Source organism: Python bivittatus, unplaced genomic scaffold (assembly GCF_059951505.1).
Source record: "Python bivittatus isolate LINGU-HERP-01145 unplaced genomic scaffold, Pbiv_v1 ctg000480_np1212, whole genome shotgun sequence".
In the NCBI taxonomy this organism is placed as follows: Eukaryota; Metazoa; Chordata; class Lepidosauria; order Squamata; family Pythonidae; genus Python; species Python bivittatus.
The window spans coordinates 67,423,501-67,525,655 of record NW_028277075.1 but is presented as its reverse complement, the minus strand read 5'-3'; the positions used below and the strand labels follow the sequence as shown (position 1 = coordinate 67,525,655).

General features: G+C 41.2%; 3 protein-coding genes across 13 annotated transcripts; 1 reads left to right on the top strand and 2 right to left on the bottom strand.

Annotated features, from left to right (window-relative positions):
• Positions 1-17,816: 17,816 nt before the first annotated feature.
• Positions 17,817-55,479, bottom strand: NLRP6 (NLR family pyrin domain containing 6). 3 transcript variants are annotated; one of them, XM_088146145.1, is made up of 14 exons: positions 55,326-55,479; positions 49,340-50,117; positions 44,142-44,183; positions 41,536-43,213; positions 40,296-40,373; positions 30,475-30,645; positions 29,190-29,396; positions 28,817-28,987; positions 28,460-28,630; positions 28,102-28,272; positions 27,748-27,918; positions 26,088-26,258; positions 25,819-25,989; positions 17,817-18,341 (listed from the first exon to the last, which is right to left on the bottom strand). In XM_088146145.1, the coding sequence occupies exons 2-14, from the start codon at positions 49,611-49,613 to the stop codon at positions 18,212-18,214; spliced, it is 3,606 nt and encodes a 1,201-aa protein (XP_088002271.1). In that variant the 5' UTR covers positions 49,614-50,117; positions 55,326-55,479; the 3' UTR covers positions 17,817-18,211. The 3 variants fall into 3 exon arrangements, with proteins under 3 accessions (XP_088002271.1, XP_088002273.1, XP_088002272.1); XM_088146147.1 differs by having other exon boundaries at positions 17,820-18,341; positions 29,190-29,360; XM_088146146.1 differs by lacking the exon at positions 17,817-18,341 and adding an exon at positions 21,750-22,371.
• Positions 55,480-59,314: 3,835 nt separating this feature from the next.
• Positions 59,315-79,119, top strand: PGGHG (protein-glucosylgalactosylhydroxylysine glucosidase). 9 transcript variants are annotated; one of them, XM_088146138.1, is made up of 16 exons: positions 59,318-59,381; positions 59,465-59,520; positions 60,023-60,311; positions 61,051-61,261; positions 61,775-62,210; positions 63,745-63,864; positions 65,520-65,651; positions 65,790-65,901; positions 66,728-66,800; positions 68,782-68,945; positions 69,818-69,951; positions 70,055-70,150; positions 70,248-70,345; positions 73,685-73,899; positions 74,508-76,410; positions 78,330-79,119. In XM_088146138.1, exons 3-15 carry the CDS (start codon positions 60,059-60,061, stop codon positions 74,636-74,638), a joined length of 2,175 nt encoding a protein of 724 aa, XP_088002264.1. In that variant the 5' UTR covers positions 59,318-59,381; positions 59,465-59,520; positions 60,023-60,058; the 3' UTR covers positions 74,639-76,410; positions 78,330-79,119. The 9 variants fall into 9 exon arrangements, with proteins under 9 accessions (XP_025031588.1, XP_088002267.1, XP_088002265.1 ...); XM_025175820.2 differs by having other exon boundaries at positions 59,315-59,520; XM_088146141.1 differs by having other exon boundaries at positions 59,315-59,613; positions 68,782-68,918; positions 74,800-76,410.
• Positions 79,120-83,572: 4,453 nt separating this feature from the next.
• Positions 83,573-88,967, bottom strand: IFITM5 (interferon induced transmembrane protein 5). Its single transcript, XM_007442436.4, has 2 exons — positions 88,803-88,967; positions 83,573-85,333 (listed from the first exon to the last, which is right to left on the bottom strand). Exons 1-2 carry the CDS (start codon positions 88,950-88,952, stop codon positions 85,112-85,114), a joined length of 372 nt encoding a protein of 123 aa, XP_007442498.2. The 5' UTR covers positions 88,953-88,967; the 3' UTR covers positions 83,573-85,111.
• Positions 88,968-102,155: the final 13,188 nt, after the last annotated feature.

Genomic DNA, 102,155 nt, shown 5'->3' with positions numbered 1-102,155 from the left:
TACAAACACATGCCAAATGAAAATATTAACACTAACATGCTGAAGATATTGCATTGCGCTGGTCTTGTTCTTAGTTGGTTTCTGACACTACTGTTGTCTCACCTTCCTGGAAAGAATTTCAAGGGAGGGGGGAGCCACGGATGAGTATATATGTCGCTCTTACAAAAGGAAAAGCATAAAAAATGTGTGGAGCCGTGGATCCACTGAGAGGAATGGCAGGATGGGAAGGACAAAGAGCTTTAGAGATCCACTCAATCCCTTTCGGTTTTTCAATCTCCTTTTCAACTAACCATTTTAAAGGGAAAGAAAATGGAATCATAAACAAAAAAAGAAGAGGAGGGAAAAAATAATTTGAAGTGTAGCAATGTGGTTTTATGTAACTAAATATCTTATGTCATTTGAAAAGTTTAGGAATATGGAAATCAAATATCCAAATCACAACAATAATCAGTACAGTATGAATCATAAAAGAAAGAAGTTACTGTAATCCATCTAATCAATAAGAAGGCTGTCTTTTCCTCCAAATCCTTTAAGGTTTAACCGTTAACATGTTCCTGTTAAGAAAAACCTAAATTTTGAATGTCATACAAACATTAACCCAAAAATAAAATTAGAGTCCATAAATGGTTTCTCTGATGAATTCAGTTCTGGGTCACATTTACTATTCAAATATGAGGTTAGTTTGGATATCAAGACATACTACCACAACTTAATGCAGGTATTCCCTGATGGTAATTGGGACCGGGAACTCAGACAGTAAGTGACGCGGTTGAAAGGCACGACATTATGTGACCACACCAACTTACGACAGCAGTTCTAGAAGTCCCTGTTGCTGTCATTAGGCAAAACCCACACAGTCGCAGTGACCGGCTGTCACATGATTGCCATTTGCGATCCGTGCTGGCTTCCCCATTGACTTTGCTCATCAGAAGTTGGCAGTGAAGGTCACAAATGACAAACATGTGATCGCGGGGTGCTGCAATGTTATAATTGTGAGTTAAGTGCGCAAATCACGATCACATGACTGCGGGGACGCTGTAACTGCCACAACTACAAGGACACGTCATAAGTACCCCTCGTTCAGCATCATTGTAACTCTGAAAGGATGCGGAACGAGTGTACATTAAGTGAGGACTGCCTGTGAGAGCACCACTCTTCCACAGAAGGAGCTGCGTTTGCTTTCTGGGGTGATCTCTGGAGTATTCCTGCAGCTGTAACCACATGCAGGGCTCGATCAGTCTACTCTGTGGGAACAGAAGGTTTAATAATAATTAAGCTTTTAAAAGTGGCTGGCTGAAAAGAAAGTTCTAGTTGTAGAATTTGTTTCATTCTATTATAAAACATTGCCCAAAATTCCTGGTTTTACAATATTGCCCCCAAATATGAAGAAATGTTAAAATCTAATAATGACATTTCCAACATTAAAACATCTGTTTTAGTAATTGAGAACTAGAGTAATATGTGATCAATAAAACATCTTATGCCAGGTTTCTCCAAGTATAACATTCTCTGTAAATTTAATATTTTTCATCCATTGAAATTCCCATCATTGCATATCAATTATTCTGTCTAAATTCTGCATCAGTTTAACCACAGAGTGTTTAGCTTGTTAAGTTTCTGCATTGTATTTCATCACCAGCAACTTACAAATGAGTCCCAGCAAGTGCTCCAAATTTTGTGTTATAAGGTTTCTAAATTCAGTCAAGTCTCCCAGCGTCCATCTGAGTTTTGTAATTACTTTAGAACTATGGGGCTTATCTGAAAATATTCAAACTGCTTCGGTGGTTCTGGCCATTTCATCTTTGTCTGATGATTTATGAAGACTCACATACTATACGATCTGCTGTCTCTCCACTGAGTGAAACTCTCTATAGTCTCATCTTCATGAAAATAAGTAATAACAAAACAAAAGATGAAATGTCCAAACTGATTCTTTTTCTTCGATACGCTGCTCAATATTGAAGGATCTCCTATCAATTGCCTGTTCTCTTTTCATCCAGTCCCTCTTGTTCTACCCTCCTGTTCAAGTCCTTGAGTCTCCTTTGTTCCTTCAGGCAAGATCAGGAGCCACCTAACCAATCTGCCTGCGATAACATCATCTCGGGTCACAGGCACTGCCTGGCTTTGCTAATCGCTGTCTCTCTCGCATGTTTGTGCAGCTGAGGGGGGGACTTGTCAAGAACCTTTCTCAAGCAAGAATTGGTGCACAGCTCTCTTTGTGATGGTCCTTCTGGCTCTGAGAAATTTTAATTTTAATTTTAAATCCAAAATTAAACTGCATACAGGGATTCTGCAACTCCTTCTGCTTCCCGATAGCAACTTACATGTATTGAATTTCTGAAAGTGGATGAGCGGCTAGAAGGCATCCGCTCTTGAGGCTTGAAATGGCGGAGCTGGTGGAGTTAATTCTTCCACAGGATCATTCAAATTTCCCTGCTTTCTTTTTTGCTTCCCGGTGCCAGAACACACTTGGATTTGAAGTGGCAGATGCTGTCACATTGTCACAGCTCACCCTCAACAACAAAATGTCCTGAGCCAGTATTTCATCATCTTATGACAAATGATCCAGAAATTGATTTATAGATATTACACAATCTTAGAAAGTAAGATATGCAGCACCCAAGGAAAGGGGTAAGGTGAGGGAAAAGAAAAAAAGCACATCTGGCAGCATTTCTTAGTTACATTCTAAGGAAATTAAATCTTTTAGAGCAGTAGTACCCAACTTCTTCTATGCCCCACACCCCTAGGAAATGTTTGATTAAAGTTCACCACCCCTACAAAACTAATATCACATTTAAAGATGAAGAAATCTAATTTCTAAGGTGGGTGAACAAATTGAACTTACAAAAATTTAACCTTTTAACTGAGTGCATAAAATAGTCATACCACTTGAAATTCCATCTCACACTCCCTGGGGAACCCCTGATTTAGAGTTTCACATACAATATAAAAGATACAGGTAGTCCTCAACTTATGATCACAATTGGGACCGGAATATCCATCGCTAAGTGATGTGGTCATTAAGTGAGTCATGCCCAATTTTATGACCTTTTTTGCCATGGTCATTAAGTGAGTCACTGCAGTGATTAAGTGAGTCATGTAGTTGTTAAGCAAATCTGGCTTCCCCCATTGTTTTTGCTTGTCGGAGGCTGGCTGGGAAGTTCACAAGTGGCGATGATGTGACCCCAGAACACTGCATCCATCATAAATACATGCCAGTTGCCAAGTGCTCGAATTCTGATCATGTGACCATGGACATGCTGCAACAGTCATAAGCGAGAGGATTGATTGTAAGTCACTTTTCTGGTGCCATTTTAACTTTGAATGGTCATTAAATGAATGTTTGTAAGCTGACGACTACTTGTATAGTAAACACTATAGAAAGAAGAAACCAGAATGCCCACTTCTCCCTAGAAGTTCAATTTGGTTATCCCTCTTATTGTATTTTATAAAGCTCCAGCAAGCAGAAAGAAGATGACCACTGAGATAAATTGCACCAAAAAAAATAAATTAAAAATTTATTGAGGTAACAGGCAAACCAGCAACACATTTTAGAAAAAAGTGAGAAATGGTCGACGCTTCAGCGGTTCGAGTCCAGCCTTCGCGTTAAACAGGGTGAGCTCCTGTTTCCTCCCCAGTTCCTGTCAACCCAACAGTTCGAAAACTTACGTGAATAGATAAATGGGGACTCTCACTCTGGTGGGAGGAAAAATGCTGGCGGCGCCTTGCAAAAAAGGAGTTGGGAGCAGTTGCCAGTAAGCGCGAAAAACCGTGCGCGCCCGAAAAGGGCGCGAAGCAACAGAAACCCCGCCTCCTGCGCTCGCCAGCTGGGCTCTGCCCTAGGAAGGAGGCTCTGGCAAACCACTTCCGAAAAACAATTGCCTTGAAAACTGCAAGGACTCGTCCAAGCAGTCACTGCAGGGTCAGCAATGACTGAGCACAGACAAAAAAAAAAAAAAAGTGATATATACATTTCATAATGATTGAAGCAGAATAATTAGTTACAGTAAAATGAAGCAATTGCAGCACAGTCAAAATAAATTGCAAATCAGAAACTCATCAAGGCATAATCAGTGGCCAAAGGTGTTACTTCAAATACGAAAAATGTCTATTAAGTTCCAAACTTTCCAAGGCTGATTCCTAGTACAAACATATTGTTGGCTTTGCAAGGTCGGCCAGACAGGAAACAAGACTAGATGATCAAATTCTAATTTATTGTAAAGCTACATTAACCAAATATTGCAAATCGGAAAATACACCTTTCCTCCCTCACCTTTACAGTCTGAGAAACTAGGGAGAGGTCCCTTCTGAGACATTTGCCACACCCACATTCCTGCAGCGGGCTCAGCTGCCTTTTGTCTGATCTTTGCCTAGGCTGTGTCCTGCTCCTGGTTTCAAATACTGACTCACACACAGTTGCTGTGGTAATTCACAGTTTATTCAAGGTTAAGAGATAACAAGAGTCAAAGCATGCAGATCAAAACAGAGTCTCAGATGCTTGCCTGAGTGATTTGCTTTTTAACAGGAACACACAGAAGAATAGTCCAAAATCGGTGCAAGATCCAGAGAGCTGGGTCAGGGTCTTCAGCCAGTCCAGGGGTCAGAATTTGACAGGCAGAATCCACACATGAGTATCACACAAAAGCCAGAGACCAGACAGTTGTTTCAAGCCAGGCACATGGGTCAGAACTGCCTCTTAAACCAGGAGATTGGCTCCCTTGCTTGGCAAGAAGACTCATAGAACATCTTTGCTCTGCTCTTCACTCTACTCGCCGTTTGCGGGGGCTTGGGGGCCTTATGTCATCCTCATCTGACTTCTCCAGCTGCTGAGGTGGTGCCTGTGTTTGATCAGCCTCATGTGATTCCTGGCCTTGTCTCTCCTGAGGCTGAAACTCCACAGGTTCAGCTGGAGCAGCTTCTTGAAGGTCAGTCTGAGATTCAGAATCAGCGTCCTGAGCCTGGGCCATGACAGGCTGCAGCTCTTCCTCCTGGCTCCAAAGGTCTTTCCCACAAACCAATATGTCATTCCATTCTCCATTCCATATATCTTTTCCATTCAAACTATAAGGGGGGAAAAATCTGATTTTAACCTGTCAACAAAAGATAAGTCCCCAGTAATGTCTCTATCAGGGCTGTGCAGAGACCCACCAGATCATCTCTGAGGGCAGACTCAGACCTCCAAATATAATCTGATCCACCCCAGGCAATTACAGAGTTTATCTGATCTCACTATTTCCAGGTATGTTTTGTCTGTTTCAGAAAACTTGATTAGAACACTTGATTTCCATTCTCTTTGGGAGGATTTGCTCTCCCTACAAAATCTATTCATTTTAGGAGGGGAATAATAATAATAATAATAATAATAATAATAATAATAATAATAATAATCCTCCTCCTCCTCCTCCTCCTCCTCCTCCTCCTCCTCCTCCTCCTCCTCCTCCTCCTCTTCTTCTTCTTCTTCTTCTTCTTCTTCTTCTTCTTCTTCTTCTTCTTCTTCTTCTTCTTCTTCTTCTTCTTCTTCTTCTTCTTCTTCTTCTTCTTCTATTTTTGGTGTCCTGGTGTTTCTCAAATTGGTCTGCATCATTTTTTTTCCAGGGCCAGGTTAACTTCATAGTTTTCAAATATTTTCATTTCATCTCTGAACCTGAGCAATACTCCTTCCCCCCCTTAACTGATCCAGCCTGGTTCTCCCTGCCCAATTGGGAGCCAAAAAGTTTCTTCCGCCTGTCCAAGATGTGACTGGGGGCCAGTAATGGACTCCTTGTGAGGGCTGTACTGAGTGGGGCAGCCATTGGGGGATCGATCAAAAGGGTCATTTTGACTCAAGAGAAAAGGTTTACTTCATGAAAACTTCAAGAAATAGTTTGATTTAAGGCTCTGTAATAAACTTTTAGGACAAGTCAGGAAGGTGAAAAAGTATGAAAGAAAATAGTAGCTTAAGAGTGATCTCTACACCAACCTTCAAACTTGAAAAAAAGAAGAAATGACACAATAAATGTGCTATTGTTCTGTTACAGGCAAAGTATACTTTATGCAGTGCTGGAAGATTTTTTATCTGAAATGTCATCTGTTTACCTGAATTGAATTTTATATTTTAGACTTATAATTATTGGTCAGTTACTGTTTTTCTCCAATTCTAAAAGTGGGATTGATTTACCATTATAAAAAAATATAGCCATGTTCTATTGTATAGTATTTGGAAGATCTAGTGACCCCTCTTTTAACTGAGAATACACGTAACATTTCAGTACATGGATTTGCTCACATACAGTACTGCTCAGGATCGGGCTGAGTTACATAGAAGGCTTTGGTTTCAGACAGGATCAGTGAGAGATCATCACTTTGTTTTGGCTCAATTAAACTGTCTTCCAGACTTCCCCAATCAGCTCAGCATTTGGGGTTTGTCAGAGTCTGGAGCAAAGTCTAAATCTGGGTACAGGTCACAATGTTCTGACAGTAGGATGAACAAAGCATGCCAAGCATTGGAGATATTATCTGTGATGTTTGATAATGATAATGTACTGAATGGATTTAATCTTTCAAGTTATCACAGTGTTACACATCTCATAACGCATTTGCATCCCATTCATTTCAGTGGATCTTGTCTAAATATGACTAGAACCAATCCTGCATGGACTTAAGAAACAGACAGGTTGCTGTGCATGCTTTGTAAACGATCAGGAAGAAGCTGTTCAGATATCCTCCAGAACCAGTCACAATTCACCCTTTATTGATCTGGCAATCTAAAGATTCAGAAGAGGACTATAAGGGGCTGTGTCTATTACAAACAATTAACAAACTAAATTTATATCTATTAAATGGATCTATCAGCAGAGATTTCCCTGTTGAATCCTCCCACTGGCTTGGCTCAAGACCTTCCCTCACTGATTATATTCTAATCTCATGCAAAAGTATCCTAACATTCATAAACGATTTCACAAGTTTCATATTTTGTGACTTACTGAGTGAAAAAAGTAAAGTACTGGAGGCATTTAAATATGTGTCTTTAGTCGGCAAGAAGAAAGGCCCGATTGGCATATAGGAAATCCCTGAAAACATGGTTCTTCCAGCAGGCTTGGGGATTACAGGGAAATGGGGAGCCAACAGGTCAGTTATACAGTGTGTATACGTTCTCCTGCAGTCTTATTTATACAGTGGTACCTCGGGTTACGCACGCCTCTGCTAACGAACTTTTCGGGTTACGCCCAGCTCCGGCCGCAAAAATTTACCTCGACATGCAAACTCCACCTTGGGGTACGGACCGGATCCGTGGCCATTTTCCCTCCTGTGACACGGTCCACGGCCATTTTCCGCCCTGACATGTGGTCCGCAGCCATTTTCCCGCCCGTGACACGCGATCTGCGCCCGTTTTCCCGCCCTGCCGCGTGGTCCACGCCCGTTTTTCCGCCCCGCCGCGCGGTCCATGCCTGTTTTTCCGCCCCACCGCGCGGTCCGTGCCTGTTTTTCCGCCCCTGATGCGTGGTCCGCGGACGCCAGAACAGATTAACGGTAATTACATTGAACCTTATGGGAAAATTTCCTTCGGGTTGCGACCATTTCGGGATGCGACCAGAGTCACGGAACGAATTAAATTCGTAACACGAGGTACCACTGTATTTGTGTTTGTTTCTAATTGTTGTTTTTATGTGTTTTAACCGGCTGTGTTATAGTATGCCACCTAGAGTCACATTTGTGGGATGAGCAGCTTTATAAATCTGATGGACAGACAGACAGACAGATAAAATAATGATTTGTTCTTATAATAGTCCACCATCATCTCAATGATTTTCTGCAGCATTATAGTTCAAAGGCATCAATTCTTCTACTAAAACAATAGCCACTATATAATGACAAACTGGAAGCAGTTAGGGACAAGAGGAGCTGGTGGGGCTGTTTTTTTCCACAGGCCTACCAACATATCCCTGCTTCTCATCTCCTGTTTTAAGCCTAGGGAAGTAGCATACCATGCCTTGAAGCAGAAGGGGCCCTGGAGTATTTACTGCTCACCTGTGGTAACAAAAAATACTCAGCTACCAATAGAAGAGACATCTACAGACTATTCAAAAGAGACAATACAAAGGAAAACAAAAGACCAGAACATCTCCTCACCAGCACTCATCACCCAGATAAGCAGAGATTAACACCAAGATTATCACCAGTCATACAATCAGCAGTAAACAATGTCCTAATCAAGGAGCTCTTTGGAACATTCTGCCTCCCGAGGTGCGATTGGCCCCCTCACTCCGGGCCTTCCGGAGGGCTTTGAAGACCTGGTTCTGCTACTTGGCCTGGGGTGGGGAGGGAAGACTTCAATCGTGGGAATGGCTAGCCCTATAGGCCTGCTGTCTTCACCCCCAGATCCATCATCTTCTTGGACTTTCTCCTTTTTTTTAGTATTGTTTTGTTTAAATTTTTAGGTTTTATGTATTTATATATATTTATGGTTTTAATGTTTTGTGTGAGCTGCCCAGAGTCCCCCATTGAGGGGAGATGGGCGGGGAGAAATTTAATAAATAATAACAACAACTACCAGAGGGGGAAAAAATAAAACAAAACAAAACCCAGACCCCCACCAACACTGGTAGGGTAACAAAATGTTTGCAAGAAAACAACCAAGCTCAGAAAACCCCAAGGACTCCATCTTCAGCTAGCTTACTATTTCTATAAAACATAGTAAATGACATATGGATATTACACAAAACACATTCTGCCTGAAATCTTACAATCTAAGAAACACAACACTCAAGGAAAATCATAAGGGGAGGGAAGAAAAAAACTCAGGCATATTTTCTTAATTATAATATACTGTAAGGAAATTAAATTTTAAACTTTGAAAGTTAAAATGGAATACAAATTATATAGTAAACACATGCTTATTTCAGGAGAAAAGAATGCTAGTTTCATACCAGTTTCCATTATTCTTTTTATTTGAGCTGCTCCAATGAGCTGAAAGGAAAATGAATTTATAGTGAAAACCACATCAAAAAGGGAGCAGCTGGGAGGTGGGGGAATCATGTCGTTCGCCGCTGCAGTGCAGGTTTTCAATGGACGATAAAGCTGACCAAACCCCATTTCTTAAACACGTTGGACTACAATTATTTATTTATTTATTTATTTATTTGTCAAATTTGTCACTACCCATCTCATTGAAAAGCGACTCTGAATGGTTTACAGAGGAGGTAAAATAAATTAAAATACAATATAAAAACAATCTTAAAAATAATAAATTCCAAGAATGATGGGATTGGTGAATAACTCAGGGAGTGACATCAGGGTGCCAGCCATCCCCAGGATCAATTAAAACTCTTATCATTCCATGCAAGCTGAGATGCCCACCGCATCTCTGGGGGGAGAATATTTCAAAGGGCAGGGGCAACAGCAGAGAAGGCTCTCCATCTGGGCCCCATCAGCCGACATTCTGTCACAGACGATGTCCGCAACATGCCCTCTCTGACTGACCGGGTGGGACAGGTTGATGTAATGGGGGTGAGACCCTCAGGTAACCTGGACCCATGCCATATAGGGCTTTAAAGGTGATAACCAACACCTTGAATTGGACCCAGAAGCAAACTGGCACCCAATGCAGCTCCCACAGCAAAGGTGTTGCATGTGCCACATTTTGAACCAGCTGTAGCTTCCAGATACTCTTCAAGGGTAGTCCCATGCAGTGTGCATTGCAATAGACTAACTGAGAGATGACCAGGGTATGAGTGACTGAACGGAGGGCCTCCTGATCCAGGAAGAGGCGTAACTAGCACACCACATGAAGGTGGGTGAAGGCCCTCCTGGCCATGACTTCTACCTGCTCCTCAAACAGGAGTCATGAGTTCAGGAGAACCCCCAAATTATGCACCAGGTGTGCCTGGGGCAGTGCAATCCCATCCAAAATCAAAGATGGTAAATTTCTGGACACAGTGGGACCTCCAATCCACAGCCACTTGGTCTTACCAAGGTTCAGCTGAAGCCTGTTGCACCCCATCCAGACCCCCACAGCCTCCAGGCATCATGAAAGGGTGGGCACGGCATCACTCAAGTCACCCAGGATGGAGATGTATAACTGGGTATCATCTGCATATTGATGATACCTCATCCCATGGTGGCGGATGATCCCACCCAGTGGTTTCATGTAGATGTTAAAAAGGAGCAGAGAGAGTACCAAACCCTGCAGCACCCCACAACAGAGGGGCCGTGGGCCGGACCTCTTGCTCCCAGTCAACACTGATTGGGATCGACCTTGGAGGAAAGAAGAGGACCAGCCAAAACTCTGCTGCTCATTCCCAGCTCTCCAAGCTGACCCAAAAGGATACCATGGTTGATGGTATCAAAAGCCACTGAGAGGTCAAGAAGAGCATGGATGGATACACTACCCGCATCCTGTTCCCAGCAGAGATCATCCATGAGTGCGACCAATGCCATTTCCATTCCAAATCCGGGCCTGAAACCTGATTGAAAAGGGTCCAGATAATCCACGTCCCCCAGGAACCTCTGGAGCTTTAGCGCCACCACCTTCTCAACCACCTTCCCTAAAAAGGGGAGGTGTGAGAGTGGATGAAAATTGTCCAATATGGTGGGATCCGGTGATGGTTTCTTGAGGAGGGGATGCACCAGCACCTCTTTAAAGGCAGCTGGGAACACTCCCTCCCTCAAGGATGAATTCACCATCACCTGGACTCACCCACATGTCATCTCCCAAGTAGCCTTAACCAGCCAGGAGGGACAAGGATCTAGTTGACAGGTGGTGGCATTGACCACCCGGAGGACCATGTCCACTTCCTCAGGTCCAACAAGATCGAACTGTTTCCAGATAACAGGGTAAGTCCATACTCTGGTCATCTCTACAGACCATATCCCATGCTTGGCATCCAACGGGGACCGAATGCGAGAGAATTTATCCTCCACATGCCTAGAAAACCCCTTTGCATGGCCCTGTAAGTGGGCCTCTGGCCACCCTCTCCCAAAAGGGATTGGGTGATCTTAAACAGGGCTGCTGGGTGGCATTCTGCAGATGCAATAAGAGTGGATAAATATTAGTGTTTTGCTGCTCTTACCACCACAAGGTAGGTCTTAACAGTGGCTCTAACTGTTCTGTTTCAAGGTAGCAGATACAATTGCCAAGCAACAGAAGCAGACAACAGCAGACAAGTTGCAAAACAAAGACTTATCAAAATAACGTACCATTTGTAGTCTGAGAAGCAAAAGAGTAGTCTAATTACAATGCCAAAAGTCATGAAGCCAAATCAAGTAGGCAGTCTAGAAGTCGGAAGTTCAGGATACACACAAGGCATGAGCTAGGTTTTCAAACAGTTGTTTTCCAACAGAGAGTGAAGGCAAAGCAAGCTACATAAATCTCTCTGCTGGCAGCTGACTACAATTATTCAGGGCTCACCCTTTGCCTTGTGAGGGGTCTCCTTGATTGACGTTACTCTGCTCACCTCTGTGTGCATCTGGATCTGGGGCTTGAGGGGTCACACCTTGTCATCTGACTGCTCCAGCTGATCAGGAGGTGCCTGTGGCTGATCAGCTGGAGCAACATTGTCAAAATCAGATTCAGAGTCGGACTCTGAATCATGGCTCATGATACTAACCTGTGTTCGGTTGTGTTCAGTTGTTGTCTTCCTCCAGCAGCGCTCTAGACATCTCTTAATCCTTTTCAAGACCCTCAGCTCCTCCATAAACCATGGGGAGTGTTGGGCTCAATGGTTTGGGAGAGCTCGCATGGACGTGATCTTGTCCAAGGCCTTGGCCGCTTTCCTATTCCAGGTAGCGGCCAAGGCCTCCCCTGGACCATGCAGCAGACTCTCGGGTATAACCCCCAGCTCCCTTTGGAACCCCATTGGGTCCATCAATTGCCATGGGCAGACCAGTTAATAAGTCCCACCTCCCTGCGGAGGGGGATAGCATAGGAGAATCTCAAGGCCACCAGGACATTATCTGACTATGACAAGGGGGACAGATGTAATTCCCCCTTCAGATCACATTGCCACTGCTCTGACAAGAAAACAAAGTCCAGTGTGAGGCCACTGTCTCGAATTGGGTCATGAATAATCTGGGACAGGCCCATGGCTACCATGGTGGCCATGAACTCCCAAGTCGCCTCTGAGGCATGTCCCAGGGATGGCAGATTGAAGTCCTCCAGAATCATAAGTCTGGGGAACTCCACTGCCAACCCCGAGAGGGCCTCCAGCAACTCAGGCAGGGAGGTTGCTACACAGCAGGGAGGGTGGTAGCAAGAATCCCAACTGTTCTCGAGAGCCCAACTTTAGGAACAGGGTCTCACAACTGGCCCCTTGTGGAGCAGCACCTCTGAAGGCCAACAGAGATATCCAGATGACAACTGCTACCCCTCCTTCCCTGCCCTGGGGTCTTAGGTGGAGCCAGCCCATGAACCCGGCTGGCCATATTTCCAAAAGGCGCACCTCCTCTTCAGGGCCCAGCCAGGTCTCAGTGATACAAACCAGGTCAGCCCGCTCCTGAGTGATCAAATCATAAGGGTGGCCTTGTTGTTAACTGACCTGGCATTAAGAAGCAGCAGCCAAAAGCCAGGGCCTTTGTGGATCTGCTATCCAGGGCCTGGGTCTGAGTCCAGAGGGTCAGAACATGCCACCGGTAGTAAACACCAAGGGCATCTTCCCTGAGAGCAGCCTGCCCTCTGACTCCTGTCATAACATCCCCTCCCCATCACCACTTGAATGGAACAACCTGCCCTAACCCCTCAGGGCCTCCAGCTCTTCCTGATCCCAGACCTCCACCCTCCATAGTTAGGAGACCCTCCATCCTATCATGCACAAACACACGCTCAATAAATCAGGGGGTGGTGGTGGGCTCCCCAGCACTTCAGCTCCTGTTCTCAGTGCCATGGGAGTCCTATCCCTCACCCCCTTCACCCACTGTGCCCACTTCACCAGCTTCTCTCACTGGCCGGTAGGAGCACCCACTCTATCTCCCCACTCACCCCAACTGTCATTCAGGAACGAGTATCCTCATTCACACACACCCTCACACTCAAACACTCTCAGACTCCCCTCCCTGTTTCTCACACTAGGGAGGGAGGCCCAGCTATCATCCCTTGGAGGGTCCTCAGCACCCTCCATGGGCTCGAATCAGCCAATCCCCAAGTCCTTTGGGCCTCCTCAGGCCACAGCTGCTGTTCAGACGCCAGCTTCCAAATTGGTTGTCCAATCGATGCCCTGGCCTCAGGCCTGTGCCATCAATCCAGCTGAGTTTTGGGCCCACAGACTGACCCAGCATCAATCTTGGCTGTATGCCAGGCTGTATGCCAGGCCACTGCAGCCCAAGACTCTTCTCTGCCAGCTCATTCACCGTGCCACCCAGCATAACTGTGGAACTCTGCCCAGCCCCACCAGTCCCCACCGAGCTCCACCGACCTCCGAGCATACGGGGCCAAGTCTGGCGCCAAAGTTCTTCTTCTCTGGTGCCAAGTTCTTCCTCTCTCTGGGTCCCTGGGTCCTCACCACATGCTGTCTGCCACACTGCACCACGCAACACAGTTCCTATTCGCCACTTGCTGGGCTGCCTGCCACACCACCCAACACAACTGCGAAGCTTCGCCTGGCTACACCAGCCCCCATCAAGCTTCACCAGGCCCACGGTATCCGGACACCCTCAAAGTCTGCAGACCAACCTTGAAGAGCTTCCAGGGCACTCCAGTAAGCTAACAGACAAGCAAATTCCTTGTCCAACCTAGCATGTTGGCCAGTGCTCCCTCCCGGTCATCATCTTGGATCTTTACAGTAGAAAAGGAAAATTTATTTGCTAAAAGTTTATTTTTTCACGAAACTCCATCTGCAGTAATGAGGCTTGTCTTTTCCATGAGAAAGTTTTGTTTAGTTAAATTTTGCCTGCTGAGTGGTGGAGTTCTCAAAATAGAAGAAGGCTGTAACCTGATTCCTGTGTATTTACTCTGAACTGAGTCTGTGAATTTAGCTTGAAAGACCCTAGAGAGTGACAAGTGTCAATTTACTTTCTCCTGCAATTAATAATATCTGGTTTGCTGTTTTATTTGTGTGCACAGAAGGAATTAATAGGAAAAAAAAACATGGCAACAAGAAAAGCTGTAAAAGAATCAAGAGAAAGAAGAGGCTCAGTAGAGCAACTGGTAGAGGAGAAGATGGTGGTTTTAAGTTTACTTAAACCAATGTTTGATGAATTAGGGGCTAAATTTACAGTACTGGAAAAGAAGTGGATGAAAGAATTGATAAGATGGATGGCTTTGTGAAACAACTAGGTGGAGAAGTGAAAGAGGTGGCAGAAAGAATGGAAACATTGGAGAATGAAGTAGAGGCTAGAGATCTTGAGTTGGAGAAAGGACTGGATAATATGGCTCTGTTGGAGCTACGGGAGAAGGAATTCTGTTTGAGATTGAGAACTGTTCCTGAGGTTTCAGGGGAAGATATTAGAAGAAGGGTAATTCAAGCATTGACAGAATTTCTAAACTGGGAAGAAGAAAAAGTGGAAGATGAGATAGATAACGTGTACAGAGTAAATTCATGCTATGCAGCAATAAGACGTGTACCAAGAGATGCACTATTACACTTTGCAAAGGGAAAGACCAAGGATCAAGTTTTGCAAATGCATTTCAATACCAGGTTGAAGATGGAAAATTTAGATATAATTATATTAAAAGAAATTTCCATTAGAATTTTATGTAAGAGGAAGGATTACTTTTTTTTAACAGAGATATTGAAACAGAAGAAAATTATATTTCATTGGGATAAACTGAAGGGAGTGCTTTTTACCTTCCAACAGAAAAGATTTCATTTAAATTCAGTTCACAAAGCTAAAGAGTATTTGGAAAAATGTAAAGGAGATTTGGATGAAATGCAAGTGGAAGAAGATGAGCAGAAAGTTCTAAAAGTCAAACAAGTTCAGGGAGAGGAAAAAGAGGACTCTGAGTTGGGTGCCACAGGCATAGACTTTTCTAAATTATTGGCCTAATTATGGATTACAAATGGTTAACATGGAACATTAATGGAGTAAATTCTCCATAAAAGAGAAGTGTTTCATTATTTAAAAATATTGAAAAAAGATGTAATTTGTTTACAAGGAACTCATATCAGAAGAAAGGATATAAAATAAGTAAATAAGTAAGAAATTGGGACAAGAATTTATTTCAGCAGGTTCAAAAAATGTTAATGGTGTTGTGTTATATGTTAACTCAAAATTAAAACCAAAATTATTATTGGCTGATGAAGATGGTAGATTTGTTGGAGTAGAAGTTGAAATATAGGAACCCAAAACATTAATTTGGGGATTATATGCTCCAAATGAAGACAAAGGAAAATTCTTCAAAGGTCTTATGGAAAAATGGATAAACTTTTCTTATGAAAATTGGTGTCTGATGGGAGATTGGAATCAGTGATATGCCCACAATTGGATAGAATATCTATGAAGGAAATTAAAAAGAACCAGGGCAAACTACCTCAAACTTTTTTTTTATTTGATGGACAATTTTGACCTAATTGATATACTGTATGGAGACAGAAAAATGGTTCTTCTAAAGAATATACTTATTTTTCAAAAAGACACAAATAGATATGATTTGGATTTCAATGGCTCTGGCGGTCAATACTTACAAAGTGGAAATTTTACCAAATACTTTTTCTGATCATAATCTGGTGAGTTAGGCTTTTAAAAGAAAATCTACTTCATTTAGAAGTAGATTACATGAAATGTTGCTACAAAAGGATGTGATAGTGAAAGTCTGTAAAAAAAAACTAATGGAATTTTTTGTGAATAATTTAAATAGAGGTATGGAGAATGCTTTGGGATGCAAGTAAGGCTTTCATGAGAGGGTATTTTATACAGTATAATGCTGAATGTAAAAAGAGGAATCAAGAGAAAATGCAAGCCATTTTGGAGGAGATAAAGAAAAAAGAGGATGAGCTAAAGTTAACACCAGCAAAGTCAAGTATTTTAAAACAAATTAAACTTTTACAACAACAGCTATCCATGTTAACAGTAAGAGAATTGGGGGGAAAGATGAATTATGTCAAACAAAAGAATGTTGGATTTGCAAATAAGTTGGGCAGATTTTTATTTATTTATTTAGTATTGAATTTATATGCCGTCCATCTCCCCCAGAGGGTGACTCTGGGCAGCTTAAAATTAAAGTTTGGTTGGCATTTAAACTAAGAAAGGAGAAAGAAAAGAAAGTGATTATGAAACTTCGAGAAGGGGACATGGAAATAATGAATAATGAGACTATGCAAAGAATCTTCCACCAGTACTATTCGGATCTATATAAAAAACAGGACTTTTCTTTGGAAAAAATAGATGACTGTTTAAAAAAACAAAACTTGCCAAAACTTTTAGATAAGCAAAGGCAGATTATGAATGGCCCTATTACAGTTATGGAACTATCTGAGGCTATTAAAAAGATGAAACCAAGTAAAGTACCAGGAACAGATGGCCTGGGTCATACTGTAACAGTTTTGAGGATGAAATTCTACAACTGCTTCAAGCTACAATGAATTCTATACTGCTGGAAGATGGAATGCCAGAATCTTGGAAGGAGGCCACTATAGTGCTACTACCTAAAGAAGGACAGGATTTGACCCTGACAAAAAATTATAGACCAATATCATCATTGAATAATGACTATAAACTTTTTATGATGATTTTAGCAGAGAGACTTAAAGTTATGTCACAATAATTTATTTATGAAGATCAGTGTGGCTTTTTACCTAAAAGACAATGAAAGGATAATGTCAGGATGCTGTTGGATATAACTGAATATCTGGAACAACATAGTGAAAAACAAGCTGCATTAATTTTTTTGGATGCAGAGAAAGCTTTTGATAATTTAAATTGGCTTTTTATGTTTAAAAGTTTGGAAGATATGAACTTTGGAGAGAATTTTATAACAGGAGTGAAATTGATTTACACATCACAGAAAGCACAAATTACTGTGAATGGAGATTTAACTAAACCATGTGAGATGAAAAAGGGAACAAGACAAGGTTATCCATTGTCTCGCCTGTTGTTTATTTTAGTTTTGGAGGTTTTGAATAGAGATATAAGAAGAGGTGAGAACATAAATGGCATAAAAATTTTAAAAAATAGACATATAAGTTGAGAGCCTTTGTGGATGATTTGCTGCTGGTGCTGGAGGACTCCTTGAAGGGGATTGAAGAGTTAATGAAAAAGTTGAAAGAATTTGGTGCTTTGGCGGGTTTTAAAATTAACAAACAGAAGACTAAAATGTTAATGAAAAATATGAAGATATAGGAACAAGAAGAATTGATGAACAAAACTGGTTTTAAGGTGGAAAAGAAGGTTAAATATCTGGGGGTGCATTGGACAAGTGGCAATTGTAGGCTATTGCAAAATAACTATGTTAAGACTTGGAATGCTTTTAAGAAAGATATGTCAAGATGGGAAAAATTACAATTGTCATTGTTGGGTAGAATTTCAGTAATTAAAATGAATGTCTTACCTAGAATGTTTTTTTTATTTCAAATAATACCTGTGATGACAATTGATATTCCATTTAAACAATGGCATAAAGATATATCTAAATTTGTGTGCCAAGGTAAAAAACCAAGAATTAAGTATAAAGTTATTCAAGATGCTAAAGAGAGAGGAGGTTTAGGTCTTCCAAATTTGAAGGTTTATTTTGCAGCTTGCTGCTTGGTCTGGATGAAAGAGTAGATAGCTTTAAGAAACAGGTTATTGGAAATAGGGAGACACGATTTAAGATTTGGGTGGCACAGCTATTTATGGTATGATAAAGTTAAAGTTAATGTAGATTTTAAAAATCAATTTATTAGATGTGGTATCCTGAGAATATTTTATTTATTTATTTGTATTTCAAATTTAGATACTGCCCATCTCACAAAAAGTGACTCTGGGCGGTTCACAATAAAACAGCAATAAATATTAAAATACAATAAAACAGTATAAAATACAATAAAAATAGAAAAAAAACCAAAGACATACACAAATAATATCTTCCAAGATGTTGATGGTCAGTAGGATGTTAACATATGGGAGCATCTTCAAGGTGCTAGCCACCCCCAGGGTTGGTTGCTCTTTTTTGCGCCCCATGCCAGTTGGCAGAGCCAGGTCTTGACTGCTTTCCAGAAGGACAAGAGAGTTGGGGCCTGCCTCACCTCTGGGGGGAGGGTATTCCATAGGGTGGGGGTCACAGCAGAGAAGGCTCTCTTTCTGGACCCCGCCAGTCAACATTCTTTCATCGACGGGATCCGCAGCATACCCTCCCTGGCTGACCAGGTGGGACGGGTAGATTCAGATATGGATCTGGAACAGGTATAAATTCAGGTTGTCTTCTAAAGTTCCTTTCTGGCTGCCTCCATGAAAAGCTTTTTATAGAAGAGAAATGATAACAAAAAATAAATGGCTAACCTATGATGTATTGGAATTTTCTCAAAGAGATTTTAAATTGAAAACAAGAAGATGACCTGTTAGCAAAGGGATATGTGTTTCAATGGTTTTCTTATGTTCAATTACAAGAAAGATTTAAAATGGATAAAAACATTTATGGTTTTAAATATGGTAACACTGAGTTTCAAGTAGAATTATGTACCAATGATGAACATGTTATTGCAAAGATGCATAAACTTTTATTGAAATTTGAGACAGAAGATGAACAAGTTAAAGAGTGTATGGGCTAAATGTTTGGTTATACTGTACAGTTGGAGCAATGGGAAAATATGTGGTAGAAAGGATTAAAATTTACATTGTGTTATAATTTAAAAGAGAATTTTTATAAAATGATGTATCATTGGTATTTGTTGCCAGAAAAACATTTAAAATGTATAAAGGTACTTCAAATATATGTTGGAAATGTGAACAACATGAAGGGACATTTTATCATCTTTGGTGGACTTGTAAAAATGCAAAAAAAAAAAAAATGGACTAAGATACATATGCATATACAGAAAATTCTAAAGATTAACGTACAATCAAAACCAGAGACTTTTCTTTTAGGTTTGATGGACAAACAGTTGGAAAAAACCTATGGAACTTTGTTTTTATATATGATAACAGCAACAAGACCTTTATATCCACAGGGGTGGCAAGACAAAACATTACTTACAGTGGAAGAATGGATGGTGAAGTTGATGGAGTTAGCAGAGATGGCAAAATTGATAGCTTTGATTTGAGATAAGACAGTGTGTAATTTTAATAATACTTGAAAACGATTTTTGGACTTTTTTCAAGATATGGGAAAAATGAAGTTTTGTTTTATGGATTTGATTATTAGAAATAATACAGATTAATAGAAATAATGGAAGTTATGTTTGAACCTTAGAGTAAGAGTTGGATGTATAATGTTGCTTTTATCTGTTGTGAGGAGGGTCAGAAGTCAAATCTTTTTTTTTTCTTTCTGATTCTTTTCTCTTTTGTCTTTTTATACCTCTTATTTCTAAACTTTCTGTGTTTTCATATTTTTTTCTTAATATTAACTTTTGTTTGTTTTTTAATTGTTATTTTTAAAAAATTCTAATGAAGTTATTAAAACACACACACGCACACACACACACACGCACACGTGCACACACGCACACCCAAAAGGAAAATCAATTTAAAATGTATTGCAATAATAGGCAAACTGGTGACAAGTTACAGAAAAAGAGTACAAATGTGAAATAATGAAATTCCATCCATTTCATAATGATTTAAGCAGAATACATGAACCAGTTACAATATAATATTATAATTAAGCAAAGCAATTGCAGTGAATTTGATTAACATTCAAATAAATGATAAATCACAAACTAATCAAGACATAATCAATGACAAAAGGCTTTATTCGAATCAAGGAAAAGTACATTAGATTTTCACCCTTCCTAATCCTATTTCTACAGTAAAAATACTTAAGGATACTTTATGCATAAAGGAAACAGCTTAACTTGATGTCAAGGAAAATTATTGCTCTCAATCTAATGCACTTCAAAATTCTTAAGTGGTTTTCAGAGACAGGTCTGAATACTCAGAGTGCAGAGGAAAGTCAGTAAAGTCAAGAAAGGAATGTTTCTGTTGGCTGCAGAAATTCAGGGACTAGAACGGCTTGCATCTTGGAAAAGAGGCTGAGCGCTTACAGTCTTCAGAAGTGCCACCTCAAGTCCCTTTAGCATGCAGGAGGAAGTTCTTCCTTCTCTCAGCATTTGGATAGACATGTCCATCTCTTAGTGGCATAAGCAGAAGATCTCTAAATCTGATTGCCTGTTGAGCTTCCAATGTTCTCCTCAAACTTGGTTGGTGATCATTTCAAGCCCTTCAGAGCACATCATCTCCAGGGTTTTTTCTGTTCTAGTAGCATCCCCCATCACTACTTTGTTTCTATGAAACTGAACAATCCCTTCTTCCTTGCTACAAAGAAAAACTGTCCTTGACTGCTTTGATTACAGCCACTCCTCGTTCAGTAGCTACCTTGGTTGGCAACTGTTCACAAATATGAAAGTAATAAATAGTGGGGGGAAAATAATTTTACGACCAATGCATGCACGTACACTCAAATTTCTGTGCCTGGACACAATGCACGCTGGAGGGAGAGTAACGCTGGTGTAGCTACACAACAGAACTTTATCTGAATGAGACGGTAGCAACCAGCGATCTTGTGTATTGGAACATCACAGCAACGATGGTACCCCAAGGGAAAAAAAAAGAGAAAATGTTCCAAATTACAGTCAAAGGAGCTAGTGGGAAGAGGGGGTGAAGGCAAACATGTGGGAAAGTAAAGGAAAGGCACAGGGACAAACGAGGAGGGAACACTCTCTAAAAGGAAAAGGCAGGCAATAGAAGACTGATCCACTTAGAAGCCAGCTAGCCATGGAAGGGAAAGGCAAGAAGCAGGGGGACAACCAATCAGGTTTTGTAGACCTTGTAGTCCAGATTGAACACCAGCTCAACTTGGCTGCCAACCCACTCCAATCCAGACTGCAATTTCTGAAGTTGGTTTAAGAAACAACAGGGAGTAACAGGGAAATAAGCAGCTCAGGCTGCAGTGCAAACTTGCCCTTAGTCCCAAACTTTATTAAAGTCTTTGTTCCTTTGCTTCTTAATTGGCTTTCTCAGATCTGGAATCTCTTACAACCATTAACGGACCCATTCTAAATGTTTTGAACTTACTAGACTACCTAGGTAGACATAACCTTTTTATAACTAAGCTACATAAGAAAAATAATAACACAACAATTACTCAAAAATAAATGTACTTAAGGAGCAATAATGTAAATCCTTCTTAATATAATTTGTATCTCCTAATTTTATAAATTCCAGGAAGTTCTGCCAAGATTTTAATTCCTCCATGGCTATATACCAAAGTAAATGTAATGGCTTTAATTGTTTAGTTTAATGATGAGAAAGTACAGAAGTGTTATCTTTCCTTCTTCAGGTTTCAAGGAAATGTGCTCTCTCACAGTGTAGAAAATCTCTGGGACATTTTCCATCTTTCCATGATCTGGATGATTTGGATGCCAATCTTCATTCTTGTAGTTCTGCATTTTCCAGCTGAATAGACAGAAAAACCCAATATGGATTCTTCAAAGCAGTTTTTGTTTCAGACTCTGATTCCTTAAGAGAAGTCGTACAGATGTTCAGCTGAAATTGTTGGGCAGAGTGCAAATCACAAACACTCCTGTTTGTGCAGAGCGCAGCAAAAACTCCAGGAAAAGTTACCCAGGAAAGATACACATCAGCATCGCAGCTGTTCACAATGCAATGTCCATTTCTTGTTTCCCAAAGAAATCCAGTCAGAAAATATATACTAACTGGTGTTTATTGATAAAAATACAAAATTCCATAAACTGCAAATATCATACAAAATATAAAGAAAAACACATCTTCTCATGTAATGTAGCATCCAAGACTTATTAGCAACACAAGCTTAACAAAATCTCTAGCTACAAACTCTCAGAGAAGAGGTACACTGCTTGGTTATTTGTTACAACTACATAACCCATAAAAATGATTACATGGTGCTATACTGAGCTAAAGGTAAACACACACTAAACAACTGAACAACACACACACAGACACTGAGAGGCTGAACATTTTCCTCTCATTATATTATAGCTCCATGCCACCCCCCCTGAGTAAATAGCAGACACACATAGGTGGCAGTAAATAGCACAATACACAACACACAATAGCAGGTGTTTCTCACATGATCTCTGTAGCCAAAATATTATTTGTTATTGTTGTAAAGATAATGGGATGAATCCTTTCCCATGAGAAAGAAAATCCTGACAGAAATTAATTAAATTCTAACTCTTGCCAGAAAATTCCTAGTGAAACAATACCCTTCTAAATGTAGAAAATGTCCTCTGAAAAATTCTAATCACACTGTCATCCCTGCGATCCATGTTTATACATTCTCCATTCAACCTGTAATGAAAAACATAATCTGAGTTTAGCCTCCAATAAAATCTATCCTAGAGTTGTAAAGAGACCCATCTTCAGCTTCAAGGGGAGACCCAGCTCACCAAAAATCATCCCAAGGATTATTTGATCTCACTCATTTTATGTACCTGGAATTTAAGTCAGAAAATGGGAACTCTATTCTCTTCAAAAGATTCTCTCTGATTCTCTAAAAAGCTACCCCTTCTAAGAGCATGTTTCTCTTTTATCTGAGAAAACAGACCTCACCCGTAGATGCAGTTGTTCCCAAGAAAGAAAACAATCAGCTAGGACCTTTCTATATAGACACTCAGGCTTTATACCACAAACTGACTCCGTCACGACTGTGAAATTCTCACTGCCAAAGCTCTTTAGAAGAGTGGACATACCTTTCTATTTCCATAAGGAGAGGCTGCTTTCCTCTCAAAATGTGCTCTTGATCCCATCCTGGTGATTTTCAAATTGTCCCACAACCCTTTTATATCTGAATCAGTTGCAACTCAATTTTTCATGTTATGTTTTTCTTTTCATCTTTGGGCCTTAACAGTGTAGTAGATCAAGACCACAGCTTTGAGGAATGCTTTGATTTGGGACAAGACAGATTAGAGATGTCCTGTTTGCATGGGACAATCTTCCAATGTACCCCAATCTGCTTCAGGGTGCAGGCTTTTTAACAGTCTGGACATTAGAAGGCTAGTTCCACAACCAAATCTACTCCGGCAGTAGGATGAGTAGACTTTAATCTATTGAGACTAAATTTAGTCCATTTAGTCCAGATTATTTTTGAGATTTGATGATGAAATCTGCTGAATTTATTTAAACTTGCAAATCGCAGTTTTATGCACATAGTTAATAAGATGGAATAACATGAAACATTTTAAGGTATTATTTTGTTATGGAGAAGAGCATCAGTAATGCTTTTTTAACAATATTGATTTTAGGAATAAAGACTATTCTGGATAACATGACACTGGAAAACCAAAGTAGATTAAAACATTTCCATCTGTTCTGTGATTTTTAAATAGCATTCCAAAATCAATGGGAAATGCATTATTCATAACTAATTCCAGTACACTGATATCAGTGGATCACCTCTAAATACGATGAAGCCTGGATCTAATCTTCTATATACAGTGGTACCTCGGGTCACGAACGCTTCTGTTCATGAACAATTCAGTTCACGAACAGCACCATTCGCAAAATTTTGCTTCCGTTCACGAACTCCGCATGGGGTGACGAACAGGATCCACGGCCATTTTCCCTGCTGTGACACATGGTCGTGGCTTCCTGTAGGGAGGGGGACTCTCCCTCCAAACAATAACCACCTCCCCACCCGCCTTCCCGTCCTCCATGCTAGAAGTCGCCTCAAGCAAGGTTAGTGTTCTCTCTCTTCATACTGTACTGTACTGTACTTTGTTTCATATTTTTGTGGTTTAAAAAAAAAATACATATGGTTCAGAACAGATTAACCGTATTTACATTGAACCTTATGGGAAAATTTGATTCGGGTCGCGACCAAAATCGGTTGGCGACCAAATTCATAGGGGTCAGAACGGATTGACCGTATTTACATTGAACCTTATGGGAAAATTTGATTCGGGTCGCGACCAGAGTTGTGGAACGAATTAAGTTCGTGACCCAAGGTACCACTGTACTTACAAATACACAAATGTCTGTATACAGAACAGTGGGCATTGTTACCAGTTGCTTATGTAGCTGAGTCTACTAGCATTCATGAAACAGAAGCCAGTGGCAAAATCATACTAATGTAACTACAGTTTATGCTAATCTTATATTTATTATAATAAGCTAAGGAAGAGTGGAGAAAACTTTGCACGAACATGCTTGGAAAATGATTCAGATGTAGTACTCAAACTTCACACAGGCATGAGCATATCACCTTTCTGCTATTCGTTTAAGCAGCCTTTTTTCAGATGTGAGATAAAGGTAGGTAAGCAGATGGTTGGAAAACCCCACTAAGGTGGACAATTATAACTTGACACAGCTAATTGAAAAGGTGCTTTGGTTGGTCTAATAACTGGCCTTTAACTGAACTTACTATCTAAATGTACTATTTAAATTTACTCTAGAAAATAGATGAAGTGAACTCTGAAGTAACCAGGTTAGTTAGTTTAAAAATGATTTTTGAGGAAATACTGATAGATACTAGTAACTTGTCACTGAGATCTGAGGCTAGGAGTCTCTTCTCATGCTGGAGAGATATATTATACCTGAGAGATATATTGGAACAGATATATTATACGCAAAGCATTTTTCTCAGAAAGGATAGAGATCTCATTGCTATGGCAGTCTACAGTTGGGAAGAGTTCAAAACAAAACAGAATATAAAAGATGGTTTAATCAACTTGATAAAAACACTATTGTTGGAATACTGAATAAAAAACGAAATGTTTCTTTGAATATTAACTAAATTAGGAACTAACAGCAGATGCTCCTGCCTTGAATCCAGAAATGATCTGGCCAGACTTGTTTGCTCTAACAGCCCTCTGTCTTTCCTAAACTTATGCAGATAAAAACTGTCCAAAGATGCAACATAGAATATGCAGTTTATATGCAGAACATGCAATTCAGAGCTGTCCCACCATGCAATGAATTGAGCGCATTCAGAAAACCCCTGAAAAAGGATGCCAAAGTAGCGATTGAAGACTGAACAGGGAGCCAGCCTGAACGCTGCTTCCCAAATGTAAGCCAATATGCCGTATTCCTTAAAGTATCTGGAGATGATAGATTTCAATGTCCTGTTCTCAAACACATGGAAATAATAAGACAGAGTTTCCTATACTCAGCCACTCTGTCCAAATAAAAGCAGATACTTCATATATATCCAGCCTTTGCCCATTTTTTTCTTGGGAATGTATTGGATGGGAATCAAACAAAGGCAGCAGTTGAATAAAAGGGGAAGTAAGCTGTTTTTAGGGAAGGGGGCAGGAGTTAGGGGTAGATGGATCTTCGTGATTGGCAAGCAGAAGGAAAAGTTAGGGAACTTCCTTCTGTGCAGACTTTCATTTTAAACATTCATAATGACAGCTTGGGAAAAAAAACCACAAAGCCAAATATGAACTATTGATGAACAACCAGGAAAGCTAATAGTAATTATGCTGAGCAGAAAAATCAGTAACGTTTTTACACTATGAATGTTCTGACTGTTCACAAAGCAGATTAATCCTGATGTCTTCTACTTCTCAGTAAAAACAAGAAAAAATGTTCATTAAAAGTTGTCCTAAACTGGTAAGTACATAACCTGCAGGGAAAAGTTATGTTACGAAGACTTTAAAAATGAACCACAAGTTTCAAGAGGCCTGGAGTAAAAGATTTATTTTAATTTGGTTTAAATTAAGGGGGATGCCCTAAATAAACAAATTAACATTACAGGGTTATATCAATCGAACAGAAGAGACAGCACTGACAGCTTACCAGAGTCTCTTTAGTTTGCAGTCTGAATGTTTTAGTTCCTCGCACAGCAGATCCACTGCTTTGTAAACTGTGCCAGGAGGAAACAGAGCTAATTCCTTCAGTCCCTGGTTTTCCCTGAGAGCTTCAGCGAGAAGCGTACAGCAATATTCTGTCATAAACCCCCGCGAAAGCCTGCAAAGAAGAGTCAGATGAGTTCCAATATATTTTTTAAATAAAAATGCATTATAGTCTTCAAAGAATGAAGCAGAGATTAAAAACTGATGACTTACTGTAGTTTCTCTAGTTTACAGCCTGGGTGTTTTAGCCCCTCACACAGCCCTTCAAACGCTTTGTCGTCCTTGTCACTTGGAGACAGAGCTAACTCTTTCAGTCCCTGGTTTTCCCTGAGAACCTCAGCAAGATACTTGCAGCAGTTTTCAGTCAAGGCACAACAAGTTAGCCTGTAAGGCGTTGAATTACAGTTATATTTTTGAAAACAACCATCCATTGTAATCTTGAAGGTTCTACAATGAACATGATTATTTAACGGAGCTAAAACTGCTTCTCCCTGGAGAAATTTCCAGATGTTACATAAATAAAACAGTTACACCAATAGAATAAGCACGTGCACAGCCAGTTCTTCACAAGGGGAAGCACGGCTTTGTTACAAAAACATAATGCCAGAGTTACTAGCTTAACTGAGTGGGGCAATGCCATGGACATGATGTGGGTCCATGGCTTCCCCCCACCCCCCAAATAGGGCTGAGGCCAGATGCATGCTGGGGATGAGATATTTGAGTTTTATAGAAATAACTATGTCAAGGCTGGTCTGGGGAGTTGAAGAGGTCCTGGGTGAATGGTGGAGGGACTTTGGACCCTCTTTGGATAAGGTGCTGTGGCAGTGAGGCTTTATGGTGAGAGCAGCAGCAAAGAGAAGCCTCTCAGGTGACCTGACGAGAAGGATTATTCGATGGCCCTTGTTTGATTCTGAATGGGACTAGGCTGCACAATTGCTAGACCCAGTCATCTACCCGGCGGTGGAGCTGCAGAAATAAGGCTTCACCGATCAGCTGTTTGGCAGCTTTGAGAGGAAGGTGGTAGCTGTCACCACTCAGCTGATGAAGATTCTGCTTCATGCTTTCCTCTCCTCAACAGCGGGAGGTCCATTGGTTGAATAATAGCAGAGCAGATGGTTTGGTAATTGATTGATTGATTGTTCGATCTATCTCCACTTTGGCCACAGTGATGGCCAGGGGTTCTGCCCAGACTGTAGTTAATACAGCCCCAAATTGGTGGAATTCCCCTGCTTCTCTCCCCCTCCCTCTTATGGCCAGAAAGCCAGGGCTGACTGCATTCCCTTCTGTGGACAGGTCTGTTTTTGGGTGAAAAAAGAGAAACATTCGTTTTACAATTCTTCCAGTCATTTGGGATAGAAAGGGAAACTTGGCAGAACTCTTGCCAATTTCACCCTGTTTTAAATAAAAAAGAAGAAAAATAAACAATTGGCTTTTCTCTCTTCTCCTAGTAAATCTGTTAATAGGGGGAAGAAAAGGACAGCATTTCATCAATCCATTGTTGAACCTATTAAAAAACAGCAGCTCAGTACAAAATGACCGTTGAAAGCCAAGAATGGGGGGGGGGTGCCCCAGAGCATGCACCAGCCATTGGAATGGAGGTATTTGCACTAAGTGGGGGGGGGGGAGAACATTCTACTTTTGATATGGAGCAAAAGAACCTGGGTGGGAGTTGCCCTCCTAGCAGGCTAGGGGTGGGCTGGGGACAGCATCACCTGCTCTTGCCCTCTGGAAATGATAAGTTGGGCTATCCTCCCATTTCAGCAAGCAGGAATTACAGACCACTTGCTACCTGAGTATTTTGCCCTGTATTCAGAAGTGAATGGGAAGTTGACTTATGGAAATCAAAACTGAAAAGAAAGCACCAATGACTTACCGTAGTGTCTGTAGTTTACAATCTGGATGTTTTAGCCCATCACATAGCAATTTCAAGTCTCCGTCATCCATGTCAGAGGGAGAGAGATCCAACTCTTTCAGTGACTGGCTTAGGGTGAGAATTTCACCAAAATGCCTGCACCAGAATTCTCTCAGGTTCCACGTGGAAAAGCTGCAGAAAAGAGTCAGATAAAGTAAAATTATAATTTTAAAACTGATCATGAACCATAGTCTTGAAAAAAAGTGGAGAAAATGTGATTACTTGATTAAACTTTTTAACTTTTAATTTCAAAAAGTTAAGCAGTCAAGAGAGAGTTACACAAATTACACTAAAAAGAAAACACTGGTAGCTTACCATAGTTTTTCTAATTTACAGTTGGGATGTTTTAGCCCTTCACACAGCACTACCATTTCTTGTTTGCCTATCTGACAGTAACCCAGAGCTAATTCTCTCAGTGTCTCGCTTCTCCTGAAAACGTTAGCAAGTTCTCTGCACTGGGATGTTGTGAGAAACCCTCTAAAAACCCTGCAAGGAATAGTGAGATGCATTAGAATTATATTTTTGAAAATACTTTCAAACTACAGTCTTGAAAGAACTGGAGTTAATATCATTGTTTAATTAAACTAAAGCTGTGCCTCCCTGAATCAAATATCAGAATTTAAACAGTCAAGACCAAGTTATACAAATCAAACTGAAAATACTGGTGACTTACCTTAGTTTCTCTAGTTTACAGCCTGGATATTTTAGTCCCTCACATAGATATCTAAAAGCTGTATCATCTCTTGTACCGTGAGACAGATCTAACTCTGTCAGTCCCTGATTTTGCCTGAGACCTTCAGCAAGATGCCTGCCATGGGATAATGACAAGGACACACTGGAAAGCCTACAAGAAATAGGCAGATGAGTTACAGGTTTTTTTTAAAAAAACAACCACAACCTCCAGTCTTGAAAGGACAGAAATTAATGCAATGATTTCATTAAACTAAAACTGCCTCTCTACAGATAAATATCCAGCTAAAACATTCAAAAGAGACTTATACAAATCAAATGGAATGCACTGATGACTTACCACAGTTTCTCTAGTTTACAGTCTGGATGTTTTAACCCCTCACACAGCAACTGTATTCCTTCATCGTGAATGCCACTATCAGACAAATATAACTCTCTTAGACTCTGTTTTTTCTTGAGAACTTCAGCAAGATTCCTGCAGGAAGATCCTGTCAAGAGGCCACGACGAAGCCTGTAGAAAATGGATAGGTGAGGAGTTACTGTACAATCATATTTGTGAAAACAACTATAAACTATAGTTTTGGAAACACTGGAGGGAATGTGATGATTCAATTAAACTGAAGCTGCATCTCCATGAATGCATTTGTAGTCGTTCACCAATCAAAAGAGACTTAGACAAATCTCTCAGAAGTGAAAAAGACCCAGTGACTTACCAGAATTTCTCTAGTTTACAGCTGGGATGTTTTAGCCCCTCACACAGCAGTTCCATGCCTTTGTCATCTATCTCACAGGGAGCCAGCGCTAACTCTTTCAGATTTTCATTTTTCCTGAGTACTTCAGCAAGACACTCGCCACAGGATTTTGTCAAGTGCTCATCATAAAGGCTGCAGAGAATAGTCAGAAGACTTACAAAGATGTTTCTGAAAGCAACCATGAAATACAGCCTTGAAAGAGCGGATTATGACCTGGCAAGACTGAGTGGCTTTGGGTTCAGGGTCCTGCAAGTTCTGGGACTATACCGTCTTTGGTGCTGGATACAGTGGCAGTGCCCCAGACAGACCCAGTGAGCAATTCGGGGGTCCTCCTAGACTCACGATTCCTGCTCGAAGAGCAGGTGGCAGTCGTGGCTAGGAGGGCCTCTGCACAACTCCGTATTGTGTGCCCATTGCACCCCTTCCTGGATCAGGAGGCTCTGCTCACAGTCATTCATGCCCTAGTCACCTCCAACTGAACTACTGTAATGTGCTCTACATAGGGCTGCCCTTGAAGAGTATTCAGAAGCTTCAACTGGTGCAGAATGCAGCAGAACAGAGTTATGTGTGCTCCTAGAAGAGCATATATTGCACCTCTGCTTCGCGAGCTGCATTGGCTGCCAGTTTGCTTCAGGGTCCAATTCAAGGTGCTGATTTTGACCTTTAAAGCCCTTCATGGAATGGGGCCAGGTTATCTGAGGGACCGCCTCTCCCTGATCACATCAGCCCATCCCGTTAGATTCAGCAGGGAAGGTATGCTACGTGTTCTGTCAGCCAGGGACTTGCATCAGGTGGGTCCCAGGAGGTGGGCCTTCTCTGCTGCGGCCCCCTCCTTGTGGAACATTCTTCTCCTGAAGTGAGGCTCACCCCTTCCCTGCTGTCATTCAGGAAGTCCCTCAACACTGGTTGTGTCATCAGGCCTTTGGGAACCAGAGACATTCTTAGATGGCCTCACTATAATTGATATTCTGCTCTCTCCATGGGTTTTGTACATTTTAAAACCTTTTTTTAAAAAGTGATGTTTTTATTTTAATAACTTTTTATTTTTTTGTATGACTGTTTTTATTCACTTGTTATTTTATTTTAGTTGTTGCACGCTGCCCAAAATCACTTTGTGTGAGATGGGCAACTATATAAATGTGATAAATAAATAAATAAAGATTAAACTAAAATGGCTTCTCCAGAACCTAAACAGTGAAGAGAGCATTATGCAAATCAAACTGAAAAGAAAAGATGGGTGACTTACCGTAGTTTCTCTAGCAAACAGTTGGGATGTTTTAGCCCCTCAGACAGCAGCTTTATTCCCACATCATTTATGCCACCATCAGACAGATATAACTCTCTTAGTCTCTGGTTTTTCTTTAGCACTTCAGCAACATGCCTGCAGCTGGATTCTTTTAAGAAGCCACGGCGAAATCTGCAGCAAACAAGAAGTCGTGACCATGAATGCCTGGGGCACAGCTCTACAATCCACCAGGCCTTGCGCCAGTACAGAAGGTGAGCTAAACCCAATTATGCCTCATTAACAAGTGGTGCTGTCCTTGCACTTTTAACATGGGACCAGTGAAGGATAGTGATTGGTGGATTCTTCTGCCTTCATTTCTCCTCCCCCTGAGCCACAGAAAAAGCCACCACTGACTGCTCTCCTTCCTGTGCAAGCTGGAGGATAGGGAAATGGAGGAGAATACTTGCAATGATAGATTTCACTTGACACATCCCACAGAGAGAACAGGATTTGCAAGGAGCATTTGGGGGGATCCCTTCCCTGACACCCCATGCCCTTTTTCCTGTCATCAGCCTTGCTAAGGGGCACAGAGAAGAGGTGCAAATTGAAGATGGTGGGAAGATGATGGTGATAAAGAGCAAGGTCTGCCCTTAACTAATGCTGCAGTTTTAAAGCACCAAGTTAAAATTGTAGCAGCTAAAGATGACTTTAGGCTGCCTCAGCTGGGGGATAGGGAAGAGATGAAAGCAACATCATGAGGCAAGCATAAAGAAGCCATTACCCCCTGTTTGAGATGCCACAGTGAGTGTACATCTCTCCTCTCTCTCCTGATTAAAAGGCTTTCAAACTTCTGTATTATCATACTGTGTGGATAAGGATTTTCATCATTCAGTAAATAAAACTTTTCATTACATACTATTTTGTTTCTAACAAGCTATTGGAATGGCAACTAGACCTAAGTGTTCAACAGCTGCTTCAATTTCAACTACACCACTATCTGCCAAGCCAGGCAAGATGGTGGCGGAGGATTCTTTTACTACTTTACTAAAAGAGATCCTGGCTCAGGTACAACTCTTGAAGCCGATGCAACAAAATCTGGCAGAGCTTAAAGCTGATTTAAAAATGATGCAAGAATGAATGGTTCGCTATGAGGATTGTTTAAATGCTCACGAGACTATAACTCAACCCAGTCATAATATTTTGCATAAATGAATTACTGATCTGGAGTCACAACTGCATACATTTGAAAAACCTACGTATGATTAGTATTGAAAACCTTCCAAATCAATCAAACCTGGCTGAATTTATGGAAGTTCTTTTTCAAAAAGCTCCTTTCTTTGGGAGCAGACTTTCCAGTCAAGATTGATCATGTGATTACATTTCCTGTACTGAGAAGGAAGACTGGAACTAGTTCCAATATTATTATTGTGCAATTCCTCCATGTTACTACAAGAGATGAGATTTTATGTATACTTTGTCAAGAATCAGTAAAGTCTCCTTTGAAGGGTAGTCAAAGCAAGATATCAATTTATCCTGATTTCACCAAAGAGGTTTCAGAACTATGAAAGCAGTTTGCAAAATCTCAGAGTCTTGCCAGATCAATACAACTCTAATATTTCATGTGTTTCCCATTCAAATTTTGCATCAATCATCAAGATCAGATCCATAAATTTGATAATCCCCCGAATGCAGAGGCCTTTATGTTATCCTTAATATCTGCAGATGGGCACGCTTGATGGCGTTGCATTCTATGGAATCTGCCGTGGGTGAAATCAGAGTTTGCCTACAGAAAAAGCCTCAGATTAAAAGTCTACATGCTAATTTTTATTTTTTTTTCTGTACTTCAACTCCTGTTTGTTTTGCTTACTCCTAGAAATAAAATGTCTGGGCATACTGCCACCTCTATTGTTTATTTTTCAACATGCAGCACTGTCTTCTTTTTCTTCAGTTAGTAATGTTTGAAACTGTTCTGTAATTTTCAGTGTAAGAAGAGAGATGAAATCACCCTTTGGGAAGTCATTAACTTCTGTGATATATTAAAAAATATATATATCACAGAAGTTAATGACTTCCCAAAGGGTGATTTCATCTCTCTTCTTACACTGAAAATTACAGAACAGTTTCAAACATTACTAACTGAAGAAAAAGAAGACAGTGCTGCATGTTGAAAAATGCTTTTCATTTTTTGAAAATTACTTTTTTCTTCAAGATTCCTTTTAATATTTTTATGATGTCACTTGTTTGTTTTTTCATTTTTATGCACACAATCATGTTTTTATTTTTTTCTCCTTTTAAGTATAGATTCTATATATATGTAAAAGAATGGTATTTGAAGTTTAAATTGAGTCTTTATGGAGGTTCTACATCTTTGAACAATACTAGAAATTGTGTTAAATATTTAAATACAGAAAAGTTTATTACCAGGTATTTGTTAAATGGTACAGGTCATAAAATGAATTGGTATTGGGAGAATATTGATAAGTGGGCCAAAATAAAATTTATGGATGAAGTTAGTTAGTTTAAATGTAAAAGGGTTACAAGAATCCAAGAAATAAAATGTAATTTTAGCATATTTAAAATCCTTAAGGGCAGATATTGCTTATCTACAAGAGACTCATTTAATGGAATAGGATAAATCTCTATTAATGAAAGATTGCGTGGACAAGTTTACCTCACAAATACTTCGACAAAAGCTAAAGGTGTGGCCATTCTGGTTCAAAAAGGATTCCCAATTCATGTACAACAAGTTATTGCAGATGTAAATGGGTGTTATTTAATTTTGCACACTAAAATATCCGAGACTGTAATAGCTATGGTTAATGTTTATGGACCCAAATTAGATTCTTCTATTATGTCTTATGAATGTTTTCAACACTTGAATGAGTATATTTATGATAAACTGATAATAGGAGATTTTAACAAAATATTGAATCCTGAGCTTGATAGAAATATACCAGCACAAAAAAAAACAATCGTTAGTGAGGGAAACAATTAAGATTTATATCGGAGAGTTTAATTTAGTAGCCTCTTGGCATTTGATGTATCCAACTAAAAGAAAATATACATTTTATTCAAATATACATCACAATTTTTTTAGGCTTGATTATTTTTTAATATCATTGACTTTATATCAACAAATTCAAGAATGTAAAATTGATGTTTGTTATGTATCTGATCATAGTGCAAAAACTTTGAAATGTGTGTTTCAGAAACCGGTTACAGTATCAAGAAATTGATATCTTACTGTTTCCCTATTGAATGATAAAGAATTTGTACAACAAATGAGGGTATAGACTTTACAATATTTTGATTTCAATTCAGAAACATCAAGTGCCCAAGTTTTTGAATGGGAAGCATATAAAGCATACATTCAAAGTAGGATTATTGCTTATGCATCACACAAAAATAAGATTAAAAATAAAGGGGAAAATAATTTGAAAGATGAATTGAAACATCTATGGGCACAAATGGTTAAATGCCCGTCTACAGTTTTATATAGAGAAATACAGAAAAAGAAATATGAATTAACTACCATAACATCACAGCAGACAGAATTTATCCTAACATGTTTACGACAGCGATATTGGGAGAACAGTGAAAGATCCAGTAAGACCTTAGCTAACCCTTTAAAGCAAAAAAAAAAGGGGGGGGGGCAATGATTCTAATCAATAGAGATAAAAGAGATGAAATGTATAAAACTTCAATCAATACTGTCAATTTTTAAAACTTTATTCAGAATTATATAGTAAACCACAGGATGTATCTAATCAAGATACAGAGGCTTTTTAAAATAAAATTAACTTACCACAACTAGATGATACACAAAAACAACTCTTATTAGTTCCACTGTCTGAGCTAGAGATTAAACAAATAATTTAAAAAATGGCAAATGGTAAAACACCAGGATTAGATGGATTTCCTATCAAGTGGTACAAAACATTTATAGATCTTTTGGTGCCAAAATGTTATCAAGTATATGAAGAGATATTTGATAAGCGAATTTTATCACAGGCATTTAATCAGGCTTATATTACAGTTATACCAAAAAATCATACTCAATGTGCTAACTATTGTCCAATCTCATTGATTAATGTCTATACAAAGATTCTAACAGCAGCATTAGCAAATAGATTACAGCAAGTGATATCGTTTGTTATTAAGAATGTTCAAGCAGGGTTTATAAAAACTAGGCAAGCAGCAGACAAAATCAGAGTTAGTTGTAGATGTAATAGACTTGAATAAAAACAAAGATCAATGTCTAATATCATTAGATGCTGAAAAAGCCTTTGACAAAATACACAAGCAGTATGTGTTTGCCAAATTGAATAGATCTGGATTTCCTTTGGAATTTATAAAATGGATTAAGATATTATATGAGTCGCCCACATCTAAAGTAAAGGTTAATGGTATATACTTTTCCACTATTTAGAGGAAGTAGACAAGGATGTCCACTTTCACCCTTGCTCTTTAAGATTTGTGTGGAATCTTTAGCTTGTGCTATTAGACAACACTGGGAGATCTACTAAGTAGTACACAACTCAGTTGAACATAAATTGGTTTTATTTGCAGATGACATTCTTTTGTTTATTTCTAAACCTCATACTACTATTCCAGTGTTGATGCAAATGATAGATGCCTTTAGTAAACTAGCAGGATACTCTAGTATCCTAGATATTAACTGGTCCAAATCAGAATTGATGCCAATAGGAGAAAACTTGGTTACCCATTCATTTAAGGAATATCAGTTCCGTATTTGTATTGAATCTAACAAATATTTAGGTATGTCTATATCAAAGGATATAACTCAGCAACATGTAATATAAATAAAACATAGAGATTTCTTCAGATATCAATAGATGGGAGTCATTAAACCTCACCCTTTGGGGTAAGAAGAGTGTTCTCAAAATGAATATTATTCCCAGATTCATTTACATTCTGTGAGGATTCCCAGTTTTTATATCTGGAAAATATTTTCAGAAAATAAATTCTTTGTTTAGAAAATTTCTATGGGGTTCTTCAATTCTGAGAATATTTTTACAGAAAATGCAGTTATAATGAAGGAGGATTCGGTCTTCCAGATCTGGAGCTATATCATCATGCTTATCCATTGTCAAGTGTTCAATACAGGAAGCCAGCAAGTGGTATTAATTTTCTGATTTGGGCAACTTTGGAATATACGTATATAACACCTTTGGTTGGATGGACAGCATTAGAATCGAAACACACTAAAACTCTAATATCTCTGGAAACAATTTTGTCAGTTAGAAAGCTATGGAATGTAATGTCTAATAAAAAAAGATTCAACCCTTTTTCCCATGCCAAATTGACTTTATGGAGAAACCCAACTTTAAAAATTGGGAAAAAGATGGTGATATGGAAAAATTGAGTGGAAGTGGGGATATTGACATTGGACCAACTGATAGATGATGAAGATGAATTTTTAATGTATGCTGTGTCAACAGATAAATATCATCTATCAGATGTAACCCAATGGCAAAGTTACAACATATGTTAACAACATTGTTTGGACCAGCAGCATTTTCAGCTTCTGAAACACCTGAGATATTAGAACAACTTGTTAAATCCTTTAAAACTAAAAAAAAACCCTCTACTATTAGTTTGTATAGATATTCATTATCAATAAATCAATTTGATATGCAGATTCTAAGGGATGAGTGGAATAAAGAATTAGAGATTTCTATATTTCCTAGACAATGGGAGAGTGTCTGAACTTCTATAGCAAGAGTGTCAATTGATTGTAAACTATGACTTATACAACAAAAAATAATATTTAGAATTTATTGGGCTCTATTATGTCTGTGTAGAAAAGGATTTCAAAAACAGCTTTTTGTTGGAGATGTAATAAGGACAATGCTTCTTTAAAACATATGTTCTTACAATGTCCTATACTCACTAAGTCTGGGGAGAACGTAGTGGACTATATAAATATGATTGTGCGACAAAAGCTAAAATTTTCAGAGGATAATATTCTTTTGAACTATATACCTAGTACATGGAATTTGACAACCAAACAATGTCGAGAGCCAGTTTGGTGTAGTGGCTAAAGCGCTAGGCTAGAAACTGGGAGACTGTGAGTTCTAGTCCTGCCTTAGGCACAAAGCCAGCTGGGTGACCTTGGGCCAGTCATTCTCTTTCAGCCCTAGGAAGCAGGCAATGGCAAACCACTTCTGAAAAAACCTTGCCAAGAAAACTGCACAGATTTATCCAGGCAGTCACCAGGAGTCAAGACTGACTCGAAGGCACACTCACACCCAAAAGCCCCTCTATATTCCCAGTTAATAAGAGGCCACCATCACAGCCCTTTTGAAGACAAGTTAGATGTTCATCCATATGTCCCTCTAACAGCCTCTTGAAGACACCTTCCTAGACTTTCTTTTAAGGACATTTCCTCATGATGTACCTTTATCTCACCCCCAGCCCATACCTGAAGGGGACTAACTTCTTGTTTATTAGATGTGATGTTAAAGAGGTGTTTTCAACCTAGTACATGGAATTTGACAACCAAACAATGTAAATGGATTCTCCGTGCCCTTACTTTGGCCAAAAGACTGATTTTGCAACATCAGAAAGATAAATGTATGGCCCCATTTAGTCAATGAATTGAAGAATAATTACATTTGCCACTTATGAGTGGATTGCCTATAGATGTAGACTTTGTATGGACAAGTACAATGAAATATTGGACTCATTTATACAAAAGACACTGGTTTTAAAAACATAGGATAGTCATATAATTCTATTAGAAATATATATGTACTTGAATAATATTTGTATTAGATAAGCATATATAGAATTGTAATAGTGTACTGTTAAAATTATATATTTACATTTTTGTTGTTATGTTCACTTTTATGTTAACACACTTTTTTTTCTTTTTCTTTTTCTTTGGTATTTAATAAAAAATTAATTAAAAAAAAAAAAAACCATTACCCAGGCATGTTCATAGCACAACTAGGGGGATATGAGGATGAACCTCTAAAATAGGATTTCCTTTCTTCTCCCAGAATAGTATTTGCCATGGATATGACTTGTTTGTTTAGTCCCTGCTGCAATCACAGTAGTCTCAGCACTTTACAACAAAATACCATAGTACAATGTATCATGCATAAAACAAATCAATCCTAAAATTGGTAATAAAAAATATAGTATGTTGCCTCCTATCCATTGTACATCATACATCAGTGTTACCTCAATTATTGTAGGCCCTCTGGAACAATTCCATCTTTAACAGTTTCTGGAAGGCCAAGAAGGTGAGGGCTAACCTGATATTAACCAGGAAGCTGTTCTGAGGTATGAGCACAGCAACCAAAGAACAGCCATGGTGTGCCACCCTCACACGGTAATGGTGGGGAATCATAAGCAGTATTTTCCCAGGGTGTACATGGGGAATGGACTGATTTCCAGTGGAGAAGGCAGCCTGAAGATATCTCAGCACCAAGTCATACAGGTTGTTATAGGTCAAAACTTGTTGTGCCCAAAAGTAAAGAGGAAGGCAATGCAGGGCCTGAAGCACTAGCGTAATGTGCTGGTGGCTACAAATGCCAACCCGTAACTCAGCTGCCACATTCTAGACTAACTGAACTTTCCAAGTAATCTTCAAAGGCAGGCATACATGGAGAACATTGTAGTACTCCAATCATATAAAGATGAGGGCATGAATCTCTGTTGTGAGATCCTCTTGCTCCAGGTAGGGCCATAATTAGCACACTTCCCAGAGTTCAGCAACTGCCCTCCCCCCCCAAACAACAGCTTACATCTGCCCATACAGCAATAGCCATGAGTCCAGGAGGACCTGCAAGTCATGAACCCGCTCCCTCAGGGCAGTGCCATCTCAACAAGAGTCATACCAGAGTTGTTAAAAAGAAAAAAAAATCCACAGTGAATTAACAGCAACTCCATCTGGCTGAGATTCAGTTTCATTCTGTTTTATCCCATAATTTGGCAAGCTTCTCTGACGATATGGTTGCTAACATGGTCAGGGACTGGGATCTTCCAGTTCTTATTGGCCATTTCACGCTAGACCTGGCTTCTGCAGAGGGTCTTCCCACGTCAGGTGTCTTGGCAGCTTCTTATAAATATAAATCTGTCTTTGTCTCCTTTTAAATCCTGGTAATTTTAGCTAAGAGTTACTATTTTTCCCATTCCAAAGGCAGCAAGATACATTTTTAAGATTTTAGAACAGAGGTTTAACTTTGGTCTAGGTTCCCATGATTCTTTGAGAAAATCTTAATTTAAAAATGCAGGATTTTTTTTAGAGCTTGGGCAGAGAAAGGAATTGAACACTTAAGACACTTAACTTAACACTTAACACTTAATTGTTAATCACTTCTTTAAAGCTTTCAGCTTCTGCAAGAAGAATTTGGTCTGACTTAAAATGCTGAAAAGCAATATATTCAATTAAAATCACTTTGAACTGATCTCTCAGTTTGGACCTCTTGTCCTGCAGCCTTTGAAAGTCCTAAAATCTTGGTTATATTGGAGAAGGTTTTGACAGAGACTAAACCTACAGACTGCTTTTATAAACAAAGAGTTTCAAAAATGTAAGTATTGATAATTTACAAGAACTTTGTAATAAACCATTCTTGAGGGTAGGAATCTGAACATTATGGTATTGAAGAATCCATGGTTGAAGGATCTTGGGAATATGCATGGTCTGCCTTCTTGACAGAAGAAGGCTCAGAACTTCAGGACTTTAATGAAAATCATGATGCTATTTCAATAAACTGCTTTCTCATAAAGCAGGGCTTGCCCCCAATTTATGAACAAAGTAGTTCGACACTGAAGGTGTTTCTCATCTCCCCATTGCTTATGATTAGACCAATTTCTAATGAGGCTTGCACTGATACCCTTCTTACCCTGCTAAAGCAATGAGAGATCTATTAGGACGGACTGCTTTGGAAACTTATGAAACCTGAAGAATCCTGAATGTTCTTGGAGATATTCCAAGTCACAGAAGTAGCAATCCTACTTCCTGACAAGGTCATAGTTGTCTCATTATGGGATGGAAAGGTAAGATTGGCCATTGACACAATTGCCCCTGAAGGCCCTCTTTATTGTGGCTTAGCAACCCTTTCCATCCCTGGAGGCTTCCTTGCTTGATATCAGCAACCCCAAACTTATTATACACTTTTTCAACATCCTTGTTCACTATTAAGTTTACTACCTGCTAGGAAGGACCGAGCTTGTCTTTGTTTTGTAGTAACACTTTCTAGAACTTCTTTGTGAAAATAGTTTTTGCACCAACTTTTTACTAAATAACATCTGAGATCAATCCATTATTTTTTTTAAATATTTCTCATTCTTCACATAATATTTCATAACAAAATATCTTTAATTGCTTTGAGGGACATGAACGAGCCACATACCTTCATTATTATTAGTTGCTATGTAGCATCAATACTTTAAGATATACCACCACCAAGGGTTTTACAAGCTGAGTTGCAACAAAAAGGAGGTAGGATTTGAAGGAGACTATCTTTCATTTTTAATAGAAGGCCTGGGCTAGGATGGAGGCAGGGACGAAAAGCAGAACATGTGCAATGAATAGGGATGTTCAACGTATCCAGCCCCCCTACTTTTCTTCTTTGCAGGCAGAGGCAGGAAAAACGGTCAGAGCTGCAGGATTAGCTGTATGACGTCGTCCTAACAGAAATACCTGAGCGACTACAGCAGTGTTGTCCAAACTTGGCTACTTTAAGATGAGTGGACTTCAACTCCCAGAATTCCCCAGCCAGCAAGGCCACTCATCTTAAAGTGGCCAAGTTTGGACAACACTGTACTACAGCAATAATATCTACAGTAAAATGCAAGCAGGTTCTTACCTCAGCAACGTTAACTTTCTCAGAGATGTCAGAGTTTTGAAGAAGAGTTCCAGAGATCTTTTCACCAACCTCCTTTCACTAAAGAGGGAAGAAAGAGAGTTTCTCTCTCAGACTTCAGCATTTATCTTACCAATTCCTCTATTTTCAGAATAAAATAGCATTGAGGATTGCACACTTGTATATTAGTGATAAATGTTGCAGGAATGGAAAATGGGGAGTAAAAAGAGGAACCAATATAATGTGTGCACATGGACAAAGGGATGAATCTGAAAGCCTTATAGATTTCACTATTTATGATAAAAGCCTGAGAATTATGAAGATACAAAGAGGATGAGAGATTATCAATATGGGTCTTGTTTTGTTAGTGTCAAGAGGGATCTTGCAAGAAAAGAAACAAGCATATTGTTCCCTTGTCTCAGCAGTTAGGAAGAACACACATTGTACAGACGCCCTCAGTGGCTGAATCAGGAGAAAATACTACTTTTAACATCAGAAAAGCTAAGGATGAGTCAAGCTTGGCTCACTCCTGGATAGCGATGCGATGAACACAGCATCACAGAGACTGAGCAGAAAAAAAGTTGTTGCTGAGGCATGTTTGTGTCCTGTTTAGGTGCAAGTGGGGAAGGGCCCCAACAGGAGATCACCACAACAGTGACAGCAAGAGGCTCAGCTGTTGCTCCGGACCAGAAAAGGTGGTTTTGTTCCCCACAAGCCAGTTCCATCTTCCTACAATGGCATCTTCACCCCTCCTCCCTGAGGGGTCCAGAAGGCTCCTGACTCTGTGCCTAGGCCTGGAGTTAATGTGTTGGTGGAGCCCCTGAGGTATGGATGGATGGATGTGTGTGTTTACCATTATGGCGAGTTTTGTCCAGGGTGTTATGTTTTGTGGTTATGTTTTAATTGTTTTTAATTGTTATATTGGATGTTGTGAGCTGCCCAGGGTCTTTTGGAGTAGGGCAGCTATAACAAATCTAATAAATAAAGCCATGCCACTTTTGCTCAAGGGGAATCAACTGCACCGGCCTTATTATTTTTATCTAACATAAATGTATCTGAACTGAAGACTAGAGGTTCCTGCTTAACTGAATTGCCCGAAGACATTTAAGCACGCTTCTCCAGAGTAGCATTTGATCTATCCCATTGCTATAATTCAGAAAGCAAGTCAGGCATTGTTGGTAACAGAGTTATCATAGACTGGGTGAAATAATCAACGGACTTTCAGACAATCAAAAATACTTACTGAGTTTCTGCAGAAAAGAGGTTGTCATTTAGTTCTAGATTGATAGGACCATCAACATAGAGATCCTCCAAATTATGGCAGTCTTCTACACAATATGTCAGGATCATCAATTCCATCCCTGAGTTGTAACCATAACTTAGTACAGTCATAGCATCCAAAGCACTTTTAATAAATGTGTGATCTTGGGTCTCATATAAACAACTAAAAATTTCTTTTCCCAAAGAGGAATGTATTTTCCATTCTTTGATGATATTTTTCACCCACTCTAATAAGCATTCTTTAATATCAGGTGAAATTTTCCATCCAAATGCTTTTTTTAAGTCTTTCATTCTTTTCTTTTCATTTAAAAAACCAAAGAGGAATTGCACTGTTAGAGTAAAATCAAGCCTAGCATACAAAGAGCTTTCTAATAGTGTCTGCAAATTTTCATCCGCATTTTTAAAATGTTGCTGCTTTCCTTCTTCTAAAATATAAAACAAAGCAGCAAAAAACTCCTGGAAGCTTAAGTGAATAAAGTTAAAGGAATGAATACATTCAATGTCCCTTTTGAAGATGTTTTCATTTAGAAAGAGGGGAAGAATTTCCTGATCTAAATTGTGCTTCTTCAGTTCTTCTTCTGTAAATAATATTTGCTGATTCCACATTCCCTCTGCAGCCAAAGAACACACACCTTTTAAGATCCTTTGGAAATCCTGGTTGGATTCTTTATGGTGAAATTTTAACAAGCTGGAGAGGTACAGCATATAGACTGCAGTGAGGGTGTACGGTGTCTGCTGAAGATCTTCATCTCTTTCCATCTCTTGTTTCATCACGGTGCAGATGATCCAGCACACAAGGGGAATGACACACATAGTGAAAAGAGTATCATTTTGTTCCACAAATTTTAAAGCTTGAGTTGCTTTATCTTCATTTTTAAAAAAATTGTGGAAATATTCCTTCCTCTCCTTTATAGCAAACCCCAGTATCTCAAAGTAACGTGGGCCCTCCAAACACTGAAGTTTGTTCAAAGCAGTTGGTCTTGTGGTGATTATGAGATAGGATTCAGGAAGAATCTTTTTCTGAAATAAACTGTTCAGAAGGATCCTCATTGATGTTTTCTTCCGGGGATCTTTACATAGGCCGTCTCCAGACTGATCAAAGGAAAATCGTAATTCATCAAACCCATCAATTATGAACAGAAGCTTCTTTGGATTCTGCAGTATTGCTTTAATGGTATCTTTACCTTCATGAGTAGGAGGGCATTGTTTTGCAATTATTTCTTCAATACTACTCTCCTCTGTGTCTGTATGAAGGTTCATCTCTCTACAATTAATATAGAAAACATAATTAAATACTTCTTCATAAAGCTGTTGAGAAGCCCAGTCAAACATGATTTTTCTTGCTGTCATGGTTTTTCCAATTCCTGCAGGTCCTAGCAGTACGACAATTTGTGGAATTCTCATATATTTATCAGGGTCAAATAGCTTTTCAAGAGTGGTAGAAGAAAGAGCTCTTTTATTCATAATTTCAGCATGTTTCTTTCCCGAAGCCATAATTTCACGTTCTATCTCTTTTTCAAGCCGGTGATAAGCTACAATGATGGGATTTGAGTATCTCTGGTTTAGATATTCATATTCACCAAGACAAGAATTAGGATCTTTGATGGTCTGAAATATTTCTTTAACATGGCTTCTGTAATCTAAAAAGAAGACAGCCCATATAAGAAGTCTTAAAAAACAGTCATTCAATAAGGCATTTTGCTGAACAGTGAAGAACCCACTGGATCTTCTCCTTGAAGCCACAAAGCTTCTGAAAACTTGACTGGCTGCTTCCAGAGAGATCACTAAGAAAATGAGGGGCATTTTGTTCAATGCTTTCCATGTGCTAATCAGTTATACATTCTAGATAGTAAAATGTGATCCCTTTTCAACTAGGGTTACCAGACATTCTGCAACAGGAGGACATGTCCTCCTTTTTGTCCTCATGTCCGCCATCTGGCAGGCATAGCCTTAAAATCAAATGAGTATCTCTTTCTGAGCAGCTTTTCTCCATGGGGCTGTGCTTCTCCAGAAGTTAACAAGCTCCATTCTATAACCTTACTTAGTTGATTAGAACTCTTCAGCCAGCCTGTGCTACTGTCAGCACAGTTTTGCCTCCTCACCAGCTTTAGTACATTCCTGCCATTGAAAAACCAGAATTTCTGATGCTGGAAAAAGTAATTTCATATACAGCACATATAGGCCTAAGTACTTTTTTTTTTTTTGGCAATTGTGCTGTAATTTTTGTCACTGATGCCAAGAAAATTAAACAGTTACTGCGTCCTACTTTTCCCCCATTTGCCCTCCTTTCCAATTTTCCATGTCCTCCTATGCCTGTTCAGATATCTGGTAACCGTACTTGCAACACAAGAGAGTTTGATTAGATTTACTGATTAATCTAGGTTAATAGGTATACATCCCATTACAGTTTGAAACACTTTAAGTTCAAATGTTTAATTTATATAATTATAATATTTTATGCTTCTTTTTTGTGTTCAGAATCTAATTCGGACCGTAATGCAATCGGTTACATAAAATTTAGGTCTGAAATCACTCATCCAACTTTGCTGATGATGTTTCCTGTCTTACCTGTTGAATCTGGCATCTGTTGAAGAGTAACACCACCTGCAACTGAAAATGGAGCAGAAATAATAATAATATAACAATAACAGCAACAACAACAAAAACAACTCCCAGTGAGGCACTACCTTGACATGATTGTGGGGCTTGTGTGCTCTGAGGAGGATGAGAGCTATGCCAGAGGTTCAACCATACTGGACACGTCTCATCAGAGGAGCCAGAGGAAGAGTGTCTCTCCCATAAACAATATGGTGAGACATAATTTACAGAAACCCCTACTGGATCAGTCATCGCCCTGGTCAACAAGGACCATGCTAGGTGCTCTAGTTCCTGGTCATCTGGTGACAAGTGGGCTACAGGATTCAGGACTGTTGGTTGAGCAACCAGGGCCAGCAGTTGCAAAATTACTGGAAGAAAAGTTGTTTACCCGTTGCAAATATACAAAGACTGAAAACAAAGAAATAACAATTTGCTATCACAAATCAAGTCCCACAAGAAGAGGATATCTGAAAAGAATGCACCCATTCTAGAAAGAACAACCTCCAGAATCAGAAATAACAGAACAGAGGCTGGCAGATCAACATCAATTTATAACACGAAATAAAGTATTCACAGAAATAGAATTGGAAGAACTGCAAAGGTCTACTCAGGGCAAAGAAATCGAAGCCTTGCCAGAAGTAGCTCAGACAGTAGAGCCTTCTCCTCAGAAAGAGCAAAGCCCTCTAACTAAAAAACAAGAGGAATTGAAACAAAGAATAACCATGCATCTAGAACAGCACAAAAACAACAGAACAAGGTTGCCTGCATTGAAGCTTGTTGCAAAAAAAAAAAAAAAAGCTAGCACAAGTATTAAACGATGCCAATACTGTAATATCAAATATAAGAACCAGCTCGCTGCAAGAAACAAACCAACTGATGTACAGCATGGCTGTAGTTATAACTGAATACCTTGGATGCAAAATCAACAAAGAAAAAAGCCAAATGGAAGATCAGGTTGGAAAATAAGATCAGCATGCTAAGTTCAGATGCAAGCAAGCTAGAACAGATATTTGTTGAATCTGAACAGGAATTTGCTGAACACCTGATGGATAAAATCGCTCAGATCCATTCTCAGTTGTACACCAAGCGTGAGGCAGGTCCAGTGGAGATGCCCAGGGAGCGGTCTTATCCAGTTATCTGGGAATGGTTTGATCCTGTTGGCCCTGAGAAAGTAGACAGGGTCCTCGGGGCTGTTAGCACAGCTACCTGTTTTTTAGATCCTTGTCCCTCCTGGTTGGTCAAAGCCACCAAGGAGGTGACTTTAAGGTGGGTACTGGAGGTGGTCAATTCATCCTTGTGGGAGGGGGTGTTTCTGAAGTCTTTTAAGGAGGCATTGGTCTGCCCCATCCTTAGGAAACCATAGCTAAATCTGACCCTTCTGGACAATTTTTGTCCGATTTCCCACCTTCCCTTTTTAGGAAAGGTGGTGGAAAAGGTGGCCGCGGAGCAGCTTCAGAGAATCCTGGAGGAAACGGATTATCTGGACCCCTATCAGTCAGGTTTCAGGCCCAGTTATGGGATAGAAATAGCATTGGTCACACTTTTAGATGATCTCTGGTGAGAGTGGGATGGGGATAGTGCATCCATCCTTGCTCTTCTTGACCTCTTGGCAGCTTTCAGTACCATCAACCATGGTATCCTTTTGGGTTGGCTGCAGGAGTTGGGGCTGGGTGGCACAGTTCTATGCCGGTTCAGCTCCTTTCTCCAAGGCTGAACCCAATCGGTGTTGATAGGGAGCGAGAGGTCCAACCCACAGACCCTACTTCGTGGGGTGCCTCAGGGTTCAGTGCTCTCACCACTCCTATTTAATATCTACATGAAACTGTTGGGTGAGATCATCTGGCACCATGGGATGAGGTATAATCAGTATGCTGATGATACTCAATTATATATCTCCATCCCGGGTAACCTAAGTGATGCTATGGCTACCCTTTCGCGGTGCCTGGAGGCCGTAGGGGCCTGGATGGGGGACAACAGGCTTCAACTGTAAGACAGAGTGGCTATGGGTACAGGGAGCCTCAAGATCTGGGAGTTTATCATCTTTGGTTCTTGATGGGATCGCACTACCCGAGACAGACCCGGTGCATAATCTGGGGGTCCTCCTGGATTCACGACTCCTGTTCGAAGAGCAGGTGGCAGTTGTGGCTAGGAGGGCCTTTGTGCAACTTTGTGTTGTGCATCAGTTACACCCTTCCCTTGATTGGGAGGCCCTCCGCATGGTCACTCATGCCCTGGTCACCTCCTGGTTGGATTACTGCAACACACTCTACATGGGGCTATCCTTGAAGAGTATCCGGAAGCTTCAACTGGTGCAGAATGCAGTGGTGTGTACAGTTCTGAATGCCCCTAGGGGTGCCCATATAACACCACTGTTATGTGAGCTGCATTGGTTGCCAGTTTGCTTCTGGGTCCAATTCAAGGTGTTGGTTATTGCTTTTAAAGCCCTTCATGGCACAGGACCAGGTTATCTGAGAAGCTGTCTCGGCCGTTATATCAGCCTGCCCCACTCGGTCCAGCAGAAGGGGCATGTTGCAGACTCCACCAGTCAAGGAATTTTGACTAGTGGGATCTAGGAAAAGGGCCTTTTCTGCCATGGACCCCGCTCTGTGGAATAACCTACCTCCTGAGGTGCAGTGTGCCCCCACTCTCATGGCCTTCAGGAAGAGCGTGAAATCCTGGCTATGTCAGATGGCCTGGGGGCCACATGGGGGCTCACACCAGTGGAAATGGCTTGCATGTTAATTGATGTCACTCTCCTATCATCTTGAATGTTTTTTAGTTTTCATGTATAGGGTTTGTTTCCGTAGTTTGACCTTTTAATTAATTAATTGATTTTAATTAATGAATGGGGGTATTTATTTTTTAACTGTTTGTGGCTTTTACTTTTATTGTCATCCACCCTGAGTCACCCACTGGGGGAGATGGGCAGCATACAAATTTAATAAATAAATAAACAAACAAACAAATGAAAGAAAGAAAAGAAGCTGAAGAACAAGAAGACCAAAGAATACCTGATCAAGAAATATCACCTAGAAACAAGGAAGATCAAGGAAACACTACAAATAATAAAGCAGCAAATAACAGCCAAAGCCAAAAAGATCAGCAGATATGAAGTTCGAATTGCAAACTACAGGCAGAATCTCCAATTTCAGTTGAATCAGAAACCTTTCTACCATTCCAGCAATGGAGAGACTGCAATGAACCAGTCAACACCTGACAAAGATGAAACAGTGAAGTTCTGGGTGCAGCTATGGGACAACCCAAAGAAATACAACAAGAATGCAGCTTGGATAAAGGAGGTTGATAAGAATAAAAAAGAATCTGAAATGAAAGAACTTATAATAACAGCAGAAATAGTGGAGAAAAGGGCAAGGAAGATCAAGAATTAGTCAGCACCAGGTGAAGATGAATTGCAAGGTTTTTGGTTGAAACATCTAACTGCTCTGCACCCATTCATTGCCAAGAACAGAGATTTAGGAAATCATAAGTTATAATATGATTAAGTACACTGCTCCTTAAATTTTTACAAATAAGATTTGTACATCAAGAACAAAGTCCAGAAACATTCCTTGGAGAAAACAGATGGGTGCAAAATGAGAAGGCTCTGAATTTGACTGAAAAGAGAATTAATTATATAAAACATCTTTATAAGGATGCCTAATTTCAGCTGAAAAACTTCTCATGAGATTTCTCTGGCTTCTATGCTTAACACAATCTTTTTATTTTGATGTAAAACCAGAGCAGATACAGCAGCAGTTTTCACCTTCCAGAATCCAGGTATTTTTAAGTGCTGTTGCAAATTATTTCTCTTTAGTTACCTTCTTATTGAGAGCCAGTTTGGTGCAGTGGTTAAGGTACTAGGCTAGAAACCGGGAAACCGTGAGTTCTAGTCCTGCCTTAGGCACAAAGCCAGCTGGGTGACCTTGGGCCACTCTCTCAGCCCTAGGAAACAGACAATGGCAAACCACTTCTGAAAAAACGTTGCCAAGAAAACTGCAGGGATTTATCCAGGCAGTCACCAGGAGTCAAGACTGATTCAAAGGCACACACACACCCAAATCCCCCCCCCCACTTGTTCTCAGTTATTAAGAGGCCACCATCACAGCCCTTTTGAAGACAAGTTAGATGTTCATCCACATGTCCCTCTAATAGCCTCTTGAAGACACCTTCCTAGACTTTCTTTTAAGGACATTTCCTCATGATGTACCTTTATCTCACCCCCAGCCCATACCTGAAGGGGACTAACTTCTTGCTTATTTGATGTGATGTTAAAGAGGTGTTTTCAACCTTCTCCTTCCACAAGCCTTGCTACATGCACTTGGTGGGGCATTGGTGGCAACCATGGTAATATCACCGCAGGGAATGATTTCCTGATTTCAGCTGTTGTGCACATGCATCTCCCCCTCTGGCTGCCACTGGTTTTCCTCCATAGTCATTCTGGCTTTGGCACCAGGTAGCCTCCCAGTAATTCCCTCACCAGGTTTGATGAATCCAGCAGAATTTTTCAGGGGGGCACGAAAAACCCATTGACATCAAATACAAAAAAAGGGGGAGGGTGAGAATAAAATTAATATGAGCAGAAATGAAAGTAATTAGAAGAATAAGGAAGGGCTATTTAAAAGATCATAAAGAAAGAGTCCTTAAGTTTTACAAAATAGTGTTCTATGGACTGACTATTTTATTGATCTTTCTACATTTTTACCTAATAACACTTACAAAACCCAGCAATTAAAATGCTCCTCACACCCAAGTCAAAAATAGCTTGGAGAGGAAGAAAAGATATGTAAAATTAAAGACTCCCTCAGCTTGAGCTCAGCTTCTGGTGATTACATGAACATCCCATGCATTTTTCTTAGCAACAATATGGAAGTGGTTTTCCAAACCTTTCCTCCATTTTTTTTTTTTACTTTGAATCTAGCCAACAGTCCTTGTGTTCTGCTTGTAGTCTCCCATCCAAGAATAAGCCATGTCTGACCCTTGTTAATTTATGGATCCAGAAAAAATTAGCCAAATGCTGCCACCTGCTGAACTGTCAAATAAAATCCAATCAAGGAAAGCTTAAATTAACTGTGTTTTAAAGATCTCTTTCAAAACTTGCAATGATGAGGTCTGAGAGACTCCAGAAAGCAATATCTGAGCATATTTTATAATACATTGGCTTTTCTTACCTTTCTGTATAGTTTCTTTGAGCTTTCTTAAGACATGTGTTATATTGCCCTTTTTAAGGACATCAGCGCATACCTTCCAAGCAACATCATCTCCATAATTCTGAATCATGAGATCTACAAGTTGTAGTTTATCAGCATCCTGCAACCGACCTCTGGGAATATTTGGTTTCCCATCATAGTTCATGTTTTCTAGCCTCCATTTAAATTCTTTAAATTCTTCATGGAGGAGCTCATTCAACACGCCATAGAGATTTTCTCTCACACTGTCATTCATATCAGTTATTATAGTATATATCCAATCTAAAACTAAAAGGAGAGAAAAACACTACTATTGTTCATGGAACATGCTGGTTGAAGGCAGTGGTATTATCCATCTAGACGGCCCATTCTCAAAGATAACATGCTACCTGTAGCACAGCAGTTCCACAACGTAACTTTTCCAAAGGGACCATTTTTCAAAAATCAGATGGCTTGTACCAGCGGCTGAGAGTTGACTGTTAAATTTTCTGGAATTTTCTGAGGCAGTTTAGAGCGGAGCGGAGCCACTACAGCTGCACCTGATCAGCTGTGTGGCAGCTGGCAGCACGGCAGTGTCGGTGAGGCCTGGTGGTCTTGGATGCTCCCCCCGCGCCACAGAGCTGGTTGTTCAACATTTCTCAGCACACCACTGGATGAGATGCACAATGATCAATGTCGCTGTAGTTATGCAGCTGAGAGATACACTGCTAGAACAAGGTTGTCACAGTGGAAGGAGCAGCAGGAAAAATACTGTATTTATCTAGGGGGAAAAAAAACAATCCTGAAATTATGACCATCCTTTCCCCAAAAGGAAGAACAGAGAAAAAAAAAAATACAGACAAAAAAAATCCTCTGCCATGCTCATCTTCCCCACCTTTGTGGAGGCAGGATTAACTGATACCAACTATTTTGTCCCTCACACTAAAATACACTCACACACAGAAATGCAACACCCATATCCATACTCCTCTCCCTTCTTCAAGCAAAAGCAGAAGAAAAAAAGGGGGGGAAATGGGGTGGAGGGGAGTATGGGAAAAAAATCTTGAATTGAAAAGGCAAAGCAAGAAAATACAATGAAGTGCTGAAAGGAGTAACTGGGCATGGACAGACAAAATAGAAAGAGAAGCCCTTAAATCAGTGTTTCTCAACCTTGGGAACTTTAAGATGTGTGGACTTCAACTTCCAGAATTCCCCAGCCAACAAGGCTGGCTGGGGAATTCTGGGAGTTGAAGTCCACACATCTTAAAGTTCCCAAGGTTGAGAAACACTGCCTTAAATGTTACAAAACAGTTTACATTCGCAAGGCAAGGAGTCCCTTCCAGGCAACAACTAACCTTCACCTCCAGCCTATTCTTTCATTTCAACAACTTCTATTCTTCTAATCAGAAAATGTGAGATGACCCCTCCCCAGTCACAGTATTTGGGGGAAGAAAACCCTTGCTTTCTATTGGGGAAATACAGCTTTAAAAAAGCTATTACTGAACATGTTGCCCCAGGAACTCTGGGGGGTTCTAGCCTGGCATGCAATTTTGCCCAATAAACCCACCAGGGTGGAGATAATTAAGTATTTATTCTGCACAGAGTAAGGTGCCCGGGAATAATTTCCAGAGCAGGCATACCTATTTGTCAATCAATGCAACTTTTATACATTCTTGAAACAAAGAATTACATGATCATTGGCAGACAGTAATTATTCACACCCTTGGATGGGCAAAACATTCCCAAAAGGTGGGCACTACTGCCCAAAGGTGGGCACTTGTTGCTAAGAGAAATATGAGCTCGGTGATTTCTTATCTTTCTGCTTGTTAACATGAGCACATCCAGCAGTTCCTCCTGGGGGGAGGTTTCACTGTACTTGCACTTCTCAGCTGTAGCTGATAAGAAATGCTGTATTAAGAGAGAAATAAATTTGGAGGGGTTTGCGACTTAATTATCTGCTCTGTTCCCAGCAGCTAGTGAAGGTCAGTTTTGGGCCATACATGTTTCTACTGCCTTCTTCAAATTAGCCCTAAAATCACCATTCCATCAAACAAACAAGTTTTAAGTTCTTCATCTAGAAAGTTTTCTACAAATCCTGAATATATAATATAATTTATATTATATATAATCTATAATAACCATTGGGAGTCTTGAAAGAACAGGTTAGGGATAGAGCGTCTTGGAGAAAATCTATGTGGTTGCTAGGAGTAGAAAACAATTTGATGGCACATAATATATAATCTACAGTACAAATTTCTCTTTTCAGTATGGTTTAAATTATTTTAGGGCCTATCTGTAATTGCCCTTTAAACTGCTTCTGTCCTGTGTTGATGCTGGCTTGGCTCTAAGATGGTTTAAGAAAATCCTGTCTCACCTGGGTCCCCTTTGGCAGTAACTTGCAAGTTCCTAAGCTGAACCTGCCTCCCCTTGAACAATTCCCCTGCTGCTGGGCCCTCCCCCCATTTCTCTCCCAGGGAAGCTGTGGCTGGTCCCTTTCTTTCTTGCAAACAAGTCCTTCTATACACATATCCTTTTGTAGGTGTACATGGATATGGGGGAGGGGCAGGGGGAATGAAGGGATAATGAAAGAAATATACGCATAAAGTTACGTATACAAAGTTAAGCTAAATTTATGTTTGCAAGGTTAAAGCATCAACACACCTGTATATTCAGGCACAGCAAAAAGGGTTTTAACAAAACTCTTATTAGTATATTTGTTTCAAAGGGCTTTCTGATCCACCTTTGTTGTTGTTGTTGTTTAGTCGTTAAGTCGTGTCCGACTCTTCGTGACCCCATGAACCATATTGCGCCAGGCCTTCCTGTCCTTCACTGCCTCCCTGAATTTGCTCAGTTTCATGCTCATTACGTCAGGGATGCTATCTAACCATCTCATCCTCTGCCGTCCTCTTCTCCTTTTGCCTTCAATCTTTCCCAGCATCAGGGTCTTCTCCAAAGAGATCTCTCTTCGCATTAGGTGACCAAAGTATCTGAGCTTGAGCTTCATTATCGATCCTTCCAATGAGCAATCAGGGTTGATTTCCTTTAAGATTGACTGGTTTGACCTCCTAGCAGTCCAGGGGACTCTCAAGAGTCTTCTCCAGCACCACAGTTCAAAGGCGTCAATTCTTCGGCACTCAGCCTTCTTTATGGTCCAACTCTCACAGCCATACATTACAACTGGAAAAACCATAGCTTTGACTATGCGGATCTTTGTAAAGGATCCACCTTTACCCTGTTACAATAGTACAGTCAGTTAAATGCTTGTCAGTTGCTGTTGGTTCAAAATCCCTCCAGGAACTCTTTAATTCCTTTCCTTTCCTTTCCTTTCCTTTCCTTTCCTTTCCTTTCCTTTCCTTTCCTTTCCTTTCCTTTCCTTTCCTTTCCTTTCTTCTTTCTTTCTTTCATCTTCCTCCTTCTCCCTTTACTTTAGGATTTATTTTTTTTTAAATATGGGCAGTTCCACCATTTTATTGGTTTTCATTCACCTGAGAGGGAAGGCTTTCACCCCAGCCACCCAAATAAATAAATACATTAAATGGATTCTTTCCTTCAATAATTCTACAAAAAGGCCCCTTCTCTTTCTTTGTAGATGCAACCTATGGAACTGGATTCCTGAGTGTTCAGTCTGACATTTATTAGTGTAGTGTAATGTAATGCTATGCTATGCTATGCTATGCTATGCTGTTGATAATATTATTATCGGTCACACGAATGGTGCCATATTATCTATGGAATATATAACAAAGGCAGCCTGGAGGCCAATTTCATCTTGCAGAGTCACAGGTACCTTGTCACAAGTCTCAAGGCTGTTTTCAGCAAATGTTCCCAACTTAGTGAGTAATAAAGTAACCCTCAGAAATAGAACTGTACAAAACATTTATACCTAATACAGCTGTAGCTGCATAGCTGAGCTGGTAGAGTAAAGATTAGTGGTCTTAAGCCTCTTCTCCCAGAAGCCCTCTGAGTCTTCATATCAAGCTCTAGTTCCTGCCTGAGGTAGCAGCTTGGTAGTCGCTGCTGCCACCATCTCTCTTGGCTCACTTGGCATTTTCCTCCTACATCCAGCATGTGAGGCAGATGGGGCTCTCACATCCTATGTTGTTTTTCCATCCAATTAAAAGGAAATAAATTAAGAAGAAATACGTTCTACATGCCGCCTCTTGGTCCTTAGTGTTGAGGTGTGTGACTAGTGGAATCGATCCTCTCTCCCTTCCCTCTTTTGAGAGCTAGACCAATCTCATGAGACATAAATAAATTCAAACTTTATTTTAAAATAGGAAAAGAAGGAATGTAAAAATTCCTTTTTCATTTTAAGTATCACCATGCAAAAATATTCAGTGATGGTGAATATATCAAATCACAGATCATAACTTGAAAGGATCTCCCATAGAAAATTTATAAAGAAAATATAAGGTTCTGGGCAAACCACACTGTGATGCTGGTCTGTACTTAATTTAGGGCCAACGCTTTTGTTAAAGATGTTCCAAGTTGTATAAAACACATAGAGAAAATAAAGTTTAATATTCTAACAGTTTTCTGCCAGATTCGTTCATCTATTCCCTAGAGATAAATGGATTTCCGGAAGCAAGAGCAAACTTCTCTTTGTTTGCCTGAAGCAAAAACAACTTCTCCTTGTTTCCCTGGATTTTCTCAGTTTCTTGTGGATCCACTGTTTAATCAAAGGCTTAGAAGTGATGTTACCTTCCTCCTTTAGCTAGCTTTGATTCTGCCTTTGTTTTTAAAAAGAATAAAGCCTTTTCTCTCTAGGAGGGGGAGGGACTGGGGGAGTCTGCCTGTTGTAAGTGGCAAAAAAAGGATATGTTCCTATAAACTATGTGAGTTCAAACCCAATTTGCCTGCTTGCTGTCAACTGTCAATGAGGGTGTGGCAAGAATTGAAGCTGGCATGTTCGCCACAAGAATAAAGAGAAATAAACATCAACTCACAAATAATCAGGATCCAAATGTAACTTATGCCAAATTGAAGGCCTTCTGCCAGAAAGAGAGAAACCCAAATCTCTGCAAAAATCAGGAAATCCTGTCCTAGAATTACAGAATTGTAGAGTTGGAAAGGACATCATAAATTGTCTAGTCCAACTCTGTGCAGAATCCACTAGAGCATCTGACAGAGGACCATCCATTCAGAGGACCCCAATTCTCTGTTTGAAGACCTCCAGTTAAGGAGAATTTGCCACTTCATGTGGGAGCCTGTTCCATTGGCTGACAGCCCATACAGTCAGGAAGTTTATCCTGACATCTAGCATGAACCAACTTCCTTGTAACTTTATCTTGCTGGTTCTGGTGGAATAAGTCCACACTCCCTTTTTCATGTGGCAATCCTTCAGAACTTTGAAGATCGGAAGACTGCTACCGTATCTTCCCTCAGACATCTAGAGATCAGACATCAGACATCTAAAGATCTAGCAGATCTAGAGTACATACTCTAGGCTGTGTCTCTGGCATTTGTAATGAGTCTCCAGCCCTGATATTAATATCGTAAGAAGTATGTAATATGCAAATGTACACAAAGTAAAAATGGAATGCAGCACAGCATGTGAACAAAATAAGTATGTCGGCATAAAATTATAGGAACTGGCTGATTCTACCAAAATCCAGCCCAAGAATTCTTTGCAAGGTCCCAAGCAGTTGTGGAAAAGTCCCTCGGATGTTATTTGACCCCAATATTTGGCACGTCCTTTCTCTATGCAGAGGGAGCCCCTGATGGTCTATGATGAGCCACAGCTTTTGAATAACCTTCACAAGCTTATAGGCTTAACTTGGAAATCAAATTTAGGGAAGAGAGAAAAGTCCTTTTCTCCTCGTGGAGACATTTCCTCCCAGACCTTAATTATGTCACTGAACAAATGCTGAAAACACTCCCCGCACTTTTAAGCCTTTGAAAGCATTGGCTCCTTCACAAAAATACCCAACTATTGTACAAAAAGGTACCACAAAAAACAATCAGCCCAAGTTGAACCTTTCAGACTTACCATTCTTGGGTAGGAAAAAAAGAGGCTGAAGGCTAATTTGGAAGTGGAATTTATAAACAGGCGAGGAGAACTTTGTTCTTTGCAGGCCGACTGCAAACATCAGTTTCCTTTTCAAAGGATCACGTGTCCCTTCCCTCCTTTCCGGGTTGTAATTTAATGCGAGTCAAGTTCCTTCTCTGACTTCCTTGAGTGCAAAACACATTGAGGGACTGTCTCAGAATTAGCATCTTTCAGGGCCTTTCCACTAAATTCATCCTCTAAAAACTAACAGGGCTGTTATGCAAGTGTTCAAGGGGTTGACAAACGTTCGACGTGACACCCCCTTCAAAGCACATTTGCAAACACAGCGACCTTTACTTTCCCCCGCCACAGCCTCTGCTGGAACTTGCAATAAACTTCTGCTTTGAGAAAAGCCCCCTTCAAGGCTGCGTTACAAAGGAACGGGTGTGCGGACACCCCCAAGTGCATGCCGCTGCTTCCCTCCTCTCCTCCTGGGCTTCCAGCGACACTTGTGATACTCCTCAGTAGCACAACTGTGAAGAGGCGCCCTTCGCTGAGGCAAATCCCTGTCACCTCGCCCAGGCCCAGGTAATATTGCCGTCCTCAGTTACATTCAAGGTTCCCGTGAAGAAAGCCCCCGGCTTCTGAACAGCTCACTTAGCAGTCCTGTAGCCACGTAACCTTTCTCACCGTACCAAAAGAATCACAGAAGCGGTGGGACAACTGATGCCTATTTTTTTCTTTCGTTAAGAGCGCTTAATAAAATGATATTTACAAATGTAATGAAAAGGCAGCAGTGGCCTTTTCATGCGATGCAGCCATTCCTTAAACTGTTGGACCCAATTACCCCTTTTCCCAGTCTCAAAGAACGTCATTATCCCCCCACCCCCAAAAAGACTCTGCTAGGGCCTCTGCAGCAGCAGTCTCAAGCTGGATCCTTGACTCACAAACAAGCAATTACAATTTGCTCCATAACCCCAGGATGTGCCCAAATTACCCCCAGTTGCAGAACCACTGCCTTAGAGTAACTGAAAGGTTATGCGGAGAATACAAAGAACTGTTAGCGGTAGAAAACTTGGACTATTTGTAAACTCAGGAAATTCAGATACTGTACTGAGATGACAACATACATTCCTTAGTAGCAATCCTGAAAAATGAATGTTTTGTTATTTTTTATTGATTTCTTGCCATATATTACAATAACAAAATATCAAAGAAGAGGGTTCCCACCCATATATTTTCATAGCATGTGCTGAAACAGGGAAGTGGATCTCCCTTCAAAATGTTATAATTTCAGCAAGACATAATAATATGCTATGTTAACACCCCAATTCTAAGAAGCTCAGAGTGTCCAGAGAGAACCTGAGCACTACTCAGGCATGAAAACATACAGTATGATGAACCCAGTGATAATGATACTACACGATTCACTTCTGGATCCTGTACTCTTTCATATTTTTATTAATATGCAGATGACACAAAATTCTGTGGGAGAGCTAATTCCCTAGAAGACAGAGAAAAAATTCAGAACAATTTTGATAGGTTGGAGAAACGGATGTGAAAAATAATAGAACGCAATTTAACCGAGATAAACGCAAAGTTCTTCACTTAAGAAACAGGCATTAAATGTGCAAATATAGGATGGGGGATGCTTCTGAAAAAGACCTAGGAATAATATTAGTTACAAACAGAATAAGCCAGCAGGGCAGGGCAGCTGCAAAAAGGACAAATGCAGTTATAGGCTGCATCAACAGAAGGATAATTTCAATACCAGAAGAAGTAACAGTTGCATTTTATTCTATGTTGGTCTGACTCAACCTCACGTATTGTGTCCCGCTTGGGGTACTATACTTTCAGAAGGGTTCAGACAAACTGGAACAGGTTCAATGAAAAATGGGGATTAAATAAAACATGGTTGTTCCTTTTAAAATAAGACAATCCGGGTAAATATGAGCAGAAGGAAATTCTGTTTACGGAGTCTTCTACTTCTAGGAATAGATAAAAACATTTAGCCAGAATGCTGCACTATTCCATTTTTACCTTCTAGTCACCAGAAAGGCAACAAAGATCTGAGTCCCTATTTCTCTCACGTGCTGGAGTTAGGGGGGTGGACACTAGGTGAGACTTCCCAGAAGGTAGGTAGTAGCAACAGGAACTCCCAAGCCACTAACCCAAAGCAGGAGGAAAGGCCAGGTAATGTAAGAGATGGGAGCTTTTTCTCCTTTAACTTTTAAAAAGGCTGATACGGGTTTACGGTCATACCAGGAGGTGCCAAAGAATAGCATGCTCTATTGTTAAAAAAATGACGTTTTCTTACATTTGAAGTTGCGCTCTTCCATCCGGCATGGTCATCGTCAGGCGGGCCCACTTCTGATTTGTGCTGCCCATCAGGCTTCGGTCAATAGATGCTTTCCCATAACACGTCTGTGTAAGAGAAAAAGATGTAGGCTAGTCATACCCAGGTCACCTACAGCATTCCCTGCTAATGGTTAAGAGTGTGCCAATCAATTTGGGCATATTTTGGCCAAAATGCAATGCACAACAAAGCCCAGCTTACCCAAGCATGTTCATGCTTTAAAATGCAAACTAAGAGTACATGCATTGCATTGGCAGACACTTCGGGCACAGATCACATTTTATTTATTTATTTATTTGTGTATTAATTATCCGTTCAATCATGTCTGATTCTCAGAGACTGCCAGGACAAATTCCTGCAGTTTTCTTGGCAAGGTTTTTCAGAAGTGATTTGACATTGCCTCCTTCCTAGGGCTGAGAGAGAGTGACTGGCCCAAGGTCACCCAGCTGGCTTTGTCCCTAAGGCACGACTAGAATTCACAGTCTTTGGGTTTCTGGCCCAGTGCCTTCACCACTGCACCAAACTGGCTTTCTCATTTTTTGTTGTTGTTGTTGTTTAGTCGTTAAGTCGTGTCCGACTCTTCGTGACCCCATGAACCATATTGCGCCAGGCCTTCCTGTCCTTCACTGCCTCCCTGAGTTTGCTCAGTTTCATGCTCATTGCTTCAGTGATGCTATCTAACCATCTCATCCTCTGCCGTCCTCTTCTCCTTTTTACATGACATCAAATACCAGTGACAGACTGTTTTAGAGACATGTTTGGTAAGCTAGCACTTTGCAGCTGGACAGTTTAACAAAGTACTAGCTAACTTCATTAATATTTTGGTACATTCAAATCATCACTATTTTTTCTGAAATGAATGCCACATTTGAATTATATCCTTTATTAATGAACTATAATTTTATAATTTACTAATTGCCACTATAATCAAGAAATTATACCAGACGCAGACACAATAATAATAGATTAAATCTTCATGAAACAGGGACATCCTTGCAGAAGAAACTCAAAGTAGACTTTGGTCAATAGATGCTTTTACTTGCAGGAAAATGCCTTCTTCCCCTACGTTCTTTTCCATGTCCAATCTAAGTTGGGTACAGATCTCTGAGCGATTTGGCACAGATCGTTGAACGCAATGGCATTTCTATCACTCAGGCTGCAAAGATTCAGAGAGGCGAAGCTCGCCAGGAGGGATATTGAGATCAGTAAGTCTCTGAAACCAACTCGATTCCTGGTAGCTATACAAACACATTCATGTAAGTTTGCAGTTTTCTTGGCTGCAAGCGTTTACCATCCTTTCTCTCCGGGACATCTTTTCGACTTTCCAATCTGGTGATCTCCTGGTGGTTTCCTATCCAAGTACTAACAAGTACAATACTTGGCTTTACCGAGCATGGTTTCAGGACGAAGTCCTCGTATAAATGCTATTTCCCCTTTTTGCACTATTTCCGCCTCTGACGGAGAAAAGGCAGAAAACTACAAAGCGGGAGAAAGAAACGCCGAGAGAAGGCGCGCTGCGCTGCTGCTCGCAAGTTTGCGCTCGCAGCTCTTCCGAGCTGTAGGAAGTTTGCGGACTTCGCGCTCCGCGGTCAGACAGCGCCCTCTCGCGGCACAAACTGGGACGTCTCTTCAAGAGACTTTAAAGACGGAAAAATGGAAGGAACAAGAAAGGGCCGAGGGCGGCAATGCTCCGCGCCACTGTTAGTTGTTTGGTTTCCTCCGCCTGTTCCCTGAGTCCGCGAAGGCGGGGCGAGTTTTTCACAGGCTGTCCCTTTCTCCGCAGGAATTTCCACCCTGCCCGCCCGGAAAACGTCCGAGCAGCAAACTCTCCAGGCGGAGGTGAGCCCCTTGAAGGGGCAGAGGGAGGAGGAGGAGGAGAAGGGCGGCTCCGGGCTGCCTCGCTTCCAGGTCCTCGGTAGCTTTGGAGTTCCCGTAAGCGGAGTGGAGGGCTAGAGGGGCTGATTCGGGCCGGACGGGTGTGGGGTGACCGGCGCCACTTTTCAGAGCTTCCTCTGTTCTTTGGGAATGTTTGTGTGTGGATGGATGGGCGCCTTTCTTCCCTAGAAACCAGCAGCCTGAAGTTTTGGACTACATTTCCCATTAGTCCCCACTAGCTGATCAGGAGTTGTGGGGGATTGTCCCTTCCCAAAATTCTGCCTGCCTGCCTGCCTCTCCTTTAAATCCTCCCAAAACAGAATTGATCCATCTGAGTCCTTCTTTCCATGTGGATTTTAAGCTGATCCTCAGTGCCACGTGAGAGGGAGGATGGGAATGGAAATTACCCCCTCTGCTCAGCATCATACAGATAGAGTATTTATTGTGTGCATTATTTTTTTTTCAGCTGGAACTCCAAACATTCCTCCTCCCTCATCTTGATATGGCGGTGGTGGGTGAAGACCCCACCATATTTACCACGGATGCTCTGCCTTCTGACACCAGACTCCTCCCAACGATGACCAATGCCTATCTGGGGACCCGAGTCTACAGGGACATCCTTCATGTCAATGGGGTGTACAATGGAGCAGTTGGGCAGACACATCGGGCTGATCTCCCCAGTCCTGTGAATGTCAGGATGGACGTGGATGGAGCCAACGACCTGAGGGAGACCTTCTGTTTGGACACCAGGACAGGTACGTGGCAATGCAACCATCCTCATCTGCATTTTGCTGGCAAATACATTCCGGCCACCCTGTCAGGATGGCTTTCTTCAACTCGCACACTGAGCACAGAAAATAGCTTTTGTTTTGAAGGACAATGTGAGCCTCACAATTCATAAAGAAGAACAAGGGGGTGGATATAGGAAATTCAAGTTGAGCTAGGTTCTCCTAAGTTTGAATTTGCATCCACATATAGAGCTCATAAAGGAATCTGAGAATCTCTCAGATGAACCTATTTTGAAAGGCATCTTTTAAAACAGCCTTTCTTAACTAGATATCCTTCAGATGCAGCAAAATAGTTCCCGTTAGCAACAGGATGATGGAAGTTGTTGTCCAGCATATCTTGTCCAACTGAGAAGCCTCCTTAAATAGAATTGAAAATCTTCAAACTGGAGGAAGACAGGAATTTTCAAGAAAATTTTTAATTACAGTACAGAGTGCTTAAGATCTGGAGAATATTTTTCCACCTTCCTGTGCAAATGGATTATTTTTCAATTCTATGATGTATCAAATATAATTTAATCTTTAAGGAGACAATCACAAACAACCATCTTTTTCACATTTCAATTTATCAAATAACAGAAGGATTATATTGTAGGCCACATTTAGATTTCTTGCCCCAGGCTCATTTCCTTGTGTGAAATTGCATGAGTACATTTGACTTGAGAATTTAGTGTATGCGTTCAAACTGATCCCTTCCTTCTGCCTGCAGGGACCTACATCCACACCGCCCAGTGCTCAGAATATACAGCTACTCACACAATCTATGCCCACCAGTCTCTTCTCCATCTTCTGGCCTTCAGCATAACCATCTCAAGGTCAGCTCTTGAAACTAAACCCATCACAGTGAATCTCCACACCCAGTTCACGCCAGAGAGTCCAGACCTGGACTTGCAGAAAGGGCCAGATTTCCTGGGAGCTCAGTGAGTATTATTGTGGGAAGGTTTTCTGGAGCTCCTGGCCTTGAAAGACAGCAATAACAGAAACCAGATGTTTTTCCTGTGGTTTTGAATAGGGAATAAATGCAGCCCCCTCCAGAGGACACAGACAGTCTGTCAGGAAACACCCATATTGCTAAGAGGGTGCTTCAGATTAGAAGAAGGGGTGGACTTTGACTAATACTGCCTTCCGTAACCTGGTGTCCTCCAGATGAGCTGGGTCTACAACTTCTTGAATTCCCTACTAGCTTGGCCTATCAGGCAGAGCCATTGAGGGAGAACCATTGGCCACTACACTTAAAAGGTATAGGCAGAGATACAAAGAATAAAGAGAATGGAAAGATGGAAGGAAAAGTTTTAGATTAGAGTTCAAAAGGATGGAAAGCAAAGCCTTTGTACGAGATGGGTATAAAATACCAGTGGTGTTTCCATTCTTTACCAGACCCTCTAATCTCCAGAGAGAAACATAAGGATTCCCAATTTTTTATTTCTCCTTAGCTATCTGTATGGAAAGACATTGGTCCCAGAAGTAGAAGGTGGCCCCCAGCCTACTGTACACATGGTCTGGACCCCAGTGCCCCAATCAGTGACCCTCCCTGGAGAAAAGAAGGAGCAGAGATGGGAGTTCCTCACTGCCATAGCAGAGACTGAAGAGGATGTGCAGAGGACCTTTTGTGAAGGAATGTCCCTGATTGGATCTGGTTCCTTACATTTGTCTCACGTCCAGGCATGGGCAGCGCTCTGGGAAGGCTGCTGTGTAGATGTGGAGGGGCCTCTTCCCTTCAGCCAGGCCATTTATGGCTGCCTCTATTACCTGCTCAGTGCCATTCCTCCTCTGGGCTCTGCTAACTTCCCATTCTCTGGAATCAGCCCAGGAGGCCTTTCCAATGGCACATCTGGGGAAGACTACTGGGGCCACGTCTTCTGGGACCAGGTGAGCAAAAGGCACCACAGGTGCCCCAATTTTCTACTACTGTATGAAGCGGAGATGAATTGGGGAAAATGTTCTATGCCGTGGCAAAGACCTGGTCATCTACTGTCCTGTAGCTGGTTTTAGCTTTCTGTGATGCATATGCAAAGACTAAAAGGTGCTGTGAATTCTGCAGAGTTCCAGCTCTCTCAGTTGCAGGTTGATTTAACCACTATGCAATCAACTGTTAGCTCAGTTATGTGACTCATCCTGCAAAGTGAAGATAGAAAGTTAGACTTAGTTCATCTCACCTAGCGTACATCAGGGTGTGTGTGTGTGTTCGTTTAAGCCTGGGATCTTCTTAATTGGAGGTGCCATGGATTGAACCTGGCAGTTATCTATGCCAGGCATGTGCTCTGCCCTGAGCCACAATCTCTGCTTGACTCATATCTTTTCAAAATAGTCAACAAGTTAGGTTTTATTAGCAGATGAACTAACTCTGGATCTGTCTCTGTTTCTCCCCTTGAGTGAAGTTTCCTCCTCCTCTCTCTCTATGCATCCCCCTCTATTCCTTTATAACTTAGGTTTTGATAACCTTCCAGTTGTTTCATCAGATGCATGAAATGCCATCTTTTATTACTGCTCTTGCACTTCCTGATTTAAACGCTGTCCCTTAAATTGTGATGTGTGTTGGGACTAGTTAGGCATAATCAGTACTGGAGGAAATGCATTCTGGCCCCATCCGTTTTTCTTTCACAGTAGTAAGAGTCTCCTAAGGAGGTTTGACATCAACTTTCCACAGTCTCCTACCCCAGAGTAGAATATTCATTGTGTGGTTCTCCAGTTTAAGTCTTTAAACTGAAGCCCCATCATTCTAGGGCCCAGATTTTGTTTTAAGGGTGGGGATTGAAGAAGCTGGTCTCCCAGAAGGCTCCAACTCTTCGTCCCACCCTTATTGTGCCGGCAAGAAGAAAAATGTTGCTGCTGAACGTAGGTAGCGTGATCTCAGGTCCCTGGGGCCAGAGGTAGGCATGGATTGTCCATCTGTTGAGTGACTAATAAATGCCAATTTGCAAAAGGCTTAGATTTCACCTGGTTGAAACAGTAATTCCTAGAATTCCAGGGCAACATTTTGAGAACTGCAGCCTCAGCACATCTGGATTGTTCTAGGTTAGGAATGCTGACTAACAGCATTGGTGTTTCCATGATCTCAGAACATGAAACTCAAGACATTTTAGCTTTCTATAATCTGGTCTGCTCCATATGTTTTGGACTCTCATGTTATCCCCGGTTATTGGCCTAGGGGGTGTAATTTACCAGATCTGGAGTACGCCAGGTTGGGGAAGGCAGCTTAGTTATCTGAACCTGGGAGCTCTTATTTATTATTTATTTATTATTAAACTTGTATGCTGCCCATCTCCCCCCAACATGTAACTCTTATTATGGGAGAGGAATAACTGCTGGTTACTCTCTAATATACAGATCTTGTAGACACCCTCATTTGCATTTGATGGCAATATTTATATACATTGTCCTTTCTTTTTGTTGTTAAACCTAGGATACTTGGATATACCCAAACATCTTGCTTTTCTATCCAGAAGCAGCTTGTGCAATCCTAAAATACAGGATCCGAACACTAGAGGGAGCTCAACACAATGCATGGGAACAAGGATATAAGGTAGAAGCCACTTGTGAAGGCGAGATAAAATGCCAGCATCTCCTTCCATGGAAGGCATAAAGCCAGTTTCCTCTATGAAAGAAAAATCTGCAGTGCAGGACCGCCCCCCCCCCCAGATTCCCCTTGGCTTGAACTGTTGTTTATTTTACCTTTTCAGCGGGTTTTCAAAAAACGAGAACAAAATTCAGTGGCAGCAGCAGAAGGCTCTTTGAAACAAGAGTAGCTCTAAACGGTTATGAAAGCATGGGTGACATTAAAATGACAGCAGCTCTTGCAGTCTGAAGTAGGGCTGAAGTGGGGAAGACTGGAAGTAGAAGGGTAGGAAGTGGTGTCTAAACTGGGGTGATTTTAAGCCTTTCTAAGAAGTTAGATGACATCTCATCCAACTTCAGAACCTGCTTTGAAGACAAACCAGGGATCTCCCTTCTCTTCTCCAGGAAGCACAGATGGCCAGGATAGGCAAAGTGCTCCAAGCTTCAACAGGCTAATTTGAAAAGAATTTATGAAAGAATTGCTAAAGCAGCAGAGCAGACAATTCAGGGTGACTTTCTAGCTTTGTCTAGAACTTCTTAAATAAGATAATCTAGACCAACAATCAGTAACACCACATGAGTATATAACCATTTGAAATTAAGCTAGGTAGGCCATTGGAGTAAGTTTCTAGTCTTTAGTGTTATGGCAGTATGCTTAAACAACAATGAGCAGATTCTGAAAGCTTGAGAAAATAGGTAAGTACATTTTCTAAGATCATAATTCTGAACAGCAGACTTAGTCATTCAAAAGTTGGCTGCTAAAACTCCAGTGATGCTTGTGCTAACAAAACATGGATTCAGAGGGCACAAGTATGTAAGCATTTCTCAAATGTGCTATTGGTTGCTAAGCTTTAAAATCAATATCAATCTCAGTAAATGTAATTGTAAGCTATAGGGTTTTTTTAAAATGCCTTCAAATCAGTCTTGACTCCTGGTGACTGTCTGGACTAGTCCCTGCAGTTTTCTTGGCAAGATTTCAGAAGTGACTTGCCGCTGCCTTCTTCCTGGGGCTGAGAGAGGGTGACTGGCCCAAGGCCACCCAGCTGGCTTTGTGCCTAAGGTGGGACTAGAACTCAGAGTTTCCTGGATTCTAGCCTGATGCCTTAACTGCTACACCAAACTAGCTATAGGTGAATCATTGTAAAACCTAGCCACATCACAAGCCGCAGTACTGGCATTATAACAAATGACTTCTTGACTTGCCTATTGGATCCAGACAATGGCCCTCATGTGCCATCTTCCTGGATGCTCTTCTTTCCTGTGAACATATGGCTGAATATTGAAGGTGCTGAATTCAACCCCCCATATGACCCAAGTGAAGAGCTTTGAGGGGGACCACAATTTAACAACAGACAGAGCTATTCTTTGCCAACTGTGAACAAGGCACAGAATGACATTGAAAAGTTGCCTTCTCTCACTGGGGACAGAAACTGGACTGAGCAAACGAAGCCATTGACCAGTCTCCAACAGGGTCTTCTGTCATGCAGCAAATAGCTGCCCATTCCTGAACAAGCATGCTCTGGATTTGAAATTGCCCAAAGAAAGGAAATGTCTTACTATTCAATATGTCTTGACCTTGTCAAAATATTTGATTTGATTTGATTTGGGCTTTGGTTGTGGCAGGGTGCAAAGTTTCCTTGGGAGAGTGCAGCAACAGGCCGAGAGGTCTGCCCTGAGAAAATTTATGGAGATGAGGAGATCCACATCAATGGAGATGTGATGCTGGCTTTTGAGCAGTATTTCTACATCACTCAGGTAGCTGGGGCAGGGCTTGGGGTAGCCACTTTTGCCTCCTACCCTGCTTCTGTTTTTGCCACCAAACCTTGTTAGCCTGTCTGACTCAGATCAGGCACTCCAGGGTCAATGGAATCCCTCCTTCTAATGTGCTTCTAGGACTTGAAGCTCTTTCAGCAGGAAGGTGGCTGGGACGTAGTCCAGGCTATCGCTCAGTACTGGTGCAGCCGAGTGGTGTGGAACTCTGAGGAAGAGAACTATTACATTGTTGGTAAGTTGGTGTAAGAGGATTCCTAAGCAGAGATAAAAATCAATTCAGTGTGTCTCCTGTAACAGCTGAAGCTGATGAGGCAGAACCTGTAATGGTATGTGGGAATGACCTTGGGAGACCAGAGGGAGAGCCGCAAACAGGACAACCAGCATGTAAAAGGCGTTTCAGCCCTCAGAAGGGGAAACTCCACGCCATCCCCCCTTCTGGGGGCTGAAACACCTTTTACATGCTGGTTGTCCTGTTTGCGGCTCTCTCTCTGGTCTCCCAAGGTCATTCCCACATACTATTACCTTACCAGTGGTTCCCTCTGAATTCTTTGCTCTGCTGCGAGCAGTCAATGGTTGGCTTTAAGGCTTCATCTTGTCTACAGTAAAGATATAATAAATAAAAATTAGAAATGATTGTATTTTATGTTTGCAAACAGCCAGGAATGGATGGGAGATATATAAATAAATGTAATAAATACATGAGTAATCTAGCTGGGTCAAGTCTGAGGGTCTTGTGAAAAGTCAAGCCAAGTGCTAAATAACAGGTTAAGTACCTGGAGAACTGTGATTTATTGCCAAGTCCTAGTATGAAGCCTGATGCATTCAAATAATAGCGTCTTCCTTCAAATTGTGTGCAATTAACTTTTTTTTAAAATGCCCAAATACATTGCAACCAACATGTACCCTTGAACCTTTATCTATCTATACTTATTCTTAAGGGTTATTCTGGGAGAAAAAAAGTTTGGATAGGTCATAGGTGTCTATTCCTAACCATGATGACATCACAATGGTGCCTGTGGAAGGGCTGCTGTGTTCTAAAGGTGTCTGCCTTCTTTTAGGTGTTATGCCCCCAGATGAGTATCACTGCAGTGTCAATAATTCTGTCTATACAAATGCTGTTGCCCAGAGGAGGTAAGAGACTTCCAGAATTGATGATCCTTCTTCTCTGTCCTTCTTTGGCTTTTTTATACTTTAGCCTTATTGATGGTTAATACTGAATTCACTTTTTTAATGCATTTGTTATCTATTACAAATTGTGAGAATGGTAATTTAAAACTTCATTGGCAGGCCCTATCCTTCAGGAAAATACAGTAAAGGATAATTATGATAGGCTGCCATAACCAGGCTGAACCTCCCGTCATATTCAAGTCTGGTTGGCTGGGGAGCTTCATCCTTTCTGCTGAGGATTTCTCCCTTCAGTCCCACTCTTGGGAAGGTGCTTTCAATCTTCTGGTCCAAACTCCAAACCAAGTACAGTATATTTGTCAATTCCAGCCTCCTTCCCATGAAACAATTGCTTTGAGTGACATATTGCAGTTGATATAGGATTCACTTTCTGGTTTCCAGAAGGGGTTGACTTTCAAATGCAGAATGGTTTAAGAGTAACTTTCCCACCCTCTCCCTCCTCACCCCTTTTGAGAAAGATACTGCCCATGTAGAGAAAGGAAAGGAGGCCAACCAAATACAAACAGAGCAAGATTTTTAACAAGAGATTATGGCACACTGCCTTATGAAATACATATTGCTTCTTTGCAAATTTTAACCAAAGCCTTCCCCTAGCTGGTATTGAATAGTGCAAAATCAAGCACGAATTTCCAAGTACTTCAAGGATTATTTGGGAATCTTTTTCAAATGCAGTTCATGCGCATGACTGTTATCCACAGATGTTTTTCTCTAGCTTTAAATGTTGTCATCAAATCGTCTCCAGTTAATGCCAGAGAAGACATCCCTAGCGTGGGCCAGTGATAGAATCACAGAGTTGTAAAGTTGGAAAGATCCAGTCTAATCTTCCACATTGAACAAAAAAACCCATTAAACAATCCAAGAGTGGTGGCTGTCCAGCAAGCATCCTCCTTGAGATGCAAGATACCATCTCATTTACTGTTTATTTTATGTAAAGATTTCTGTACCAACTTACCCCCTTCCCTAATGCCTAGATGATTACAAAAATAAACTGCAAAAGAAAACTGTTGTGACTTAGTTACAATGATCTTATGGAGTGTAACTTCCTTTTTCTGCACTGTATGTTTTTATCCATCTTTTTTTTTTCCTGGTCCTTTTTATCTAGATTTTACTGAGGTCGTTTCACTGATGATTTATTGCATCTTATAATGTCATCCAGCCATTGCTGTGCAAATGTATCAGTAATAATGATGGGCTTTATAACATCACACTGATGGTAAAGGATGCTATAAATCACTAGTCTGGAAATAACCTAAAATGGACAAGAAAAAAGTTAAGTCTTGTCAATTTTATCAATAAGATCTCAGGTCCCATGTTCATTTAAAGGCACTCCAAAGAAAAGGGATAGAAATACAGAGACTGATAAACTTGAAAATGTTTCTGCTGGTTTTCTTGGTTTCACTGGAAGCCACCTCTTTGAAAATTTATGAGTGAAAGAGTAACAGCATTGTTCAGAAATAAATATTCTGTTTCCAGGTAACACTGATAAAATGCCGAAAGGCTGAAATATGATTGCAAACCTTGTGTGGATACTTTTTGAAAAAGCTAATGAAAGAACATTTAAAAAAAAAAAAACTCTGCCTGTCTTTACCCCAGTACTAGAGGAAGTCCTCAAAACTTCTTTAAGTAGTATATGACTGATTTGTCTTCTGCAACAAGATGTATGCCATGGTACCTTCTGGATACAATTTAATTTCACTGGAGTAAAAGTTAAGCAAGTATGACATCACAATGATTAAAACAAACATTTGTTGGGAGGAACAATGAGAGCCTCTTTAATAACTAATTAGGAACAACCTCAAAAAAAAAAAAAAAGTGCCCTGAACATCTACTGGTGTTGTCTTTTAAAATGCTAAATGTCAACATGTTTCCAATTTGTAATTCTCTATTATGCTAACTCAGCTATTTTTTTTCCTCTGTACCTTTTCAGCTTGAACTTTGCAATTGACTTGGGCTCCCAGTTGCATTTTCCTGTCCCTGAAGAATGGAAGGAAATTATGAAGAAACTTAAAGTGCCTTTGGATAAAAGCAGATGCTACCATCCAGAATATGATGGGTACTGTCCAGGTGAGGGATTCGGAAGAAGAAACCAAGGTGCTCATCCAACCCTTGAAACCAACTGCATTGCAGGTCATATTGTTCACTTAATCATGGGGATGTGATCATCACTCATCCTACATGCTAATGTGGAGGGCATCAAGTTAACATATTGCCCAACGAGCAGTATTCAATATTTTTTGTTGTCTTGCTCAGGGATGTACTTCCTCCCCTCAGGGAATGGGGGTGGGGAGAAGGACAGTGCAAAGCCAAGAGATTTTCCTTTTCCTCCCAACAATAAAAAAGGCAAAAGTGTTGTATTCTCACTTTCACTGATATTTGGGAACACAGCAATTTTTGCTAGAAGGAAAGGGGAAGCCTTGTTTTCCCATTCCTTCCAACTAACTGTCCCCTGGAATCCTCTGATCACCTGCAAGGAAACTGCTTGAAACCATTAGGATGGCATTGGTTATAAGTTACATGGAAGGCAGCACAGGTTTTGGGCGCTACATACAGCTTTGGATTGTGAGTTGCCTATCCCTTCAAGAGGGAATGTGTTGGAAAGAGATAGCTCTCTCACATATTGGCTAAATTATTATCTAATCTGGTGGGCCAGATACTAGAATATCTGCATATTGTTTCTTCAAACTGACATTTTAGCAAGGCTCCTAGGTCTTTATTGCTGTAGGGTTAGAAAAACAGGTGAGGCTTTTCTCCACATATAAATGTATCGTGACAGCTGCTGCACCTTTGCTTCCCATGCATCAAGGATCTTTGACATACTCATAAGTAGAAGTTTTCTTTCTATATCCCCCATGCCATCAAAGGGAATGTAGCATGAAAATGAGAAGTTCCATTTCCTTAGCGGTTGCCATCACACAGCTGTGCCTTGGTCACATCAGGGCTTTGCTTCATGCCTCTTCCCACAGGTGAGCCAGTGAAACAAGCTGATGTTGTCTTGCTTGGGTTTCCTGTCGTGTACCCTATGGACCCAGAAGTCAGAAGGAATGATCTAGAGATCTATGAGCCTGTGACTGATCCTCAGGGGCCAGCCATGACTTGGGTAAAAAGGGAGCAAGTGATTTCCATCTTATCCATCTGCAATGCATCTGTCTGAATAAGGGTGTGTTGATGATAGAGTGGTACCAGTGTCTTTCTCCCATCAGAGCATGTTTGCTGTTGGCTGGTTGGAGCTGAAGGAAATCAAAAGAGCACAACAACAAATGAGCAAATGTTTCAGCAACATCACCGAGCCATTCAAGGTCAAGCAGTTGGACACATTTTATTCCTGACTTAAGTTCTTCTACTCTTAACAACATCCATCTATATATCTTTTTTTTTTTTTTTAAATTTCCTTAGATCTGGGTGGAAAATTCTGATGGATCAGGAGCTGTAAACTTCTTGACCGGGATGGGTGGATTTCTACAAGCCATCTTTTTTGGATATGCTGGGTTCAGGTATAAACTAGGAATGGTAGAGAAATTTGTCACAGATTTCTTCCCAGTTGAAATTGTGTGATGCTCTATTGCAAAATGAATGGAGATGTAGCTTACCTAGCTCTAGAGTCTATTACAAAGTATTTCTTAGCTACTTTATTGTATATATGCCTTGAAATGTATTTACATATGTTCAGAAAAGTTGCATACAGGAATGTGTAACCAGGAATAAGTGCTTACAGAAAAAGCATACCAAAGATACAGGTTAGAAAAGTTATACCTAAAAATAAATATAACGCAAGTTGTTGTAACTTAAAGTATTTTGCAAAACAATGCAGAAATTTGACAGAATGTGTTTATTTAGTACATTCTGTGAGTGACTGATTGCTATCTATTCAAAAATCCCTTTTGTGTCTTTCTATTTTACCTCAGCCATTAAGTCCATAGTTACCAGGCACACACCATAAAGTACACTGTCAAGCCTTACTTAAGATCTGTCTCTTGGGTCTAAGACGCATCATATTTTGCCTTTAAATCATCTTTGGAGGCAAACCAGCTCTTTCCTCTACTAAAGCACAAATCTGTTACAAATGAAAACAGGCTAAAAAAATTAGCAGAGTTAGTTTAACATGGCAGAGCAATCACAGTGTCAAATCACTACAGATAGTCCTCACTTAACAACCACAACTAGGACCAGCAACTCTATCATTAGACATCATGTGACTGTGATGGACTTACAACCTCACTTCCGCCACAGTCATTAAGTGACTCAACCATGGTTGTTAAGCAAGACATCACATGCCTGCAACTTGTAATTTTGCTGCTGGCTTCTCCATTGGGTCTGCTTGTCAGAAGCCAACTGTGAAGGTCACAAATGGTGATCATGTGACCGTGGGACACTGTGATGGTCATAAGTGTGAGAATCAAAGGTACTTTTTCAGCACCATCGGAACTTTGAACAGCTGCTAAACATGCAGTCATTAAGCAAGGACTACCTTAAGACTTTTCTACATCAAGGCCTATGAAGCAGTGGCCTGCAAGTTTGTCTGAAATACAGTTGATGATTTAAAAGAAAGCTGTTTTCCTTCTCAGAGAGCTGAAATAATTTACATATAAGCTTTATTTTTATACTCTTTTTAATTGAATTGTTTACTGCTATTTTATATCTCATGTTTAACTGTTATTTATGGACAAATAATCTGAGATAACACCATCTCCTCCAAATTGTCAATATTATGTCAGACATTTATCAATACATGATTCTTGAGGAAGATCTACATAGGTATAGGATACTTTCAATGTCTGGAACATCTGTGCAGTGATTTGCTTTTACTGTATCCTTTCTGGAGATATAAAAGCACACAAGGAATCTATGATTGTGATACTCTACATTTTACGGAGGTTCCTGACCCTAATTTTTACTGAAATGGTATCTCCAGATGCAAGATATATTGGTTGATTTCTGTCAAAGTATCTATTGTCTGTTTCTCCCTAGAATCTTTCTCTCTTCCAATAGAAGAGAATATCTGTAGCTCAGGATTGAACTGTGGAGTTCTTGGTGCTCTCTGAGCTTGGTTGTTTGCTTGCAGATGTTTCATTACCCAACTAGGTAACATCATCAGTGCTAGTGAGTGTGGGGTTTGCTGCCTGTTTATATGCAGTAGATTGCCCTGCCAGTTTTTATTGGGGGCGGGGTTCCTCCTTGGTAGTTCTTTGATTAGGTATTGTTTTCTGCCTGATTGTTTGCCTAGTGCTGATCTCTGCTTTTCTGGATGTGGGCTGCTGGAGGGGATGTGCTGAGTCTTTATTTCCTTCCTAGTTTTTTTATTGTCTCTTTTGAATGGTTTATGTCTGTGTCTGTTGATTGTTGATTTGTCTGAATGCCAAGCTTGCTGGAATTCTCTAGCATGTTTGGATTTGGCTTGGTCTAAGCTGCTATCAGTTTCCCAGTTGAAACTGTGGTTGAATCTGTCCATGTCCGTCATGTCTTCCAACAGCTAGTTGGCGTTCATGGATGTGCTCTGCTAGTCTTCTGTCTGTCTGTCCTACAAAGTGGCTGCTACAGTCCGTGTATTGTATGTAGATGACACCTGCTTTTTTCTCTTTGGCCTACTGGGTCTTTTGGTTTGCAAGGAAGAGTTAATATCATGGGGTTAGCTAACTGAAGGTGGGCAGAATAATAGGGCTATTCTGATTTATTTGAAATCAGTATGCGTGGTCATTATAATCATAAAGTTGGTTCGTGTCACCAAGCTGAGTAAACACCAAAGTGAGACTGCATCTTGGAGACCATGGATGAAAATAGTCTTGGCACAATTTACAGGATGAGGAGAATGAACAGGAAACCATTCAAATTAGAACCAGGTCAGTATCTTTGTGATACAGGAGGAAGGAGAGGAATACCCTCTGGAGAATTGCTTTTGATCTAGCTCTGTATGTTTTTACAACTCTGCCTGGGAATCCCAGCTGCAAGTTAGTTATGTAAATATATGTATTTATAAACATATAATATATAATTGTATTTTAATTAGAATGTTGGTGTTTTGAAAGACCAAAGGTGGTTTTCATAACAGGGATAACTATTTTTAGAAAGTAGGAGAAAAGCAAGCTTTTCCCTCTGCAGGAGCTATGCTTCTAACTGCAGTCATCAAATTCCGTTTTTATCTGCTGATTTCTGCTGGCCAGAAATAGCATAAGCCGAGCAGCCGGTATCCCACATGCGGGGAGGTCTGGTGAGACTATTACCATCCTGTCCTTCCCCACCAAGTTTTTCTCAGCTCATTTTGGTATGGTGTAGCACATAGTGCAGCCTGCACCCACCCATGAAATAAGCATCAAGTCTTAAATCAGATTCTTTATGTGAAGCAAGGTGTTTAAAGGTGGGGAAGTTGGTAGAAACTAGGTGCTAAATGTACCTACAGTAAGAACTTGATGTTGCTCCGCAGAGCACTCTGTGCATTGATGGTGTAAAAATCAAGTTGTGAAATGCATTGGCCCCTCTAACCAGCAGGATTAACTTTGGCCTGGTAACTCTCCGGAGGCTCTGCAAATGTATTCTACTCTGAGCTGTGGCTCTTTGGTTTTAAAACTACTTTAAAAAAAAGTAATTTAACTTGCACCTTAGTCATTTTCTTTGCCATCCCACCACTCCCATCAAGCTTAGAAATAACTCGTTCTTGGGCTCTTGAATGGCTTTTGCTTTAAAATCACTTGATCAGGAAACAAAGGGAATCCTGAATGAAAGCCTGGGTGATGTAGCTCTATCCTGTTTCATGTTTATAAAGCTCAAAGCTGTGATAATGTATGGGATTCACTATTCTAGCCACCGACTAGGATATTCTACTACTCTACCCTTCCTAGGATCTCCAGAAGCTGCCTGAAGTTTGACCCTGTTTATCCTGATGACATAAAGCAACTGAACATTACTGGAGTGTGCTACTTAGGAAACAAGCTGAATTTCACCCTCACCAAAGAGAAAACCACCATCAAAATGACCAGGTCTTCTCCTGATTTACAGTTATCTGTTCTGGAGGTGGTACTGGCTGAAACAGGAGAGCATCTGTCCTTAAAAGAAGGTGCAACATTTCTCTGTTGCCATAATATGAATAGTCCATATTGCCCCTTACAATTTAAGAATTTTATATAGCACCAGGCTAGCACTCAGCATGGCCTTCAGGCACTCGTGTTTGTTGAAGCTGGAACTAAGCCAATCTGGATCCACAGCCAACCAGCAGCTGAGATCAGTCCATATACAGTAGATGAAAAAAAAAATCTATATAAAAGAGTATATGTAGTGACTTGCTCAGGACAGCAGAAGAATCTGATAAACACATGCCAAACGTTTCTGATTATGACACTTATTTCTGTGATAATTTTCCCTCTTTCCATAGGGACAACGCTTTATCCTCTCTGGATTTTCCATGTGGGAATCCAGCCAAAGCAAACCAAGCTAAACAATTACAGCTGACACCCCTTGAGAAATTCAGGTGTTCACAGAATTCTCCCAGTTCCAACTGCTATCCCAGAGCTACTAGAAGAAAATGCACAGCAAGAACCCTGCTTAGCTTAATTCTACTGTGCCACTACATATTTACACCTAGAAATAATGTTAGGCAGTACCCATTGCTGTGTGTGGAAAAAGGTATGGACCCTCTTACAGGGTGGGATCTGTCTGGTCTTCCAGATCATGTTGGGTGCAGTGGTGTCCCCCAGATGCTGACTGGAAATTCTGGAAGTCAAACTGCCATGTTTCTAGAGGGGCAGCAGTTTGGAGAACCTGGACTACAACAAGCTTCATTCCTGACTTTTGGCTAGCGATGTGGCTGAGGGAAGTAGGAATTAATAACAGCTGGAAATGTATAGGTTCTCCAACTCTATTATACAGATGTGTATAGAAAAGTAGCATAAATTAAGCTATGGAATTGGTATAGGTTTCAATCACTATTTTACATATTGTGCCTTTCTTTTCATTTCAGGACAAAGTGTCTCCTTCTTTACAACTGCTGGTTGGATTCAGAAAGCATCTATTGAGCCATTTTAAATCCATCTTATTGTAACTTTATGCACATATGAAAACTATTAAAGAGTTGATAATTTTCTTATTTATTTCACGTTATTATTGGCATATTACAGAGACATGATTCATTTGTAAAGTTCAGCAGTATCACTGGATAAATTTTTCTTTTAATCAGTACATAATGTTATATTATACAGCCTGAAATAATGCAAGTTGCATGGATACTTAATGAAAAATGTATGCCTATGCTTTTGTCTTTAATACTGTTGATGTGTTGTTGCCATCAAACTGGGTGTCAAACATTTATATCATTATTTGTACAACATAATTCTTGCATGTTTATTTCCCTTTTTGCAATAATATAATAATTCACATCAGAATTATAAGGTACAATATTATTATGCTAGCCAAATTACCACAGTAGATGAGTTTGTAAATAACTGGAGCTATATAAGCTATTTCCATTTCTTTGGTAATATATTTGTGAAGGCCCTTCTTGTGGTTTTCAGTATTTCCAGTTTATTTTTCCTTGTGATCCAGACATTCATGACACTCAGTTTCTGAAATGAGTATCCAGAGCTTAAGCCTGCCTGAAATGTTTCCTCCCTGACATGAAAGCTCTGCTTTTCAATCTTAGTTCTATGGTGATTAGGCTGGAGTTTAAAAAGAGCTTCTCTTCATGCCTACTGGGAGTCATGATCTGCATCAAGGCCATTCTCATTCGGATAATATCTGGGAAAAACTCCATATTTGGATAGCCTCTATCTTGGGACCAAACTAAAAATTCTCAAAAGAATGTGCAAGTTGAATGGTCTAGAATTCTTCATCAAGAATGATGTTGCCCATCCCCTAAAATAAAATAAGGGAGAAGGCCCCCAAATCATTAAGCCAGAATTTCAGCCGTAAAGTCCAAACTTCAAAGTCAGTCCCAAGAGAAACGTGACTGTTAGATGTTCCTTCTTCCGAAGTTGCTCCTCAATACTGTTTTTTCTGACTTTTTTGCCTGATGGAACAATACTGAGCGAGTTCTGACCCCTCACACTGGATTTTGTGACTTTGGACCTCAATCACCTGCTATGGGTTTCTTCCTGCGTGGGCCCACACAGCTGTGGTTCTTGCCTATGTATGGAATGAAGCTGGGGGCTTCTTTGGACACAGAAGGGGATCTGTGGATTTCAGGGTCAGTTTAGGTCAGGAATCACGACTAGCCCCTTCACTGGGAGGAAGAAAACCTTCCTTCTTTCCAAATAATGGAGCAGTATCTGCAAGAGGATGCTTGGCAGCGAAAGAAGCCGCCTGTGGAAAGGAGCCAGCGGGCTATTTAAAGGCATTTGGGAGGCGTCACTTCTATCCACTTTTAGCCTTTGAAAGTCAACAAAGCAACCACATGATGGCATCCAAACCACAGCTACAATCAGAGTCATCCAAGAAAAAGAAGCATCCGAGAAAAAAGATAATCCTGCCTCTGGTTGCTCTGACCTAGCCTGCAAAAACCTTGATGTTCTGGGTCACTGGACTATATCCTGCAGCTTTGCTGATTCTTGAGTGTACTGCAGTGACTATGTGGGAGGTGAGCTGTGGTTCAATAGCATTTTGGAATTCACCATTGGAAAATGCTGACAAGTGCAGGGGGGCTGGGTGCCTGTTTGCCGTGTCAAGGCCTGTGTCTTTCCATTCTGCAGCACAGCCAGTAGAGAGAAACTGCAACTTCATTTGTCCAACTGGGGCTTCTGCTTGCTTCCTTAGGTGAGAAAAATAAGCAGAAATGCTCTCCTGACTTCTTTAGATTTTTGCAATCCATCCTCCATGGAGCTGCCTTTAAAAATGGTTCGGAAGCTGCTGCTGATCAAGAGGGGGGGGGGGTGTTTCAAAACTTATTTGGAATCATGGTGTGCCAATGCTGTTGGCAACTCCACCTGCTCCCTGTCCATTTCAGGGCCTAAGTACTCCCTTTTAAAGCAGTGGACGGGATGTCTTGCTTGAGGCCGCCTGGATTGCCAGAGTGCACATTTTAAAAAATATGTTTATATATTTGTAGTATGCTTTTGGTACACCTACCAACATAGAAACTAGGGCTGGGCAGTGCACGATAAGCAAGAACAGGGAAAAAACATAAAAGATTGTATATTGCACATATCCCCACGCAGCTATTATTTCTGCTGTGTGCATGTACAAACAAGCAGATAAGTCTTGTTGGGAAGATAATCAAGAGTATGATTCCACAGGAGATGGAGGGAGAGAAATCTTGTCACTCCCCCTCTAGTGATCTTGTGCAGTTTCAGTTAACTCAGTGACAACAACACTGATCTTACACATGGCTCTGGGCTAAGCAAGATCAAACCTGCTTATATTTTGATGGAAGATCCCAGAGCAGTACAATAGACTGGGAAGCCAAGCTGCTGCCAGAAAGCAGCAACAGTGCACAACTTGCATTTTGTTGCAGGAAAACTGGATGGAGATGTCCATGAAGCTACCAGAAGTTGAGCTCAACTCAAGGGAGTCTTCTTGAGTAGAGCAGAGCACAGAAGCAATGATACCTGCCCCTCCCTCCCTGGGTCTCTGCTCAGAACGGCTAGTTTTCCCACAGCCTTTTGCACGGAAAAAGCAGCATTGCAGAGAGAATACAAGTAATCCTCGTTTGGTGACTGCCTCATTTAGTGACCATTCGCAGTTACGACAGTGATGAAAAAGTAACTTTGCAAGCAGTCCTCACAGTTATGACTGCAGGTCTGTAAAGCAAAGGAAAGCTGGAGTAAGATCATAAGCACAGTTGTGGTTTCATTTGGTGACCACTTTGCTTAATGACCGAGTTGCTGGTCCCAATTGCAGTCACTGAATGAGGACTATCTGTAGATGTAATTGACTGTGAGAATAACTTTGAGGAAGAGCGGCAGCCAAGGCAACAGTCAACTAAGAAATATCTCAGCCCATAGCAGGAATGTAATTTGAGTAAATGTCTCAGACCGAACCCTCCCTGTACTCTTTAGGATAAAGGCAAGGGAGGCAGGGAGGCACATTCAGAGTTGCAAGATTCTGTTACCGTAACCCTCTAATAAAAGTAGTTTTCGTATTCACAACTTTGGTGTCTGAGTCTGACCTACCTTGAAGAGCTGACAACAGGCAACTATTCCCCCCAAATAACTCGGGAATTCTGGGAGTTGAAGTCTACACATCTTAAAATGGCCAAGTCTGAAAAGCACTGGTTTACATGTGTCACAGCTCTGTTCCTTACATACCTTATTAGATTTAGGAAAGGAACAGCCGTGTCCTTTATTATTTCTAGCTTGCATCCTGGGATTTTGTACAAGACAGCAGTTTGGACAAAGAGAGCTTCTTTCTAACTTTTGTTAGATGCTCATCACTTCCTCTTTTCCTTACCACTACTTTGTTTTATGCCACTTATTTGCTGTTGTGATGGCTTCTAGCTTACTTTTTTATGTACCTTAAATACCATCTTGGTCATGTCTGCTAAATGTATGTTGATTTCAGGTGCAGCAATATCTTACTCTTCAATCTGCAAGGGAGGTATTTTGCAATGAAGAATAATCCAGCCAAGGTCATCCACTTTGAGCCTTTGGATGAGTCCCAACATTGCATATATTGGAACAGAATTTTACAAGTGGATCAGACTACATGACCCAAACCATATTTCCTGCTTACAACCACTATTTACAATGCATAATTACCCATCTAATAATGCAGATTCTGTGATGGCCATTCATTGTTCGTGCATTGAGGAATTTGCTCCCAGTCACCCTGGAATCCGACATTTTCCCCTTCCAATGATGGGCTTTGGGTTGCCTTCCAGGTGAATTTGCAATCCTAAATGAACATGGGCTGATTTTTATATGACCGTCGCTTCTGGAGAATTCCCTCATGCTACATTTAGTCTGTTGTGATTGTGATTGAGCCATTTGGAACATCTATGTAATGAAAAGGCTATGCAGATTAATCAGTAAAATATCCTGACTCTCCCTGAATTGCATGTCTTAAATGTAACTATATATTCTCTGGGTTAGAAAATGGAGCATATTGTCCTCTGTTGATACTGTATTGGTAAAGCATTTTGCAGTACTGTAGTTTCTGCACTGTTTTGCTATGTGCAAACCATTTCCCATAGATTTGAGCAGCAGATTAAATGATTCAAATTGCTTCATAGAGAGAGGTGCACTTTTTCCAGACCCTAACCCTGTCGGGAACCCTGGAGAACTAGTGTGTGTCACTATTACATAGCCAATATTTGGCTAACCGGATAAACAATCTGACAAAATGAAAGGCAATAATTGGGCAAACAGCACATTCTTTCCAACCCTTTCTCCCCCACCACCTGAACATGCAGCAATGCTGTATGCTGTAATGCTTCCCTAAAAAGAAAGGCCCAACAATGCCAATTGTGGCGTGGAATATTACAATAGAAGAGCTTTCCTAGATACTTCTGCATCAGTGAGAGACACACTTTTGTTGAGCTAGAAAGGATTTGCCTCTCATTTGAGCAATCAAATGATGCTCTTTGATTGACAAAGAGGCACCTATAATTTCTTCAAGGGGAGGAATTGAGACGATGCAAACAATGGAGGAGTGGGATAGAAGGCTGGAAGGGGGAAATAGCCAAAGTCCCCTCTTATTGTTCTTAGCCTGAGATGTTTGCCAGTATATAAGAATACCACGCTATCCTGTACTAGGTTGTACAAATCCCTGAGTTAACAGATACTTCAGTGAGTGATGATTGCTAATGTATAAATCCCTATCTAATGCTTTCTTCAGAACAACTTTGTTTCAATAGAAGAGAATAAACAGTATGTTGCCCATGGTTGAACTTTTGGGTTCTTGGTGTACTCTGAACTTGGTTGTTGGGGTTTCCTTTTGGCAGATGTTTCATTACTAAGCTAGGTAACATTATCACTAATTAGCTCTCACTGATGATGTTATCTAGCCTGCTAATGAAATACAACCAAGTTCAGAGAGCACCAAGAACCCCATCACTGTTTGTTAAGGCAATTCTGCACTGTAGGCTAAGCTGCTTATCTTCCATGCTGCTCCCAGCTGTTTCTTAAGCCAACTTCAGAAATTGCAGCCTAGACTGTAGTGGTTGGTGAGAAAGGTGGGCTGGTGCTCATTTCAGATTATGGCCTGATTGGACATCCCCCTGTTTCTTGCCCTGCCCATCCATGGAAGGAAGGCAGGCCTTGCTCGCAGGTTCCTGGGTGGACCAGTCTACCAGTGCCTGCCTTCTCTTTTGGGGAATTGTTCCTTCCTCACTAGTCCCTGTGCCTTTCCTTTGCTTTCCCAGATCTTTGCATACATGGATGCATTGCTTCCCACATTACCTCTTTTCACCTCCATGCACACCCTTCCTTTTTCCTTTTTTTTCCCTTGGGGTACCCTCATTGCTCTGATGCTACAATAATCGAAGCAATAGGAACAGGTTTATCTTTGTAACAAGGAAGAAGGGGTAGTTCAGCTTCACAGAAACGAAGTAATGATGTTCCCAGGTTGCAGCTTAAAAGTGCTTTAAAATACAAGAAAAGGAAGGGACGCTTGGCGGGGCTACGAGCAGAGGGTGGGAAAGCAAAAGGGGCAGAAACCAAAAGAGTGTCCATGGGAGATGTAAGGGCTGGAATGGAGCATGAGCTTCTAGGGCTGAGGACAGTTTACTGACTTAATGAGCCATGCTGGATCAATCCCAAGACGATAAAACCCAGCGACTGCTGACCAGCAGAGAAGACGGCAGCCCAAAAGCCTGAGCTGCCAAATGCAAGAACGGCCCGAGGCAGTGACCAGTTGCTGGAGAGGAGGGGGGCGGGCCAGCCATTGCAGCCAATCAGAGCTGGGGCTGCAACCAGAACCAAAGGAAGCACCAGGGTCTCTGTGTTCTAAAGCAGGGTTCCTCAACCTCAGCAACTTTAAGATGAGTGGACTTCAACTCCCAGAATTCCCCAGCCAGCATGTAGAACAGAAACAGCCAACCCTGTTCTAAAGGGCTTAAGAGGGCTCAGGTTGGAGAACAGCAGTTTTGAATCAAAGCTGGAAAGCACAGGTGGGAATGCATTTGCAGGCTCGGGGTGGGAGGAGGACAAGATCATCCATTCCTGCCCTCAGGAAGCAGTGAAGGGCAGATCTGTCCTTAGGCTGAGGCATAGTGATTTGACCAGGGTCATCCAGTGTGCCTTCTTGAACCTTGAACTTCCTGAACAGAGATTTGGATTTGTCCCTTTCTAACCCCAGCCTAAATTTAGGTCTCTCCTACTACTCAATGCATTTGCTCAGTTTTGCCCTTGCCTAAAGGCACTTGGAAGGTCCAAAGTTTCCAATAGTTTTCTGGCTGCTCAAAAACCAGACCTACGAGCAATAGGTCTGTCTTCTGCACTTGATATCTTGGCTGCTTGCTTATTTCCACCCAAACAGTATCATGTTTCCCTAGCTGGCATTCAAACACCAGTTCTTCTTTTGCTAGGATTTGATTTTATCCAAACAAACTCCACAAATTCCAAACTAACCCTCATATATAAAAAGCCCAGAACCCCTGTGGCCATCAAGCTGGCATGTGGGAACATTTAACAAGGGAGTGAAATGGACCTTGGTGCCTTGTAATTAGGCTGGCGGCAACTCAGGACCTGTCTTTAGTAGGGGAAATGTGCATCTCTTAATCACCAGAACCCCACAACTGTTTTGAAGCCCTTTAGGACAGGTTCAGGGAACGCACATAGTCTGCCCTTCTTCAATGAGCCATAAGTAGGATGATTTATTTCGAAGTAACACGGACGAGCTGAAACTTTATGAGTTGAGTGGCCTTTTAAATTTGATCTGATTTGAGAAATCTCTTGCTCTCATCTAAGGTAATCTCTATGATTGACAGCAGGGGCCTCCATGTAACTAATAGCATTGTTCCACATCTCTGAGTCTGATATAGGCTAAGCAAAATCCAAGCAAAGTCAGTCCTTTCTAAACCCCACTGATTTTGGTGGAAAAGAATTGATTAAGCTTGTTGGAATTGTTACTATTTCTTGAACAGCCATATTCTTCTAAATAAATACACATGGGAAGAGATCAAAACTCCCACTGAGGGCAAGTTTCTTTCAGCATGACTTCAGGAATGCTCTCTTATAATAATAGCTGACATTATAAAAGGTAATGTGTTAAGCATGTGACAAGTAACTAGAAATGGCTGTGTGTTTCCATTCTAAAGACCCCCATTGTGCACAGCCATGTACCTTACAGTCTTGCTCAGAAGGAAGCCCCTCTGCATTCACAGAGAAGTGTATCTAGGATGTCAGCCTTAATAAAGAGCTGAACAGGAGCCCACCTTCTGTGGCAACCTGAACAGTTGGAAGTTCTAAATCCTGCACACACCAGAATTGTTTTCACCACACAGAAATCTGGGAGTCAACACTGAACTTAAAGGAACTGAAGTAGTTGACTAGATATCCAGTTGTTCCATGTTGCTCAGTCACGACACCAGCAAATGAAAGGGAACTGTTAGCAAATGGCACATCCCATTGGTTTCCTATGACCACAAGTTGCAATATTTAGCTGCTGATAATAATGATATAATGATTGGCTTTCAACACAGCTCACACGTTTCATGCCACCATCCAGCAAAACAGCTGGAAATCTGGTGCTTGGTAAGATGGTCAAGCAATAGTAAACAAGGTAGCTGTTCGCCACAAAGGCTTCAAAGACCAGCAGCTTCTCTACTATTATCCTGGATTGAAATAGCCAGACTATGTAATAAATCTTCAACCCAGGCAGACAAAAGGGTAACACAGACCAGGGCAAACAACTGGAGGGTGCACGTCTATCCAAGATTAAAGAGGACTTTTTATGCTAGGGAGTGCTTTTAAAACAAATGGCTGAGGTAAGAGAGAGAAGAGAAACCAGTAAATTACAGAGCTTTGCATTACATTGCAATCCTTGTTCCTCAGTGTAACCAAGAATCTAAAGAAGAGTGAGCCTTAGAGGAATGTTAAGTAGAGGTTGTGAATCAATGGACATTTTGTAAAACATCTCCCAAGAAGCCCAAAATGGCAAGGGAAAGCAGAAGAGCTTGGGATATGAGTTTTGGGTTATTTTATGATACTTCTATACTAGTAGCAAATGCAAGTACTTTGCAATAATATAATTTGACTGTATTTCCCTCCTTTGTTAAGGGAAAGGAAGCCAACACATTCCAGTTATTATAACAAAAACTTGATTAAGAATGTCTGAGGATACAGCAGCAGTCTTCAGCTGGCAAATCACTACAAATATTCACAAATCACTCCAGATCTGGAAGAGGTGTATTGCTCGTGGATTTTAATAAGCAGGGATTAGCATGGGGTGTACTGATCCGGTTTCAATATTGTACCACATCACATAGAATTAGTAAAGGACCGTTAAATGCAAATGACTCTGTTTGGCTTGCCTAAAATTGCCTTTATGCTAAGGAAGTTATTCAGACAAGGTTACAGGCCCATTTAAGTCATGTCTATTTAAAGAAAATAGATTCTGAGTCCAAATTACATTTGCAGTAGGTTCTGCTGTCTCTCCTATCCCCAGTTCTGAAAGACTCGGAGACTGCAATCACAAGCATGCATAGTTGGAAGTTTACACCTTTCACCCTAAACCAGTGTTGTCCAAACTTGGCCACTTTAAGATGAGTGGACTTCAACTCCCAGAATTCCCCAGCCAGCCATGCTGGCTGGGGAATTCTGGGAGTTGAAGTCCACTCATCTTAAAGTGGCCAAGTTTGGACAACACTGACCTAAACAGTCAAGGATTTTCTTTTCTAGTTGGTCAACAGCTCTTCTCAGGAGCATCTCCAGGGGTAGGGGAAAGAGTGCCAAAAAGTCAAAATGGCTGTCACTACCACATAATCAAAGCCCTGCTCCTTTTTTATGTGCATTGTGTGTCATCTTTGAACGCCACCATCACCAATCGATGCCCCTGACTCCTCTGCTTCATACACTATTCTGCACAATTTTATACCTTCAAGTGCACGTTATGGATGGAGCCTTCAAGGCTATAGGTTTGAAGTAGGGCTGGCATGCCCACTGGGTTTCTAGACAGAGGTGATCCAAGCTCTCTCTTTTTTTTTCTTTGGATTAAAATAAACTATAGATTGAAAACATGACACAGATCAAAATAATTACTTGTATTAACACTGAGATGCACGGAAGACTAGTGCTCTGTCTGAGTTCTGAACTTAAACAGCAACTATAAAGAGAAATTGGCATCAAAAACAGGTAAGGAACCAGAGGGTTCAAAGGAAGATTTGAAGGCTTGCTCCTAAAGACACAAACATCTGACGGAGCCCTCCCTATACCAAACCACTAGCACTATTAAATGGAGCTTGTTGACGGTGTAGTCTGAACCATCTAAAGAAGCCCAGGTGGCAAATGTTCTGATACTGGCAACCAACTAGGCTACTGCCTTCTAGATATTTCTGACTCATCTAGCAAGTTTTAGAGTAAATTGGGGAAGACTTTTGTAAGAGACTGTCCACCTAACTTGTTAATGCTTGTTAATTTTAACCTTATTACATAGTTTTCTGACTTATAGATTAACCGTGCAATTTTTAAAATAGCTGTTGAGAAGAAAATGTCACCAAGTTCAGTGGGGATCTACTCTTGGCTGGGGTTTTATTATTGAGCTTAAATTATACCTTTGCTAAAAACCAACCAACCAACCAACCCTCCCATTGGTTTTCTGCATGTGCCTGCTGACAGTTATGGAATTCAGTTCACTATTCAGTTCAAGATGGCTTGTCATGGGATCTCACCATAAATAATACATACATGGTGCAAAAAAAAAAGATGTGCTTTAAAAAATACCTATTTTAGCTATTATATGTTGAAAGCAATCCTATAGATAGAAACTACAAAAACATACTAGCAAGAAATTTGAAAGGCACAAGGCTATCTTTGTAAACAGAAGTCAATTTCCAGAAGCATTGTAATAATCATTCTTACTAGGCTAGCTTTTCTACTTGCTTTCCTTGAGCGGCTGCATGCCTGCCTACCCAAAATGTATGCGGATCCAACAGAAAATACAGAAAGCTAGGGAGGAAAGAGCCTTGAAAAAAATAAGTGTAGGACAGAGCAGAGGTAGAACAATTCAGCCATGAGTCTATGCAGGACACCAAGGATGAACATCTCCAGGACTTTCTGAGAAAGGAGTCCTAGGCTTGATTAATGCTTCACTGTAGTGAACCAGATGACCCAGATCAGAAGCAGGTAGAGGTTCTGTATTGTGCAGTGCTTAGGTTATACCCATCTCTTAAGACATGTTCCCCCTCACTTTTTGTCCTCAGCATCATCTGGGAAGAGTCTGTAAGCCAAATAGTCCATGGACTCCTGAGCCAGCTTGGAGAGGTGGAGGACACCAGTAATCACCAAAGCAATGAGCACTAATGGCAGCACCACACTCCACATTGTGGCAAGGATGTTGTAGCATTTGGCTTTGGAACTATAGCGATGGGCAGCTTCCAGGTCCCCAGTCACCTTCTGATCCCGAGCCTTCAAGGAAAAAAAAAAGTAATATTTGAGAACATATTACTGAAAGCATATCATTTACTGTATATAAACCACCTGGCTGTTGTGTTAAATGTTTGTGCTCTTCCTCTCTTCCACAGTGCAAATGGCACAGTCCAGGGAAGGAATATTGCACACACAAAAAATCCATATGTTAACAATTTTGCTTAGTGACACGTTGCTACATTTCATATATCATAGTTCAATGCCACCTAACTTGTGGAAGATGAATTCAATGCAGAAACCCCAAAGAGGCAGCAGGAGAAATCAAATCATGTCCTTAATCTTGGTAGACCAGCAGTTACACATTCTGTAGTTTTAACAAGAGTAGGAACACGGCACAATTTCCTTCCAGGGAAAACCACATGAAATTGCAATTGTTCTCTAAAATTTGCCCACACACTCTAAACAGTTCCCATAGTTCTTTTCCATCTGTGCCTCGACCAACTCCAATTGCTTGTATGTCACTACTTCTGCTTTCATCCTATGTTGTACTTCAATCTCACATTTTCACGAAGCACAGAATGCAGCCCCTTAAACATAATCAATAAATGCACCATTTATTCATCAGGTGGTAAAGATATTGATACAAGGGTTGTCTCACAAATTCTCTGCAGTTTCTTGCTCATGATATCATTTAAACTTTTTCAGTAAGTGAGCCTAAACCAGTTTCATTGCAAAGAACGTGCGGCATAACACTTCCAAAATTAACTAACATTAACTAGGATTGATTTTATTGTATCCTAGCCTTTCCCACATCAGCCCTGTTTCTTTGTCTCTCTGTTCCTCCTCCTCTCCTTATTTTCCTCTAATGCCTTTAATAGCCTGACACACAAAACATGCAGTTTCTCCCATCTTTCAGATCTACAGGAAACACCAGTGTCCTTTTGGAATGTCAACCTACTGTAAAAAGGTAGAGTAGAAGAACTTTGGAAAAATGTTTTAACAGTAACTTATTTACTTAAAATATTGTATTCCATCTTCTACTTTACAAAGTGTTTGAAGCAGCTTGTCTTTGGAGGAAACACAGCCCAGTCGGAATATGAGCTAATCCTTTTTTTTTTTTTTGCCTGTAGCCAGACAGGTTAATGAGACAAAAATACCTACCTACCTATCTACTCACTCTATGGTGAGCAATGTTCAAATCTCTCAGAAAACTGATTACCCTTCTGGCTTCACTATTTCAACAATAACAGCAACAACAGACAACTCTAATATTGCTAAAAAACTTCAGTTAGTAAATGAAATGCCTGGGCTTGACTCATCACAGAAGTTATAAATATAATCTAGAACATGTGTTTTCCGCTGTTGATGGGGTTAAACATTGCTCTAAGCCATCCTGTGGTTGGTTTGTTTCTTAGCTCAATGTGTGAAACCATTCAATTGTGGTTTATTCAATGCACTATGGGTAGTGTAATATGTAAACAGCAGAAACTCTTTCTTTGGGGCATCACAGAAAGGCTCAGCAATTAAAATATGCCACCAGTGTGTCATCAGAAGATGAATTCTGAACTGAAATGGTTCCACTTGATGTTGGTGGTGGGGAGAAGTCTCTCCCTATGCCCCTTCACTGTGGGGTGCCACAGGGCTCAACACTCTCTCCCTTCCTGGTTAGCATGAAACCACTGGGTGAGGTCATCCACTGGTTTGGGGTTCAGTATCATCAATATACTGATGATACTCAGTTATATTATTGAACCCCAGGCCAGCAAAATGAGATTGTTGAAGTCTTCTCCTACCTGAAGACTGTGCAGGCCTGCATGGGAGGCATCAACTTTGACTCAATCTTACCAAGGTTAAGTAGCTGTGGATATTAGGACCCCCTAGATCAGGGGATTTTCTATTTTTAATCTTGGAAGGGATAGTTTTTCCCTATTTTAGAGAGGTGCACAATATGTTATTCTTGGATTCATAGCTGCTGCTTGAAGGGCAGGTGGCAGCTGTGGCCAAGAAGGCTCTACCCTGTGTACCAATTGTGCCCCTTCCTGGACAAGGAGGCCCTTTAGACAATCACTCACACCCTAGTCTCCTAATGGCTTGTCTGTTGCAACACATTCTACATGGCACTGCCCTTGAAGATCTCTTAGAAGCTTCAATTGGTCTAGAATGCAGTGGTGCAGGCAATGATGGGTGTGCCTCGATATACCCACATGACACCTCCACTTCATGAGCTGAACTGGTTGTCAGTGTGCTTCCAGGTGCGATTCAAGGTGCTGGTTATCCCATATAAACCCTTACATGGCATCGGGCCAGGTTATTTGCGGAACCACCTATCTCCTGTTTTTCTGCCTGGCCAGTATAGACTAACAGAGTTGGCATACTCCAGGCCCCTAGAGTTAAACAGGGCCATCTATTGGGATGAAGAAATCAAGCCTTCTCTCTCATAGTGCCTGACCGCTAGAATGAGATTCTCCCTGATATTTGTGTGGCTCCCAGTCTAAGGGCATTCTGGAAGGCCTTGAGGATCTGGCTGTTCTTCCAGGCCTTTGGTTAAGGTGGATGGAGCCCCTTGTTGGATGTGCTTCTGTATATGATTTGTACTGAGTGGCCAGATCTCATCTTGTTTATCTATTTCGTATTGCATTTTTATCTTGTTTTTTGCTATACAGTATTGTGAACTACCCACACCAAACCAAACCAAACCAAACCAAATAATAAGTATTATCCCTATATCAGCTGAATAAAGGGCCTTGTCTGAAGAAAGCTGCACTAGCACATGTTTTATCACATTTTCTTTATCATCTTTGGCAGCCTGGAATAATGTATCTATGCACATGTGTGCGTACTGTGTACTCATTGCAGGCTGACTCTTCCCTGATTTCTTTTTTTACCTACATGAAAATGCACACTCCATTTTCAGCAATTTCTCACATCAGGTCTGAACAAGTTCATAGAATCCCTTTGGCTTCCTGGAAATTATATTATTTCCTCTCTTACTCATAGGCAAGAAAGAGATCAAATGTTCTTCAAAGCAGACTTACTTGACATGAAAAAGCCACAATCCCCTGGGAAAAGCTAGATATTTAGAACATAAATCTGGGATGTCAAACAAATTATTTGAGTGAGAAGTTATGGAAAGGATCACTGTGTTAGTTTAGTTAGGATACAGTTCCATACAAGCGTACAAGTTTGACAGAGCTTGTAATTGAGACACCTAGATCTGTCTACTATCCCAAATTAGATTTAAACTCCTTTCTTCTTAGATATAAAGAAAGACCCATTTCATCTCCCTAAACATACTAAATCTACAAATTTAGAGGGCAACTAAATGCATGATGGAGCTCTGTGAAACTCAAAAGCTTCACAGAAACTATGAAGGTTCCATGGCACGATATCACAGCGAGTATTTGGGAACTGTTCTGTTCCAGAAGCTCCCCAGAGACCATCCCAGGTAAATAACCAGCCCCCAGTGCAGCTCTCAAGATACAAGAATAATATCAAAAAACTCTCCTACCTTGACGGAATATGCAAGAGCGACAAAGCCCAGGCAGCACAGATTCATATAGATAGTGTTGAAGACTGACCAAATAATATAGTCCCGGGGGACCACAGGAGGCCTGACAGTGATGATGGTGGGAGAGGCTTCCTTCTCGTGGGATGTCATGGGCAGGCAGGTTTTGCAAAGGTGCAAAGAGAAAGAAAGAGGACATGCAGTTTCCCAGGAAGATTAGCCTGTGAGGGAGCCAGACTAGGGAAGCCCTTTATATAGTTCCTGGCTGAGGCACATTTTCATCTCTGTCTATATATATAGCAAAGAAATTACAGCTCTAGTTTGAATGTGGTTATGAGAAATGCCTTGCTGGGACTAAAAGAAATATTTGGTTTTTATGCCTGCCCTCTCTCCCTTGGGCAAAAAATGCTTTTTTATATCACTGTGGTTGATTTTGCACTACTCCCCACATTGGGGAATGATTCAGGCCCGTGGCTCAAAGGCAAAGTTTGGAAAGCTGCAAGGTGCCACCTACTCACTTCTGGGTCTTCCCTGTGAATGAAAGCAAAGAGATTTTGGAGTCATTTGCATTGCCTGCTTCTCATTCTTCCAGCTGTTGTGTCTTCCCTAGCCCCATTGCTGATTTCCTGGGCAAGGCCTAGGGGCCTGCCCCCACAAAAACTCTGCAGAAGTGGCCCCAGACTTCTGTGAACCTGTAATGTCACCTGAGGTTGGCAACTGAGCTGATTTATTTTCAGTTCTGTTGCAGTAATACCAAAACTGCACACTTTCACACATAGAAAAGTGATTTGATTTGATTTGATTTGATTATTTCTAAGCTTGCTCACACAAACCTAAAAGCAGGCCTATGTCCTATCCCAGAGCCTGCAGGGAGAGCCAGTTCTTATGTGTCTCCCTAAATGCTAGCAGGGTTGGAGCCATATGGATCTCAAAGAAGAGGGAGGAAGACTATTCCATAGGGTAGGTGCAGCAACAGGGAAGGCACAGCTCCCATAAGATGGCATTGCTTAATTGATGAGACCCAGAGCATGATGAGACCCAGAGGCCTGGCGCAATATGGTTCATGGGGTCACGAAGAGTCGGACACGACTTAATGACTGAACAAAGAGCATGTTAACCCTGTCCAGCTTATAGGATGGGCCAAAGTTCCACAGAACTTGCAAGAAATCCATTTTCCCATTGGAGGGAACTCTTGCCTCCCTCCTCCTCCTGGCTTATGAACTTCAGCACCTGGGTAGGTCCTTTAAGAGGAATGCTGACTCACCAGCCTTGCATTTCCCACTGAATAACTCAGGAGAGGAGCAGGCTAAAAGAACTCTGATTATTTTCCCCCTCCTTTTAGCAGGGGACAAAGTGGCGTGCAAGATAGGCACGATGGAAGGGGAGGTTTGGGGATGACAACTGTCTAGTACCCCCTCGTGCCTCCTTTGTATATACTCGTGTTTCGTTGTGTCTTGCCGGCACCTCGCTCGCATCTTCGCTGCTGGGTGTCCTGTCTCTTGCTACGTTGTGCTCCTGCACTGCCGGACCAGACTCAGGGAAGCTGCTGTCAGGCAAGTTCCAGGAGTTTTGACTCCTTTGTGTGTGTGTGTGTGAGTGCAACAGGATCACAACATTAGCCAAACCAGACACAGTGCAGAAAATGAGTAATCAGATTTATTATGTTTTTTTTTAATGTTCAGGAAGCCCTTTTTACAAATTAGAGGAGCAAGATTGGGGCTGAGGGATTATCCCTGTATGTCATTTCTTTAATTAAATCATGTACCCACAACTCCTAGCACTTCCAGTTCAATAGCTGTACTTGCCTTTTCTCCTGTGGGACTAATAGTAGTTTGGCATGATTTAAATCAGAGAAATTAGACTGGAGAAAGGGACATTAAAGAACCCCACTACCATTGTACCAAAAAGAAAAAGTTGGTGTAATGTTTTAAGAATAGTATTCACCGAATAATAACCATACTGATTTCCCTCCATCTTGCTTCCTCACAGCAGGAGCACATTCCACCAACCTCATTTCTTTTAGCTGTGACTCCACCATGTGGCCAGTAGAAACCCTGCAAAAAATCTGTGCCTAAAGGAGAGTCAGATGAAATCTCCTGGTTAATACTTTTATTATGGCAAGCATTTTGTGGATTGGATTCTACTGAAGTATAAAGTGAGATCAGAGAGAAATGCCATGCAAAATACAGGAACTGTGTTGTGATTAAAGTTTAGAAGTCTTCCCCACAATTTGATCTTTCCCCACAAATCAAATATGTTCAGTAGTTTAGTATTTTCCAATACTAATGATGGCTCTCCTTTCCAATTTTATGTTATTTCTCAATTGACATTTCTTCTGCTTTAAATCCCTCAGAGCAACTTGTTCATTTTTCAAGCGCCAGGTATGCAAGATCTACACTGCAAAGGTTCCATTCAAATTCTTTCTATAAGACATATCAAACAAAAGTATTCATTATAAGGGCCACTGTGGACCATTGCTACTGTTGACCAATACTGTATATACAAAAAAAGATGGGGCTTGCATCATGATGACATGCCATCTTGCCTTTTTTGACCTCCCCCATAGACACTATTGGCTGGTTGCTGGCTATACATGCATATACTTTAAATTGAGCTCTTTCCTTTTTCTGTTTTCTGAATTAAAAAATGCTTACCTTTAAGATTCCCCCATGATCCCAGTTTAAGGCTAGCTAGAAGTATATATTCTCCCCTATAAAAATCCCACTGAGTAAGCCATGGCTGAGAGAGCTGGGGACTAGTCAGATGGATGGGCAGGCCAATGTTTCCTGGTCAAGGGAGGGAGGCCACCATTTCTGCACTTAGCCATTCTTCTTTGCAGGAAACTTCAAAGCTGGCTGGCTTCTGACCTTGGGCCTTTTCATGGGAAAGTCCAGGGGTGAACTCAAGAGCTTCAGCCAGTGTATAACTCCTGGAAGAACAGCTGGGCTCTGGGAACAGCACATCCTTGATAGCCAGCTCTCCCACTAGAACTGTGCACCAGCTGAAACTCAGCAAGCCATCATCAACAGTTTAGTTTGTACTTTTTATCCCCCAAGGTGATTCCTTTTTGCAGCTTTTGACTCTGCATTTGAAAAGCAAAGAATAATTCTGGTTGGTTGACTCTTGGCACTTTTTTACTTTGGCACCATTCATTCATGTGCTTATCACTGTATCCTGTATTTCATTCTCTTGGGCTGTCTGGGTGTATGGATACCTCCACTTTATACTGCACTAATCAGTCCACACCTGGAATACCATATCCAGGTCTGGTTGCCACAATACAAGAAGGATACTGAGGCACTGGAAAGAGTGCAGAGAAATGCTACAAAGATAGTAAGGGGCTTAGAGACTAAATCCTGTAAAGAACAGTTAAAGGAACTGATGGCAGCAAAATTGGAGTTAATTGATAGAGTTAGAGTCCGACTGGGGTCATAATCTATTGAACTTGCACCCGTCAACAGAACATGCCAACAAGCTCTCTGGTTAAGTTTGCAAAACAGTTGAAACAGGAAGATATTGATCAGGTGTGAAGTTAGCTAGCAGAAAAACAGGAGCAGAGATGTAGATGTGTATTCAGATAAAGCCTAAAATAAAGATGTTCTAAAACCACTAAGCATCTCAGATACAGAAAATCACCAGTTGTCATGGACAGAGACACACATGGTTTGAAAAGGTGTAATGATTATGGGATGTTAGCTATTAAGTACGCATGCTCAACTGAGTGACCAATCATGGAACCTCTGATTACGATGCTGTTTTTGAAAAGATATAAAAGATTTATGCTTTCTATTTTTGGGGCTCTCTTCTTGGGAAGGAGTCCTCAATTACTAAGGTGCCTTAATAAATGAGTAACTGAGTTTCTCAAGTCCAGTCTTTCATCGGGTTAAAGGGCTGGGCTGAAAACAACGATTTGTGGCCAACAGAACTAGGTATGTTTAGCTTAAAGAAGTGTAGGCCAAAGGGAGTCATAATAGCTGTCTTCCAATATCTGAAAGGGCTGTCAGAGGAGTGGGGTGTAGATTTATTCTCCATAGTGCTCAAAGGTAGAATGAGAACTAGTCCATGGAAGCTTTACAGGGGAAGATCCAAATTCAGATGAGGAATTTCCTGACCATGACAGCTATTAAGCAGTGAAACAGTTTGCCTCCTGGAATTATGGGGGCCCTATTACTGGAGGTTTTCAAGCCATGGTTGGACAGCCATTGATCTGGGAGGTCTGAAGATTCCTGCTCTGGACAGAGGGTTGAACTAGAATACCTCTGAGGTCCCTCCCAACCCCTTTGATTCTACCATTTTAACTCTGTTTGTGTTCTTGTATACTGCTGGTGCGATGCATGGCACACTTTGCTGCAAAGATCTGTTTGAACTTGCTGTTTGCTGAAGTGTTTCTTTAGCACTTCAGAGTTAAAAAGAATTGTTAAGGGTAGGCACTTGATTTATCAGTAATCTTTTGGTTTGTGTGTTAAAGAGAACTGTAAATGTTACATAATGCTGGCAAAGAGAGAGAAAGGGATGGATTTTTGAACTCCCTGAGCAGAATCTCTTCCCTGGACAGCCTTCCCACTATCCCCTATTCTATGCAATTTTTTAATTTTTTATTTACAGACAGCCTGGGAAAAATAGGTCAATAAATCTGCAGGTGAACTTTTAAATGCTGGAATGGAGGAAGACAATCCATGTTCTGGATAGCAAAGTGAGGCTTTAGGTGCAGACAACATAGTTAACAAAATTAGAAAATGAAGTCTATTTTAAAATGAAGTAAAATACCCCTTAATGGACTGACTAGAATATTTTCTGCCAAGATGTCCTCCTACCCTGGAGGAGGCAGTTGGTGAAAAGGTTGCATCTTGGGAGAGATCAAAAACATACAGACAGCCATGGGTGTCCTCAGAGGGTCAAAAAAGTCAAAATGGTAGCTACAGCCATATGATCAAAGCCCTGCCCCTTTTTTACACATGTAAAAAAGGGTGGGGCTGTTATCACATGGTTGTGGCCACCATCTTGATTTTTTTTTTTTTTTTTTGAACCCCTGGAGCCAGCCTGGCAAGGCTAGTAGATCTCACCTGCAAAAATCTGGACAGTCACTCAACTGGAGTTAATTTTCTGTCTCTCTTTGCTCCAGTCCAGGAATTATCCATAGTTTTGCTGTTGGAGATTTGCTCCACATCTCATGTTTCCCATGTTCAGAATCTCTGAAACTGTGTCGATGCAAAGAATAAGGAAGATGACCTTGACAGAGATATGCCAGCTCTGTTACCAAAGTGACGAGGGGTAAAACATATCTTAAGTCCACGACCAACAGAAAATATTTGGAAGAGGCTCTGACAGGCACCTCCCTAATCAACAGCAGTATAAGAAGAGGGGAAGGAGGGTCAGCATATTCAGACTGGCAAGATTCTCTTCTTATAGCCAATCCCAATAAAAGTAATTTTAGCCTTCCTGTGGAATTGATTTCCTGGTCTGGTCTATGTAGTGGGGCTGATATTCAGGGTTTGGATGATCTAAAACCAAAACAAGCAAACATTCCAGATTTTGTTTCATCCAAATCCCAGTCAGCCCAGAACAGATCAACTGAACTTTGAGAACACATTTTCCGTTTTGTGCACATCCTACTTAAAATCCTTTGGTTATCATTCTGAGCAACAAGGGTACAAAGTGATGAGGGTGAATTCTACAACCTGGGTTTTTAAACATGTTTAATGTGCTACATCCCCTTCATGGATCACTGGCTTGTCGTGGCGAAGGGGCTTGCGTAACTCAATGAAGCCATGAGCTATACCGTGCAGGGCCACCCAAGACGGACAGGTCATGACAGAGAGTGCAACAATTGCACTCATTTCACATGCTAGCAAGGTTATGCTCAAAATCCTACAAGCTAGGCTTCAGCAATACATGAACCGAGAACTACCGGATGTACAAGCTGGGTTTCGAAGAGGCAGAAGAACTAGAGATCAAATCGCCAACATTCGCTGGATCATGGAGAAAGCACGAGAGTTCCAGAAAAATATCTACTTCTGCTTCATTGACTATGCAAAAGCCTTTGATTGTGTGGATCACAACAAACTGTGGCAAATTCTTAAAGAGATGGGAGTACCAGACCATCTTACATGTCTCCTGAGAAATCTGTATGCGGGACAAGAAGCAACAGTTAGAACCGGTCATGGAACAACCGAGTGGTTCAAAATAGGGAAAGGTGTACGACAAGGCTGTATACTGTCACCCTGCTTATTTAACCTATATGCAGAGTACATCATGAGAAATGCCAGGCTGGAAGAATCACAAGCCGGAATTAAGATTGTAGGGAGAATCATCAACAACCTCAGATATGCGGACGATACCACCCTAATGGCAGAAAGTGAAGAAGAACTAAAGAGCCTCTTGATGAGGGTGAAAGAGGAGAGTGCAAAAGCTGGCTTGAAACTCAACATTAAAAAAACTAAGATCATGGCATCTGGACCCATCAATTCCTGGCAAATAGAAGGGGTAGAAATGGAAGCAGTAACAGACTTCATTTATTTGGGCTCCAAGATCACCGCAGACGGAGACTGCAGCCATGAAATTAAAAGACGCTTGCTCCTTGGGAGGAAAGCTATGGCAAGCCTATATAGCATATTAAAAAGCAGAGACGTCACCTTGCCGACAAAGATCCGCATAGTCAAAGCTATGGTTTTTCCAGTAGTAATGTATGGCTGTGAGAGCTGGACCATAAAAAAGGCCGAGTGCCGAAGAATTGATGCCTTTGAACTGTGGTGCTGGAGAAGACTTGAGAGTCCCCTGGACTGCTAGGAGGTCAAACCAGTCAATCTTAAAGGAAATCAACCCTGATTGCTCATTGGAAGGATCGATAATGAAGCTCAAGCTCAGATATCTTGGTCACCTAATGCGAAGAGAGATCTCTTTGGAGAAGACCCTGATGGTGGGAAAGATTGAAGGCAAAAGGAGAAGAGGATGGCAGAGGATGAGATGGTTAGATAGCATCACTGAAGCAATGAGCATGAAACCGAGCAAACTCAGGGAGGCAGTGAAGGACAGGAAGGCCTGGCGCAATATGGTTCATGGGGTCATGAAGAGTCGGACACGACTTAACGACTAAACAACAACAATGTGCTACATAAACAGACTACCGATAGTTTCAATTAAGGGAAATTAGTAGTAGCCAATATTGGATTATTCCTTTAAAGGGACAGGGAAGGATCTCCTCTGATAACTCCTATAAATCTCTCAACTAAATGAATGAAATAAAGACTGAGGGTCTTAACTATGCAGGAATCCAGAGGAGCTGCAAATATCCTATAGTCAAGGGAAAATTTTTGGAGTCTTGTAGAATGCAGGAGTGGCAAGTATCAAATAAGTGATAGAAGATAAAGAGAGCATTTACTTGCAAAAAGAAATGAACTCTAACGGTTATCAGTTCTAAATCTGGTTCCTCCACTGTTGAACAATACCACTTCCTGCTTAAACTATGCCTAAAAAAAAGATTCAGTGGCGTATATAGTCTCTCTGAGCACTTCTGAAATCAGTTAGACTCATAATGGTGTATGTAGGTCCACAAAACGTGTATTCTGTAAAGCTGAAGGCTGGGTAAGTTTATGTATTGAGGGCTGCCAGCTGTCAGACCCACCTATTCCTGTTCTTATTTCTGCATTCTCAAATATATTTGCTGAGCAGCTCTTGACCAGACAAGCATAATGTGTGTAAGCAACGATTCATATCCACCACCTCGTTGTGGAATTTTGCCAAAGGAAGAGCACAATACTGAGGAGAAAAGAACCGAACTTGGGTGCCTGCTTTCAGAGAAAGAGGGACCCTGAACAATAGAAAAGCATAGAATTTATACACTTTTGAGGTTGAGAGATGAGAAATCTGAGGGATCTGATTCGAGGATAGGTTTGGAAAGGTGTTAAATGGGGGATAAATGGTTTTTCTATTGTGAGATAAGAACCATGAGTCAAGGAATCTATTGCAGAAAAGAATGGAATGTTGAAAAAAGCAGGCGCGTTCCCTTAATAAGGATGAAATTCCTGTGGTTTCTCACTTATTAGCAAAGGATTTCCTTATCCGGGTTGCCCCTTGGCAAACCCTTAAGCAGACAGGCGATGGCCCTCCCATTGTTTCAGTATGATAGTGTTAAAAGGGCTAGTTTTTGGCAGCGGAACATGGTCACTCTTGCGTCATGCAGTAGCTTGGAGCTGATCCTGTTTTGCATGACCAAAGAATGGCAGAAGGAAGTGGAAGAAAGAGTTTGCAGGAGAGGCAAGGGAAGAGGGGGAAGGAGAGTTTCCAGCTTTATTATTTTTCCATTACAACCTTTTACATCTGCACTGTAGCTTCGGGTGGAGAAATCCATTCTTCCAATATACTATCTGCAACTGATAAAAACTGATTGCACAGTATGTATTAGATTAAGTTTCTATAGAAACATTTTTTTTCATATATTTCAGTATTTTTCTTCCCTAACAATTTAATGCAATAGTTGAGTTTGCATGCCAGCAGGCTTTGTCCACTTTTTCATGTGGTAAACATCATTGCATAATAGCACAGACATCAGAAAGCAAACCATGTTTTTTTTAAAAAAATGCCTGAAACTTCATGAGAGTATCAAATGTTTTTTCAGTGCTGTTGTAACTTAGGTCGCTAAACGAATGGTTGTAAGTCGAGGACTACCTGTACTTCCTCTGGCCCAGCTTTATTGCTTAAGATGCCCACTTGGGGGCAGAAGTATACCAGAAGGGAAAGGAACAGGTGCTCTGCTCCTATCACTCTGCTGTAGCTTCCTGAAGTGTTAAAATCCTGAGAATATTACTCCCATCTAATGCCTGATTTCTCTCTTGCATGCCTATAAAAAAAAGGCTAAAACCCCCTTTTTAGGCTACAGAACCTATGCAGGGGCAAAACTCACCTTAAGGAATAAGTTAAAAGGATTGTAGAGATCCAAACCATTTTTTTTTTCATTAAACTGAAGTACTGGACAATTTCCATCCAACCTCCAGCCTTCCCTTCTTGGGGTGGGCTTGCAACTCCCAAGGGCTCTGGGGGAAGCTCATTGCAGTCAGATTTCAGGCTAGGATATGGTACTGAGATGGTATTGACTGCACTTGTGGATGATCTCTGACAGGTCCAGAATGGGGATAATGTATTCATCATCCTTGATCTCTCAGCGGCTTTCAGTGCCATCTCTCATGGTATCCTTCGGGACCTGCCAAGGGGGTTGGGAGTGTAGGCAGTTTTTCAGTGATTCTCATCTTTCTACCAAGACTGGTTCCAGTCGGTGTGTTGGGGGAGTGGTCTAGCCTTAGGCCCCTGCTGGGTGGGGGGCTGCAACAGGGCCTGATCCTCTCTCCACTTCTCTTTAACATCTGCATGAAACCATAGGACAAGGTAATCCATCAGCACAGGGTCAAGTATCACCAGTATGCTGATGATACTCAGGTATACATCTCTGCCCAGGTCACCCAAGTGATAGCATCAAGGTGCTTTCCCAGTGCCTGGAGGCTGTGTAGGTCTGGATGGGGAAGAACAGGCTTCAGCTCAGCCATGACAAGACCGAGTGGCTGTGGGTTTTAGGGTCTGCCCATAGCTAGTGGCCCCTTCATGGATCACTGCCTTGTCGTGGCGAAGGGGCTTGCGTAACTCAGTGAAGCCATGAGCTATACCGTGCAGGGCCACCCAAGATGGACAGGTCATGACAGAGAGTTCTGACAAAATGTGGTCCACTGGAGAAGGAAATGGCAACCCACTCCAGTATCCTTGCCAAGAAAACCCCATGGACAATGTTAAAAGGCTAAAAGATATGACGCCGGAAGATGAGCCCCTCAGGTCGGAAGGTGTCCAATATGCTACTGGGGAAGAGCGGAGGGCAATTCCAAGTAGCTCCAGAAAGAGTGAAGCGGCTGGGCCAAAGCCGAAAGGACGTTCAGCTGTGGATGTATCTGGAAGCGAAAAGAAGGTCGGATGCTGTAAAGAACAATATTGTATAGGTACCTGGAATGTAAGATCTATGAACCAAGGCAAGCTGGATGTGGTCAAACATGAGATGACAAGACTGAACATCGACATCTTGGGAATCAGCGAACTGAAATGGATGGGAATGGGTGAATTTAATTCGGGTGACCATTATATCTACTACTGTGGGCAAGAAACTCTTAGAAGAAATGGAGTTGCACTCATAGTCAATAAGAGAGTGGGAAAGGCAGTAATGGGGTACAACCTCAAAAACGACAGAATGATCTCAGTGCGTATCCAAGGCAAACCATTCAATATCACAGTCATCCAAGTCTATGCCCCAACCACTCATGCTGAAGAAGCTGAGGTTGACCGCTTCTATGAAGACCTACAACATCTTCTAGAACTAGCACCAAAAAAAGATGTCCTTTTCATCATAGGGGATTGGAATGCTAAAGTAGGAAGTCAAGGAGTAATCGGAATAACAGGCAAGTTTGGCCTTGGAGTACAAAATGAAGCAGGGCAAAGGCTAATAGAGTTCTGTCAAGAGAACAAGCTAGTCATAGCAAACACTCTTTTCCAACAACACAAGAGACGACTCTACACATGGACATCACCAGATGGTCAATACCAAAACCAGATTGATTATATACTTTGCTGCCAAAGATGGAGAAGCTCTATACAGACAGCAAAAACAAGACCAGGAGCTGACTGTGGCTCAGATCATGAGCTTCTTACTGCAAAATTTAGGCTTAAATTGAAGAATGTAGGGAAAACCACTAGACCACTCAGGTATGACTTAGATCATATTCCTTGTGAGTACACAGTGAAGGTGATGAATAGATTTAGAGGATTAGATTTGGTAGACAGAGTGCCTGAAGAACTATGGACGGAGGTCCGTAACATTGTACAGGAGGCAGCAACTAAAACCATCCCAAAGAAAAAGAAATGCAAGAAAGCAAAATGGCTGTCTGATGAGGCTTTACAAATAGCTGTGGAAAGAAGGAATGTGAAAAGCAAGGGTGAAAGGGAAAGATATAAACAACTGAATGCAGATTTCCAGAGAATAGCAAGGAGAGATAAGAAGGCCTTCTTAAATGAACAGTGCAAAGAAATCGAGGAAAACAATAGAATGGGGAAGACTAGAGATCTCTACAAGAAAATTGGAGATATGAAAGGAACGTTTAGTGCAAAGATGGGCATGATAAAGGACAAAAAGGAAGGGACCTAACAGAAGCAGAAGAGATTAAGAAGAGGTGGCAAGAATACACAGAAGAACTATACAAGAAAGATCTTAATGTCCCCGATGTCCATACTGGTGTGGTCACTGACCTTCACATCCTAGAGAGTGAAGTCAAGTGGGCCTTAGGAAGCATTGCTAACAACAAAGCTAGTGGAGATGACAGTATTCCAGCTGAGTTATTTAAAATACTAAAAGATGATGGTGTTAAAGTGCTGCACTCAATATGCCAGCAATTTTGGAAAACGCAACAGTGGCCATGGGATTGGAAAAGGTCAGTTTATGTTCCAATTCCAAAGAAGGGCAACGCCAAAGAATGCTCACACTATCGCACAATTGCACTCATTTCACATGCTAGCAAGGTTATGCTCAAAATCCTACAAGCTAGGCTTCAGCAATACATGAACCGAGAACTACCGGATGTACAAGCTGGGTTTCGAAGAGGCAGAGGAACTAGAGATCAAATTGCCAACATTCGCTGGATCATGGAGAAAGCACGAGAGTTCCAGAAAAATATCTACTTCTGCTTCATTGACTATGCAAAAGCCTTTGATTGTGTCGATCACAACAAACTGTCGCAAATTCTTAAAGAGATGGGAGTACCAGACCACCTTACCTGTCTCCTGAGAAATCTGTATGCGGGACAAGAAGCAACAGTTAGAACTGGTCATGGAACAACCAATTGGTTCAAAATAGGGAAAGGTGTACGACAAGGCTGTATACTGTCACCCTGCTTATTTAACCTATATGCAGAGTACATCATGAGAAATGCCAGGCTGGAAGAATCACAAGCCGGAATTAAGATTGCAGGGAGAATCATCAACAACCTCAGATATGCGGACGATACCACCCTAATGGCAGAAAGTGAAGAAGAACTAAAGAGCCTCTTGATGAGGGTGAAAAAGGAGAGTGCAAAAGCTGGGTTGCAACTCAACATTAAAAAAACTAAGATCATGGCATCTGGACCCATCAATTCCTGGCAAATAGAAGGGGTAGAAATGGAAGCAGTAACAGACTTCATTTATTTGGGCTCCAAGATCACCGCAGACGGAGACTGCAGCCATGAAATTAAAAGACGCTTGGTCCTTGGGAGGAAAGCTATGGCAAGCCTAGATAGCATATTAAAGAGCAGAGACGTCACCTTGCCGACAAAGATCCGCATAGTCAAAGCTATGGTTTTTCCAGTAGTAATGTATGGCTGTGAGAGCTGGACCATAAAGAAGGCTGAGCGCCGAAGAATTGATGCCTTTGAACTGTGGTGCTGGAGAAGACTCTTGAGAGTCCCCTGGACTGCTAGGAGGACAAACCAGTCAATCTTAAAGGAAATCAACCCTGATTGCTCATTGGAAGGATCGATAATGAAGCTCAAGCTCAGATACTTTGCTCACCTAATGCAAAGAGAGGACTCTTTGGAGAAGACCCTGATGCTGGGGAAGATTGAAGGCAAAAGAAGAGGACGGCAGAGGATGAGATGGTTAGATAGCATCACTGAAGCAATGAGCATGAAACTGAGCAAACTCAGGGAGGCAGTGAAGGACAGGAAGGCCTGGCGCAATATGGATCATGGGGTCACGAAGAGTCGGACACGACTTAACGACTAAACAACAACAACATATCTAGTGATCTTTCATTAGTATGCTGTAACACTCACCTAGGCAGAGTTGATGCACAATTTGGGGGGACTTTCAGCTTCTGCTTGAGTAGGTGGCAGCTGTGGCCAGGGGGGCCTTTATACAATTGCGTCTTGTATGCTAGTTATGCCCATTCCTACCTATGGAGGCACTGCTCATGACCATTCATGCCTTAGCCAATTCCTGATTGGACCACTGCAAAGCGCTCTACGCAGAACTGCCCTTTAATAGCATTCAGACGCTCCAGCTGGTCCAGAATACAGTGGCATGTGCAGCATTGGTGCTCCAGAGTATACCCACAAACCACCACTGCTGTGTGAGTTGCACTAGCTCCCAGCAGGATTCTGCATGCAATTCAAGATGCTTGCTGTCGCCTGTAAAGCCTGACATGGCCCTGGATCAGGGTATTTGCAGGACTCTCTCTCCCTAATGGTTTCTGCCCATCTCACCAGATCAGGCAGGGTGGGCATGCTCGGGGCCTCACAGGTGAAACATGGTCACTTGGTCAGCCCTAGGGAATGTGCCTTCTCTGTCATGGTGTTT

Bases quoted from the DNA above. Each gene is read 5' to 3' on its own strand.
- PGGHG (XM_025175820.2), top strand. From the start codon at position 60,059: ATGGCGGTGGTGGGTGAAGACCCCACCATATTTACCACGGATGCTCTG. The intron at 61,262-61,774 runs GTGAGTATTATT...ATTTCTCCTTAG, and splicing joins CCAGATTTCCTGGGAGCTCA to CTATCTGTATGGAAAGACAT. The intron at 73,900-74,507 runs GTGCAACATTTC...CTGGTCTTCCAG, and splicing joins GCATCTGTCCTTAAAAGAAG to ATCATGTTGGGTGCAGTGGT.
- IFITM5 (XM_007442436.4), bottom strand. From the start codon at position 88,952: ATGACATCCCACGAGAAGGAAGCCTCTCCCACCATCATCACTGTCAGG. The intron at 85,334-88,802 runs GTAGGAGAGTTT...TTTTCCTTGAAG, and splicing joins CTCTTGCATATTCCGTCAAG to GCTCGGGATCAGAAGGTGAC.
- NLRP6 (XM_088146145.1), bottom strand. From the start codon at position 49,613: ATGAATGACAGTGTGAGAGAAAATCTCTATGGCGTGTTGAATGAGCTC. The intron at 43,214-44,141 runs GTAAGACAGGAA...TCTTCTTTTTAG, and splicing joins ACAGATGCCAGATTCAACAG to ATTACAGAAGCCATGTTAAA. The intron at 25,990-26,087 runs GTAAGTCATCAG...TCTTCTTTGCAG, and splicing joins TGTAAACTAGAGAAACTACA to GCTTTCGCGGGGGTTTATGA.